At 37.6% G+C, this 144,179-nt stretch overlaps 8 protein-coding genes, 1 long non-coding RNA gene and 1 other non-coding gene across 16 annotated transcripts; 7 read left to right on the forward strand and 3 right to left on the reverse strand.

Moving 5' to 3' along the window:
- The first annotated feature begins 16,031 nt into the window (after positions 1-16,031).
- Positions 16,032-16,105, forward strand: TRNAN-GUU (transfer RNA asparagine (anticodon GUU)). Its single transcript has one exon. It is a non-coding gene; the product is annotated as a tRNA-Asn (tRNA).
- A 291-nt stretch (positions 16,106-16,396) lies between these two features.
- LOC107785277 (uncharacterized) lies at positions 16,397-20,708 on the forward strand. Of its 2 annotated transcripts, none has more exons than XM_016606543.2 (7): positions 16,397-17,017; positions 17,625-17,713; positions 17,815-17,890; positions 18,344-18,393; positions 18,493-18,840; positions 19,000-19,038; positions 20,364-20,708. In XM_016606543.2, exons 1-7 carry the CDS (start codon positions 16,840-16,842, stop codon positions 20,538-20,540), a joined length of 957 nt encoding a protein of 318 aa, XP_016462029.1. In that variant the 5' UTR covers positions 16,397-16,839; the 3' UTR covers positions 20,541-20,708. The 2 variants fall into 2 exon arrangements, with proteins under 2 accessions (XP_016462029.1, XP_075100982.1); XM_075244881.1 differs by lacking the exon at positions 16,397-17,017 and adding an exon at positions 17,026-17,115.
- A 2,256-nt stretch (positions 20,709-22,964) lies between these two features.
- LOC107785276 (putative glycerol-3-phosphate transporter 4) lies at positions 22,965-29,061 on the reverse strand. The gene is made up of 3 exons (XM_016606541.2): positions 27,629-29,061; positions 25,819-26,358; positions 22,965-23,421 (listed from the first exon to the last, which is right to left on the reverse strand). Exons 1-3 carry the CDS (start codon positions 28,668-28,670, stop codon positions 23,384-23,386), a joined length of 1,620 nt encoding a protein of 539 aa, XP_016462027.1. The 5' UTR covers positions 28,671-29,061; the 3' UTR covers positions 22,965-23,383.
- A 1,377-nt stretch (positions 29,062-30,438) lies between these two features.
- Positions 30,439-38,409, forward strand: LOC107785275 (uncharacterized). Its single transcript, XM_016606540.2, has 3 exons — positions 30,439-30,730; positions 36,284-36,394; positions 37,936-38,409. Exons 1-3 carry the CDS (start codon positions 30,614-30,616, stop codon positions 38,143-38,145), a joined length of 438 nt encoding a protein of 145 aa, XP_016462026.1. The 5' UTR covers positions 30,439-30,613; the 3' UTR covers positions 38,146-38,409.
- On the forward strand, positions 30,737-36,206 carry LOC142176466 (uncharacterized). Its single transcript, XR_012705096.1, has 2 exons — positions 30,737-34,797; positions 35,650-36,206. It is a non-coding gene; the product is annotated as an uncharacterized LOC142176466 (long non-coding RNA).
- Positions 38,410-39,475: 1,066 nt separating the features above from the next.
- LOC107785274 (GATA transcription factor 26-like) lies at positions 39,476-46,394 on the forward strand. Of its 2 annotated transcripts, none has more exons than XM_016606539.2 (8): positions 39,476-39,989; positions 41,888-42,253; positions 42,894-43,323; positions 43,839-43,911; positions 44,131-44,234; positions 44,392-44,575; positions 44,661-44,781; positions 45,804-46,394. In XM_016606539.2, exons 1-8 carry the CDS (start codon positions 39,950-39,952, stop codon positions 46,106-46,108), a joined length of 1,623 nt encoding a protein of 540 aa, XP_016462025.2. In that variant the 5' UTR covers positions 39,476-39,949; the 3' UTR covers positions 46,109-46,394. The 2 variants fall into 2 exon arrangements, with proteins under 2 accessions (XP_016462025.2, XP_075100385.1); XM_075244284.1 differs by lacking the exon at positions 39,476-39,989 and adding an exon at positions 40,137-40,158.
- A 6,514-nt stretch (positions 46,395-52,908) lies between these two features.
- LOC107785270 (uncharacterized) lies at positions 52,909-57,326 on the forward strand. The gene is made up of 7 exons (XM_075242726.1): positions 52,909-53,344; positions 53,798-54,529; positions 54,630-54,891; positions 54,977-55,028; positions 55,649-55,712; positions 55,954-56,090; positions 56,751-57,326. The coding sequence occupies exons 1-7, from the start codon at positions 52,909-52,911 to the stop codon at positions 57,324-57,326; spliced, it is 2,259 nt and encodes a 752-aa protein (XP_075098827.1).
- An 8,741-nt stretch (positions 57,327-66,067) lies between these two features.
- LOC107785273 (uncharacterized) lies at positions 66,068-73,119 on the forward strand. Of its 5 annotated transcripts, none has more exons than XM_075243541.1 (5): positions 66,236-66,415; positions 66,567-66,633; positions 67,094-67,195; positions 67,580-68,082; positions 69,618-73,119. In XM_075243541.1, the coding sequence occupies exon 5, from the start codon at positions 69,697-69,699 to the stop codon at positions 72,952-72,954; it is 3,258 nt and encodes a 1,085-aa protein (XP_075099642.1). In that variant the 5' UTR covers positions 66,236-66,415; positions 66,567-66,633; positions 67,094-67,195; positions 67,580-68,082; positions 69,618-69,696; the 3' UTR covers positions 72,955-73,119. The 5 variants fall into 5 exon arrangements, with proteins under 5 accessions (XP_016462021.1, XP_075099642.1, XP_016462024.1 ...); XM_016606538.2 differs by lacking the exon at positions 67,580-68,082 and having other exon boundaries at positions 69,618-69,844; positions 69,944-73,119; XM_016606535.2 differs by lacking the exon at positions 67,580-68,082 and having other exon boundaries at positions 66,068-66,415.
- A 799-nt stretch (positions 73,120-73,918) lies between these two features.
- Positions 73,919-76,532, reverse strand: LOC107785272 (expansin-like B1). The gene is made up of 4 exons (XM_016606534.2): positions 76,356-76,532; positions 75,828-75,937; positions 74,694-75,002; positions 73,919-74,357 (listed from the first exon to the last, which is right to left on the reverse strand). Exons 1-4 carry the CDS (start codon positions 76,480-76,482, stop codon positions 74,157-74,159), a joined length of 747 nt encoding a protein of 248 aa, XP_016462020.1. The 5' UTR covers positions 76,483-76,532; the 3' UTR covers positions 73,919-74,156.
- A 51,868-nt stretch (positions 76,533-128,400) lies between these two features.
- On the reverse strand, positions 128,401-129,550 carry LOC107789711 (mitogen-activated protein kinase kinase kinase 20-like). Its single transcript, XM_016611566.2, has one exon. It carries the CDS (start codon positions 129,475-129,477, stop codon positions 128,482-128,484), a length of 996 nt encoding a protein of 331 aa, XP_016467052.1. The 5' UTR covers positions 129,478-129,550; the 3' UTR covers positions 128,401-128,481.
- Positions 129,551-144,179: the final 14,629 nt, after the last annotated feature.

Below are 144,179 nucleotides of genomic sequence, written 5' to 3' on the forward strand. Positions count from 1 at the left end.
GGCTCGCAGGTGCGGTCAAACTTGCGCACCTGTGCTCCATCACTAGCTCCACCAGTTCCGCATCTGCGCACTCCCTCCGCACTGGTGGCCTCCCTTCCGCAGGTGTGAAACACCAAAACCAGCAAAGGTACCAGATTTTTCCTAAGTCCAAATTCATTCCGTTAAGCATTCGAAATACACCCGAGGCCCCTGGGACCTTAATCAAACATACCAAACAATCCTAAAATACAATACGAACTTAGTCAAGCCTTCAAACCACATCGAACAACACCAAAATCATGAATTAAGCACAGATTCATGTCTAAGAATTTAAAATTTTCCAAATTCTACAAAACGACGCCGAACCATATCAAATCTAGTCCGAAAATTTAACACGTAGGTCACAAATGACACTACGAACCTACAGCCACTTTCAAAATTCCATTCCGAGCTCGATATCAAAATTTTCACTATCGGCCGAAATCGCCGAAAAACTAACTTTTACCAATTCAAGCCTAAATCTACTACAGACCTCCAAAACACATTCCGGACGTGCTCCTAACCCCAAAATCACTCAACGGAGATAACGGAGTTGACGGAATTCCATTCTGGATCCATCTTCATACAGTTTCGGCTACGGTCCAAAGTCTAAGGCTTAAACTCACAACTAGGGACTAAGTATCCCAAAACTCTCCGAATTCCATAACCAATCACTCCGGCAAGTCCCAATAGCAAAAACAAACATGGGGAAAACAGTTATTAGGGGATCAGGGTTCTAACTCTCAAAACGACCGGCCTGGTCGATACATCATCCCAACTTAAGAATTGTGATATTTGTCAAGGTAATCATCCTAATCATGAATGTCAAGTTTCAACACAAAATGAGGAACAGGTAAATGTGATTGGTTATAGAAATAATTACTCATTCGATAGACCCATGGCACAAAAACATCCAGGATTTCAATGGAGTGATCTTAATAGTGCTAAAAATCCTCAAAGATTTTTTAATCAGAAGCAGCACGAACAAGGACCACCTGGTTTTCAAAATCAAAATAGAGGGCAACAAAATTTTCAACAATATCAGCAGTAGTCTCAAAGAGCTCATCAACAAAGCCTTGAAGACCTGATGTATAAATTCATTAAGGCTACTGATGAGAAGGTTAAAAGTCAACATTCAGCTATCAAGAATTTGTAAATTCAGGTAAGCCAATTAGCAACCCTCTTGTCTGGACAAATTCAAGGTACTCTACCAAGCAACACAGAGAAAAACCCAAAAAAACACCTCAAAGCCATCTCTCTACGATCAGGTAATAGAGAAGGAAAGCCACAAGAAGTGGAAAAGGTAAATGATGGTGAGAACAAAATGGAATCTAAGTTTCCAAAAGAACAAAAGAATAAATGGAAAAATGTACAAAAAAATGAATTGATAACAAATCCTCACTCTATACCTCACCCTTTTCCCCAAAAGATGAACAGAGAAAAGCTTGACAAACAGTTTTCAAAGTTTCTAGATATTTTGAAGCAACTTTACATTAACATACCTTTCACTAATGCTTTGACACAAATGCCTTCATATGCTAAATTTCTCAAAGAAATTTTGTCAAGTAAAAGAAAATTGGAAGAAGTTTCAGTGGTTAAGCTTACAAAAAAATGTAGTGCTATACTTTAAAATAAGCTCCCATAAAAACTGGGTGATCCAGGAAGTTTTACAATTCCTTGTACCGTGGGAGGTGCTCATTTTGAAAAGGCATTATGTGATTCAGGTGATTCAATAAATCTAATGCCTTTTTTAATTTTCAGAAAATTAAAACTTGGTAAAATGAAAGATACTGGTGTGTCTCTTCAATTAGCTGATCAAAGTACTAAGAGACCAAAAGGAATTATTGAAAATATCCTTGTTAGAGTTGACAAATTTGTATTCCCAGTAGATTTTATAGTGCTTGAAATGGAAGAAAATACTGAGGTGCCATTAATTTTATGTAGACCATTTCTCGCAACAAGGAGAGCAATTATTGATGTTCATCAAGGACAATTAATATTGCGAGTTGATGAGGAAAGAGTGATTTTTGACATGCAGAAAATGATGAAATTTCCTGGGGATGAGTCATCATCATCTTGTTTTCAAATTGACTTACTAGATGATCTTGTAGACGAATACAAAGATAATCAGTTAATTAGTGAATCATTGGGGAGATGTTTGGCTAGGTCAGGTACCATAAATGATGATAACCCCATAATTAGAGAAGAAGCTGAAATACTGAAAAAAGAGTCAGAAAATTAGAAAGTCTCACAATAAGGAGTTCAATTAAAAATTAAACTCAAAGATCCTCCTTCTCATTTAAAATATGTGTTTCTTGAACCTGAATTATTTTCAGTAATTATTTCATCTTCTTTGACTATAGAACAGGAAAGCAAACTGATTGAAGTCGTGAGAAAACACAAAAGAGCTTTAGGGTAGACTATAGCCGACATCAAAGGAATCAGTCCAGCTATTTGTATGCACAGGATTCTTATGGAGAATGAGTATAAGCCTACAGTCCAACCCCAAAAGAAATTGAACCCAGCAATGCAGGAAGACATCAAGAAAGAAGTGGTGAAACTTCTGGCAGCAAGTATCATTTATCCAATATCTGACAGTCCTTGGGTAAGTCCTGTATCGGTAGTACCAAAGAAAAGAGGTATGACAGTAATAAAAAATAAAAATAATAAACTCATACCTACTAGAACAGTCACATGATGGAGAGTTTGTATTGATTACAGACGACTTAATGAAACCACAAGAAAAGACCATTTTCCTTTGCCTTTTATTGACCAAATGCTTGAAAGAGTTGCAGGCCATAGTTTCTACTATTTTCTTGACGGATATTCTGTGTATAATCAGATACCAATTGCTCCAGAAGATCAGGAGAAAACCACATTCACATGCCCCCAAGGTACATATGCTTATCGAAGAATGCCATTTGGACTATACAACGCTCCTGCTACATTTCAGCGTTGCATGTCGACAATTTTCTCAGACATGACTGAAAAGTTTGTTGAAATCTTTATGAATGATTTCACACACTTTTTTGTAAAACATTTGAAGATTGTCTCTATCATTTGACTTTGGTGCTTAAAAGATGTGAAGAGACAAATTTGGTTCTTAATTAGGAAAAATGTCACTTCATAGTAACATAGGGAATTGTTTTAGGACATAAAATTTCTGCTAAAGGGATAGAAGTTGATAAGGCTAAAGTTAATCTTATAGCAGGATTACCCCCTCCTACCACTGTTAAAGGCATTAGAAGTTTCTTAGGGCATGCAGGTTTTTATAGAAGATTTATAAAAGATTTTTCAAAAATTTCAAAAACTCTGACTAACCTACTAATGAAAGATGTGAAGTTTGAATTTTCAGATAAATGCAGGAAAGCATTTGAGATTCTCCAGAAACAATTGACGAATGCTCCAATTGTTGTTTCTCCTGACTGGAGCGAACCATTTGAAATAATATGTGATGCAAGTGATATAGCAGTTGGAGCGATATTGGGACAAAAAAGAGACAAGATTTTCAGGCCTATTTACTACGCCAGTAGAACCCTCAATGAAGCTCAAAAGAATTATGCTACAACTGAGAAAGAGCTACTTGCAGTAGTATTTGCATTTGACAAATTTCGTTCCTATTTGATAGGAACAAAGGTTACAATTTATACTAATCATGCAGCTTTAAAGTACCTCTTACAAATAAAGATGCTAGATGTAATGACTCGGCCGGTCGTTTTGAGTACTACAACCTCGCTTCCCCCTTTACTGCTCAAATTGTACTTTACAGTTGTTGTGTGAATTGTCGGGGTAATTGGTTCGGGTCCGGTGAGGTTTTGGAATGAATTGGAACACTTAGTTCCAAGGTTTAAAGCTTAAGTTAAAATAGTGACCGGATATCGACTTATGTGTAAATGACCTCAGAATTTAATTCTGATGATTCCAATAGCTCCGTGTGGTAATTTTGGACTTAGAAGCTTGTCCGAAAAATTATTGGTCCGTAGTGGAATTAGGTTTGAAATGCCGAAAGTTGAATTTTTGGGAAGTTTGAGCGGGGAGTTGACTTTTGATATCGAGGTCGGAATCTAATTCTGAAAATTGGAATAGCTCTGTTATGTCGTTTATGACTTGTGTGCAAAATTTAAGATCAATCAAACGTGATTTGATATGTTTCGGCGCAAGTTGTAGAAACTAAAATTTTCAAAGTTTATTAGGCTTGAATTGGGGTGTAATTCATGATTTTAGCGTTGTTTGAGGTGATTTGAGAGTTCGACTAAGTCCGTATGATATTTTAGGACTTGTTGGTATATTTGGTTGAGGTCCCGAGGGGCTCGGGTGAGTTTTGGATGGTTAACGGATCATTTTTGGCCTTGGTGAGATTGTTGATATCTGTTGCTGCATTTTTTGGATTTTTCTCTTTCGCGTTCGCGAGTGGGCCCCTCGCGTTCGTGAAGAGGAATTTGTGGCAGGCAGGATTTACTCTTCGCATTCGCAAGGGGGTCTCGCGTTCGCGAAGAGAAGCTGGGTTGTGCATCGCGTTCGCGTATGGGGTATCGCGTTCGCGAAGGGAAACATTATGGCATGGGTTTTTACCTTCGCATTCGCGAAGAAGGGCTTCGTTAAGCGTCGCGTTCACGAGCAGTGTCTCGCGTTCGCGAAGAGTAAATGTTAGAAAGCACATTTTGTGCTTCGCGAACGCGAGGGACCTGTCGTGTTCGCGAAAAAGAGAGGTCTGGACAGAAAGTTTAAGTTCAGAAAATGGGGCTTCGTCCCATTTTTCCATTTTTAACGATTTGGAGCTCGGATTGAAGCGAGTTTTGGGAGATTTTCAGAGGAAACAACGGGGTAAGTGTTCTTGACTCAATATTGGTTAAATTACCTGAATCTATGGTTGTTTCTATAATTTAATTGGTGAATTAAGTAATTTTGATTCAATAATTTGAGTAATTTGGTATGGTTGGACTCGTGGTTTAATGGGGGTTTGATTTTTGTGAGTTTTATCGGATTTCGAGATGTGGGCCCCACGGGTGATTTTGGGGCGTAATTTTGGATTTTGTGAAAGTATTAGTATTTTGATATGGAATTAATTCCTATAAATTTTGTGGGCAGAATCAAATTAATTGTGACTAGATTCGAGCCGTTTGGAAATTGATACCTTCATAATGGGATTTCTGGAGCATTGTTTAGCTTGCTTGACATTGGATTCGGCTTGTTCGAGGTAAGTAACTCTTCTAATCTTGGAGTTGAGGGTATGAACCCTGAATATATGTATTTTGTGAATTGTTGGTAGGTGACGCACATGCTAGGTGACGGACGTGTGGGCGTGCACTATAGTTCTACTTTCAACCTATGGTTATGTTTGTTTCTTACTCAGTACATGGGGTCGGTTGTACTGATACTATATTTCTGCATATTGTGTACAGATGTTGGTTGTTGTTGTTGCTGTGCTCGATGGTTGCGGGACTTGAAGATGTACCCGCTTTTCTGCTGTAGCTGCCTTTTGTTCAGAGTAGCCTTAGATTTATAAAAGCTCTGTTTATGTATTATTCAAACAGACTATGTATTTATTTCATTTTCACTTTGTATACTCTATTCTTAGAAGCTCATGATTTGTACTACCAGTTCTTGGGGAATGTATAAGGTTAAGATAATTATTTACTTAAATTTCTTTAATAATTGTTGTTGGAATTGGATAGTTAAAAGTTAGCTTACCTAGCAGGTTGGGTTAGGTATCATCACGACTAGTTGAATTTTGTGTCGTGATCCTAGACCAAGATTACTAAGATGGATACTCCTTTTGAAAGAATTCGATCTTAAAATAAAAGATCGAAAAGGTTCTGAGAATTAGGTAGCTGATCATTTGTCTCGTTTGGAAAATCCACCTACTGAGATAAAAGATATCAAAGAGGAATTTCCTGACGAACATATATTTTCAGTCACAACCGTTATAAATCAACCACCTTGGTTTGCTGATATTGCCAACTACTTGGCTGGAGGATGGATTCCAAAAGATTTTTCTTATGAACAAAAGAAAAAACTTAAAAAAGAAGCAAGACATTATTACTGGGAAGATCCTTACTTGTTTAAATTTTGTGCAGATGACATAATCAGGAGATGTGTACCGGAGAGGAAAATGAACAACATCTTAAGTCACTGCCATGATGGGGCTGTAGGAGGACACTATGGAGGAAGAAAGACAGCAGCTAAAGTACTTGAAGTTGGATTTTTTTGGCCTACTCTATTCAAATATGCAAGGAATTATGTTGCCACTTGTGATAAATGCCAGAGAATCGGTAACATTTCAAAAAGGGACGAAATACCTCTTAACTCTATTTTTGTGTGTGAAATCTTTGATGTATGGGGCATTGATTTTATGGGTCCTTTTCCTCCTTCAAACGGCTATGAATATATTTTGGTAGTTGTTGACTATGTTTCAAAATGGGTAGAAGCAATTGCTACTAGAAAAAATGATGCTCATATTGTTTGTGCTTTTCTCAAAAAAAATATTTTTTCTAGATTTTGAACTCCACGAGTTATAATAAGTGATCAAGGAACTCATTTTATAAATAGACAATTCGCTAGTTTATTGTCAAGATATGGAGTAACTCATAAAACAGGAACTTCATATCATGCTCAAGGGGCAAGTTGATGTATCCAATAGAGAATTAAAAAGAATTTTAAAAAAAACTGTTGGTTTGTCTTTTCCTACAAAATTTAAATGTGAGAGATAGATATATGTTTCGATGTTTCGATGTGTGTATATGTAAAACTAAGAAAACATTTATAAAAAATTACCAATCCCAGCCGATGGACGCAAAATTAATTGAACCTCCGCTGTTCAATGAGCTACCTTTACTAGAGGCGATGTTTGTCTTTTCTTGTTCACTCTTCTTCTGTCATTCAAGGGTGTTTCACTTTTCCAGAAGTTTATCTTAGACATCTTGACATAACCAATAAGGTTATTGCCATATATTTTAGCAACAAAATGACTATCTTTAATCCGCTTTTGAGCTCTCTTCTTGAAATTAGCACTCACCGTATTTTCATGATGAGGCTGCCATATGCACCTAGTCTGGGGGAAAAAAACTTAGACGAACATAATAAGTATTACATAAATTTAATTTATTCTTACCTTAAATTGATTTCACATATTCACTGTGATCTGATACAGTATTTCTCTCCAGGAATTTCACGGCTCATGAAAAAAGGCTTCATAAATTTTACGTATATGTGTGGCCTGATACGATGGCAAAAATCTGCATTAAATTTAATATATGATAGACTAGTTTTTGGAAAATCTTGTCATTTATCTGTGGAATTAGAACATAAAGCATATTGGGCTATAAAATTGTTGAATCTAAACTTGCCAGATGCAGGTAAAAATCGTCTATTGTAGCTTGATGAGTTGGAAGAGTTCAGACTTACAGCATATGAAAATGCTAAATTGTACAAGGAAAAGACAAAAAAATGGCATGACAAGCTCATCTGCCATAAAGATTTTAAAGTTGGAGATCAAGTTCTATTGTACAATAGTCGATTGAGATTATTCCCAGGAAAGTTTAAGTCACACTGGACAGGACCATATACAGTAACAGGAGTGACCCCCTATGGTGCCATTGAAGGACAATATGCAGATGGGGGAGATAAATTCAAAGTAAACGGTCATCGTTTGAAGCCTTATATCAGCAGATTCTTCGACAAACAGGTTTCAACAATCTTTTTTGCCTAATTTTTAAAATAAGTCGAGCTGGCGACATTAAACTCTTCCCTTCTCTTTAATCTTTTAAGTAATTATTAGTAGTGACATATAATATTTCCTTTTTAGTAAATATATATAATAAAATTAATTTTTTTATATAAAAAAAGTAAAATAATAATAAAAATAATAATTGCATGTTTGTATTATATTATATATATGTGTGTGTATGTAGTATGTATTAATATATTTTGCAATGATAAAGAAGCACTCTCATGATTTCGACAATAAAAGTTTTCTCCTATCATGAAAAAGAACATTTTCTTTGCCATAATCTTGTCTTTGTTATATGAGAGAAACCTTGAGAAGCCAAGAAAAAGGGAATGAGGCCAGAATCGAAAAACAATCAGGGAAGCTCCTTTATCTCCTTTTACTTTTAATTTATTTGTCACGAGGACATGACATTATTTAAGTTTGGGGGTAGAGGAATATGTTTGTTATATATGTGTTTCTTTTAAGTTTTTTTCGGTTAAATATAAAAATAAAACGTATATTTTACAACTAAAAAATGTGTTTTTAGTAAAATTATAAAAAAAAATAAAAAAAAATAAAAAAATTGAGTTGCCTTATTCTAAAGGCAACTTATTTCATGTACTTCAATGGATTTCTTGTTCAGTTCTTTGCCATGGTCGTAATATTTTGAACTGAATATTTTTTTTAGGACTTTTAGTTATTTTAACTTGTTTTGGTAAATAAGTTGACTAAATTTGATTTGACTTGAAAAGCATGACACTTAGAAAAGACGAATTCGATTAAGTACCATTCACGTGTTTTATGATCATTTTTCTAAGCTCATACTTACTTATTGGTGATTGAAATTATAGTTTTCGTTGGACCAAGTGTATTGTGCGGTTAGCTTCTATTGTCTAGTTCTCGTGCTTATCTGAAAATCTAAAACTTGCCTTGAATGTGGATTGAGGCAAAATTCTAGGTAAATCTTTGAGTTAAAAAATGAACGTAGGCCTTCTTTGTTGAGCCATAGCCCAAATTGACCTACCTTAATAATTTTTATCCCTAGTTAGCCCAATTGAGCCTAAATAAATTATTTCTTATTTTCTTGGCCGCCAAGCTTTAACCCTTAGCCTGTTTGTTGTTATGACTTGTTCTTTGTTCACCCAATTCCCTTTTGGGCACTTTAAGAGTTGATCTGAATGTAAAAATCTAGGCGTGAGGTGTAATTATAAAAATAATTGGTCAAAGAATAATTGTTTGAGGTTGTCAATCTTTTGAGATGTTGTCATGAGAAGAAAAAAAAATAGTTGCTTACGAATTTCAAAAAAACAAAAAAGAAAAAGAAAAAATAGCAACAAAGAAAAGTTGGCGACTCCATAAAAATTTTGAAAGGGATGAAACAAAACAGAGGTTTATTATTTAAATAAGATGAAAGGCAATTGTACTTAAGAGATAAAATAAATGTGTAATGCCCATAGGGAATTTGAGTCACTATTATCTATATGTATCCTACCCATCCCTAAGCCTACTTTACAACCTTGCAAAAGTCCTACATGATCTTAACTCAGAGACTCCTATATTAGTGGAGAACCACATGATAGTCAAGCTTATGGTTATTTTCAGTAGCTTGAGGTACTTCTTTGTTGAGAGTGAGCGTATTTTTTTATCTATGCCCTTCTTTGATCCTGTATCTATATATTATGTGACATATGGGCATCTCTCTTCATTCGGTGAGATACACTTGGGATTAAAAAATATTATGATTTCAATTCTCAATAGGTGAACATGAGTACAACTGAAAGTTGTTTGAACTCGTAGACTGGTCTTAGTCAATTCTTCTCTGTCAAAACCTCTCATGATTTCACTTAAAGTGTTTAGTTACTATGTTCATTTGTTTTCTTTGCTCGAGGACGAGTAAAAGTTTAAGTATGGAAGAATTTGAAAAGTGTATTTTACCAGATGTTAACCACATAATTTCTCTCATAAAAACATATAAATTATCATGTTTCCTCCATATTTTTAACTTTATTTTGCAGGAATAATTATAGAAGAATTGTTGTGCGCAACATGAAAAAAAAAATATTCAAGAAAAATATAACAAAAAAGTATAAGATCGAGCTATGATTCATTATTGTCGTGACAATGCACCAAGTCTCGATTTGTCATGATGAAATCGATGAAATCTAAACTTAGAATGACAGAATTCTCATCTCTGCAAATTCAAAATCTAGCTTCGCAATGGAAATCTAGCACCAAATTGAGAATTCAAATTCTCATATCTGCAAATGCAAAATCTAGATTTGCCATGAAAATCTAGCACCAAAACGAGAAGTCATCATGAAATTTTCTTATATAAGAAGATGGTGCCCGATCAGAGTAGGGCATCGCAGTAGAGAGAAAGCTTAGAGCTAGAAGTCTGAATCCAAATTCTTAATAAGCTTCTCTATTTTATTTCTTTTACTAGTATCGAGTTATCTTTTCTTTTAAATCACAATAGTGGTTTAGTTGTTCTTTCTAAATAAATTTCAGTGTAGGAAATTACTCTAGTTCCTGCTTTTAATTAAATAGGGGGAATTATTTTTCTTGAATATTTCTTTCTATTTTCTTATAATGGACAAGAATATTTTTATTGTTAGTATTAATTCTAGTATGGAGTAATTTTTTTTGTGTTGGGAGAAAGACGAATCTTAATATTTCTATATAATAGTAGATATTATTCTTCAAATTCACATGCTTGAGCTAAAATTTATTTAACTTTTATCTGTTTTTACAGTTAGACGTTATTTAATTTAATAACATCTATCTATCATGTACTACATATTAACTATTTATTAATTCTGTAATCGAGAGAGGTGGAAGAAATAATATAGTTAAGTGTAGTATTGATAAATGTTAATATTTATTCAGTAACATCTATCTCTTTTATGTTATAATTAATTTTACACTTATTTGTAATCGAGAGAGGCGAATATTATAATAATCAGTTATAATAAGTAGGGTAACCGAAAGGGACTTACTAACAAGAGCGTGTTTTAGTTCAATCATATATTTCTGGTTCTTCAATATTACTAGTTTGAAGATTAATTTGTATAACCCCGAGGAGTGTAATTAATTATTCAACTTAATTAATAATATATATTTGTAATCGTGAGAGGTATTTATACATTTTTGAGAAATAGAAATTGAAGAATAATAATTCTATTATATAATAAAAATATTAAGTAAAGTCAAGATCCCAACACTTTTTTATTATATTTATGAAAAATAAAATATTTTCTATTGCTCTATTCATGCATTTTTAGTTAGTTAATTTATAACTCAACTCTTTCTAATTTTTTCAAATAGTAATTAAAATAAGAAACGTCTGTAGAATAGATAAACCAATCTTTGTGGGTTCCGCATCTTTCTATACTATTATTTGACAGAGTACGAGTTAGAATTTTATATACGCTAGACACTCGTCACTGAACTAGAGGTATTTTACCATGAGGAAGGATATTATGTTATCAAATTTTAGTCTATAAGTGACATGCAAGAAATCTTATATTCTGGGCCTTATACAATCAATAACAAACAGATGATATTGAAGCCATGGATTGCTAATTTTGATTTCACAAAGGAGTTCCTGCAGGATATTCCCATGTGGGTGGTATTGCCAAACCTACCCATGACTTGTTGGGGAGGAAAATCACTGAGTAGGATTGCCAGTGCAATAGGAAAACCACTGTATGCTGATGAGTGTACCTCAAAACAGAAAAAGCTTTCCTATGCTCGCATGCTCATTGAAATAAATGTTACAACGCCACTTCCTACTAGTGTCTTAGTATGGGAACCAGATGGGAGACAATTTGAACAATCAATTGAATATGATTGGAAACCAGAATTCTGTGAGGTTTGCTTAAAAATAGGTCATTACTACAAGCAAAAAGAAGTTGAGAATCAGACCTTTATGCAGCTAAGGAGAAGAAGAAGAAGACCAAGAGAAAATGCCCAGCCAACACATACAGATGTTGGACCTCCAAAGATGATACAGGAGTGGAGAACAAAAGCAATTGTTGACAAAACTGATAAGGCAGCTAAGCTTATGGTGACTACCAAAGCCACAACTGGTGAGCATTATCAACAGGAAGTTGGACAGAGGCAGATGGCATTGCTTATCAGGGAGGACCAGATGAGCAGCAAGGGACCTGCTAAGGAAAGCATCAGAGAGGAGGAGCAAGAACATAAAATCCCTGAACTTAGTTGTCCCAGGGAATTTCCAGCTCTGGTACAGAGGAACATTGGTACTTCAGAGAAAACAGGTGGATTAAGGAGTAATAATAACATGCCTATAGCAGAGAGTATGCCTCTCTCTCTATCTCAATGACTTGGTTGGTATGGAATGTTAGGGGTGTAAACAAGAGATACAAGCAGAAATAGCTATTAACATACATGAAGAATAAATATATTAAACTAGTTGGATTGCTTGAGACAAGAGTCAAAGAACCAAATGTGAAGAGAGTTATTAAAAACATATTACCAGGATGGGCATTGCAGTGCAACTACCAGAAAGCTGTGAATGGAGGAATATGGCTCACCTGGGATCCAAATGTGTATAGTGTTGATGTTGAAAAAGTAGAGGCTCAGATTATACACTGCCTAGTTAAAGGCAGATTGGATGAATTTGAATCATATCTAACATTGGTATATGGCTTCAATACAGTTGATCAAAGAAAGGAACTATGGACAAGTCTGGCTGATATCTCTGCACACACAAACAAGTCATGGCTGATAGATGGTGATTTTAATGCTATGCTATATACACAAGACATGATGTATGGAAACTCTGTGACACTGAATGAAATAGTTGACTTTTCTGATTGCATAGACAATCTATTACTAAATGAGCTACCATGGAAAGGAGACTACTACACCTGGTCCAATAATCAACAAGGGGCAGAAAGGATTGTGAGCAGAATTGATAGGATATTTGGCAATGATAGTTGGATGATGAACTAGGGTCATGTGCACACAAAATATGATATACCTTTAATCTCTGACCACTCACCAATGCTTGTCAATATAAAAACTGTGAAACTTAACATTAGAACTCCTTTTAGGTTTTTTAATGTATGGGCTTCCCATGATGAGTTTGATACAATTGTTGGCAATCTATAGAGAAGAAAGGAAGCTGATGATCAAATGGAGAACATTTGGAAGAAACTGAAAGCTGTGAAACCTCTATTCAAAAGCCTTAATATTACTTAGTATAAGGGCATTGCTGAGAGAATTGAGAATGTCAGGGCTGATCTTGTTCAAGTTCAGGAGGAAATGAGGTTACAATACTCAGACAATTTGCTACTACAAGAGAAGACTATCTTACAGAACTTGGAGAAATGGTCACTTATTGAGGAAAGTATCCTCAAACAGAAGGCTAGTATGAAATGGATCAAGTTAAGAGATGCTAATACTAAGTACTTCTCTGCTGTCATGAAAGAGAGAAGTCAAAGAAAGAAGATACTAGAGATATACACTAACGATGGAATGAAACTGGCTACTCCTACTAGTATTAAGGAGGAGATAGTTAAATTTTATAAGAGCTTGATGGGAACTGTTGTTGCATCTTTTCCTTCTATCAACAAGGAAACTATGAAAAATGGACCTAAGCTCACTCATGAACAACACTTGAGCTTATGTGTGGAAGTAACAGAGGAAGAGATATATGCAGCATTGTGTGCAATACATGAAGATAAAGCCTCTAGAGTGAATGGATATAACTCTTGCTTCTTCAAAGGAGCATGGCCAATGATCAAAAGTGATGTAGTAAGAGCAATTGAGGATTTCTTCACTATTGGTAAGCTATATAAAGCCATAAATTGCACTACAATTACATTGGTACGTAAGTTAAACAATCCTAGAGCAGCAAAAGATTTCAAACCTATTTCTTGTTGCTTAGTACTATATAAGATCATCTCAAAGGTGCTAGCGAATAGACTACAGAAAGTTATAACAAACATCATTAGTGAAGCACATGCTGGATTCATTCATGGGAGGAAGATTGCAGACAACATCATTTTGGCTCATGAGCTTGTCAAAGCTTACACAAGGAAGAACACTTCTCCTAGATGTATGATCAAAATAGACCTGACCAAGGCCTATGATTCTGTGGAGTGGATATTTCTGGAGCAGGTCATGGTTGAGCTAGAATTCCCTAGAAGATTTCAACACTGGGTCATAACTTGTGTTAAGACTGTGAGCTACTCAATTATGGTGAATGAAGAGCCTTCAGTTCCTTTCTCAGCAGCTAAAGGACTGAGATAAGGTGATCCTATTTCACCTTTCATGTTTGCAATTGTAATGGAGTACTTGAGTAGAAGCCTCAAAGGATTAAAAAAGGAGAATGAGTATAAATTTCACCCTAGATGTTCAAAGCTAGGTATTACACATCTCAGTTTTTCTGATGATTTGCTCATATTTGAAAGAGGTGATATACTTATGTTACTCAGCTTCAACAATGCCTTAACCAATTTTATAGAGCCTCAGGTCTACAAGCTAATCAGACTAAAAGTTATATCTATTATGGAGGTGTTACACAAGCAGTGCTAGATGAAATGCAGCAAAGATTATCCTAGTAAAATATTTAGGAGTGCCTTTATCAACTAAAAAGATGTCCTTAGCTCAATGGCAATCTCTAATAGAGAAAATGGTAGCTAGAATCTCCTCATGGACAACCAAAAATTTGTCGTATGCAGGAAGGATTCAGCTAGTACAATCAGTCATGTTTGGTATATATGCTTATTGGCCACAGTTGTTCTTAATCCCAGTAAAGTTCTCAAAATAATAGAGGCTTACTGTAGGAGTTATGTATGATCTAGTTCTAATGTTATCACAAGAAGGTTACTGGTGGCTTGGAAGAAAATGTGTACACCTAAGAGTGCAGGAGGGCTAAACCTCATCAACCTGAAACTATGGAATAAAGTTGCAGTTGCTAAAAAATACTGGGATCTTGCACATAAGGTGGATAAGTTGTGGGTTAGGTGGATCCACTCCTATTATATAAAAAACCAACAGCCAGATGACATGCCAATTCCTCAACATACTTCTTGGCTGGTCAGGAAGCTGATTGGGGCAAGGGAGATAGTGGACCTAAGGCAGACAATGGCTCAAGAAAAATACAGCATGATCAGACAACTCTACCACCAGATACTGGGGCAATTACCTAGAGTGGAATGGAAGACCTTCATGTTCAGAAATGAAGCAAGAACCAAAGCTAAGTTTACTATGTGGATGTTCTTTCAAAACAAACTACTTGCAAGTGATAGATTCGTACAATGGGGTATGCTAGTGGACACAGTATGTATCATATGTGAATTACATAGTGAGAGCAGAAACCATCTTTTTGTGAAATGTGTCTTTGCTCAAAGGATATGGAACAGGGTCCTAATGTAGTTTCAGATGCAACCACATGGTCTGAAATCATGGAACCATCATTGGAGATGGGCAATAGAGAATGCTAAAGGAAAGTCTCAAGCAATTGCTGCCTTCAAGATAATATATGCTGAGATAATCCACATGATATGGTGTGAAAGAAACAATCGAGTGTTTGAGAAGGCCAGAAGAGATATAGATGAAATAGCAAGAACTATAGCATGTGTATGCAATGTTAGAGCTAATGCTGGAACTAGGAGACTATTACATCAGTTAAAATTTTGAATAGATGTTAGTGTTAGTTGACTTAATAGTTAAAAGGGGAGGTGAGAAGTTAACTGATGTATAGGGAAAGATAAATATTGTATAGAGACATCTGACTGAGTCTAAAGTGAGGTATAGCTTTGTAATGATTCACTTGGTGATCAATAAAAAAATTTAATTACCAAAAAAAATCATGGTCTATCTCTTTATATTTATATGTTTTGTTAGTGGACACTCATTTTAAGTTGCAAGAGTCATGAGGCTCACATGAATAGTAACATAGTGAGCTTGCTTATTTCTCAAACTTCACATATGAGTTATGATGACGATTTATTCTGATTTTATTGGGAAATCTAGTCCTTATAGAAGATGCAAAATGTTTGGATTTTTTTTTTTTTTTTTGCAGACTTCCTTGTGATCTCATCGACATTACCCACAGAAGATTTTCAAAGTTTTTATAAACTACTAAAGTCCATTTTAATTTTTTTTATATACGTATAAAAATTAAAGGTTCCTATCTAATTTTTTAAAAGTATTCCATATTTTAACTAACATTAGCAATTTAATGGTTTTTCACGAAAGTAAGAGCACCACCTAAAGAAAATTCCAAAATAACAAACGTTTTAAAATTTGTACTATTTAATAAGAACATGAAGCTGGAATAGCTCAGTTGGTTAGAGCGTGTGGCTGTTAACCACAAGGTCGGAGGTTCAACCCCTCCTTCTAGCGTTTTTTTATCATCTTTGTTTTATGCAGACTGCTGTCTTCGCTTACAATTAATTAGCTATTCTTTTTGTTTAAATTGACTTTTACTTCATAAGAGACATAAATGATTTAGTGAAATATAAATAAATTAACAAAAAAACTTTATCAATTCTGATTTGTGTTGATCTTTTGGATAGCGTCTTCAACTTTTTTTTTTTTTTTTTTGGTTTTTGTTTTGCAGACTAGTGTCTTCACTTAGTATTAACTATTTTTGGTTTATGTTGACTTTTACTTCATAAGAGATATGAATGATTTGGTAAACTATTAATAAATTAACAAAAAACTTTATTAATTCTGGTTTATATTGATTTTTTGGTTGTTAAGGTAACGCAAGTTTAATTCACAATTGTATCTATTTTTTCAGGAAGTTTGCCCTTTGTTTTGCTCCAAAACAAAAGATAATTTTTCTTTGATTTGATTTGTTTTGTTTTGATTTGATTCGATTCTAAAAAACCAACAATATTTGATTTTATTTATAAAGAAAATTAACACAAATTCAAAATTTTAAACAAAATGCTTTTTTCTACTTACCGTACCCATTTATATGCTTATTTATACTTTCTTACAGAAAAGCAGCTTAACGGGTCTGCAACTATTTGAAGAATCTAGCTGAACACACTCTGCACTTTTGTTCAGTTTGTTAGAAGAGGGAAAACACTGAAGACTGAATTGGTACAAAAGGGAAGGAAACAGTGCTAATGGATACGGACAGTACAACTAGCAGCAGCAGTAGTAATAGCAATGGCGTAATAGTTACTGCAGAAAAAAGAAGGGTGAGAATAGAGAATCCTTTTACTTTGAAGGTGGGGCAAGTATTTACTGGCTTTGGCATTGGTTGTGGTATTGGAATTGGTGTTGGTCGCCCTTTAAATCTAGGTACTCGTCACTCCTTCTCTTTTCTTCTCATTAACCAAAAAAAAACATGAAATTTGAAGATTTTTGGAAACCTAAAGAACGGGAACCCAAGAATTCGAGTAATTCATTTAGGGGTTCTAATTTTGTTTGGTGTGTTTGTTTGTTAATGACTTGAAATGTGTAAAGTTGAAATCTTTATGTTGTTGGTAGTGGTTGATATCCAATTTCTGCATGTTTTGTGCTATTTGATGTAATGTAATATTGCATTGTTTGCTCAAATCCCACCGGAAGCATAAACACTAGGTGATTTCTGGATGCTATACAATGTTGAGAACATGAGTCATTGATCTGTTGTACGATGCTATACATGGATAAATGTGATGTGTGATTGAGCAATCTAAATTGTATGCAGTTTGTGTGGTTTTATCAGCTTGCTAATTTGTGAGTCACACCATTGTATTGGTGTCAATAACAATCTAATCCTGTTCAGCCTTTCTGTGTTCTTGTGATTATTGGATCCCTAGTATCTAAGCATGAAAGGGATTATGATATGAGATACTCTAAATTATAGGACTTTCTGTTCTTTTAAATTGATATCTCTTTATCACTAATTTTACCTTGTTTTTAGGTGCAATACCAATGCTAAATCAAGTTATGACTGCCACTAGGGGCGCAACAGATGCATTTTCTGGAGTTGGAAGACATGTTAATAATTCTGTATGTTAATTTGTTGAATTGTCTTCACATAGTATTGTGATCAATATACCTTAAAATTTTGTTCTTGTGATGGTTTTTTCATTTCTTTGTCTTTTCTGTAGTTGAGGAAGGTTGGGGCAAAAGGCATTGAAGCAGGCATTGGATGTGGAGTAGGTTTTGGACATGGTTTTGGTGTTGGTATGTAGACTTACTCTTTCTTTGTTAAAGGTTATATTTTGCATTGAGGATGATTAGTTTTTGAAGTGGAAAATTACTAAACTACAGTCTACGGTGATGTTGGTAACCACTTTATGTGCACTCTTTACTTAAGAGGATATTGAGTTGAAGACTTAAAAGATCTGTTGATCGTGGCCAGGTTTCCATGGGTGTTTCAAGAAACGGAAGAGTTAACTGTTTGAGTGATAGATACCTTAGTCAAAGCTAATTGGGCTTATTGGAATGTAAACTTGTGTCATCTCTGAACCACAGGCTTGGTACTAATTGTGGTCACAAACTCTGGGAATGATATAATGGAAGAAAGAAAAAGGAAATAGCTGAATCACAAAGACTCTATTTTATAAAGTTGTGTTATGGCAGATTCTTCTAAACATTTCTGTTGTTAAATAGCAAAATCTTGGTGGTGTATGTCAGGTCTTGCTGTGAAGCGCGGAGTAGTGGATCAGATTCAGTTGTTTTTAATTGTATGTATTCTCTCCATAGCCTTGTTGCCGCTATCTGCTGAGTTTGCCCTCATCCTCCACACTTTCATAGGTTTTAACATAACTTCTCTCAATCTGCAGCAAGCCATGACTAAATTAATGATGAAGTCTGGAATGTCGACCGGCTTGTCTGTTGGTCAAGGCATCCTTCCACCGTCCTTGCAAGCTGGCATGAGGACGATCAATGAAGCCTCTAATCAGAATCCACTGGGAAGTGTCAATTCACTTGAAGTGAAGGTCCCTCATAATTCTTCTCTGGGCTTGCTTACAGATACAAACACAAGTTCTCTATCTTCTCATGAAAATGAAACTTCAAAAACTAATGTCAGCTCTTCAAATACAACATATAGCAGTCGAACTGAGAAGGTTCTTAGTAATTTTTTGCAGAGTTCACTTTTGAAGGATGAAGGCAGTACAGCAAATGAGCTGGTATGTGAAGATGAAACACATTTCTTATAACATTATACATTAAGCGTAATTTTGTAAGGTCTTTTTATATTTGTTGTATATTGTGCTAAGGATTAGATTGATAATTGTTAATAGAAATAGGAGGTTGCTAACATGTATTAGTTAATTCTATGTTTGCAGTCGGAGCGTTTGAGATCAGAGAACAACCTTCTTCATATTGTAAGCTTTCACTTTGACTATTTATTTAGAAGCCAACTCTTTTCCTTTTCCTTTTTTAAACTTAAAAGGGAAAAGGCCCAAAAATGACCTTGTGGTATTCGAAATGAATCAATTATAACCCCCGTTTAAATTTGAATCCAAAAATGACCCTGCCGTTATAAAATGGGTCTAATAATGCCCTTGTGTTATTCAAAATGGATCAATAATGCCCTGAATTTTTTTTTTTTTTTAAAAATGCTTTTAAAAACTGAAATATATATATTCTGTAAAAACTAGAAAAAGAAAGGAATTTGCAAAATATATATTTTTAAGTTTTTTCAGTTTTTTTAAAGTATTTATTTTGTAAAAACTGAAAAAAAATAATTAAAAAACTGGAAATTTATTGAAAAAAAAAAAATTTTAAAAACTGGAAATTTATTTTTTTAAAAAAACCGACATATAATTGTAAATGAATATTTAAAAACCGACTAAACCGACATAATCGTACCGTGCCGAACCGATTTTTAGGTTTTTTTTAATAAAACCGTATGTTTTTATATAAATTTATAACTGTACCGATAATTATGGTAGATTTTTTATTTTACAAAAATAAACCGAAAAAATATTGAACCGTCAAATTGAAAAAAAAAAGATTTTGCAAAATATTTTTATTTTTTTAAAACTAATGCATATGTAGTCCACTGCTTTAGGAGAGTTTTTTTTTTCAGTTTTTTAATATTTTTTTTTTCAGTTTTTACAAAATAAATACTTTAAAAAAACTGAAAAGACTTAAAAATATATATTTTGCAAATTCCTTTCTTTTTCTAGTTTTTACAGAATATATATTTTTCAGTTTTTAAAAGCATTTTTAAAAATAAAAAAAAAATCCAGGGCATTATTGATCCATTTTGAATAACACAAGGGCATTATTAGACCCATTTTATAACGGCAGGGTCATTTTTGGATTCAAATTTAACCGGGGGTTATAATTGATCCATTTCGAATACCACAAGGTCATTTTTGGGCCTTTTCCCAACTTTGCAAGTAGATTGTAATATGAGGAAGACTGATTAGACCACTTATTAACGATGTCCTTAATAGAATATTGACTTACATTACTAAAACCTAGTAAACGATTCTTTTTTTCCCTTTCTCTCCTCTCCCTCGCAGATGAATTTGTTTACGACGTATTAACTCAGTTTATCACTGCTTTTGTTTCTTTTTCTGAATAAATTTATCTATTCAATTGTTTAACTGCTGAAATGGCCGTGAATTTTTTTTTAATCTCTGTTGATTTATGTTTATATGGCGTGTGAAGTACTGAAAATAAATTTGGTGCATGGTAGGTGTTGAAACACCAGCAAGTGATTGACGAGCTCATGCAGGAAAATGAAAAGCTTCGCCAGATACTAGTGAAAGACTTGAAAGTCTCGCCCAGTAAACTCCATACCAGCTACTCTAGTGGAAGTAAGTTTCCATGTACTGAATGTTTTGAGTGCCGTAGAAAACAAAGGAGACGATGAATGTAATTTCTTTTTCTTTTTCTTTGTTTCGATAAGATGATGAATATCTTACGGGTTTTTTCTACATCACCCGAGCAATTGAATCGAAAAGCTGACCTTCTCTTTTTGCCTTTGCGGATTTGCAACTGATTTTTTATTGTTGTATGAAAGCTAAGCACATGCAAATAAGTAGCATCTGGATTAAAGCTTAAAGCCAAAAAAGTGTATGTAGGATGTTAGAAAAAGAAAGGTACTCTTACTTGGTGCAGTCTACTACTTTCAGGTTTCTGGCGTGCGTTCCCCTCTCTTTCTACATATGCATATACTCCGCGATGAACGTATGTTCATTTGTTTTGATAATTCGTTTTAACTTTATCCCCAGAATGCTGGAAAACAGAAAGAAAATCAGGTGCTTTCTCTTTACTTAGATTATGGCTGATATTTGGAGATCTAGTGTTAGACTGAAGTCAATCTTGGCTTTTGAACTAGTATTTGCTTGGAAATTTACATGAAATTCAAGTTCCAAAGAAGTAGAAATAGCGCTGGAAAGACATGTAAGAACAGTGTCTTTTATTTAGCTGAGTGAAAATGTTACACGATAGCTGTAACAAGTAACAATTGATAAATGACTCCTCATCATTCCTTAAACTCACATACATGAATGATCCTCAAGAATCAAGGACAAAGTGAAACAACAAAAATGAAAAACAACACTGTAAAGTATATTAAAATGCAATAAAGAATACACAAACAGGTAAACATATTTTCAATCTACAGCAAATGTGAAAGATAATGAGCATCAACTTAGAAGAAGAGTGCTGCACTCCCAATAAGTGCTACCATTGCCATGCTACTTCTGTGCACAAAAGCACTTGATGGCAACACAGCATCAGTAGGTGCAGGAGCCGGTGCCGACACAGGCCCCGGTCCCATGGGTGCAGGAGGAGAGGCAGGCATGAGGGGTGCCATATCAGGTGCACCTGGGGCTGGTGATGAGCTAACTGATGGACCAGGACTCATTGTTGGAGGAAATGCCACTGGTGCTGCTGGTGACATAAAAGGAGGCATGGCGATCGTCGGTGGGGCTGCCATGCTAGACGGCGGCATTGTGGGTGCTTGTGCAGCAAAGAGAGATAGAAATGTAAAGGAAAGGGAGAGCACTAACATGACACATGATGTAGCCATGACTCTCTTGTGAAAAAAATTGACTTCTTTCCCAGGAAACACAAGAGTGGATTCTTGAATAGAATGTACAAAGGTTTTAGAGGAAGTTTGTGTTCTGAGGTATTTGTTTAACGTGGATATATAGAGAGGACAGTCTACTCAAAACTTTGCAAAGTTTGTGGTTGAGCACTCCTTTTTCTGTTGTAAATGCATAGCACATTGGTCATGTTTATCAAAATGGAACTGATTTTGACATAAACGTGGTGGCACATTAACAAGTAAGAAGTAAAATATAAAATAATATATTTTTGAAAATACGTCTTTTAAGGTCCATGTCCGTTCATCAAATCAAATTAAGATTGTAATAGGCCTCATTTGGATTATAAAAGCTACTATAAGAAAAAGCTTTCCAAATTGCAAAGCGACTATCTTTGTCTAAAAAATTGCTTTGTTCACCATCCTGATCAGAATATTTTCCCTGACCCAAAAACAAGTTGAAGGTAGTTTTCTCTTCGAAAACTAGAAACAAGTATTCTCCAAAAATATTTTTTTCTGAAAAATAATTTACATACGCATTTTTCTCCAAATAAAAGCTTTTCAACCCTAACTACAACACCAATCATGTGGGGTTTGGATGTGTCTGCATTTCATTCATCGATTTGGGGGGAAAAAGACACTCGTTGCAAGTCTTACTCCCTTTGATTCATATTATCGTCTTTAAAAAAATTTACGCCGTTTAAAAATGACATATAAAAAGCTTAATTATAAGAGTATTTGTTTTAAAGACGATAATATGAATGACATATAAAAAAACTTAATTATAAGAGTATTTGTTTTTACTATCACTCGTCTCTCCTTAAATGTTTTACTTAATTAACACTTGTTTATTGGAAGAGTAAATCTAGAAAAAAATAGTAATAAATAATTTCTTGTATTTGTAAAACAAATGTTTTCGAACTAAAGTAATGCTCGCACGTATATTGACATTGGAAAACGAAAACGACCTAACAGTGACCAGTGACCACATATTCCGATCCCCTTAGTTGCTCTAGTTAAACTTCCCTAAAAACAGCATGCATAGGTGCACGAGAGCCAACAGAATTACACAAGTCTTAGGATCTTGAATTTGATGTTGAGAGTTCTAATAGTTGACTCCAGAGGTGGTATACATTAACAACTTTCTTCTACTGGAATACTTGAACCCTATGCAAAACTACATGCAATATAATGCTCAGTTTCTTTTGAAAATGCAACTCATTCAGAAAAGAATAGTAGAATGTAGACATAGTCTAGCCTCACTTTATTTTATCAACATGTCCTCTTTCCTGGAATAGGAAGAAAGGTAATATCAGCTGTAGTCTAACTAACAGACACGTCTGGTTAAACCTTGAATATATATCTCAGATAACAAGCAACAACCGCAATAGAAAAACCTCAAGAAATGCCTTAGTTTCATTTAGACATGTACCAAGAGACTATGTTCAGGGCAATAACAACTCCAACGAGCTACAAAAGCACCCATAAATCGCCAAATAAAAGCATATCAAAGTTAATGGCAATGTTGATGAAAAAGTGGCATCCCGTTGATTCCAGTGGCTGTTTCACAATCTTGATTTTTCGCTTGCATTTCACATAGAGGTAGTACCTGTATCTGCCAACATTTCTCCATGTTTCTTGAGACGATGATGCCTGACCAGTCCTTATTTTTGGTCACTTAGAAGGGGTTGAGATGCAGAACCTGCAAAAAGAAGCAATTTTCTTAGACTAAGACTGATTCAAAATGTTGAAAATTATAAGCAGAACTTACAATCATCGAGGAATAGAGAACAAGCTAAACAATATACTCCAAAAAGGAAAGAATTAATACGTGGAAAAAACTGTCAAAACAATGACTCCCTCCCCCTTCGGCAAAATACAGAACTATTAATAGACAACCAGATAATAGCAACATCTTATGCAAAGTCGCAAGCAAATAAATGGCTCACGAAATAGCATGTTAGAATATGTCAGAAAATTTCATTTACACTAACTCCACATAGTGAATCAATTTCAAAACAAAAGAAATTTCCAAAGATTTACGTGAACAGTTGACACTTCAAATTATAACAAAGACTGCCAGATGATAGAACCATGTCCCAGCATACTGTCTGTAAGTTTAAAACTCGTAAGAGTTTCTGGAGATTGCAACACTTTGCCTGGAGGCTTTAACATTGTTTCAACTACAAATATTGACATCACAAAAACACGAAGAAAAGGAGTCTAACCCCTGTTGCTGCAGTTCATCCTTCCTCTCCCATATCATAGGAAACTCAGTAGTAATAGCACAAAAGCAAGAAAGTACTGAGCAAGATGCATTCTTTAATAGCCGTGTTATTCATTTTGCAAGGTTAAATCACCTAAAAAGTTCTAAATAACAATTTCCTAAAACAAATGTCTGCAAGTTAAGGATTGAAACATATCTATGAGTGCTTTATAGGTGCTTCAAATTGCAAATATGTACAGAAACTAGAGAGCTAGAAGGGATTTAACCCTGATCATAGGCATTAGCAAAATGATATACAGATAGGATTAATAACTTGAAATAACTTTTTCATTGTCGTCATATAATAATTACGCAATGATGAAGCAACACGACAATTTCTGAAGTAAGATTCTCAAAACACAGAGCAAGATGTACATCTACTCCAAATATATCTGTAATTACTGCACAAGGAAGGAGACATATAAACCAGTAAGCTTTCACCATGTGCTAATTCTTTTCATGCATTGGTAATACATTAATTCCATCTTTCTTATGGGTTTTTTTTTGGGTTTGGGGGGGGGGGGGGGAATAGGATAAAAGTTGCAGAAGTGTCGAACTCTTAGAATTACTGGGAAATGGACAAAAGATAAACAAAAGAAAAAAACACTTTTGCCAGAGTAAGATCAACCACTCGCATCACTGCAGATTCTGATGCACTTCACCATGCAAGTATATTATGCATTTGTTTTTGAAAAGGAATGATCCAATTCTGGCAGAAACTCAATCTTGATGCATTTTAATTCCATCTGGAAATATATTGAGCATACAACAAAATAATACTTGTATTTTCATTTCCTCATGTGTGTTCACGATAGAGATGGAGGAGGAGCTCAACTCATTTGAAGCTGGAGTCAATTAGGCGTGGTAACTTTCGCAGTGAACAAATAGGTAATTAAGTGTGAGATATAAGGGGATTGGATAAAACATAGACAAAAGGAGATCAAGTAATAATCAATTTTTGATTGGTAAGATACATTCTTCAGCCCATGCAAATGATAATCATATAGGAGTACACCAGTATATAGAACTCAGACTGAACTACTGCTCTGGAGTAAGAACACAAGCATCAAGGTGCTGTTAAAATTTCCATTCTTCACTGGAAATGCTATAGCATATTACTGACACAATACATCGCACATGCACCGGGATCTACAGCACGATTAGGACCTACTAAATTTAATATTAAAGTCTCAAACTCCACTAGCTTCAGGATTTACTCCAGGAGCCTATATGATATGAACATGAATACCAGGGAACAAGAAATTGTTTAATACAGGTTTTTTTTTATCAGTGATATAGGATAAAGCTATAATATCTAGACTAGAATTTTTATCTACAGAAACTCATATAAAAGGATAAAAGATTTTGACTTTGTAGGCTTGTTCAGAAGATAAAAACAGGCAGCTTCTGTCATTAACTAATCCAACTAAAAATTAATAAGGATACACTTGGTACATTTAGGTCATAAAAGTTTGAAAGTGCCAGACATAGCTGCTGCTTAGAACAGATGTAACCCCTTACTTGACAACAATAAACCACTAGCAGATAATAAAGATTGTTACCAAGTTTAGACGGCAACACGATAGCAATATTCATTGTTACTTGTTTCTGTTACTTGTTTCTTGGAATAAAGGTAACATAGCAAGATATATAAATAAAACACTATTGCAAGTTACTTTTCTTGCTGTGAACTGGGATAAAACAAAGAGTGTCTAATTCATTTTGTCCTGCTGCTCCAATCTTAAAATCAGCATGCTAATGAAATAAGGATGATAGACACGGTTGAACAAAGATAAAATGAAAAACAGACACACAAATGGAGACAAATTTTACCTCCGCTATTGTGTTGTCCATAGGGTAGGCGTTTAGAAAACTTCTCACTCAGTTCAGATACGACCAAACGAGATAAAAGAAGACCAGCACTAAGTGCACCAACAACAAGCATTATAAAAACTGCATCCCATCCTTTTGTTGAAAGAAAACCTGTCAAAAGAGGACCTAGAGCAGCACCCATAGATCCAGTACCATCAATAATGGCAGTAACTGTTGCTAGTGCTCGAGAATCTCCTCTCAAGGAGCTGTGAGTACCCAGATCTGCTGACACTGCAGTTGTTATAAGCGCATAAGGTCCATTGACAAACAACCCAGCTATCATCATGAGCAAAATGTTCATGAGCTTTGATGCACTTCCATATTTGCGATACAAAAGCATAGAAGGAATTGCTGCATACATGAAGCTGGCTGCTGTAGTAGCACGAGCATCAAGCTTGTCGGATAGATGTCCAGCTAGAATTCCACCAACTATACCTCCAACATCAAACAAAGCAGAGAGATTCCCAGCAGATTTCACTGAAACATACTCTCCCCCTATAGCTGTAAAGAGATTATCAAGAACCAGGATTAGGAACATGACCATGATGTCGAAATTTACAAAAAAAAAATAAATAAATAAAAAAATCTGACAATGAATCTTCAAAGTAGAATGGAAATTGATACTCTTCACAAACAAAAAGATAATTATTCTAGGTAGTCTAAAGTCCATCGGGTAGATTTTTATATCTTCAACACTTCTAAAAGATAAGGGGAACAAGTATAGAAAATGGAGAACTGTTACTTTAAGTTGTTAGCACCCGGGAAACACTTGATGTAAAAGCAAGTATATAACCAACAAGCATTTCTAACAAGCTTCAATCAAGAAGTGAACCTTAACAGCTATTGAAGCCGCGATATCCATCATCATAACATACAGTTTTTCTCTATCTTCTAGACTTTAAATTATGAATTTGAACTAGAACACACTACATTGCCAGCAATCCTTCAAGGAAGTTGTGCAGTTTGCTTAGGTACAGCCTTTCGGATATTCTGATATGCATCTTAACTTAAACTAGTGAATCCTCAAACTAATATCTGCATAATCAGAAGTTCAAACACTCAGATGACAACTTCAAATTATTTAAAACATGTATAAGTCTGGTACTTTGCAGCTTTTCACTTATCTAGAAGCCATTTTGCACTAGAATGTAGTGCCAACATTGTTTGTTAGCTAGGCCAGAACTAATGAGCTTGTGTGGGATATTCTACATATGTTGGTATACTGATGCAACCTGACCCTTGTCCTGTTCAGGTGCTCATCATTTTTGGGATTTCACCAAAAAGGGAAAGGAGAAACTGATTAGTTAAGGAGAAGAGTGTCACTCCTGTATGCAATGTAAATACAGCCAATTGAAAAATATGATCAGTAGCTCTGATTTGCTGTTAGAAGCATAGACTGCACTGCAGTTCCAATATTTAAAGATGCCATGCTCCTTAATCAGATTGAAAGTTAGAAAAGCTACATTCTAGAGATTTACAAAAGATACACGAATCTTTTCTCTTTCAACACTCAAAAGCTCCATTATCAAAATTCCCTCCTTATCAGCAACGAACACTCCAAAATATCTCACAGAAACAAAAATTATTACAAATGAACTTGCAAGTGGAAAAACTAGCAGTCACGAAATCTAACTTCAAACCTAGGTAATACCATTTTAGATAATTGTTGCAATCTGTAGGCTTCTTGGACATCTTTAATGCTTCAGAATGATGCCTATCACACACAAAGAACCAAGTATAGCAAACAATTCATAAATGCAAGCAGCGATACCTGTTCGACTAAGGTAAAACGGCAACCAGTACAAAAATGTGTATGCTACCAACTTTGAGAAGAAAAGACACAGTGCAAATGGAATCACTCCTGGTATTAGACAAGCATCAAGAAGACCAACACTTCTCCTATTTCCTGAACCAGGCCGACGGACATTGTCATGTCCATTTTCAACCATATTTTCTTTCACTGTCTGAGCTTCTTCATCATTAGTCGCAGACAAATCCTCTACAGACGAGGGACGATTAGGACAAGGAAATCCAACATCTTCCGGATAAGCAGGCAATAGCAAGTACACGATTATCCCCGCAAAAAATATAAACGCTCCTGGAACAATAAAAGACCAACCCCATCCATGTTCCAAAACACCAGCAGCCATAAGGGATCCACTAATATTCCCAACAGAGGTATGAGCATTCCAAATACCCATAATCAATCCCCTTTTCCTTTTCCCAAACCAATTACCAATAACAGCAACAACAGAAGGCCAGCCAGTAGCCTGAAATAACCCAGCAACCATTTGCATAAGCAAGTAAAACCAAAAAGCATGTATTTTCCAAAAATAACCCATACCAAATAACCCCACAAAAATGCCACTTCCAATCATACCAGTTGTTAAAAACAACCTTAGGTCCAATGAATCCCCTAAATGTCCAGCCACGTACATTCCTATTGAATAACATGCAAGAAATGCAACATCAATTTCCCCTAATTTCGACGTACCATCCTCATCATTAAATGGTTCCCAGCCTTTCTTTTTTGAATGAACCAAATCAATAGGAACCAAAGTTTCATTCTTTATGAAAACTGGACCCATAGGCCATGGATTTGAAACCGTTATGTTGAGAAATGGGTGTGGATGTAAAACACTCTTGACAATACTACTGGGTTTTCTTGAAGCATGGTAAGATGTATAAGCTATGAATGTAATCAACAAAACCACGTATTTGTACGTCTTTAGACTCCAATCTTTACCTCTCATGCTTCTTATTAGCAAAATCCCAGGTGGGTTTCCTTTCATTACATCATTATTCCCTGCCATCTCGTATAAACCCTAGAAATTAATCCAAATTTCACCTTAGCCACGTTGATCAGAGACAACTTCTTTCTTTCTTTCTTTCTTTTTTTGATTAAACATAGATTTTGCAGAAAGATAGGAAATTCACTAAACCGGGTTCAGATAGGGAATCATAGTTTCGGGGAATTCACCCATAATTTCCTCCAACTGTGTGTGTGTGAGAAATGGAAGGGTGGCGGGAGAGAGAGAGAGAGAGATGACGTGAAGCAAAGGAAAATGCTACGTGTCGGTTTTGAAATTCTGGTCAGGGTAATGGTTCGGCGCCACGCAAAACCGTTGAGGAAAGGCCCGTGAGGATCGTCACGTGCACTTTGTTTTTGTCTTCATTTACTGCATGGCCAATAGCTTAACGTTCAGTCGTGGATCCAGTCCGGAAGAGATTAAAATGGCGGCTGCTTTTGGTTATACATTTCCAAGAATTGATAAAACTGTTTTTGGTTTTCTACTGTAAGTTTTCAATTTAGGTGACACATTTATACATTTTAACAATTAGAAATAATTTAATTTTAAAATTTTTATTTTACCTATTTTATCTTTAATAAGAAGTTTTTATAATCATACAAATGTCATAACTTCACAAAACTTTTACTCCTTAAATTTTTAAGGCCACAAGTTATAAAAATCTTTATTTTTTAAAAAATAAACTCCGTACCGATTCAAACTAGCTCATCTAAATTGAAACGGAGTGAGAAGCACGAACACGTACGCTTTGCTAGGAGTATCTAAAAAGATATTTGTGAAGCTGGTTAAGTTTTACATTTTGGGCACTCTAAATCTTACAACAATTAACATGCTTGGAAATAATGGTCTAGTGACACGATGATTTTTAATGTAAATACATTAATGGGCATACAGTTTAAGAAGGAATGTGTCTTCAATTACTTCAATTCAATTTTGAATAAATTCAATAAAAATATATAAGTTATCCATTAAATTTGTACAGAAAAATACAGACTTTAGGTACCTCCTATGTTTATTTTAAATAAAATTAATATCACCCTAAGATATATAATATCAATTTCATAGTTAGAGTGATATCCACATGAGATATGTTAATGTCACGTTAATGACGCATCAAATATCAATAAATTTTTACATTCTTTTCTTCCGCTACATAAAAAAAAGTTTTGGTCCTTATTTTCATTGTTAATCCATTCTTTCACCTGTTGCCAAACCAATTTCAACCTCTTAATATTTGTAAAATGGTACGGGTTGGTCACTTATTGGTCATCCTTTTTATGGTAAGCCATTAGTTAAAATGTAGTTAAACTTAACCAGTTTTAATCACAAAACCTTTTAATCTTCTTCATTTAAAAGCGATAAAGAGCCGCTTATCATATTCCCATATTTTTCATGAAGTTTTGAGTTCTTTGTATTTCAGGTAAATTTATCTTTCTATCTCAATTTTTCTTAATTTTCTAATTTAATCATTTGACTCAATTGTCATTGAAATAATTTCATTGCATAGTTCAAAACCATGTAGAGCATCATACAAATGACTGATGTTGAGCTTTCTGAATCCATAGTAGTTAGAGAATCATCACTCAATTACTGGAGCTAGAGTTTGTTATATAATTGACGGAGTTAAATTACTCAACTTTTGCAAATTAAAGGACCAAAACAGTTCAAGGGTATTCTTGAGGGATTATTTTAAACCTAAGCCAAAACATAAGAGACTATTTTTCTCATTTTTCCGCCAAAACAATTCCTAGAAAGTAGAAAATAAGTAATTTTCTGAACTTTCACCAAAAGAACGCACGAAACGCAGCGGAGCGACATCTAAAAGTGAGGCTGCTTCAGCTTCAGCTCGACTATGAATCCAATTCTTCAAACCTGAAAAAATAAAGCCGCTAATCATTTCACGCTTTCTGTAAATAATATTGGGAGCTGAAACTTGATTACCTAAGATGAAGAAGCTTCTAGAATTTGGGAGGAAAGCAATGTTCTATATTAGGGTTCTTTCAGGCTATGAAGAGCGTCGAATCCGTTCTTATCGATTGCAGATGCAACAACGACTTCAACAGGTCATTTCTCAATTTCAATTCAATTTCTTATTGCTAAATCTGATTCTCTGTTGAATTACATAGGCAGTTGTGTATTGTTATATTCAGATGTCATATATTTCTATATGAATAATTTCGTACCGGAATGAAATGCATTTAAATAGAGAGGAACCTATACAGAGGAATCGTATAGCTGACTTTAATTAATTCGGATCGAGGCATAGCTTGACTAATGGCTATTTTTCGTTTGAGCGTTGACTGTATCAGCATTTTTTATTTATAACCCTGATGTGCGGGCGAGCTTGCGGGTACCTCGACTAATTCCATAGGATACCTGCCACCTCCCACCAGCAACAAGTACCAGGTACCTTTGATAGGTGGGAAGAAATCAACTAGTTGCCTGGGATTTGAACCTGAGACCTCATGGTTCTCACCCATTTCATTGACCACTAGGCCACCCCTTGGATGCTGTATCAGCATTTTCTTATCAATACAAAAGGTAGTCTTTTGAAAATGTTGAGTTGGATTGGAAAAGACAATTCTTTAACGGAAAAAGGAAAATTAAATGTGGAAGCTTCTGCTATTTGTTGCATTATATCGTTAATTAACCGCGGGACTTAAAAGTAACTATTTTTTTGGTGGCAGAGCATCGTTCTGCCCTGGGTAGTGTTGTGTGCTTTTCTTTTTCACTTGATGCCATAATAAGGATGTGATCTTGCCTGTAATAATAAGCTGTCAACTCGGACTAGCTTTATATGATGTGATAAATTAAATTTAAATCACCAGCCATGGTACCCTTTTCAATGCATTTCCACTTCTTGCTTATATTTGTGCATTGCACATCTGTTTATAGTCGTATGCTAATTGAATGTTTAGCATCTCTAAAGCTATTGGTTCGGAGACGTTGAGGCATAATTTGTTATGGCAAGCTAGCTAGTAAAAAGTTTATACAATCAACTGTTAGGCTAGGTTACAGCTTCACAAGCTTTGTTTTTTGTTAAGCATCTAGGTTCTTTTGATGGGGGGTCTCTTCCAAAACTGAGAACTCAATTTTTTAGAGAGTCGATCTACTGGTTATTGTAACATGTAAAAAATTGAATTATTGGTTTGATTTCAACTTGAGTTGACTTATATTCTGCCTCCCCACCCAAACACAAGCAAAACATGGACACCAAAATTTAAAAGAAGTGCTGTAGATGCCTGTAGCTACAAACTGGTTTGCCCCTTGATGATACCTAGGGCTTATCTTCTCTTCGCCAACACCCTCTAAATCTTCCTGTTAATATAAAAGAACTGTGCGTGTGCCTGTGGCTTGGAATTTAGATAATTCCTTGGGTATACAATTACTAAGGAGAGACTGTTAGTTTACAGCTATGTATAGTAGTCTTGTCTCACATTGGAAGAGGAGTAATATCTCCTTGTAGTGTATAGCTATAAATAGGGACCTCTTGTATTGTATTTATCATCCAATATCAATAACATATTTTCTCCCGTGCCTTCTCACATGGTATCAGAGCATTAGTGAGAAAAGATCGTTGTGCGTCATTCCAGCGTTAACCGGGAAGAAAGAACTTAGTCATCGTGCAATTTTTCCGGTGACCTAAGGCTTGTCTGAGTGAAAGTCACTTTCTGTCGGTGTTGTGCTAAAACCAACACCACCACGGGGTAGATCACCCTCCGACGACTAACCCCTGAAATTTTATCCGTCAGAAAAGCCGCCACACTCCTCCACGCGCCGGCAACAACAACTTTTCCGGCGAGGGTTCCGGCCACCTTTCGGCCATTTTTTTCGCGAAGCTTCTTCAGGACAGTGTGCTCTCCTCAAAATTCCGAGCCTACCCATCTAATTCAAATCAAATTCCGACCACTTATATATTTTTCCGGCGTGAAAAGTGACCTTTCCGGCCATTTTTTGAAAACATTTCTTCAGGACAGCTTGCTCGCAAAGGAATTCCGAGTTTATCCATCCTGGTTACGACAAATTCCGACAACTTTGGAATTTTCCGGCGTGAACAGTGTTTCCGGCATAGAACAATGTTCAGTTTCCCTGCTGTAAACAGTGTTTTTCAAGTTATTTCTTCAGTTTTCTCACAGGAGTTACTTATTTCCACTATTTCAAGTTAACCCTACTACTACAAATTGTAGCGACATGGGAACCGATGCTGAATAGTCGGATGGTTTCTTTAGCAGAGTATATTGAGTTCCTTCAGTATAAAGCATGTAAGCATACATCTTCTGAGATACCTTCTGTTGTTCAAACAGGTAATAACGTGACTTGTTTCTCTCAATCTTCATCCTCTGAGTCTTGGGTCATTGATTCAGGTGCATCAGATCATATTTCTGGTAACAAATCTCTTTTCACTACTATTTCGTATTCTCAATCTCTTCCAAAAGTCACAATGGCCAATGGGTCTCAAACCATGGCAACTGCAATAGGTCAAGCAAGCCCACTTCCTTTCTTACCTTTAGATTCAGTCCTTTATGTTCCCAATAGTCCTTTTAATCTCATAGCTGTTAGTCGCCTAGCCAAATCACTTAAATGCGCTGTTTTATTTCTTGATGATCATGTTTTTATGCAGGAACGCAGTACAAGGCGGATCATTGGTACCGGGCGTTAATCAAACAGACCTTATTACCTTATACTTGCTAAATCACATGGACTCACATCTTGTCTTCCTTCTACAACTTGTCCTGTTACTGATTCACCAGATTTATTACATAAACGGTTGGGACATCCCAGTTTGTCAAAACTTCAGAAAATGGTATCTGGTTTATCTCACTTGTCAGCTCTAGAGTGTGAGTCATGTCAGCTCGGTAAGCATACCCGCTCCCATTTCCCTCGGCGTCTTGATAATCGAGCAGAGTCACCTTTTACTTTAGTCCATTCAGATGTTTGGGGTCCTAGTCGGGTCAGTTCCACCTTGGGATTCCGCTACTTTGTCAGTTTCATTGATGATTATTCCAGGTGCACTTGGATATTTTTGATAAAAAATCGATCTGAGCTGTTTTCTATTTTCCAGACCTTCCACGCTGAAATTCAAAATCAATTTGGGGTTTCTATTCGCACATTTCGTAGTGATAATGCCCGAGAGTATTTGTCTTCCCCATTTCAGCAGTTTATGAAATCTCATGAGATTATTCATCAAACATCTTGTCCGTACACGATTCAACAAAATGGGGTAGCTGAAAGAAAGAATAGACATCTTATTGAAACTGCCCGTACCCTACTCATACAATCTCATGCTCCGTTGCGTTTTTGGGCGATGCAGTTCTTACATCTTGCTATCTTGTTAATTGTATGCCATCTTCAGCTATCCAGAACCAAGTTCCATTCTCTGTCATGTTTCCTCACTTACCTTTGTTCTCTCTTCCACCCCGTATCTTTGGAAGCACTTGTTTTGTCCATAACCTTACTCCAGGAACAGATAAGTTAGCTCCTCGTGCTCTTAAGTGCGTATTTCTGGGTTTCTCGAGAACACAAAATGGGTATCGATGCTACTCTCCTGACTTCCAACGGTACTTTATGTCCGCTGATGTTACCTTATTTGAAACCCAATCATACTTCACAGGTTCATGTCATCACTTAGCTATTTCTGAGGTACTACCAGTTTCATCTTTTGGAGATTCAGTCATTCCAGCTCCACCACCTATAGCTCCAGTTCCACCACCTACAACTCCGGTTGTAGCTCCACCACCTATAGCTCCAGTTCCTCCACATAATCCAGTTCAACCTTCTGCAGCTCCACCACTCTTGACTTATCATCGTCGTCCACATCCAGCATCAGGCCCAGGTGATTCACGCCCCGCATCAGATTCTGCACCTAATGCGGACGTGTCTCCTCTTAGTCAACCAATTGCACTCCGCAAAGGTGTATGATCCACACTTAATCCTAATCCCCACTATGTCGGTTTAAGTTATCATCGTCTGTCGTCACCTCATTATGCTTTTATATCTTATTTGTCCACTGTTTCTATCCCTAAGTCTGCAGGTGAGGCACTATCTCATCCAGGATGACGACATGATATGATTGACGAGATGTCTGCTTTACATGCGAGTGGCACTTGGGAGCTTGTTCCTGTTCCAACAGGTAAGTCTACTGTTGGTTGTCGTTGGGTTTATGCAGTCAAAGTCGGCCCGGATGGCCAGGTTGATCCAGAGTTGTGAAAAGCGCTCGCTTCAGCGCTTAAAGCGTGAAGCGAAGCGAAGCGGGAACTTGGTCGCTTCTATGTTGTGAAGCGTAGCAGGTGTTATAAAGCGTTCGCTTCTGCCAAAAAAGCGAGAAGCGTGAGAAGCGACAGAAGCGAGCGCTTCGATATATTAAGGTGCTGCCAACGATTAAAAATTAAAAAAGCTCTCTTTTTTCAAAACATATTGAGCAGCAGAAAAGAACAGACGATTAGGGTTCCCATTTTCTGCACTTTTAAAGTTCAAGTTCATCATGTTCAAGCCCAGGTATGTGATTTCTTCTTCCTCCTCCTCCCCCTTCTTCTTCTTCTTCTTTTTCTTTTTCTTTTTCTTTCACTGTTTCAGTCTCAAAATAGCAGCGAAATGCTGCCAAAATTTTTTCCCCCTCCAGTTCTTCTTTTTCTCATTCTCTTCTTCTTCTTCTTCTTCTTCTTCTTCATTCTCTTCTTCTTCTTCTTCTTCTTCTTCTTCTTTCACTGTTTCAGTCTTAAATTGCAGCGAAATGCTGCCCAATTTTTTTCGTTGTTGCCATTTTTTTGCTTACAGTTACATAGGTTGTCTATGCAGTATTTATTTTAATATTTTTTTTAAAATTCCGCTTCACTTCAAAAAAGCGAGCGCTTCGCTTCTCGCTTTAAGCGAAAAGGGGCTTGTCGCTTTTCCTCGCTTCACGCTCTTCACAACACTGGGTTGATCGGCTTAAGGCCCGTCTTGTTGCAAAAGGATATACTCAGATTTTTGGGCTTGATTACAGTGATACTTTCTCTCCCGTGGCTAAAGTAGCATTTGTTCGTCTTTTTTTGTCCGTGGCTATGGCGACGTGTGAGTTAGTTTGGGTCAAGCAGTTGCTCAAGGAGTTAAAGTTCGGAGAAATCAACAAGATGAAACTAGTGTGTGATAACCAAGCTGCTCTTCATATTGCGTCAAATCCGGTGTTCCATGAGAGGACTAAACACATTGAGATCGACTGTCACTTTGTCAGAGAAAAAATACTTTCAGGAGATATTGTTACAAAGTTTGTAAAGTCGAATGATCAACTAGCAGATATTTTCACTAAATCTCTTACTGGTTCTCGTATTAGTTACATGTGTAACAAGTTCGGTACATATGATGTGTATGCACCGGCTTGAGGGGGAGTGTTAGTTTACAGATATGTATAGTGTAGTCTTGTCCCACATTGGAAGAGGGGTAATATCTCCTTGTAGTGTATAGCTATAAATAGGGACCTCTTGTATTGTATTTATCATCCAATATCAATAACATATTTTCTCTCGTGCCTCCTCACAGAGACCACGAAGATTAGTGGGTAAATTTTGAAGTAGTGCTTGCCATTCGGTTCTACAATGTTAATCTCTATCTCTATCTCTTCTTTTGTGATGTTTGAACAGGCGGAGGAGAGGAAAGCAGCAATAAGGAAGGTTCCTGAACAAATGATTTTGTCAGAAGTTAGGCGCATGGTGGAAGAGATGCAAGCTTTGAATAAGAAGCTAGAGGAGACTGTGAGTTTACAATTTTTTTGAATTTTGCCCTGTTGTTAACTTGCTTCCGTTGAAAACTTCTGTTTGTGTTCCTGTTTACTTCAGAAGCATGCTATAAACTATTACTTGGTGATCCTGATTATAATTCTTTAAAGAAGTTCTGCTCTCCTGGGTATTGTTGTTTATAATTTGCAAAAGAGGTAGTGTAAGGTCAATCTTGAAGAGGATGTTGGATCTATTCCACAAACAATATAAGTCATCCTAAATGAGCAATGGCCTAACATCTTGCATCCGTGTTTATTGTACAACAACAACAACAACCCAGTAAAATCTCACTAGTAGGGTTTGCGGAGGCTAGGGTGTACGCAGACATTACCCCTACCCTGTAGGGGTAGAGAGACTGTTTCCGGGAGACCCTTGGCTCAGAGATCCGTGTGAAATAGAAAGGTTCTACTTTCAGAGCACAAAGTGGGTTCCAAAACATTGTTTTTCTAAGACCACAAGACTCCATATTTTGAGGCTGAATTTATACTTCCAGCTCTAGGAGAACAGAGAAGAAGTTGGAATGCAATGCAAAAAAGCCACCTGGCTGATGAACCAATCAGTTTTGAGTTTTGACTTAGCTTAAGCTTAATTTGGCTCAATTTTTGTCAGGTGTGACGTGTGAACCTAGATTAACGTGTGGCTTTTGGCCACATTTAAAGTTCTTACTTAGCGGTGAATACTCTTGAGTCTAGCTGAGTCTGAGAATCAATCATTCCTCTTCTGCACATCATATAACCTGACTTATCCTCCCTCCCCGCCCCCTCCCTCCCGCCTCCCCAGATGGAAAATTGTAGATAACCTGGATATTGAACTTACATCTTGCAAACCTTTGATTTTAAATGAAAACCTGATTTGTTTGTCCCAATTTTTGTTCGTTAATGGCTGAAAATCTTGATTTAGAAGGAAACATCGTTGATTGAATTTTAGGCTGTATTCACATTGAATATATTGAATTTGAGAAATTGCTGGTATTTGACACTCGTGCAAACCAAGATCTTGAACCAAGTGGATCGATGTCCTTGATTGGTGCTGCTTTTACTCGATTGTACTGCTAAAACTGTCAAGCCCTTCCTCACAGAATACTTGTACTATTCAGCTGTCTCTGGTGCAGTCTGAGATCCTAGCGGTTGGACTTTCCCGCATGCTGCTTCATCAATGTCACCTTGATCTTCAACTTGCTATTCCAGTGCCTCTACAGTTTTGAGTCTGACCTTTAATATAATGACTTACATGAGTGTCACATAAATTGGTCAGAGGGAGTAGTACCCAACAGTGTTCTCGTGTTCTTATTCTGTGTGTTCTCCATATATCTTTTGTAGATGCTTGCTTTACATCATTTTACCATCTGCTTCATTCACTTGTTGTATTATGACAGCAAGGTATTAGGAACTTAATACAGAGTAGGGTTGGTTTCAAAGTCTCCTGCTATTGTTACTGATGTCATGTTCCCCTCCTGGTGTTATGTCTGATCTTCTGACCTGGACTCATTGCTTGAAAAAATGGGTGAATGTTTTCAGGAGGCTGCTATTGATGACTATTTCAAGCCAATAAACAAGGAAGCAGAAGCAATAGTGAAAATGCAGCTTGAAGGAGAGGAGAAGAGAACGAAGGAGATGATGAATATCTTGCACAAACAAGCTTTTCTTGAGAAACATCAGGCGGAGAAACTAATAAGCGCAGAAAATGTGGTCACGGAAAAACATGGCCAAGATAAAGCATCTACATAGATCCCACCAAAAGTAACACTCTTTTGTAGAGTATAAAATTGTTCCTGAAATTGAACAGTACGAATTCATGTTGTTTTGCCTCTTAGATGTGGCATGGTTTTGGCAATCCAAAAAGGGAGGAGGATCTCGCCCCTTCCAAAGCTTCTGATAAATTTGGAACGAGTAGAGAAGCAGGAATTAGTTTGCTTATTTCAATTACACATGCCAACGATGATTTCTGTTGTAATTTATACATTGTCTCAATGTGATTTTCTCGTTCCCAGGTTCGAGTGTTAATGGTTTCAGTAAAAAGCCATTTCACATTCAGCTTCAGCTTTGTATCTGATGAGTTTGTTACAGAAAACTGAAGGAAAATTTTGAAATATGTCTGATTATAATACAGTTTTTTAAGGATCTTTCGTGGTATTAAAGTCTACAATTCATGAGGAAACAACTCAATCTCATACATGCAAAGATGATTTACTGCTTATTTACTGGAAACATGACATTACATTAAATTATTCTTTCTTAAGATATTACATACATTTCATGTTCGATGCTTCAGAGGCATCTCATTACCTTTGTTGATCCTTTGAGTATCGATCGCACGCCTTATTATCAAGGAAAAGCTAGAGTTCAAACAAGAAAAAAGTTTGTTCACATCACTAGTCTCGAGTATATGTAACATAAATAGTGATTGGTGATAGCCATTTTGTTGATGACCTAATTGAAATGAGAACCAATGTTAGGAGGAGATCTGACGGTCAAAAATGTGGATGTGAAGACCAATAACTAAGTCACAGGTTGCACCAAATCAAGCTCCTACAAGGTCAAAAGACCTACTGCAGATAAAATAAAGTAACATCACTCATCACAAAGCATATAAGAATATAAATATATTTGTTTGATAAAAAGGTTCAAACAAACTCTCTTTGTTTCTTCTATTTTATTTTATTTATTGTTTTCTTGCCATTACTTTTCTATTCCTTTTAATTTCTTATACCATGTTTTTTAAACCATAAATAATAAACTTAAAAATATCATTATCTTGATCCTTACTTTAAGAGAAATTACTAGCAAGAGAATGCAAAAAATAAAAGGGTAATTTTCTTTTTTTAGTTATCTTTCTTTTTGGAAGAGTTTGCAGGGTGAGGGTTGGAAAAAAATCACATGTTAGTAGTAGTTATCAGGAATAACTTATAGTCAACAAGGACATAAGCAATAATATTCTTCAACCTCATAAAGTCCATTTAAAGATTAAAAAAGAAAATAAGTTGTATTTTCAATAAATAAAGAGGGAATTGAACTTTTCACAAGGATTTAATACCAAAGAAAGCCAAAACATATTATTAACTTCATTTACAAATTACAAAACAAGAAGAAGAGGTCACACAGAAACACAACACCCTCATTTCCGTTCACATTTCACCTTCCTTTCCCTAAATGTTTATAAAATTCCTTCAAATTCCAGTAGTCTTTTCTTTTCTTCATTGGATTGTACAAATTCTCAGCTGAAAAAAAAACCCCATCTTTAATCCCTTTATTACTTGTTCATAACTTTTGCTATTTTCACTGGTTTTTTGTGGGACTTTTTATATACAGACTTTTCTTGGTCTTGTTGGGTTTGCTGGTTTTTCCTGCACAACTTTCTTTGGGTCCATTGCAGAGAAGCTTTGATACCCAGTAACATATATACAAAATATAAGAGGCTGAAAAGTATAATTGAACAGATATTTATATTATATAAATATTTTTCATTTTCTAAAGAAAACAAAAGCAGAAATACTTTGAAATTTCATTTTTCTTGAATTAAGAAATTGCACAGATGGGAAAGCAAGGACCTTGCTATCACTGTGGTGTTACAAGTGAGTTCTTGTTTCTTCAATGTATTTTATTTCTCTCATGAGTTTATTAATCTAAAAAAAAAAAGTCTCTTCAGCTCAGAGAATTGTTCCCTTTTTCCCACTCGCTAAATACTATTATTTGATGGTTACTTCATAAGTCAAGAGATCGCTGACCAATAAAAAATGATGAGTAATATGTGCTGTTATTCATTTTATTACTTGTTATCTGTTTGCTTTGCTTGTACATTCACTTAAATCTCTAGATTTGTATACTGTGTTTAAGATGAATCTCGTTTCTGAATGGGTTTCTTTTTGTTCCCAGCCAATTTATCAACTCTTTTGTGGAAAATATGTTTGCTCAAATCTTGCAAATAGTCTAACAGCAACAACAAACCCCGTAAAATCCCAGAAGTGGGGTCTGGGGTCTTGGGAGGATAGTGTGTACGCACACCTTAGCCACCCCTATCGTGGGAGATAGAAAGAAAGAGCCTCTGCTCGAGAGGATGAACAAATAGTCTAACAACAAGTAGGCAATTTTGGAGGTCAATTTGAATACTTTTTTAACCAATGCAATTGGGGGATGTTTCCAAACTTTCTTCCTGTACTTCTTTTCCTTTTTCCCTTTCTAGATTTAAAAATGTACTTCCCTAGCCGTTCCTTTCCGTGCCAACTGATTTCTTGCTCTTTGGTGTTATAGTTTCCTGATTCATGAACATAGCATAAAAATGCCTACCAATGATGACTGGTCTTTTACAAAGTTCATGTTCCTGGTCTTTATAATTGAAGAGTGATATATGTGGCTTGATTGCTCCTCATTCATATTCTCATTTAAACTCTGAATTCACAATGCTGGTGCTGTAACACATTCTTATTTAGTGTTCTCTGATCAGTGGCTCGTAGTGTTCTCTTGTGTTTTCTTTACCTCATGAAACGAGCTCATTGGTTTCAAATTGATATGGTAAATCGGTGTTATCTTGCTTGGGTTGTCTTTAACATTGAAAACGTGGCCTCGTGTTGACAAATCTTTGCATTGACAAACTTCAGATATTTTCTGAACAACCAAAATCAATCAATCAACAGGATAACTAGTTGTAATTGGCAATATGAGTATTCTATATCCATTTGTTCTACTCAGACACAGCACATCACAAATGTAGTAAATTTGTATGCTTCATTTAATGATATCTTCTTGAAATCCTATCTCGTCTTTTGCTGCATAACCTACTGCGTTTGGAACTGTCACAGTTGAGCTTATCTAGAAAAGACTTGTTAAGTTTGGCTTTCCTCTCCTGTGTTGGTGCTACTTAAAGTAGTCGTTGACATTGGGAAAAGCTTTTTTTAGCCTGTACTCAACCTATGTAACATATGCTCCGCAAGCTGAGGTGAGAAACTGATTGGGTTGCCTATAGCTGTGTCTTCGGCTTGGGATTTACCGGAAGTTCTTACTGATATCACATTTTTCTGTTAGTAAATATGATGTCTCGAAGAAAATATTTTTAAAAGTCCATGCAATGCCGTGCCTTTTGATGTGCAAATTCAATTCAGTTCTTTCCTCCTTATTATGGTGTTCTAGTCTTGGCTTAGTTGTTTGTCTTGTTGTACCGTGAAGAATTTCTTTAGTTCACTTCTGATGCAACAATTATCAGTTATGTTCTTTATCCTTTTGTTGTTCTTTCTTTCTAAAAGTCCACGGAAGTAGCTGCTAGTATTAATTTTACCTTGAACCACTTGAAAAAGAAAGCTTGTATATCATTCCATTAATTTGCACTCTAAGTGACTCGCGGCACATTGCAGTACCCAACTATACCTCCTGTACTGCTCTCTGCTTTTCTGAGAAGGACATTCAATTCTCAGATACCATTCAGTCTTCCGTCATTATCTACTTGGGAAACACTTTTAACATCAACATATCGCTGTAGGTACCCCACTTTGGCGTAATGGGCCTCCAGAGAAGCCAATATTGTGCAATGCATGTGGATCTCGGTGGAGAACAAAAGGAACCTTGGCAAATTATACTCCTCTGCATGCAAGGGCAGAGCCTGATGATCTTGAGGATTATAGGGTGTCTAGAGTCAAACACATGTCTTTGAAAAACAAAGAGCCAAAGTTGCTGAAACGAAGGCAAAATCATGATAATACTGAAGTTAGAACTCCTCCTGATTATAATCAGGGTTTCCTTAAGGGTTTAGATGAAGATACAAGCAATAGGTCAAGTTCTGGTTCTGCCATCTCAAACACGGAGAGCTGTGCACAATTTGATAGTACTGAAGCAAGTGATTTGACAGGTAGTTCATTTATTAATGCCGACACTGTTTCCAGAAAAGCCAATAAACTATAAAAGCTTGATTTTGGATTGAATTTGATTCTTTAAGATGTAGATATGTGCCTGTATACCTTTTCTTGTTAGCTGTTATGAAAAAATCTATAGGCAGTCATTTTTGGTGATGCTCATAGTTTCTGTTCTACATCTTTTAGTTGGATTGCCAGTATTACCCTCAGGGTAAATATACCTTCTTTTGTGGTATGGCTGCATTTTCTGAAATTGAAACTTTAGTGGTAAAATCTAAGACCTTTCTATTTTCGTTACATTTTAAAAAAAATTCAGTCATTTATCTTCTCCTTTCAGTCAAATCACAGAAGTTACTTCGAATATTGTCATGTTCCCTACTGCATGTCCAATATACATTCTCTAGCCTTCTCCTTTGTGTTCTTTAAGGTCTGCGTACACACTACCCACCCCCGACCCCACTTGTGGGATTACATTGGGTTTATTGAATTCTTTTCTGTTCTTTGTTTATTCTTTGTACTTTTCTTGTGCATTCTAACCTTCACTATGTACTTGAAGCACAAAGCTCAGTGAATTCTTGCATAATTGGGTGATTTCAATGGCTGCTTAAAATACGTTCCCCTTAATTGTGCGATCAGGCCATGCCCAATCCAACATATGGGACACAACGGTGCCTTCAAGGAAGAGAACCTGCATTAGTCGTCCAAAGCAGTCTTCAGTTGAAAAACTTACTAAAGACCTGTATACCATCCTACACGAACAACAATCGTCATGCTTCTCTGGATCTTCTGAAGAGGATTTGCTTTTTGCTAGTGACAAGCCTATGGTCTCTGTTGAGATAGGACATGGAAGTGTGCTTATTCGACATCCGAACTCCATAGGTAGAGATGAAGAATCAGAAGTCAGCTCTCTATCGGTTGATAACAAGCGACATTATGTAAATGAGGCTTATTCACGATTTTCTACCCCACCTGTAAATATTAACAAGGGTGTCTATTTACCAAATCTGGGTACTGAGAGAATCAAGAAGCCTACTAGTCAGGGAATGGAACAAGACAAGATTAAAAGGTGATTTCTTCATTAATCTTGATAGCATAAAAATGTCTTGATAAATAAAGGTGGTGCTGCATGTGTTAGACCGGAAGAAAATGGATATGAGGTGTTAAATGCATGAATATCCTGCTAATGTTAGATGTGATTTGTCTGCACAAAAAGAATCAATATGCATCAGGAAGATAACATAAATCGAACCAACAGACTGCACTTTGATGGTATCATCTTCTTCATCTGTTTAAAGACGGGGTAAGAAGTTGAAACTACTTGACAATAACAAGGCAGTTTCTTTTTCTTTTTCTTTTTTTATCCGTAAAAGAATTGGAGGAGGTAAGATTCTTTGGGGGGGTTATGGTTTAATGGAATTCCACTTTTCCCTGGATAAACTTATTTACTTCACTGCAAATGCTAATTGTGCAGTAAGCTTGTGGTGGCATTACATACAATAATTCCATAATTCCAACAGCTTTAAACCCTGTTCTTTACCTTGATTTATGCTTTCCGTCCTCTGATTTTATTTTGAAATGCAGGGATAAGGATCGGCTTGAGAAATTGCAGATTCTTGGACAACATAATTCACCACTGTGCCATATAGACCTGAAGGTCTGTTGCTAGCTCTTGATTTCATTACGAATAAATTTTTGTTTCATCTAATATAACAGTAGAATACTTCCTACAAGGCCCACTAACTCCTAATGAATTTAATCACTTTTAAAGTTTATTTTGGCTATGTTGTCAATTGTTAATTCTTACAGTGTGGATCTAGGCAATACTCCGCTGCAATACTTCAAAACTGATATGATTATGATAAATATGATTCAGGATGTACTTAATTATGAAGAGTTCGTGAGGCATTTCTCAAGTGATGAACAGCAGCAACTACTAAAATACTTGGCTCCTGTTGATTCTTTTGCGCCTCCAGATAGGTTCATACAATCTACTTCATATTTGTATTCCTTTTAAGTTGTCAGAAGTCTTAATAACATATAGCATCACTGAACTATTGAGAATAAAATCCTAGAATCAAGTTTTTCTTCTTCTGTGATATTGCTGATTTTGTTTCTATGGTTTCTCTATCTGCAGTCTTCAAAGCATGTTTGAGAGCTCTCATTTTGAGGAGAATTTGTCTTCCTTCCAGAAACTTCTTGCAGAAGGTGTTTTTGATAACTCGTTAGGGGTGAAAATAGAAGACTCTAGGACCTTGAAGAGGTTAATATTGTGCTATTTTACAAAGTCAAAGTGGGTGGAAAAGTATAACCTTATCAAGGTTAGGTCTTTTGATGTTTTATGAACATTCTACTTTATCTAAACAAATAGTGTAATTTTATTGAAGCTAATCTTGTTTGTGTTAGGACACAAAATGTAAAAGTAGTACCAATGGTTCTGAAGTTGCAGGAGGGCCCAACGCTATAGGCACAGGTCATTCAGTGAATGTTAAGAGGCCATTGGAGGGGCATCATGCAAAGTATGCAGGTTGGTTGCCTCTCTTTTTCATTTTATTTTTCTTTCAAAAATGTCATGGCATTCAACAATTCCTCTTAATTGGTGGACTTAATTGTTCTCTTCGAGGCAAATATTTACCTGACAATTGTGAGAGGAGATCAAATTTTACCCGTGTGACAGCTCAAAGCAGAGAAAGCGCAAAGAAGTTAGATGTGAGGACTTAAATACGTTTTGAGCAATTCACAAGAATGGTTCTGGCATTTTCAATTATTTCTGTTCTCGTGATCTGCCAGGAGCAGATAGAGGAATAGGGTTCCATGGGGTAGTAAGTGGGCACTGGGCATCATAGACAATGAGAAGAAGTGGTAGAATATCTTGAACGTGGAAAGTATCTGTGTCTATTAGTGTCCTGGTTTTCAGTGCCTGGGCTAACTAATTCCTCTAACTAGTTATTTACACATTGCATTTTGTCACATAGCTTGCAAGACAAGGTCAGTTCCATGGCCTAGTATCTTGAGGTGGCTTGATTCATGCTGGATAACTGTTAGGAGACATTCACCTATTGAAATGGAAGATGGAAATAGGGGAGGGGTTAAAAGAAAAAGTCCATCTCGACATCTCTCTCTCTCTCAAACTATATCTATGGACCCTCCATCCTATTATATATCCTGTAATATACAGGCAAGTAGTTGTGAAATTCATGATTGACAAGACTAGGTAAGCATTTCAACTTTTTCCATAAAAAATCAATGTCCTCTCACTTCTGGCTATGTTACCTGCCACCAAAAGGGAAAAAGAAAAAAGAATGTGAGGATATGTTTCATTGGTCCATCAAATTTGTCTAGCTTTCCTCTTTATCTAGATTCTAGTGTCTTTGCCACATAATTTCTCCAGCTTAAGTAATGCTAAAACTTCGTTTGTGTGCCGGGGGGGGCATACTAGATTTTTTTCCTCCGAGGAAAAATCCCCTAGTTCTATTTTCCATGTGTAGTATGTTCTTCGACTTTATCACTAATTCAGATGGAAATAATTTTCAAGCCATTTCGCTTCAGGTCCAAAGAAAGCAACGAAGAGCCCCAATAGGGTGGTTATGAAAAGCAGCTATGAGCAGAAGGAACTAATAGACAACGATAGCTCTTGCTTCAGTCCAAAAAGCCTATTTGCCTTGCCTTGTAATAGTTCTCCTATGCTGGATTCTCTCCATTTTGCAAATGGAAGTTCTGACCAGGAATTGCTGCTGGATGTGCCGTCCAACAGCTCCTTCCCCCAGGCAGAACTCTTGGTACCAACATCAAGTTTTGCTGCACAAGCAAGCACTAGTAGCAGCTCTGTATACCCATATGTTGTACGTCCCTAGCAATACTATCACATTTTCTTCATAAGGCATCTCGAAACTATTCCAGCCAAATCAGATGATTGTGTCTGCATGTTCTACATCAATCATATGGTAATTTGCTGAGAGAGTTGGGACCTATATATTAAACAAAAGTTTGGATTTAGTCAATGGATGTGGTTGTTCACCCTTTTTGCTCCTTTTTGTAAAGAATGACAAACATTAATGTATAATATATAGCTGAAAATACAGTGAAGGTGACAATGTCCAGACTCCAGAGTCTGTATGCAGTAAAAATTTTAAACTTAAATTGGGGACATCCCTTCTGTCTGTTGGTTTTATTTATGAAGAAGTTACTCCAAAAAGACAAATGAGATGTCAAAGTGGAGGGAACTGAGTTCTTGCTCCTTCCAAGTATGCGTGTGGCCTTACAAATAAAGTCTCATCTTGCACACAAGACGGTTGGTTACTTCCATTCAAAATAGTTTCAGTACATAATTTACATCAGCTGAAACTAAAGCAGAAGCTCAGAATATCCTAGTATATTGGTTCCTAACTAGCTAGTGAAGTCAATCCCTTTAAAACTCCATTTACAACCTGCAATGACTTTGTCAATTCTTCACACAGTATACCAAAATCTCCCTAAATCTATAGGTTTCCTGACATGAAATCAATCAATAACTCACTCCGGGGGGGCACCATCTAGGCCGAGGAATACACATACCACGCCTCTTAGCAGTCTCCCAGAAGTCTGCATTCTGCATTTCAATGTTCATCATCTCCCCAACAACCACCATGAATGTAGATTCTATTATGTCTTTGAACTGCCCCTTCTTCGCTGCCTTCTTCCCAAATCCCCCCTCCACTCCTCCATTCTTCTCTCCTCCCCTCATCCATAACGGCAATTTGCACCTTCCCCTAATGCTTCCATCGACACCAGCAGTACAGCTTTCCATTCTCCCATTTGCATGATTGAACTTCTCATTCTCACCATGTTCATGTACTACTCCTCCATCTCCGGACTCTTTTACTGCAGAATCCACATGTCTCTTCATTCTAGTATCCGTAACTACTTCATTTTGCACAATTTGTTCACGTCTTAAATCTGTGATCTCAGTATCTGCATCAACCACCTTTTGTGTAATTGAACTCTTCATACCCAAATTCTTCTCACAAACCCTAATTCTCTTCCTCAACGGTTCATCAAAATCACCCTCCCAATACTCAACTTCGTCAACTCTAATCAACCCGTGACCGTAATCCACTGCGGTATCTTCACCGGCGGGAACAGTAGCCGGTAAATCTACTGCTGCAGCCATGGTAGGTCTCTGATCATCAGAGCCGGAGATATAGGTCTGAGAATTATGGTGCTCTGGAGGAGTTTGGAATTCTTCATCTTCACGAGGGGTATTTTGGTCAATTGTGTCGCTATCTTGAAGTGATAACATGATAATTCCGGTTTGTTTTGACGGAACCGGCGACGACGACGGCGAGCCGGAGGATCGGGGAAAGTTCTCGAATTACACAGCAAACGAGCAGTTACAAAGCTCCTGTTCATCGGCGGCAGTGGTACAGTTCCTGATAATTCCGGCGTAAGGGTCTTCCATTTTGGCTATTTGTTTCGTTGGAGGGGAAGAGAGAGAAATGGAGAGTGTTAATTTGGGAGTATTTAAATTTTATTTTTATAGGGGTTTATTTAAGTAGGAGTATTAAATTATTCCCGCTTTTTCTTCCGACTCCCGCCTATAACATTAACGGTCACTGGCAGCTGTCTGGATTATTAAAACGACGTGGTATAACTCCAAATTCTCCCTTACAAGGATATTAAGCTAGCGTTTGACCATATATTCCCAAATTTATTTTGAAAATTTTGATTTGGGTGAAGTTTGGTTTGAAGATAAAAATGTATTTGGACATCTGTTTTGGGTGAAGTTTGGTTTGGAAAAGCATGAAACATGACTTATACCCACAAGTTCTAAAAACTGTCATAAATACCAAACAGTACCATTATCAATAACATTCATTATATTATCGCAAATCATAGTCCTGAACATAAATAAATTTGATACAAAATTATTATTTTTATAATGAACTACATGATACACTATCAGATGACCGAGAAGACGAAACAACATCGTTACAAAATAATAAATGGTGGACTCTTTTATAAAATACTAAAGTTTGGGGTAATTTTTAAAAATATAATAGTGATATTTTGCCCCCAAACCAACTATTGAGCTGGTTTTGGAATTTGGGATTTGGTCAAAATGTAGGTAAAATCTATGGCCAAACATGTGTTTGTCAAATAAAACCCAAGTTTATTTTGGCAAAATCTATGGCCAAACGGGTCCTAAATACTATTACCAATAATATTAACTTCTTTGTTCTATTTATTCTAGGGAAAATGGCCAAATATACCCCTTTACTTTCATATATTTTCTATATTTAACTTTCGTTATACTTTCGGGCCAAATTTATTCTTACTGTTATACTATCGGGCCAAATTTACCCCTATAATCAGCAAACTTTTAAAAATACCCCTTGATCTATTAAGTAATCCAAAATCTCCCAAATTCCTTTTATTTAAATCACTTGTTGTTCGTATTGGTCCACTATTTTTGAAATAATTGGCATATAAATTAGAGAAAAAAATATTAAATAATACAACCGAATAAAAGAAGTATAGTAAATTAAAATCTAAATTAGGTAACTTTTCTAAGTTCTAAAATAATTTACATCCCAATTTTAATGAATTCGTTACACCAAATATATGGAGACTTTGCAAGTATTAGTGATTGAAGTTGAAATTTCTCGGAGACTTTATACGTCTAATTCAACTTTGCTTTAATTAAAAGCCTACACATTGTGCACTCTTAAGTTAGTCGATCGAACTCTATACTAACCATGCAATGACAAAATATATTTGAATATACATGTACATACATGATGATCAGTTGCATATAATACACAATAAATAGACCCACTAAATTCTACGGTGTGTATATGATTGAAAAATAAATAAATTTCTAAACTAATTTTATTTATTACAAGAAGAGAAATGGGTGCATTGGTAATTAAAAAAATTATGAATAATTTGTATAGTCTAGTAACTTTAACATTCACATCAATAGTAACTTTTAAAAATAATGGAGGACGAAGAACAACAAGTGATTTAAATAAAAATAATTTGGGAGATTTTGGATTACTTAACAGATTAAGGGGTATTTTTAAAAATTTGCTGATTGTATGAGTAAATTTGGCCCGATAGTATAACGGTAGGGGTAAATTTTGTCCGATAATATAACGGAGGTTAAATATAGACAATATATAAAAGTAAAGGGATATATTTGGCCATTTTCCCTATATTCTATTTATTTTAATGAATTTGAAGGAACCATGTTTTCACGTCATTCTACTAGCTAGGAATATTGTGAAGCATAATATGATAATAGGCGTGAAAAACTAACTGTTTGCAACAAATTTTCACTTGTATTGGAAAATATTTTGCAACAAAAATTTGAAGCAAAAGAAATTGATAAATATTTGTAAGCGCAATTCTATATAATCTCTTAATTCTTCTCTCCAAAAAGTTTTGTGATTCGAGGGATGAAGCAACGTCTCTCTTGAACTTAGGATGATGTGGACCTTCTTGTTTCCTCTGTGATTCGAGGGCTCGAGAAGCGTCTTTCTCGAACGTAATATATTACAGACCTCCTTTTGATGTATTTAATCGCCAAGAACTTCGGGCAGGATTTTGTCATTTCGGGTTGATCTCCGGGAAGAACTCCGTTGACCACTTCGTTCTTATTGAAGAACTATACAGTTGATGATTGATCTCTGTGTTTGCGGATGCCTTCACAAACTCCAGAGAGTTATGTAAACTTTCTTGCTTGTTTCTGATTGGCTCATGTGAGTCATCAAACTTATTACACAAGCTATGTGATAAGCTTGCATATGATTGGCTAGGACATGTCGTTTAGACAATTGACGACCTTTGATTGGTCATTGCTTTTGACTGAATTGCCATATCATTTTAACACGTGGCATCATCTTGTTGGCTTTGAATTTGACTGGACATGCCATGTCATTTAACATATGGTATGAGTCTGGACCTCATGATGAAATGATCACTTTGGGTTTGAAAATAATAAAAATAAACTCATTTACCTTGTAAAGTACAACTTAATTCTTCAACCCAAATGAATTTAAGATTTAATTCAAATCTTGTATGGACTTTACCCAATAAATTTTATGTGTACACTAACTTTTTCGAAATGGTATACTCTAAAGGTTGTATGATGCAGTTGAATATTCATTCGATCACTGTTTATCATGAAAGTCAAAATATAATGGGAGTTAGATATTACATGTGAAGACCTTTTTGAATATTACATATCTTAATGATGTAAATATTATAAGTATACTTAGACCTTGAAACATAGTAGTTCATAGTTTGCTAGGCTTTTGATATCTTTTTTACATGGTGTTTGGATTTTTTTTTTTTTCAAATTGGAATTTAAATACTGTCGCGAACCACCAATTCCTCTACGGAAATGACTAGCTTCACAGGAAAAGAGATACTTCCTTCCTTTTACTTTTTTTATTTGTTGCGGTCCTTTAGACACTTGTTCTTTGCTAACGCTTAATGATGCCGTGCTATAATTTCATATATTTTAACGTTATTTATCCTATTTGTTTGTTGTTTGGATGCTAATTTGTGCGACAATTGAGCTTAATAGAGCTTATTTCACGTGTAAGAATGCTTGGACGTGAATTGGAGAAAAGTTGCACGAAATGGTATCTCAGAGCTACAAAATAGAGCAATAAAAGAAGACGCGCAGGGCAATGAAAAGTTATGGCCATAGATAGTTCAAGGCATTGTCCAGGGCATTGTCATTGGCGCCTAGACAGTGCCTCGCACAGAAACATTGGCGCCCCTGATAGTGCTTCGCACAGAAACATTGGTGCCTCTGACAGTGCCTCGCGCCGACGATGCTATCCGAGCCAATCTTATTTTCTCACTATTTTTGGACGTGTAAAATTTGGCCCCAACCCTATAAATACCTCTTAAAGTTAGTTTTTGAGGGGGGGAGGGGGGCATCATTAGAGAGGCAAGAGGCAAGAGGCTACGAAACACTTTGGAAGCACGAATCAATCAAGTTTTCTCTCCGCTTTCCTTTAATTTGTAGTTTAATGCTTTTAGATATTACTATGATTATTTACACAATTATGAGTAACTAAATTCGTCATCTAGGGTTGATGAAACTAATTGTTGGATGAAGTCTTGATTGTGTTTTGATATAATTGAGCCGTTTTTACTCTTTAATTGTTCAACTATGTGTTTCTTGTGGTTAATTGAAGGGCCCTTGATTAATCGTGTCTAGTTATCTTGTGTTGCTTGAGAGAGAGCACTTGATTAGATTGTTGTTGAACAATTCCACTTTCGAGTAAGTTAAGAGATTAATTACTTTAATTTAAAAGCGAGATTAGACAAAACCTTGGCGCGATATTTATGAGTTGTACGAATTGCCAGCTAGAGTAGTTTGAGAGAATACTTCTAGTAAATTATCGTAATTGATCGAGAGATAATTGCGGTAAACAAGAACTCATCATCTTTAGAGAGTGTTGCGGCGAGATTATAGCTAATGTGTCAGGAATTAATCCGGCAATTGGGGAAATCCTAAACCCTAGATCTTTTTATCCTTGATTCAACCTCATTCTTGCTAGTTGACAGTTTTTATTGTCATTTTTTCTTAGTTAAGTAATTTTTACTAATTCACAAATCAAATCTTGAACTCTGAAAGTTGTATGAGCTTATCATTAGTGATACTGAAAAGTTGTAGCAAATAGGTTAGTTCCCTGTGGGATTCGACTCCAGACTCTTGAACCAAATTATTTTTGCAGCTACCGCTTAGTCTTTTTTATAAGGCATAGTTGGGCGTGATCAAATTTTGGTACCGTTATCGGGGGACTAACGGTGTTATTCGTTACAACTTGAAAGAATTGCTAGGATTTTTAATTTAGATCAATTTTCTGTGGTGCTAAAAATATTTTCATTGAAATTCTCATGTTTGAATTCTTATTTGCCTTAGATGCATGCTTAGAAGCTCCTTGAGAACTGATGAACTATTTAAAGGTCTCTCAGATCTCGAAAAAGCATTCAAGACATTGAATCAGGCTAGCAAGAAGGGTAAACAGCAAAAACTGAATGAACAAATCGAAATTGAAATGGGTAATGTCGAGAACGTAACGGGAATTATAGAAATAATCAAGTTGACCCAAACATCGGAGTGGTAGCACCTCTTGTGCCGGAAGCTTCTCTATATGATTGATCGTAACCAACTACTGACAATCTGGCAACTGCAATTGCAGTCCCCCCGATACAAGCAAAGACTTTTCAAATTACAAACAACATGTTGCACTTGCTGCAGAATAAAGGGTTGTTCTCCGAGTCGTACATCGAAGACCCACAACAACATCTGAAAAATTTTCTATCAATTTGTGTCACTCAAAGACAGCCGAATGTGACACCCAAAGCAATCAGATTGTTACTGTTTCCATTCTCAGTGACTGGGAAGGCTCAAACTTGGCTGAATTCTCTCCCAATAAACTCCATTGCTACTTTGGGTGGGGGGGGGCTAGTCAAGCAGTTCTTAAACAAGTTCTATCCACCCAACAAGACTTCAAGGCAAATTGATGAGATATTGTAGTTTAGGCAGAAACCAACTGAAACTTTGCAAGAAACCTATGAGAGATTTAAGGGTATGCTGGTGAAGTGTCCATACCATGGCATCCCGGATCAGATGCTAGGACAGAGATTCTATATGGGTTTGGCTGACAGTCTGAAGGCCAATGTAGATGCTTCAGCCGGAGGTGCATTCTTGAGCAAATCATTCACAGAGTGTAAGATCCTTCTTGACAAGATGGCTCAAAATTCAGGCTGGATGACGAGGGATACAACTCTCTCTCCAATAGTACATTATTTTGCTCTTGACCCAAACAATACAAATACAGAAAACATAGCCACTCTCATGACCCAGATGAACTTGTTGACAAAGAAAATTGATGAGATGGGCACGAAACAGGTTCATATTATTGACACAACAAATGGAGGCTTATGCACTCCATGCATCAATCACTCGTATGGTTGCTCGTGGAGTGAAGAAAATGATAACCAGGGCTTCAGAGAAGACATGAATTATATAATAATTTTGGGGGTCATAGGCAAGGTGGATAGCAATGGGGACTTCAGAATCAGCAGTACAGACTAACCCAGCATAGTACAATACCAATCCTACGGGAGCACGACCACAAGGCCAAGTTGTGCCCTATCAAAGGCAGCATGGTTACAATCAGCAGCACAAACAACAATTGCCTTACCAACAACCACATCAACAACATGTGACCAGACATGACGACAGTAATATGATAGAAATCAAGGGCATGCTGCAACAAATCATTGGGACAAATGGAAGGATGCAAGAAAAGTTAGCCGCACATGACTCAGCTATTAAAGGCATTGAAACTCAGTTAGGCCAGCTGTCCATGGCTTTGAACAATCGCCCACAAGGAATGTTGCCTGCAAACACAAACATCAATCCAAAATAGCAGAACCCGAATCAGTTAAGGCAGTGAGTCTCAAGAATGGAAGGGATTTGGATAGAGAGTAAGAAGTTTCTCAATCTAATAGAGACGTCGTGCCACTTACTCTAGTGCCAATCGAGATTGATGAGTCGACGGAGCTCACAAAGGTTGTAATTGAACAAGCACAAGTTGACAAAGGCAAGGAGAAGGAAATTGAACAGTTCGCAGAACATGTAATGGAAAAGACTTCTAATCAGGAAAAGACACAGAGCAGTGGGCAGAAGCTAATTTCAGCACCATTCCCTCAAAGGTTGGCAAAGCAAAAGAAAGATGATCAATACAGGAAATTCATGGAAGTGCTCAGACAGATTCAATTGAATATTACGCTGATGGATGCTTTGGGGGAAATGCCAGGTTATGCTAAACTGATGAAGTATTTGATGTCTCGAAAGTTTGACTTCCAGGACCTGTCTATTGAAACTTTGACTCAAACTTGTAGAGCGGTAGTGATAATACCTATGGATCAAAAATTGTCTAATCCCGGTAGTTTCACTATCCCATGCACAATTGGAAGTTATGTTTTTGCTAAAGCATTGTGTGACTTAGGAGACAGTATCAACTTGATGCCCTTGGTAATCTACACAAAGTTAGGTATTGGCAGAGCTAGACCGACCTCAATGTTGCTGCAATTGGTTGATCGCACAGTGAAAAGGCCAACAAGAATTCTGGACGATGTGCTCATCCAAGTGGGAAAGTTTGTATTTCCTGCTAATTTCGTTATTCTTGACTGTCAGGTTGACGAAGAAATACCCATAATTTTGGGAAGGCTGTTCTTAGCCACTAGGAGAGCATTGATTGAATGTGAGACTGGAGAGTTGAAAATGAGGTTGAATAATGAAAAATTAATATTCAATGTTCAACAATCTATGAGGAGGCAGCAAATTTGCAAATTGTTCGCTAGTGGAGGCAATTGATGTGATACTACAAGAGGAGGATGAGACTCTTAATGTCAGAGACCCATTAGAAGCTTGCTTGATGAATTTGAAAGAAGTGGATGGTGAAGAGTTGGCAAAGTGGGTTATGGCTCTCGAAGGTCAAGGGTTTTGGGAATGGGAACCCCAATTTGAGCCAATATACTTAGAAGAAAGAGAAATACCGCATGTGAAGCCGTCAATAGAGAAGCCACCACAGTTGGACCTGAAACCGCTTCTAGCTCACCTCAGGTATGCTTTCTTAGGGCCTAAATCTACTTTACCTGTTATTATCTCATCTGGTTTGTTAGATGTGCAGGTAGAACAACTCCTACAGGTGTTACAAGAATGTAAAATTCTTATTGGTTGGACCATGGCAGACATTAAGGGTATCTACCCAGTCTTTTGCATGCATAAGATTCTCTTTGAAGAGGGGCACAAACCTTAAAGTGAACATCAAAGAAGGCTAGACCCGAATATGAAGGAAGTAGTGAAGAAGGATGTGATTAAGTGGTTGGATGTGGGCATCATCTTCCTGATTCAGATAGCGTCTGATAAGCCCAATCCAATGTTTTCCGAAGAAAGGTGGTATGACTGTTGTACATAATGATAATAATGAGTTTATCTCTACTCGTACAGTCACGGGCTGGCGAATTTGCACGGATTACAGAAAACTGAACACTGCCACCCGGAAAGGCCATTTTCCCCTGCCATTCATTGACCAAATGTTGGATAGATTGGCAGAGAGGTCTTACTTATGCTTTTTGGATGGATATTCGGGGTACAATCAGATCACAATAGCCCCTGAGAATAGAGAGAAAATTTCATTCACTTGTCCTTGTATCTTTGCCTTTCGGAGACTGCCGTTTGGCCTATACAATGCACCGACCACTTTCCAGAGGTGTATATTAGCCATTTTCACTCTTATAGTTAAATATATTATGGAAGTCCTTATGGATGATTTCTCAGTGATGGGGAATTCATTCGATGATTGTCTTTACAAATGTAGAAGAGTGTTGAAAAGGTGTGTGGAGACAAACCTGGTGCTGAACTAGGAGAAGTGCCATTTTATGGTACAAAAAGGTATAGTTTTGGGGAATTGAGTGTCAAGTAAGGGTATTGAGGTCGACCATGATAAGGTTGACGTAATTGAGAAGTTACTACCGCCCACTTCGGTCAAGGAAGTAAGAAGTTTCCTTGGGCATTCCGATTTCTACAAGCGATTTATAAAGGATTTCTCTAAAATTACTAAACCCTTATGTAAACTGCTTGAAAAGGATCACCTCTTTGTGTTTTCTGATGATTGCATGTTAGCATTTGAGGAGCTAAAGGAGAGACTGGTGACTGCACCAATCATTGTTGCACCCGACTGGGAGCAGCAGTTTGAGCTTATGTGTGATGCAGGTGACTATGCTATAAGAGCAGTTTTGGGGCTGCGAAAGGATAAAATGGTACACCCAATTTACTATGCAAAGCTAAGCAGTGCACAACTCAATTATACCGTGACTGAGAAAGAGATGTTGGTTGTGGTGTTTACATTCGACAAATTTATGTCTTATTTGATAGATTCAAAAGTGATTGTTTATACTGACCATGCAACACTTAGGTACTTGATAGCAAAGAAGGAGTCAAAGCCACGCTTGATCCGTTGGGTTCTTTTGATACAAGAATTCGATTTGGAGATCCGCGATAGGAAAGGAACGGAGAACCAAGTGGCAAACCACCTTTAAAGGTTAGAGGGAGCTGAAAAGAAAGTAGAGGTTGAAGATATCACAGAGACATTCCCGGATGAACAATTACTAGCAGTGACAATGGAGGAGACACCTTGGTATGCTGATATTGCTAACTATTTGGCAAGCGGTATTGTACCTTATGAACTCTTTTCGATTCAAAAGAAAAAGTTCTTTCGTGATTGTTGGTCTTATTACTGGGATGAACCCTTACTTTTTAAAATATGTGTGGATAACATGATCCGGAGGTGTATCCCCGAGAAAGATCAATCTTCTGTTTTGCAGGCTTGCCATGCTTCACCATATGGTGGGCACTTTGGAGGAACTCGGACAACGGCAAATGTGTTGGAGTCGGGTTTGTATTGGCCTACTCTATTCAAGGATGCCCATGCCTGGGTGAAAAGTTATGATGAGTGCCAAAGAACCGACAACATATCTCGTCGTTATGAGATGCCAATGACTACAATTCAAGAGGTGGAAGCGTTTGACGTGTGGGGGATTGATTTTATGGGACCATTTGTCAGCTCGTATGGTAATAAATACATATTGGTAGCATTTGATTATGTCTCCAAATGGGTTGGAGCAGTGGCTCTTCCAACAAATGATGCCAAGAGAGTGATAGGATTTCTAGGAAAAAATATTTTCACATGGTTTGGCACTCCGAGAGCCATAATCAGTGATTATGAAACTCATTTCTGCAATAGAGCATTCGCAGGGCTGTTAGAAAAGTATGGAGTTCGCCATAAGGTTGCCACACCTTACCACTCGCAAACGAGCGGGCAAGTGGAAGTGTCAAACAAGGAAATTAAAAGTGTCCTAACCAAGACAGTAAATCTGACTCGGACTGATTGGGAAAGGAAGTTGGATGATGCGTTATGGGCTTACCGCATAATATTTAAAACTCCAATTGGTATGTCTCCGTACAAGTTGGTGTTTGCAAAGCACGCCATCTTCTAGTGGAGCTTGAGCATAAAGCCTTATGAGCACTGCGGCAGTTGAATTTGGATATGGAAACCACAGGCACAAGTAGAGTTACAGAGTTATATGAACTCGAGGAGTTCCGGTTCCAGGCATTCAATTGTACAAGGAAAAGACGAAGATGATGCATGACAAGCACATTCTATATAGGAACTCCAAACCCGAAGATCTAATGTTGTTATACAACTCAAGATTGAGATTATTTTCGGGTAAGCTGAAATCTAGATGGTCGGGACCATTTAGAGTTGTGCAAGTGTTCCCAAGTGGAGCTGTAGAAATTGAGTCCGAATATGGGACAAACAGGTTTAAAGCGAATGGGCAAAGATTGAAACACTACCTAGAATGATTGAAAAAAAGGGGATAAAGATGTGATGTACCTGGAAGAGCCCCAATATGTGAGCGAAGTGTAATCCTGAAAGCTTGCATCGTGACGCGACATTAAATCAGGCGCTTCCTGGGAGGCAACCCATAGTCGTGTTGTATTCGTCCTGCCATGACGTTAACTAAGACGCTTATTGGGAGACAACCCAATTCATAGCATAGAGTTAGTTTAGTTTTAGTTTTTGATTTTGTTTGATATTGAGGCAGACTAACAAGTGAGTTTTGTGTGAATTTGAAGTGTTTTGATAGGTTGTGGAGCTACAGGTAGGGCTGCGCATAATTTGGTAAATACTGAATTACCGTACCAAAACCGAAAATTTTGGTATTTAGAATTCGATATTTTGGTATTCGGTATGGTATTTGGTTTCTGTTTTAAAAGGAAATTGGTATTAGGTATGGTATTTGGTATTTTAAAATAAAATACTGAAATACCGATACCGTACCGAAATATATATTACATTACACAAAAACACATATTATCAATTATAACATAAATATAAAAACTCTAAAATTTTACTCCTTTATTCTCCAAGTTCATCAATTAACTCTAAGCAAGTAACACGACATTTCTATTGATCAAATTTATTCCTTTATGTATATTTTTATCTCTCTAGGTTGATATTTGCTGATTTTGGATAAAACTTTTGTCAACAAACGTTTTTAGTTTTGTACTTTTGAGTACTTTAATTAAAAATATTACAATCTATGACTCTATACACTAATTAATATTCAAACCGAATAAACCAAAGTTACCGAACTGAATAAACCAAAACCAAAAGGAGAAAAATCGAACCATACCGAATTTAATTAGGTACGGTATTGGTATAGCATTTTAAGAAATCGAATACCGAAAATACCGAACCGAAATGTCTAAATACCGTACCGTACTGACCGACGAACACCCCTAGCTATAGGGAAGAAAGATGTGCTCGGGGCTAAAATAGTTGTTGCAAAACGAACAAGAAAACACCGAGCCATCATGGGGCAAAGCCAAATATGCAATCTTATCATATCTTGTGTTGCTTAGCACAAAGGTACAGTGCCAACAAACAAAACAAATCACAACCTTCTGCTTAACAACTCCCAACCCCACTGCCCCGTTCCCACAGAGAAACAAAACTCCAAATTCCTCAAGTCCCCACCCCACTGCCTCGTCCTCTCTCTCAATTCCCAGGTTTGATTCTTTATCTCTCTCTCATCTATTCTATCTTTTCTATGTAATTTCTAGTTGTTGGGTAATATGCCCTACAAGGTGCAACAATGGTGCAATTGTGCTAAAATAATTCCCAACCCCAAATACCCCATAGGATATCTTGTGATTGTTGTAATGAGTGTTTCACTCTCGATTCCCAAGCCGATTTGGGAGGGTGGAGAAATCCTTTACCCATAAGAAACTCACACACAATTGGCGATTTTAGTCCTACTTGGAGTCTGAGTCTCCGGGATTGGTTGTTTTGTGTTTGGTGAGCATAATTGATATGAAAACTTAAGTATGGGGTGACTCTACGAAGTCAGGGTGGATTGATAAAGTGTGTTTGCAATGACATACGGGCTATGTGCAGTGCCCAAATTTAGATGCTAATACGCTTACTTGATGAAGGCGAGGTCTGAGTAGCATATGGTTTAAAGTAATTAGCATATCTTAGAGCTTTAAATGTGGGGTCACTCCGACCTTATTTTTGTGATAGTTGTTGTTTTCAGGCATTGACAATTGGCATGAATTGACAGGTACGTACAACATGGTTCGTCCAACAGCTAGTTCTAAGGCACCGGTTAAGGCCAAGGCACCACCAAAGGCAAAGACCACCTCGTCATGCCCAATGCAAAGAAACGGAATAGAGTTGAGGCTATATTTGGTAGTCAAAGTGGTAAAGGAAAGCAAGTGGCTTCTGCTTCTACCGGGGCACAATCTCAAGAAAGAGTGGCTCGTGAGTATGGCATAAAGAGTATGCCCCCATCTGGGAGAGCATTTTACAGGAAGTGTCTCCCAAACTCATATCTCCCTGATTTTGCAGTTGATAAAGCACAAATTGAAGTCCCGTTACCCTCAGATTTGGTAAAAGATACATGAATTAGGAGTGGGTTTTGTATTTAAAAATCCGGGAGAGGCAAACTTTAGCTTAGTGCGCGAGTTCTACGCCGGGTGGAACCTTGAGGATAAGGAGCAATTAGTACCTATTCATGGGAGGCTTATTGATATTTCGGCTAGCGTATTATGTAGATTTTTGGACGCCCCTGATGTCCCATGTAGTCCGTTGTGTGACTTTATTGACTGACCTGCTTACATAGATATTAGGCACAAACTCTGTGGTGTTAATTCGAATGCGGTGTGGACACGGGACAAGAGATACAACACACGTACTTCTTTTCCCAAAGTGAAGTTTACGAAGATTGCTAAAGTGTGGTTGCGCTTGGTGAACACGCGACTACTTTTATGTGATCATGATTCTGCTGTTATTTGAGAGAGAGTATGTCTAGTGTATTTCTTGATAAAAGGGTGGCCGGTGAATGTGGGCCAATTGATACGTAGCCAGATGACACAATCTAGAAAGGGCACACTTACTAGGATATTCTTTGTGAATCTGCTTGCGCAATATTTGCATACAAAGCAAGTGGATGAGGAGCCCAAGCTTGACATGTTGATTCTAGCCACATCTCGAGCTACCGACATTGCTGTTATCTGTGGGCCAGATGAGGAAGATGATACGACATTGACTACAGCGGAGCGTCAGGCTCGCGATGAGAGCGCCCTGGCTCATTTGTATGGGATGATGGATTTGCAGTTGAGGATTGGGGGTAGGCATGCTACTTCAGAGGAGACGACCCAGCTGACTGAGTGGTTCCCTCTCACCATACCTGTACAACGATTGGTTGGTTTAGCTGTGGGTCAGAGAGTGCCACCAGAGGAAGATATCAACACTCCAAAGCATTCGGTCAGGGTGACGAGGAGTAGGTTGATCCAGCGGTTGATGCCACTAGTGAGGATCTGGGTGATGACGTTGATGATTGGAATGAGGCTGATCGAGCCTTCTTCGATGGGGGCCATCATCTCGAGGATTGATCAGGGAGTTCTTATTCACCCTTTCTACTTTAATTATGCATTGGGGACACTGCATGGTTTAAGTGTGGGGTGGGTAACTCTCGTTGTGCATAGTAGTAGTAGATTAGTAACCATATTAGCTTCTTATATTTTTAATTTCTAGCTTCTTATATTTTTATTCTAACTTCTTATTTTCGTTATTGTTAGCTTCTTATTTTATTATTTTAGTATACATTAGAATAATATTGAGTAGCTGTAGTTTTTGTTTTTGTTTTTATTTTTATTTTTAAAAAAGAGCAAAAAAACAGAAAAAATAGACTTTTCCTGACGATGGATCTCCTAGACATTTTTCTTGAGGGATTTAATGCTAAAAAAAAATTCAAAAAAATCATAAAATAGAAAATAAAAAATACAAAAATATGTCTTTTATTTTTCTTAGGTAGTAATAATCCCTCATGGTTTTTCTTCGTGCCTCGGTTCTTTTTTATGGGTTGTAACTTGAACTGGGTAGTAGTTTTAATTTTATTTTTTTATTTTTACTTTTAGAGTAGTATGTAGGAAATAAAGGAGAAGAACTGATGTGATTTGCACCATTTGACTTGTTTGATAGTTGCATACTTAGGTTCTGGCATGCGTTTCACCTTCCCTTAGCTTTAAATATATGATGATGCCTTGGTAAAAATGAATAGCATGTGGTATAACTCCTATGTCTTGGTTGCTTGACTTGTGTTTACTTTGTGCTTTATGCTTAATATATCTCTTGGCTTTGTGAATACTTGTTTGAGTGAGAGTCTGAATGAAACCGTTCTTAGTGAGTCATGTGCCATGTGTGAAGTGAGTTCTTTGTATAGTCCATGTTATTACATTTGAGTCTAGAACTTGCCCGGAATGTGAATTAAAATGAAATCCTAGGTGTTGCTCGGTTTGAAAAGTGATGTTAGGCTTTCTTTGATATTGTTTGAGTTTTGTTGCTTATCACAAATAAAATCATCCCTAATCAACCTTTTGGGCCTATAATCCTTTCTTTTGGCACCGGCATTACAAGCCTATCCCCATTTATTCTTAATTGAATCATTTTGATCCTTAGACCTCTTAAATCACTTGACTTGCAAAAAGAGCGCTAGAAAGAAGTAATGAGGAAACTTGGGGTAGCTTTTGAGTGGAACCAATAGAAGGAAGAATTAAATAAAATCCACTAGCGGCAGGGCAAAAATACAAAAAAGAAAGAGAAGAATAATTGAATAAATAAAGGTTTCTTATTTTTGCTAGTGGATGTGACATAAAGTAGTGTGTAAAGAAGAAGAAAAAATATTTTGGGGTGAGCTATCTTGTGATGATTGAAGTGGATTGAAGGAATTGCGCTTAAAATTGAATGCGTGATGTGTTAAAGTGCTTAGGAGAGTGAGGCACTATATACCAAATATATCCTACCCCTCCCTTAGCCCACATTATAACCATAATAAAGTCCTAGTTGATTTCAGACCGAGCGGGCCTACATTAGTAGAGGTTTATATAATGGGATAACCTATGGTACCTTTTACGTGCATGTGACTTATTTGAGAGAGTTCTTTTTCTTCATATGTGTGAGTCCTTAAATTATATTCGATCATGTGATTTGAATGTGTGGACTGCTTACTCTTTTGTTTTATTGTGAGGGCACATGGTTTCACAAAGGATATGTAACATTATTAGACTTCTCTGTTAGATTAAGTATTCGAGCCTCGGGTGCATCGTGACATTGAGTTAGTTTCAAGGCTAGGATTGTTATAATCATGTTGTTCATGTGTTGGATGTTTTGAAATTGGGCATAAGTATGGGAAGTGTATTTTGACTGCATATGCTAGAGCTTAATTGTTGCTATCAACCATGGTCATAGGTGTAATGTGTTGTGAATGTGTGGGTTGTTAGGTCATTGAAGATGAAGTGTTGAGTTGGTTGACTCGAGGGCGAGCAACGTTTAAGTGTGGGGTGTTGATGTCGTGCTATAATTCCATATATTTTGACATTATTTACCCTACTTATTGTTGTTTGGATGCTAATTTGTACGACAATTGAGCATAATCGAGCTTATTTTACGTGTAGGAATGCTTGGACATGAATTGAAGAAAAGTTGCACGAAATGGTACCTTAGAGATATAAAATGGAGAAATAAAAGAAGATATGCAGGGCAATGAAAAGTCATGGCCATAGACAATGCAAGGCATTGTCCAGTGCACTGTCATTGGCACCCCAGATAGTGCCTCGCGCAGAAACATTAGCGCCCCTGATAGTGCCTCGCGCAGAAACATTAGCGCCCCTGATAGTGCCTCGCGCAGAAACATTGGTGCCTTTGACAGTGCCTCGCGCCGACGATGTTATCTGAGCCAATCTTATTTCCTCACTATTTGTGGACGTGTAAACTTCGGCCCCAACCCTATAAATACCTCTTAATGTTAGATTTTGAAGGGGGGAGGGGGAGATATTATTAGAGAGGCAAGAGGTTACAGAACACTTTGGAAGTACGAATCAATCGAGTTTTTCTCTCCGCTTTCCTTTAATTTGTAGTTTAATATTTTTAGATATTACTATTATTATTTACACAATTATGAGTAGCTAAAATCGTCATCTAGGGTTGATGGAACCAATTGTTGGATGAAGTCTTGATTGCATTTTGATATAATTGAGCCATTTTTACTCTTTAATTGTTCAACTATGTGTTTTTTGTGGTTAATTGAAGGACCCTTGATTAATCGTGTCTAGTTATCTTGTGTTGCTTGAGAGAGAACACTTGATTAGATTGTTGTTGAACAACGCCACTTTCGAGTAAGTTAAGAGATTAATTACTTGAATTTAAAAGCGGTATTAGAGATAACGAAGCTTTGGCGCGATATTTATAAGTTGTACGAATTGTCAGCTAGAGTAGTTCGAGAGAATACTTCTAGTAAATTATCGTAATTTGATCGAGAGATAATTACGGTAAACAAGAACTCATCATCTTTAGAGAGTGTTGCGGCGAGATTATAGCTAAAGTGTGAGGAATTAATTCGGCAATTGGGGAAATCATAAACCCTAGATCTTTTTATCCTTGATTCAACCTCATTCTTGCTAGTTGATAGTTTTTATTGTCATTTTTCTTAGTTAAGTAATTTTTATTAATTTACAAATCAAATCTTGAACTCTGAAAGTTGTTTGAGCTTATCATTAGTGATACTGAAAGTTGTAGCAAATATGTTAGTTCCCTGTGGGATTCGACTCCGTACTCTTGAACCTGATTATTTTTGCAGCGACCGCTTAGTCCTTTTTATAATGCATAATTGGGTGTGATCACTTAATTTCACTAATTAAAGACATTGAAATTCAATTAAATCGTTATAAAATCAAACAAAACGCAAGAATTGGCAAACAAAAAAAATAGGAAAGTAATAAAAGTTCTTATTTGTGTGGTGTACCACATAACTTGATTGGTTACAAGTTTTGCGTTCGAGCGGCGAATACAAGTTGAGAACTACAAATAACTACTCCCTCCGTTCCAGTTTATGTGAACCTATTTTCTTTTTGGTCCGTTCCAAAAAGAATGACCCATTTCTAAATTTGAAAATAATTTTGCTTAAATTTATAATTCTACCTTTAATGAGAAGCTTTTATAACCACACAAATACTCTGGACCCCTTTTTGACTTGTTTAGGACCACAAATTTCAAAAGTCTTCATTTTTTCTTAAACTCCGTGCCCAGTCAAACAGGTTCACATAAATTGGAACGGAGGGAGTAATATTTATAGTAGAGATAAGCAAAAGAGGAAGAGATCCCATAGGACTTTAGTAAATGGAAAGGTTAGCACAAGGAGAGGTTGTAAAACATTTGGTTTAGGTCCCCAAAATTTTTGGGGCCCCAAAAAAATTTGAATAGTAGATTTATAATATTATTTTTGCTAAAATATCAAAATTTATTAAAAAGGTACAAAATATTTTTTTAAAAAAGAAAAAAGACTCCTTACTTGTTAATAGTAGAAATATATTAGAACCTTGAATTAAACTACTCAAATCTTTATATTAATAAATAATTTTTTTCAATAAGATCCAATATAATATATTATAAAAACGTGGGCAATATCTTATTAACTTGAATTAACTTATAAATATAATAAATATTATTATTAGATATTTGTTGTGAACTTAAACGCTTTATGTCTTGTAAAATATGACACTACAAATAACAAGAACGAAAAGATTAAGGTGACACTAACTTTTCACATATGTGTGTAGATATATATATTCTATTAAAAAATATTTAAGCCGTCATATTAAAAATGACTTCAGGACACTAGTTTTATTGACTACCCATGGCAAGTAATAGTTGATTTAGATTTGAAGATAATCTTCTTTCTAGTAAAGAGGTGAGTTTGGGAGAATTAACACTATTGATTTTTGGAAATGTCTATGGATATATCGCTCGATAGACATTATGAGTTGACTTAATATCAGCGAGGTCAAAAGATGTCTCGGGGATTGAATACATAGGCATATTTGTGAAGGTTGGTCATGTTATCCTATTGCATGAGTTAGTCTTAGATTTCTTTTGATTTATATTAGTTTGGCCTGGTTGAGGTCTAGTGTCGAGCACTATGTTTTCTTTAGATGGTTTAAAACGAAAATGACAACAAACTTTGTATTTTTCCATTATTATGATTTTAAAATTTTATTATATCAGATTTTCTTACTTAGCACATATTAATGGATACATCCACTATAGCAAATACATTAAATAAGTTAGTAGGCGCAAACTTGTCCATTACGAGGGTACAAATAATTTTGTTGTATTATTAAATATATAAGAAGAGACATTTGTGTAACAACTGAAATCGTTTGAACTTTGCGTGCAACAACTGAATGTAGAGTGGATATTACAGGTTCATTCAATTTAGTAGCTTTAGCTAATATTCTGTATGTATGTTACAGATTTAACTAAATAAGACAAATACAAACAACAATAACAACAACAATAACAACCAGTAAAATTACACAAGTGTGATCTGAGGAGGGTAGGATGTATGCAACGTTACCTTTGCCCTGGAACTAAATAAGACAAATAATAATAGATTTTGAATTCAATAAATCAATAAGTTGTGATAAAATCTTGAACTCGAACCAATAAAATTCAAATCATAAATATGATTTGCTAATGCGGAATGCATGTGTTACAAGTTAAAATTTCAGGGAAGGTTTTTGAAATTGTCTCTAAATGAAGAGACAAGTAGAGCAACAATGGTAAAATTTGGAGTATCGATTTTTACAATATATTCTGTTTTTAAGTGCTAGGTTTTAGACAAAGAAAGCATGTTCTTTGCATAGTCATAACTTAAAAGGAGCGTTTAGTGCAATTTAATCGTCTCTATTGGAGAAAAGTAAGATTAAAACAAACGCCGGAGGGCTCAATTGCAAATGTCAAAGTGCCCCTAATTTTTCTCTATTTCACTGTCTTTCTCCCAAGACAATTTTAGGAAAACAAAGCAAACGGTTACAGAGACCAAGTAAGCAGATACCATTCCCTTCAATCAATCCCTAATTTCTTGCTCTTACCATGCAAATCTCACAAACCCACTTTTAGATCCATTGTTAATTTGACGCCCTTCAAATTTGAATTCATTTCTGGATCCAGAAACTCATTACTGTAAGCTTCCTTCTTCTCTGTATTTTAATTTTAATAGCTTCCTTCTTCTCTGTATTTTAATTTTAATTCAATTATGGAATCGAGTTGTTTATGTAAATTTGTATTTTTTCAACTTGAGTTTCATAATCATTTTTCTCTGTTTTTTTGTCAGAACAATTAGTTCCTTAAGTTATTATCTATCATCTGAAGAGCAATTTTGAAGTTCATCCTTAAAATTGGTATGTTTTTGTTCTTATTATCTTTTATCTCAAGCATGCAAACCCTTATGTGCAATTTTATTCTGTACTAACTGTAGCTTTATTTTCATTTGAGAGAATGATTTGCTTTCATTTCCCTTTTTACCCTTGTAACTGGATATGAATTTACTGCTTCCTATTCGTTGTTCTTTTTTAGTCTTGTAGTGGAGTTTAACTCCCAAGTTCTTAGGGGTCGTTTGGTTGCCGGTTAGAGTTATGCAAGTATTAGTTATACATGTATTAATTATGCATGTATTAATTATGCATGTATTATTTATGAAGGAATAAGTAATGCAGGGATTAGTTATGCAGGTATTAATTATACATGGATTAGTTACGCATGGATTATTTTTTTGAATATTTGGTTTGTTGTATTAGAAATTGATACACATTATATAAATTTTAAAGTTAAATACTTATTTACTGATTTTGTCTCTAATAGATTGAGAAGAGGAAGAGCCGACCAGTGTGGCATCAGTGCTCTCCAAATGGTTTGATACAGATCAATCTATCGAAGGAAGCCTTTATGTGTAAAGTGATAGGGGTAAATTTGTCATTTCAATATTTTATACACGTATTACTAATACATGTATTAGTTATTCCATCTTCTACCCCGCATAAAATAATACACAGATCGGCTCATAACTTATACATGTATTATTTTTGTAGAATTGTAAAATGACAATCAAACATTGTATTAATTATGCTGAATTTTGTACAAAATAACTAATGGCTACCAAACATTGTATAAGTTATATTGCCCCCAATACATGGATAACTTTTCTCCTAACCAGCTACCAAACGACCTCTTACTGCTTAAGCTTGTGATAATTTTTTTTTTTTGTAACAAATGTGTTCGCTTGAAGAAAATGTTAATTTTTGAAAAATGTTTTCGATGAAATAAGTGGTTTTCTCACTTATTTTTCAGTATTTGGTTACACATCGTATTGGGGTGCGGTGGATGAAATAGAGGCTCACTTCCGATGTTTTGTGTGATAAGAATGTGCCATCAAAACTTAAATGTAAGTTCTATAGAGCGGTAGTCAGACCGACTATGTTGTATGGGGCGGAATGTTGGCCAGTCAAGAACTCCCATGTCCAAAAGATGAAGGTGGCTGAAATGAAGATGTTGAGATGGATGTGCGGGCATACCAGTTTAGATAGAATTAGAAATATGGTTATTCGGGACAAGGTGGGTGTGACCCCTGCGGAGGACAAGATGCGGGAGGCGAGACTTGGATAGTTTGGTCATGTGAAGAGGAGAGACACATATGCACCTGTAAGGAGGTGTGAGAGGTTGGCCCTGGAGGGCCTAAAGAGGTATAGGCAGGCCGAAGATGCATTGGAGAGGTGATTAAGCAACATATGGCGTTAGTCCAACTTACTGATGACATGACCATGGATAGGAAGGTGTGAAGATTGAGAATAAAGGTAAATGGTTAGGATAGGTAGCCGATCGTTGTCCTTGTCTGTAATAGTAGGTTTAGTACATGACTTAGTGTTATTTGTGTATTTTTGTATTTCCTTGACTTATGCTATTACTTATTGTTGCTTGTTTCGGCTTTCTGATGCAGTACCTAGTGTTAGTTTTGTATTTTTGCTTCGGTTTTCTGATTGGTGTGCTTGTTGTTGCTCTTCCTTTTGCCTTTCCTAAGTCGATGGTCTACCGGAAACAACCTCTCCGCCTTCTTGAAGGTAGGGGTAAGGTCTGCGTACACACTAACCTCTCAGACCCAACTTGTAGGATTACATTGAGTTTGTTATTGTTGTATTTGGTTGGTCAGTGAAAAATATTCACCTAAAACTGATAATAATACCAATAAAATGGATATTATTCATGATATTTTCAGTATCAAAATCTTACAATAATGTCTAAATGTTGGTTGGAGCAAGTGATATGAAGTATGAGTTTGGATAATCGTAAAGGAAAATAATTTTTTGTATATAAGTGAAGGAAGTCATTTTCCCCTTTTGAGAGGAAATATTTTCATTGCAAAAGAATTCCCTATGATCAAATACCACAATGAATGGTTGTAAGACCAGCCACATTGTATGGGAGTGAATGTTAGGCCTCCAAAGTCCAACATATCCACAAGATAAATGTTGCAGAAATGCAGATGCTAAGATGGATCAATCATATAAGATTAGATAAGATTAAATTATCAAATTCAGCAGAAGGTGCAAGTAGCACAAAAAAAGGATAAAATGAAAGAGGGAACTTGAAATGATTTGGACATGTCTTACATCGACCTACCGATGCACCTGTTCATAGGTATACAACCATGGTGAATAAAGGATTGAAGAAGATGAGGTAGACCTAAAATCACATTGAAGGAAGTTGTCTTGCAAGACCTATAATCTCTGGATTCCATGCAAAATTAAGCAAAAACTATGGCATAATAGAAAAAAAGAACTGTATAGGTGTTATCATTTAGTTGAGATTAAGTTTGTCATGTTAGGATGTTTCTTTTATGTCCAATATTTGCAAGGAATTAAAGGACGGAAAGAAGAAGAGGTAGACCTCAAATCACATTGAAGAAAGTTATTCTTTCAATCTCTGGATTTCATGTTAATTAAGCAAAAAATATAGCACAGTGGAGGAAAAAGAACTGTATAGGTGATACCAACTAGCTAAGATTAAGTTTGTCTTGTTGGTGATTTATGCAACAGTACGAAATGCAGATACCTCTAGTGTTAGGGACTAATTTTTTGTAATATTGGACTGAGATGGACATAGATTGAGCAGTATAGATAGTGAGGATTCAGATAGTCGACCCCAACTTGCTTGGGTTTGAGGCCTAACTGTTGCTGTTGCAAACACTAGAAAATGACTTCTTCTGCAAAATATTTTCTGTTATACTAAACAGATAGCTTTTGGACCAAAGAGGAAATAGATAGAGTTGAAAGTGCTTCACCTCATTCATGATTCATCTCTACTAAAGCAAATGTCTTCTTTTCTGTTTCAGGATTCTTAGCATCCAGAGGATTTCTCCTTCGTTTATCTTACCTTATAAAAAAAAAGGATTTCTCTTTAGTTGGTCAAGGATGGCGTCCGTGTCAAATGATGGGTTATCCAATGAGAGCGTGAAGAAGCGGCTGTCAGAAAATGGTTACCACTCCTCGTATTTGGGCATTATACCAAAATATAAAGTTCGGAAAGTCTCAGCAGTACGAGATTTTCCTCCAGGATGTGGTAAAATTTCTCCAAAAGTTGATTTGAATCATGAACAAAATGCCGTTGTGTCCACTAATGAAGATATGGCTAACATTGTGTTGGTTGATGTTGTTAAAGATTCTAACAGTGAGATCGAATCACGGTCGGCTGAAGCTGTGGACTCTCTAGTTAACATGGAAGAGCATGAAAAGTTGGATAGGTTAATAGGGGAAGTGGTATCGACAAACACGAGTGCAATAGCAAATGAGTTGGGAGAAAACATAAGTGACGATAAATCGCTTGGATTTGAGTTGCCTAAAGATCTTGAAATTAGTGAAATGGAGCTTTCCAAGGAAACGGAAGACATCCAGAGTGACACTTTAGTGAAGGGAGTTGATGAAGAGAGAAGTTTATCTTCGGTCGAAAATGTTGGTGGTGGACACAAGACATCTGTGCGGGAAATTAGCGGTGCGACTGATGAACCAAGTCCTGTTAGTCAAGTCAAAATGTTGTCACCACCTCAGCAGCTAATTAGTGTTATGGAGTATGCCTCCTCCCCGACAAAGAATAAGTACCGCAAAAGAAGAGTATCTGCTGTTCGTGACTTCCCTCCATTTTGTGGAACAAATGCTCCTAAGCCAACTGAACATAATTGCTATGGTGTTACTGAAGAAAGCAAGGATGTGGCAGGGTTCAATAAGGCAGTTATAAAGAATGAAGTGATTGAGACACTGAGAGATGTTACGGACACTGGGGCATTGCAAGAGAGGTTGGTTGAAAGTGAGGAGGCTGATTCTCTGAGAGAGAGGGACATTGCTAGTCCCAAAGATAGGGTGTTGGAGCAAATAACAATGGTTCACAGCGAAGAACAGGGAGGTATCCAAAATTATTTTGATGGAAGAAGTCAGATGGAAAGAACTGTGGTTATGCCCGAGACAATGACGAAAAAGGAGAATGATGCAGGAGTTGTGGGAAAGGAGATTGTTGTATATTCAGAGGATGAAAGTAAAAAGGCTACTACTGCAAGTAGTGCTCTTGGTTCTGGAAATGAAATGGTTGGGCCGATTACGCAGGGTGCTGAGCCGTATTGTGCACGGGAGCAAGGGAAAAAAAAGAGTTTAGATGGCCCTGTGAGTGGAAATGAAATTGTTGTCTCACAGGTCAAAGACAATCTGTCAAAGACTGCAGTCAGTGCTTGTGGTTCTGGGCATGAAATAGTTAAGCCAATTGTGCAAGGTCTGATGGCCGAGCCGCACTGTCCATGGAGGCAGGGAAAGCAAACTAGTGTGGGTTGTGCGGTGAGTGGAAACCAAGATGAGAAGTCTCCTCTGTCTTGGCGCAAGAAGGCTAAAGCTGTCGCCAGAAAAAGTAATCCTAGGGGTAAGAAGAAATCAGCTTCTGGTGGCGAAGCTACCGATGGATTTTCAAAGGCACTAGTTGTGTTCGATGACGAAGGATCTGCTTTACAGGCTGTCAGCAACGACAGAGCTTGCAGTTTGAATAGGGAAGCACTACATGAAGATTCTCCCGTTGGACAAGGACGACGTGAATTTGACGTGACCCTACCACCTTTTGGTCCAAACAGTTCTAGTCACGGTGATGCCCGTACTAAAGTTAGAGAGACTCTTCGTATGTTTCAGGCCATCTGTAGAAAGCTCTTGCAAGAAGAAGAGTCAAAATCAAAACCTGAAGAAGCAAAACCGAGGCAGGGGCCAAACAGAATTGATCTTCAAGCAGCAAAAATCATCAAGGCAAAAGGAAAAGAAGTTAACACAGGTCAGCACATACTGGGAGAAGTTCCTGGAGTTGAAGTCGGAGATGAGTTCCAATACAGGGTGGAACTTGCTATTGTGGGGGTTCATCGCCTATATCAGGCTGGTATAGATTACATGAAGCAGGGAGGTATGCTGATCGCGATTAGTATTGTTTCTTCAGGGGTCTATGATGATGCTGTGGAAGATGCTGATGTATTGATTTATTCTGGGCAAGGCGGAAATGTGGTAGGTAAGGTCAAAACTCCTGAAGATCAGAAGCTTGAAAGAGGTAATTTAGCTTTGAAGAATAGTATATCAGTTCAGAATCCTGTTCGGGTGATTCGTGGATCCAAGGAGACGAAAACCTCTGAATCCGTGGATGGTAAAGTTAAGGTAGTGACAACATATGTTTATGATGGGTTGTACAAGGTTGATAATTTTTGGACAGAACAAGGGCCAAAGGGTAAGATGGTTTTTATGTTTAAGTTGGTGAGAGTTCCTGGACAACCAGAGCTTGCTTGGAAAGAAGTGAAGTCATCAAAAAAGTCCAAAGTGCGGCATGGTGTTTGTGTCCATGACATTACAGAAGGAAAGGATACACTCCCGATAAGTGCTGTGAACACAATTGGTGGTGAGAAACCTCCACCATTCACTTACATCAAGAAGATGATATATCCTGACTGGTTCCAGCCGTCTCCTCCTAAAGGTTGTGATTGTATCGGTAGATGTTCTGATTCCAAGAAGTGCTCATGTGCAGTTAAAAATGGAGGCGAGATCCCATACAATCGTAATGGAGCTATTGTTGAAGTGAAGCCTCTTGTCTATGAATGTGGTCCTTCTTGTAAATGTCCCCCCTCTTGCTACAATAGAGTCGGCCAACACGGTATTAAAATTCCACTTGAGATCTTTAAGACAAATTCAAGGGGATGGGGTGTGAGAGCTTTAACATCTATTCCTTCAGGAACCTTTATCTGTGAGTATGCAGGAGAGCTTCTTGAAGACAAGGAAGCAGAACGAAGAATTGGTAGTGACGAATACCTGTTTGATATTGGGCAGAACTATAGTGATTGTTCTGTGAACTCTTCCGCACAAGCAGAATTAAGTGAGGTAGTAGAAGAGGGTGGTTATACAATTGATGCAGCTCAGTGTGGAAATGTCGGGCGATTTATCAATCACAGTTGTTCACCTAACTTGTATGCACAAAACGTTCTTTATGATCACGAAGATAAGAAAATGCCTCATATCATGTTCTTTGCAGCAGATAACATTCCTCCTTTGGCGGAGCTCAGTTACCATTATAATTATTCCGTGGATCAGGTACATGACTCCAATGGCAATATCAAGGTGAAGAAATGCTATTGTGGATCTTCAGAGTGTAGCGGTCGGATGTACTAGGGGTTTGTAAAGCTTTATTTCAAGTTGAGGTGAATAATTTCCTCATATTTGATTTAAGGTGTTTCTCTGCAATATATTTGTCCTCCTTACGTTTTGCTTTTAGCTGCATCTGCAGAATGTTGCTTTCCTTTCTCCATCCTTGAATCATGCTGCATAGTTTCGGTATCTACCTTCTTTCCCTATTGCAAATGGCAACCTAGTGTATTTTGTATGAGAGAAGTCATATTCGAGGAAAGTGTTTTTCAGGAGGAAGTCAAATTTTGATGTCTGGTACCGGAAAATGTTTTCAGGATAAAGTCAATTTTTGATGTCTGGTACCTGGACACTTAGTCCTGAATTTCAAATTAGCAACTCAAAAATTCAGGACACAGAGTCCTGAATTTTCGAATTCAGGATACTTAGTCCTGAAGTTTGGGTGAATTGACTAATCTTTAAGTACATTATAAATTGTGAATATATTTTAAATAGGGGCTTAAAAGTTGCTATTGTCGCACTTCGCCCAAGTCTTACATCAATATAATATTTAGGATTATGACTTCCAAGTGAAATAAAAAGGGATTATGACATCGAGTGGAAGTTGTTTTCAACAAGGTGTAGAAGTAGAATTCAATCCTTATTATTGGAAGATGGTATACTCGAGCACACATAAAATGCTAGTACCGTATTTAATGAATCTATCGATATGAAGTTACAATCTGTTGTTTCTTTTGTGATTATAGCGATAGCTTCAGTTGTGGAAAGAACAGATTTGTAGAACAGATTTGTTCTAAGTACTTGAGCTGTTGGAAAATCTAACCACACTAGAATGGATGTTATAAAGTCTTACAACTTTTCATACTTGTGGAAAACTAGCAATTAGCAAACATAAATTTTAAGGTAACATTTTACATAATATGTTTTAGTTAATAGTTCTATTAGAGAACCAAGCACAAGAACTTACGCCATGATAACTCAACAAGATACAACAGTGAAGAGATTTATTCATATATATTAGCGAACGAAGTACAATAACTTAATTAAGCCATGATAACTCAAGACGGTATTTAATTAAAGCAGCTTGCTGTACATGTGCACGGAGGGTGATCCCTAATACGCAACTAATCTATATATAAATTTATCTGTCAACCGATAGCTGAGACATCACCAAATACCACTTATAATATGCTATAATACTTAGTACTATATTCTTATTATTTTCATGTCTACGAGAGCTGAATATCGGTCTCAATAGTAGCCCCAGCTTTCCATTCAGCAGGAATTACAGCCTTATCAGACTGCACCCATTTGGTTTCAGCACCAGCACTTGTTAGGAACCTCACGTTAAGTTCTCCACTTGGTGGGCTCGATAGGTCGAACACTGCTCCATAAGCCCTCCTCATTGATATCCATTCTTTTGTTTCCTCCTGCATCAACATATATTAAATATATGCCAAGGTAGGCTCACATAAACATGAAAGGTAATTAAGTATTCCTTGTAAGCTCGTCCAATATACAATGACATCAGAGGCGGATTTAGGATTTAAATTTTATGCGTTCAACCTGTAAAGTGTTTAGCATTGAACTCATTGTATTTTTAAAGTTATGGGTTCATATTGCTATATATTGTAATATTTGAATTTTTACACATAAGTTTATGCTCCGCGCCAAAAGTACTTGGTTCAGTTGAACCCGGTACCAATGCTTTGCATCCGCCTCTGAATGAGTAAAAAATTTCGACGAAGCGGTAAAATGAGACGAACCTCGTAGACTTCGACAGCAAGAATGTCAGTAGCACCACCTTGATTCATAACAACTATAGCAAGGTAGTGAGGGTACTTGCTATGTTCATGGATTTTAAGCATGAGATTTCCATATTTGCAAGAAACTCTACGATATTCTACTTCAACCACTCCTTTAGCAAACAAATGCTGAGCCATATTAGGCTGCTTCGCCAATTTAGCATAGGCTCGGTAGCTGAGAATGAAGTCTGTTCCATGTCCTTCTCCAGTATCAGTCACCACTACTTTTGTTCCCTCGTCACTGCACAATCCCTTGTCCTTGCACCTTACCTATAAATTTTATTTGTTATCAATGCTATACACTACTTAAAAAAAAAGGGAAAATCTACTGTTAAAACCGACCGATGTTGGTCAGTAATTGGCAAAAATCGATCGAAAACCGACCAATTTTTGACGATCGGTTTTTTCGAACGATTTCGGTCAGTGAATTAAACTCCAAAAAAGAAAAAAATTCCGAAAAAACCGACCGAGAAGTCAGTCGGTATTTTTAATTATGTAATTAAAAAATGTACAATCTGGGAATCGAAGCGGGGTTTGTACTATGGCAGGATACTATTCTACCACTAGATTATTGATGCATTTTATTTAAAAACTGTCTTTTATTTTATTTATACTCTTTAATTGCATTTTCGAGCGAAAAACCGACCGATGTCGGTCGATTTTATTAAAAAATAAAATTATCGACCGAAATCGGTTGTTTACCGACCGGAATAACTGACTGATTTCGATCGGTTTTTTGAATATTAATTTTAAATAAAAAACCGACCAACTTTGGTCGGTTTCTTTAAAAATAAATTTCACGGGATGCAAAAATAGTTTCCTGCATTTTTGCGCCAAAAAAAAAGACCGATCAAAGTTGGTCGTTTTTGTAAAAAAATTGAAAAATAAAATATTTTGAAAAAACGACCGACTCCGGGCTGGTTTTCGGCCGGTTTTTTGACAGACCGACGTCGGTCGGTCAACTGCGGCCGGTTTTTGTTGAATTTCTAGAATAATCCAACTTAGTTTAATCAATGAGTACTTGTAGTTAATAAGTGACCTAATAATGTGAAACATGTTAAACTAAATAAGAAGAACAAGGATTAGATTAATTACCTGGTAGCAAGCTCCACATCCAGCTCCATTTTTGTAAAGCCGTTTGGAGGCTGCACAAACCTCCCCATTGTTGACATCTTTGCCATTTTCTCCATAACCACACGCTCCGGCTGATGAAAATGTACAACTAAATGTTTAAAATAGCTAGTGCAAGTTTAATTTACTTGATTATTTTTGTGTGTGTTAGTGGGAGGGATTAAGATTATGTATTTAGATGATGCTCCTACGAAGTGTATATATGTTAGGGACCTCTTAAATTTAGTTATATTTTCTCATTCTTATGTGACACTAAAAGTTGATTTTGAAATTCAAATTAATCACTGTTTGTCAAAATAAGTGACATTGATTTGATAAGTACTACTAATTTTTAGAATTAAAGTCTTGACATGAGGTCAACCAAAAAGTTTATGTACCTACACAATTAGATAAAGCGAACTATCACCATAAAACGTAGTAATACATAATTAGGAGATGACTATATATTTAAATAGAATTGACAATTCTTTTGGAAGGTGAAAAGTGGCATACTTGGTATCCCCATGCCATCTGGGGTACTGTAATAGGCAGCTCTGGAAACATAATTTCCGCTGTAGCAAAGCGTAGGCAATAGCAAAACCAAGCAGAGAAAAATGCAATTGTTTTTGAGAGAGATCATTTTGACTTTACAAAAGAGGTAGACGAATTGTAATTAGAAGAGTTGTGAATGGGATATTCGAATGAGGAAATCCTATAAATTTATAGTTGAGGTTTACACTTTACAGGGTCGGGGATCGACGATTGCTGCCACATTTCTGTTCCACTATAGGCAGTGGAAAACAGATGGAAACTAAAGAAAACTCTGTCCTAAAATTGATTTGATGACACACAATTTCACTAATTTCTTAATCATTGAATACTGTAAACCTGGAAAGAACCACATACGCCCTTTACCTCCAGATTTTCTACCAAGAAATAGAAAAAGGAGCAGGCTTAATTAAACAATTCACTCTGAGTACATACCTTGGAAATAGCTTTAAAGACAATTGATGCTGCATTTTAATTTGAATTCTGTTAAATATTTCAGGGCACATCACGCTAATTAACGAAAAGGTAAGGGCTCTAAAATTTGTAACGATGTAGGTAAATATCCCAACGTTATTTATTTCTATTGGTGAAATAATGGACAAATTAATTATGATTTATTTGGCAATATTGGATGACTTTTAGGTAAATATCACAACTTTTTGCTTAATGTGTTTTTAAAATAATGTAGTCATTGATATGGAGTACTAATAAATCATCATTATTTCAAATCTACAACTTCTTCAAACTGACTCATGGATGATCAATAAGACTTGGCAACATGTTCTTGCCTGATCAGACTCTTCAAAGAAAGGAGCATAGTTTCTTTAATAAGCTACGTACTGTTAAACTGTTAATTATATTTTTATAACATAAGTAATAAGAAAATATTATATCTCTTGTAAACTTAATGAAGAATGAAAACATATTTTATGAGAAAGAAGAATGGAAAACAGTTTATATTTATATTTTCCTGATACTAGTGCATTACAATTTACATCTTTTAGGAATAAATAATCCTCATGCCCTCTTTGTAGATGAAGATATCAAAGTCGATGGCTTCTCTTGTCCGAGCAAGAGTAATAACCTTTGAGAAGTGCTTTTTTAAAAGCTTTTTGAGCATCAATTTGTGTTTGGTATAAATTACGAATAATGACATGAAAATATTTACTTAATAGTCAATATTATTGAAGTAGATAAATAATTTCAAGTATTTAATATGAAAGGCTATAATTAAGTTTTTTTATTTTTATTAAGTAAAATAGGAGTATGAAGATAAATAAAAAAGTACTTTATCCTTTCAACAGTTTAAACAGTTTAAATACATCAAAACATTATTCAACAAATATAAAATATTCACCCCAAAAATTACTATATATAAAAAATTTATACTAAAAGCAAAAAGAAATACTTATATATTAGGAGAATTGCGTTTAAAATGAATAACTAAGTATTAAGTTAAACTGAGTAGGGTTATTTTGGTATATATAATTTTTTGTTAATGGTATTTTTACCAAGAGAAAAATTAAAAACAACTTTTGCTTTTGTTTTTGGGAAAAAACTATTTTTTTCAGCTTCTCATGTATAGCTTCTGCTTGTTAATATATTCTTGGCCTTGCCTATGATCTAATTACCTATGTTGTTCAGCTGTATTCTTTATTTTTAATTGATTAACAGAATATATTTGATAGAAAGAAGTAAATGATAAATTTTGTATGATAATATTTTCATCTCCACTAAAATTAGATTATTTGAATTTGCCTTGCATTTGTTAAGTGTCCATTTCTAAAATTAGATGTTGAGTTAAATACTATAATAATGGTGGATTGGTAAAATTCATAAATAATAGGAATAGTAATTATTAGACTGTATATTTACATTTTTGTATGTAAATGTTATTTGGCAGGGTGTTTGATTGAAAGATGAATAGGTCGTTCACTTTACGTAACCATTTTGGCCTATCAACTTTGTACTTTGGGTATATCCTTTCACATATAAATTACATGAAGTAATAGTCATGAATTGAGTAAAAAAATAAAAAGTTATCTGATTGACCTTATACATTGCTTATAGGAGGAGCAAATTGTCACGATCCAAAATTCACATATCGTAATGACGCCTATCTCAATACTAGATAAGCCGATAACCTTAATAAAATATTATAATCTTTTAAGTTTGAAAACATAATATTTGAATTCAATATAAAATCCCACAAATACTGATATAAATATACTCCCCAAACCCGATGTCACTGAGTACATGAGCATCTAAATGATAACATAGTCTAACTGATATAAATACTGTCTGGAAATGTAGAACAATACAAATAACTGAAAGGAAAGAGAGTCAAGGTCTGCGGACGCCAAGCAGATACCTCGATAGTCTCCAACAGATGAAACTCCGAAATCTAGCAACCGCCGTATCCGAAAGTACCTGGATCTGTACACGAAGTACAGAGTGTAGTATGAGTACAACCGACCTCATATACTCAATAAGTAACAAAACTAACCTTTGGGCTGAAAGTAGTGACGAACTTAACAGGTACAGTCCAATATAGAAATAACAATACAAAAATGTAGGCATGCTTTCAAATTTAACAGTTAAACTCGGTACAAGTAAAATAGATCAATTCTGAATGTTGTGAGGAATATGACATTTATATATCTACATGGCAATGTACGTGTTGTAAGTGATACACCTCAGTGGAAACCTCATGTACTCACAATCTCAAAATACTCAATCACTTAGTACTGTATATGGCCAATCCAGCCAAGGGAAGATCCATCCCATATATATATACATCAACTGACAGTCAGTCACTCAGTACTGTATAAGGCCGATCTAGCCCAGAATATAAATGCTTCGGGCAAGATCCATGCCCATGGAAGATCCATCCCTAGGATAAATAAATAAATAAGGTAACTTCATGCTCTGGGAAGTCCATCCCAAATATAAACATCAATTGAGCTCACTGTGGGGGGTGCAGACTCCGGAGGGGCTCCTTCCGCCCAAGCGCTATATAAAACCAATATGGCCTACTGCGGCGTGCAATCCTATCCCATAATAATAAAGCTTATAAGACTTGCTGCGGCGTGTAGGCCCGATCCATATAATAATAAATATAAAGTCAATATGGCATGCTACTCGATCCCATAAATATCCTCACAAATGAATGAACATGACTGAGTATGGAATTTATATTTTTAAAGTAATTAATTCAACAACAACACGGCCCTGCGGGTCATAAAAATATCGGCACGTAGCCTAAACATGATCTTTAATATGAGCCTTCGCTCAATTTCTCTAACACGCGGGGAACATGTGAATAATGACATGATTCTTTGATTATGCAACTCTACAGAATTTATTTAAGTCACAATTTCTATAGTGCACGCCCACATGCCCGTCACCTAGCATGTGCGTCACCTCCAAACAATTTATATAACACGTAATTCAGGGATTCATACCCTCAAAATCAAGTTTAGAAGTGTTACTTACCTCAAACCGTGTAATTCTTTATTCCAATATGCCTTTGCCACGCGAATCGGCCTTCGAACGCCTCGAATCTAGTCACAATTAATTCGATACAGTCAACACAAATTATAGGAATTAATTTTCATATGAAAATACTAATTTTTTAACAAAATCTAAAATTTAACTCAAACATCGTCAGAGAGGCCCACGTCTCGGAACCCGACAAAAGTTACAAAATATGAATGCCTATTCAACCACGAGTCTAACCATACCAAATTTACCTATTCCAACATCAACTCGATCTTCAAATTCTTAAATCTTATTTTCAAATCAAATCCTCGAATTTCACCTCAAAAATATGTAATCTAGTCAGAATAGTCGATGATACTTCAATATCATTGACTAACAATGATCATAAATGACTTACCTCAAGTTTTCCCGTGAATTCTCTCTGAAAAATCGCCTCAACCCATGTTGGAAATGACCAAAAATGCCAAAATCCCGCAGCCCCTCTGATTTTATACTGCCCACGGCCTTTCGCATCTGCGGTTCACTTGACAGAGGGAATTCGACGCTTCCGCGGCTCAGAGCGCATCTGCAGACAACAGTCCGCTACTGCAGATTCGCTTCTGCGAAGAAGTTGTCCGCTTTTTGCGACGAGACTGCCCCTTTCCCTTTTACGCTTTTGCGATGGATAGGACGGTTATGCGGACTCGCTTCTACGAGGTTTTGCCCGCTTCTACGGACCTCACGCTTCTGCGATGCCAAGCTCGCTTCTGCGAGAAAATATCTGCAGGTGCGATTGCACCAAAAGGCAGAATTTTCAGATTTCCTCTAAGTTCAAATTTTGATCTGTCAACCATCCGAAACTCATCCAAGGCCCCCGGGATCTCAACTAAATATACCAACAAGTCCTAAAAAATCATATGAACTTAGTCGAGACCTCAAATCACATCAAACAACTCTAAAAATATGAATCACACCCAAATTCAAGCTTAATGAAACTAAGAAATTCCAACTTCTATATTCGATGCCGAAACCTATCAAATCAAGTCCGATTGACCTCAAATTTTGTACACAAGTCATAAATGATATAACGAACCTATTCGAATTTTTAAAACTGGATTCCGACCCCGATATCAAAAAGTCAATCTCACGGTCAAACTTCCAAACTTTAAATTCTTATTTTCTCCATTTCAAGCCTAATTTAACTACGGACTTTCAAATAATTTTTCGGACACTCTCTTAAGTCCAAAATCACCATACGGAGCTATTAGAATCATCAAAATTCTATTCCGGAGTCGCTTACACATAAGTCGACATCCGGCAAACTATCTCAACTTAAGCTTTAAATCTTGGAACTAAATGTTCCAATTCATTCTGAAACATCCCCGACAAGTCACATATTTATAATTGTTTATAGGATAAGCAGTAAATGGGGGAACGAGGCTGTAATACTCAAAATGAACGGTCGGTTCGTTACATTCTCCCCTTCATAAACAAACATTCATCCTCGTACGGGTTTAAAATTATACCCGGAGTCTCAAATATGTATGGATATCTATTCTGCATCTCCCGTTCAGTCTCCCAAGTAGCCTCTCCGATTGGCTGGCCTCTCTACTGCACTTTCACTGAAACTATGTTATTTGATCTCAACTTTCGAACCCGCTGGTACAAAATGGCCACCGGCTCCACATCATAAGTCAAATTACCATCCAACTGCACTGAAATCCAAAACATGAGTCGGATCACTGACATAATCTAGAGCATAGATACATGAAACACTAGATGAACACCCGATAGACTAGGTGGCAATGCAAGTTCATAAGCCACATCTTCAATCTTCTTAAGTATTTCAAAAGGCCCAATATACCTAGGACTCTACTTGCCCTTCTTCCCGAATCTCATAACACCCTTCATAGGCGAAACACGAAGTAGTACCTTCTCTCCTACCATGTAAGTAACATCGCAAACCTTTCGGTCGGTATAACTCTTTTGTCTAGACTGTGCCTTGCAAAGTCGATTCTGAATCAATTTAACCTTTTCCAGAGCATCCTGAACTAAAGCAGTACCCAATAGCCTAGCCTTACCCGGCTCAAACTAACCTACCGGAGACCGACACCATCTCCCATATAAAGCCTCATACGAAGCCATCTGAATGCTCGATTGGTAGTTGTTATTATAGGAAAACTCTGCAAGTGGCAGAAACTGATCCCAAGAACCCCTAAAATCTATAACACAAGCACGCAACATATCTTCCAATATATGAATAGTGTGCTCGGGCTGCCCGTCCGTCTGAGGGTGAAATGTTGTACTCAACTGTACCTCATTATCGTTACACTGTTCTCCAAAACTGCGATGTAAACTGCGTGCCCCGATCTTAAATGATGGACACTGGCACACCGTGAAGGCGAACAATCTCGCGGATATAAATCTCAGCCAACCGCTCTGAAGAGTAAGTAGTCCCAATTGGAATAAAATGCGCGGACTTGGTCAACCGATCCACAATTACCCAAACAACATCAAACTTCCTCAAAGTGTATGGGAGTCCAACTACGAAGTCTATGGTGATACACTCCCACTTCCACTCCGGAATTTCAAGTCTCTGAAGCAATCCGCCCGGTCTCTGATGCTCGTACTTCACCTGCTAACAATTTAAACATCGAGCTACAAACCTCAATATATCTTTCTTCATTTTTCTCCACCAATAGTGCTGTCTCAAGTCCTGGTACATCTTTGTGGCACCCGGATGAATGGAGTACCGCGAACTGTGGGCCTCCTCAAGAATCAACTCCTGCAGTCCATCTATATTTGGTACACAAATTCGCCCATGCATCCTTATCATCCCATCATCTCCGATAGTAACATCTTTGGCATCACCATGATGAACCGTGTCCTTCAGGACAAGCAAATGGGGATCATCATACTGGCGCTCTCTGATGCGGTCATATAAGGAAGACTGAGAAACCACACAAGCTAAAACTTGACCGGGCTCCGAAACATCTAATCTCACGAACTGATTAGCCAATGCTTGAACATCAACTGCAAGAGGCCTCTCACCAATAGGAATGAATGCAAGGCTACCCATACTCACCGCCTTTCTACTCAAGGAATCGTCCACGACATTGGCCTTCCCGGAATGATACAGAATGATAATATCATAGTCCTTTAGCATCTCCAACCATCTCCGCTGCCTCAAATTTAGATCCTTCTATTTGAATAAGTGCTGGAGACTCCGATGATCTGTAAATACCTCACAAGACATACCATCGAGATAGTGCCTCCAAATCTTTAATGCATGAACAATAGCTGCCAACTCTAAATCATGAACAAGGTAGTTCTTTTCATGTGACTTCAACTGGCGCGAAGCATAAGCAATCACTCTACCTTGCTGTATTAAGACACATTTAATACCTATCCGAGAAGCATCGCAATACAATGTATAAGGGCATGTAGCTGAAGGCAAAACTAGAACTGGAGTTGTGGTTAAGGCAGTCTTGAGATTCTGAAAGCTCTCCTCACACTCATCCGACCACCTGAATGGAGCACCTTTCTGGGTCAATTTAGTCATAGGCGCCACAATAGACGAGAAGCCCTCCACAAAGCGATGATAGTAACCGACCAAGCCGAGAATACTCTGAATCTCAGTAGTTGAAGATGGCCTGGGCCAACTTTGAACTGCGTCTATATTCTTCAGATCCACCTTAATACCCTCACTGGACACTATGTGTCCCAAGAATGCCACCGAACTAAGCCAGAACTCACACTTAGAGAATTTGGCATAAAGTTTCTCCTCCATTAGCCTCTGTAATACAATACTCAAGTATTGTGCATGCTCCTCCTGGCTACGTGAGTACTCCAGAATATCATCAATAAATACTACGACAAATGAATCAAGATATGGCTGGAATATACTGTTCATCAAGTGCATAAATGCTGCTGGGGCATTAGTTAGCCCAAAAGACATCACGAGAAATTTATAGTGACCATAACGGTTTTTGAATGCCGTCTTTAGAATATCCGAATCCCGAATTTTCAACTGGTGATACCCAGACTTCAAATCAATTTTGTAGAACACCCTCTCCCCTGAAGCTAGTCAAACAAATCATCAATACGTGGCAAAAGATACTTGTTCTTGATTGTAACTTTGTTCAACTGCCTGTAGTCGATGCACATCTGCATAGTACCATCTTTCTTTTTTACAAATAGAACTGGTGCACCCAAAGGCGACACACTAGGCCTAACAAAACCCCTTATCAAGAAGTTTCTGAAGTTGCTCTTTCAATTATTTCAATTCAGCTGGTGCCATACGATATAGAGGAATAGAAATGGGCTGAGTGCCCGACACCAAGTCAATACCGAAATCAATATCCCTGTCGGGTGGCATACCCGCCAGGCCTACAGGAAATGCATCTGGATTGTCTCGCACTACCGCTACAGAATCAATAGTAGGAATGTCTGCATCAACATCTCTCACAAAGGCCAAATATGACAAACACCTCTTCCCAACCATCCGTTGGGCCTTCAAATAAGAAATTACTCTGCTGGGAACATAATCTAGAGAACCTCTCCATTCGATACTCGGCAATCCCGATATCGCCAATGTCCCGATTTTTGCGTGACAGTCCAGAATAGCATGACATGGAGACAACCAATCCATACCCAAGATTACATCAAAATTAACCATACTAAGTAATAAGATATCAACTCTAGTCTCCAGTCCCCTAATAGTTGCCACACACGACTGATATACACGGTCCACAACAATAGTATCGCCCACCGGCGTAGATACATGAACAGGTGACACTAAGGACTCACGGGGCATATCTAGATAACGAGTAAAATATGATGATACATACGAATATGTGTAACCAGGGTCAAATAATATAGAAGCTTCCCTATGGCATACCGAGACAATACATGTGATCACTGCATCTGAAGCAACGAGATCTGGCCTGGCAGGAATAACATAGAATCGGGCCTGACCGCCACCTGATCGACATCCCCCTCTTGAGCGACTCCTAGCTAGGGGTGGCATGTGGGCCGGGCCCGGTCTTAAGTGGGCTTCGCGGCCCCTGTCTTAAGTGGTCCGGTCCTAGGCGGGCCGATCCTAAGCGGTCCCGGGCTTCTCGTTAGAACCGGTCCGGGACCGGGACCACGAACTAGTGGTCCCGTGTTAAGTGGGCCAGTCCCGAGCCTAAGCGGGCCCAAACAGTCCTAAGCGGGCCCAACGGAAACTTTTTATTTTTTAAATTATTTTTATACAAGTTAGAGAAAAAAATGATAATAAAAATATCTAAGGCAATTCCTAGTAAATTATATTATAGAATTGTCACCTAAATTTTTTAATTCAAATTTAAAGACAAAAATATTGTAAAGAGATATTCAAAGCAATGCGTTATAATATATATACTATACTATACTATATATACATCTTAAGATATATAAGCTATATTCGATTTACTATATATACATCTTAAGATTTATACATTAATATTCGATTTATATACTATATACACATCTTAAGATATATATATATATATATATATATATATATATATATATATATGAGAGAGAGAGAGAGAGAGAGAGATCTTAAGCCATATTCGATAGTGTGATATATATATATATATATATATATATATATATATATATATATATATATATAAAAGCTAATTATACTATATGTATAGCTTAAGGTATATAAAAAGACAAAAATATTATAAAGAGATATTCAAAGCAATGCGTTATATTTTTATTATAGCATTAAAATATCATGGCAATATCTTTCTTAGTCTTCCTCCCTCCTATGGAATGAGCACAACAAGGTGCTAATACCACCATTAAGAAGAAAAATAAACTAATCAAGATGTGCCAGAATACAAGTTACATATTAATTTACATGGTATCTCTTATAAATTTCATAAATCCTTCAAGGTCCGGAGGAATTTCCGTTGGTGGTGGCGGAAATGAAGCTTGGTCATCACCGCTTCCAGGCGAAGCATCATCCTCCGCAAGTTCAGCTAGCATTTCTTCATAAGCTTCGTCTATCTCTGGTTGTGATTCAGCAAGTCCAAAATTTCTTCTTTCCGAACGGATCTAATCTCTGAAAAGTACTGATTTTTTCAAGCTCTCCCTCATAGACGCTCTATAATCACCGAGTTGAAGTCTTGCTTGACTGAAAGTGTTCTCTGATGCTACTATTGAAACTTGAATAGTTAAAATGTCTCGGGCCATCCTTGAAAGAATCGGAAAGTGTTTTTCTTTGTCCTTCCACCATTCCAAAATATTAAAGGAGCCGTCGGGATTCACTTCCTCAATTCCCTATGACAAATAAACTTCAAGCTCATTTAGTTGTGAAAAATCACTAGTACTAGAACCTTGAGAACCCCTGAATCCTGCCCAAGCACTAAGTACTCTTACTCCCACAGTTCTTTTAGATGATTGAGAACTAGAAGAAGAATGAGTTGGAACATTTGGTCTAGCATGATCTAATGCAACTTTATAAGTATTATAAATAGTTTGAACATTTATTTTAATTGAGGCTATTGCGTCCGCAAGTGTAGACAACTCCTCATCTTCAAGTGCTAAACCATTATAAACAGTTTCATACCAAAATTGAGGACCTCCTAATTTCATAATAGGATTTAACAATGCAGCAATACCATAAATATGGGGAATAGGGAAAAATATTTTTTAAATTTTTTTCTCATGGAATCAATAGCAAGTTGATAAATTTCCCACCCTCTGAAAAATGATCAAACAAATTTGCAAGTTCTGCAATATAAACTAAAGAGTTAGAAATAGTAGGATAATATTGCCCAGAAAATTTATTTGTAGCAATATAAAATTTTTCTAAAAAAACCTACAAGCATTTTAACATTAGCCCAATCCGCATTTGTAAGGTGCTCATCATCATCACTTACATGAGCATTAAACGTTGAGTTTATGGGGTTTCTATATTCATATGCAACAACTAAACTTTCATACATGTAATTCCATCTAGTTGGACAAGGTTTAAGAACCTTTCTTTCTCTTAGGCCAAATTCATCGCATCTTTTAAAATATTCTCTAAGTCTACTTCTATGGTTTGAATAAAAAAGCCAATTAAGAGCCATTTTAACCTTTTCAATTTCAACATTTAAAATTCGCATACCATCACCCACAATTAAATGGTAAATATGACAAATACATCTAATATGAAAAATATTACTAAATGCAGGACTTAGTGTAGTGGTAAGCAAGGCTACATCATTTGTGTTACTAGTAACATTATCCATTGAAACTGACATTATTTTATCACTAATGCAAAAATATCTACAAATATCTGTAATCGTACTAGAAATAAACTGCCCTATGTGACGTGAATTAATTATTCTATAAGCAATAATGCGCTTTTGCATTATCCAATCCTCATCAATCCAATGACAGGTAACAGTAAGGTAATCACAGTCATTACCCCTTCTACCAATATCAGCTGTAATAGCAACACGACAATTTATATGAGTAAATAAATAGCGCAAATATTGTTCATATTTATGTTTATATTTATAAATATCACTCTTTACGGTTGTGCGAGGAAAACCTTTATAAGTAGGATTATAAACTTTTCTAATATAATGCATAAAGTGAGGGTTAGAAGGAAAACTATAGGGTAAGCACATAACATTAACCATTTTTGCCAATTCTTCCCGATCTTTTTTTGGATCATAATATAAAATACCACCGGTAACAGTGTTAATTCCCAGTTGAAATTGATTTGACCCGGTACTAAGGTCAGCCTGACTAGGTGCACTTGTCCCCTCGGCCAAAGCTTTCATACGAAAATATCTAGTTTTATCTTGAGGGTGTAGCAATATGTGTCTAGTCAAACTTCCCGTCCCTCCCCCCCGACTTCCAACATATTTAAAAACTAACTCTTTGCCATAAGTTTTACACTTAGCCCTATTTTTTTCTCTTAGTTGAGTAAAATATGGTCAAACAAGAGATGTTTCTGCCCGTTTAGAAGGTTGTCTAGAAAAAGCAAGAGCAGTAACATGAGGGTCAGACGGGGGATCATTTGGATTATTATTAGTTGGGTTAACTTCAGGAGCAGGACTAGTGGGTGTATCGTTATCCGGTTGCGTTTCATCAAAATCTATTTCTTCATCATCATTTTCATCAATAGTTAGATTACCATAAAGAGCATTCATATATTCAAGGTTTAATTATTCACCGAGGGCAATATTATGGCAAAATTGACTCTCGGTAAATTATAATAAACTATTATCGCTATCAAGAATAGCAGGTGTAGGACGGGTAACAGGTTTCGGCCGGAGAGCCGGGGGAAGCGGAGAAGGAACAGATTGGCCACTAGATTCACCACTCTTGGATTTTTTCTTATTTTTACTAAATATTTTTTTAGGGAATAAGCCATCTTAATTAATCAAGTAAAGTAAATAAAATAAATAAAACTATAATATTAAAACTTAAGAGTTGGAACGAGTTTACCGAATTGACGAATAACTTGTTGAAAAATAATTATCGTTGAAGACTTGAAGACTTCAATTCACCAACTTTATAATTTTGCACAAATTGTAACAATTAAGTAAGCAATTATAGAAGAATATTAGAGAGAGATTGATGATTTTGTGAGAAAAATAAAATAATGAGGGGGTATTTATAGTTGAAAATAGGGAAAAAGTATAATTATAAAAAGTTTGGGGTCAAAACAAAATTTGGGGGTTAAATGGCTATTTTGCAAATATCCAACGGCTATTTGGGCAGACCAAACGGCTAGTTTTTAAATGGCCAAACAGTCAATTTTTTTTTAATATAAAAATTATTCGTTGGGCCCGTTTAGGATCGCTTGAAACGGCCCACTTCTGAGCCGATCCCGGTCCTAAACGGTCCCGGTCCTATCCGGTTAGGACAGTTTAGGCCCACCGCCCATATGGGCCTGCGGTCCTGGGCCGGTCCCGATCCTAACCGGCCCACATGCCACCCCTACTCCTAGCTGACTGAGCCCCACCCCGAGCTGGCTGGGCGGAGGGTGAAGCAACTGGTGCTGATGTCGTAGTCTGATTCCTCTGTTGAGATGAACCTCCCATAAGGCGGGGATAATTTCTCTTCATATGACCTAAATCTTCACACTCAAAACAACCCTTCTCGAACAATGGCGGCAAGTACTGAGGTAGACCTCGAGAACCAGAATAACTACCAGAAAAACCTGGTACAGATGAACCCTGAACTGATGGTGCACGAGATGAACTCTGAGTTGGAAGTGCAGTACGAGAAGACTGACTCGGTCGAGTACTGTATGAACCATGGCTAGCTGATGCGCCACGATGAGATGGACGAGCCATCTGAGCGGGCCTATAAGGACGACCCCTATTATGATAGGGTTGTTCCCCAGAAGGAACACCACTGGAATTACCCGGATCACGAGACCTCTTGGCCTCCCTCTCCTTACGCTCCTGAGTACGGACCATCTCTAGCTGTCGAGCACTGTCAACTTTAGCACCTGCTATATTTCCCAGAGTCATAACAAAACGGAACTGATGGTTGAGGCCATTAATGAACCTCCTGATCTTCTCCCTCTCAGTGGGAACCAACCAAACTGCATGACAAGCCAATTCTAAAAACCGCATCTCATACTGAATCACGGACAACTCCTCCTATCGTAAATGCTCGAACTGCCTGCGTAGTTCCTCTCTGCAGGTATGTGACACAAACTTCTCCAGGAATAATACGGAGAACTCATGCCATGAAAGTGGTGCTGCACCAACTGGTCTGCTCCTCTCATAAGTCTCCCACCATCTAAAGGCTGCTCCGGTCACCTGAAAAACTAGTAAATGAACCCCACTGGTCTCCAAAATACCCGCTGTATGAAGCATCCCCTGGCATCTGTCCAAGAAATCTTGAGCATCCTCTAACTCATTTCCACTGAAAGTTGGAGGACGGAGTCTCCCAAACCTCTCTAATCTCTTCTGCTCCTCGTCATTCATAATAGGACCCACTTGAGCCTAAGCAGCTGCAACCGGCTGGATTGGTAGTGCCCCCGGTATCTGGAGTCCCTGCACTACCTACTCTGGAGTACGGGCGACAAGGGTATGAGTACCTCCCCCAGCCTGAGAAGTGGCTGGTGCGTCCTGAGCCAAAACCACCTGAGCAAGGCCAGTTCAAGCCGTCAATATCTAGGCTAAAGCCTCTTGAAGTCCTGGAATCATAATAGGCATAGCTGGTGCTTGAGCTAGTCCCGCCGGCTCAACTATATCTGGAACCTGCTCCTGAGATGGAGCAATTGGTGGTTCTACAGGTGATGCTCTAACTGTTGTTCGAGCTATACCTCGACCTCTACCACAGCCCCGGCTTCTCGTGGCCCTAACTGGTAGCTGGCCATCCCATCCGGTAGTACGTGTCCTCACCATTTGTGAGAGAATAGAATAACAGAAATTTAATTTGCCACAATCAACAAATTCGCACGATAGAATACAAGAAAGTAAAATTTCCTAAGGGTTCGACAGCCTCTCGAAGATAAGTACAGACGTCTTCATACCGATCCGCAAGACTCTACTAAACTTGCTTATGACTCGAGATACCTATATAACCTAGGGTCTGACACCAACTTGTCACGACCCAAAATTCACATGTTGTGATGGCGCCTATCTCTATACTAGGCAAGCCGATAACCTCAATAAAACACTATAATCTTTTAAGTTTGAAAACATAATATTTGAATTCAATAGAAAATCCCATAAATACTAAATACACTCCCCAAACCCGGTGTCACTGATTACATGAGCATCTAAATGATAACAGAGTCTGACTAATACAAACATTATCCAGAAATGTAGAACAATACAAATAACTAAAAGGAAAGAGAGTCAAGGTCTGCGGATGCCAAATAACTACCTCGATAGTCTCCAATAGATGAAACTCCAAAATCTAGCAACCGCCGTATCCGAAAGTACCTGGATCTGCAAATGAAGTGCAGAGTGTAGTATGAGTACAACCGACCCTATGCTGAAAATAGTGATGAGCTCAACAGGTACAGTCCATTATAGAAATAACAGTACGGAAATGTAGGCATGCTTTCAAGTTCAACAGTTAAACTCGGTACAAGTAAAATAGATCAATTCTGAATGTTGTGAGGAATATGACATCTCTATATCTACATGTCAATGTACGTGCTGTAAGTGATACACCTCAGTGGAAACCTCGTGTACTCACAATCTCAAAATACTCAATCACTCAGTACTGTATATGGCCAATCCAGCCCAGGGAAGATATATATATATATATATATATATATATATATATATATATATATATATATATATATATATATATATATACACACACACACATCAACTGATAGTCAGTCACTTAGTACTGTATAAGGTCGATCCAGCCCAGAATATAAATGCTTCGGGCAAGATCCATACCCAGAGAAGATCCATCCCTAGGATAAATAAATAAATAAGGCAACTCCATGCCCTGGGAAGTCTATCCCAAATATAAACATCAATTGCGCTCACTGTAGGGGGTGCAGATTCCGGAGGGGCTCCTTCAACCCAAGCGTTATATAAAGCCAATATGGCCTACTGCGGCGTGCAATCCGATCCCATAATAATAAAGCCTATATGGCCTGCTGCTCGATCCCATAAATATCCTCACAAATGGATGAACATGATTGAGTATGGAATTTACATTTTTAAAGCAATTAATTCAACAACAACACTGCCTTGCGGGTCATAAAAATATCGGCACGTAGCCTAAACATGATCTTTAATACGAGCCTCCGCTCAATTTCTCTAACACGTGGAGAACATATGAATAATGACATGATTCTTTGATTATGCAACTCTACGGAATTTATTTAAGTCATAATTTCTATGGTGCACACCCACACGCCCGCCACCTAGCATGTGTGTCACCTCCAAACAATTCATATAACACTTAATTCAGGGATTCATACCCTCAGAACCAAGTTTAGAAGTGTTACTTACCTCAAATCGTGTAATTCTTTATTCCAATATGCCTTTGCCTCGCGAATCGGCCTCCGAATGCCTTGAATCGGCCTCCGAATGCCTTGAATCTAGTCACAATTAATTCAATACAGTCAATACAAATTATAGGAATTAATTTCCATATGAAAATACTAATTTTCGAGAAAAATCAAAAATTTACCTCAAACATCGTCAGAGAGGCCCACGTCTCGGAACCCGGTAAAAGTTACAAAATATGAACGCCCATTCAACCACGAATCCAACCATACTAAATTTACCAAATTCCGACATCAACTCGACCTTCAAATCCTTAAATCTTATATTCAAATCCCTAAGCCCAAATCCTCGAATTTCACCTCAAAAATATGTAATCTAGTCGGAATATTTGATAATAATTCAATATTATTGACTAACAATGATCATAAGTGACTTACCTCAAGTTGTTTCGTGTATTCTCTCTGAAATATTGCCTCAACCCTTGTTGGAAATGACCAAGAATGCCAAAATCCCACAACCCCTTTGATTTTATTCTATCTAGGGCCTTTCGCATATGCGGCTCACTTGGCCGCTTTTGCGGTCTTGCATATGCAAGGGGCTTCAATGCTTCTGCAGCTCAGGGCGCATTTGCGGACAGTAGTCCGCTTCTGTGGACTCGCTTCTGCGAAGAAGCTGTCCGCTTCTGCGACGGGGCTGCCTCTTCCCCTTTTCCGCTTTTGCGGACTCGCTTCTGCGAGGTTTTGCCCGCTTCTGCGGACCTTACGCTCTGCGATGTCAAGATCACTTCTGCGAGCTCGCACCTGTGAGAAAATGTCCGCAGGTGCGATTGCACCAGAAGGTAGAATTTTTAGATTTCCTCTATGTCCAAATTTTGATCTGTTAACCATCCGAAACTCACATGAACTCACCTGATGCCACCAGGACCTCAACCAAATATACCAAGAAGTCCTAAAACATCATACAAACTTAGTCGAGGCCTCAAATCACATCAAACAACACTAAAAACAGAAATCGCACCCCAATTCAAGCTTAATGAAACTAAGAAATTCCAATTTCTACATTCGATGCCGAAACCTATCAAATCAAGTCCGATTGACCTCAAATTTTGCACACAAGTCATAAATGACATAACATACCTATTCAAATTTTCAAAACTGGATTCTGACCCCGATATCAAAAAGTCAATCTCCCGGTCAAACTTCCAAACTTTAAATTTCTATTATCGCCATTTCAAGTCTAATTTAACTACGGACTTCCAAATAATTTTTCGGACTCACTCCTAAGTCCAAAATAACCATACGGAGCTATTGGAATCATCAAAACTCTATTCCGGAGTCATTTTTACATAAGTCGACATCCAGTCAACTATCTCAACTTAAGCTTTAAATCTTGGAATTAAGTGTTCCAATTCATTCTAAAGCCTCTCCGACAAGTCACATATTTATAACTGAACACAGGATAAACAGTAAATGGGAAAACGGGACTGTAATACTCAAAATAACCGACCGGGTCGTTACACAAATTGTCGTGGATCTTCGTATTTTCAACTTTGCAAGTCGTTCTGAGAGCCTACTCTTGTAAGGTGCTCTTAGTATTTCCTTTTCAATTTAGGCATATTACATCATCCATGCTAACTTCATACTAGGGGTGTACATAGGCCGGGTTGGTTAGGATTTTGCAATTACCAAACCAAACTAATTGTGTCGGATTATTAAATATAAAGACCAAACCAATCCAATAAAACTCGGGTTTTTCAATCTCGATTTTTCTCGGGTTTTCGAGTTATTAGGATGTTTTCGGATTTTTTTCTGTAAAATCTTCATAGCACAAAACATGTAACTTGTGGTCAAAGTATTTCTTTAATCCTAGTAAGATACAACTATATAAGGTATTTTTCCAGAAAATAATACAAAATATGAGATATGTCTTGGCATTATCCTAAAATATTCAACAATAAAGATAATAAAATTATTTAATATAAATATTGCTAATTAAAAATTCATAATAAAAATAAACATAATCTAAAAGTACTAAGTCATGCTAAAATAAGTAGACTAATAAGGGAGTAATAATTACATGACTAAAGGCTAAAGAAAAAATAAAAATAGGTTATGCATGTAATGACCCGGTCAGTCGTTTTGAGTATTATAACCCCGTTCCCCCATTTACTGCTCAAGTTATTCTTTACAGTTATTTTATGACTCATCGAGTTAGTTGGTTTGGGTCCAGAAGGATTTCAGAGTGAATTGAGACACTTAGTCTCATAATTAAAAAAACCTAAGTTGAAAAAGTTGATCGGATATTGACTTATGTGTAAATGACCTCGGATTCAAATTCTGATGACTCAAATAGCTCTGTGTGGTGATTTTGGACTTAGGAGCGTGTCCGAAAAATTATTTGGCGGTCCGTATTGGAATTAGGCTTGAAAAGGGGTAAGTCAATTGTTTTGGGAAGTTTGATCGGTAGATTGACTTTTTGATATTGGGGTCGGAATCCAATTCTGAAAATTTTAATAGGTCTGTTATGTCATTTATGACTTGTGTGCAAAATTTGAGGTCAATCGAACTTGATTTGATAAGTTCCGATATCGTTTGTGGAAATTTAAAATTTCAAAGTTCACTAGGCTTGAATTGGGATATGATTCGTGGTTTTAGCGTTGTTTGATGTGATTTGAAGACTTGACTAAGTTTGTATGATATTTTAGGACTTGTTGGTGTATTTGATTGGGGTCCCGGGGTCCCCGGGTGAGTTCCGGGATGGTTTCGGATCATTTTTCCTTGTTTCGCAACTGTTGGAACTGGTGTATGGTATTGTTCTTCGCGAACGCAAAGGATCTCAAGTGTTCGCGAAGAAGTATTTTGGGCTGCTGGGATTTCCCATCGCGAACATGATGAAAGAGACACGAATGCGAAGAAGAGGCTGGGGAAGCCTACGCAAATGCGAGTGGGCGGACGCGAACACGAACGCGAATGCGAACGCTGCTCGGATTTGCCCATCGCGAACGCGATGAAAGAGAAGCGAACGCGAAGAAGAGGCTGGGGAAGCCTACGCGAACGTGAGTGGGAGGACGCGAATGCGAAGAGGAAAGGGAGCTAGGGGTTGCCTGGCGTTAAGCCTTCGCGAACGCGACTCGTGTCTCGCGAACGCGAAGGACAGAGGTAGGAAGGCATCGCGAATGCGATGAGGAGGTCGCGAACGCGAAGAAGGAATCTTGGTAGCACATTTTTTTGTGCTTTGCGAACGCGAAGCTATGGTCATGAACGCGAAGCTATGGTCGTGAACGCGATGAAGGCATTTCTGAGCAGAATTAAAAGTTCCAAAACAGGGGTTTTGAGTTCATAACACAAAATCAAATTGGGAGCTCAGTGGAAGGCGATTTTCAGAAATATTCTTACGTGAGTGTTTGGGTTAAGTGATTCTTATCCAGTTTTGATTAATTTCCATGATTATGCCTTTGAATCCATCATTTGATGGGTGAATTAAGTTGAAAAATGTAAAAAACCCTCTTGGTTTAATTTAAAGATTTCAGGGTCGAGTTAAAGTCGGATTTTGGTAAAATTGGTAGGGTTAGACTCGTGGTTGAATGGGCTTTCAAATTTTGTAACTTTTGTCGAGTTCCGAGACGTGGGTCCCACATGCGATATTTGAGCTAAATTTCGGATGTTTATGGAAAATTAGCATTTTCTTATGGAATTAATTCTAATAAATTTTATTGACTGAATCGAATTTTTTGTGACTAGATTCGAGGCATTTGGAGGCCAATTCACGAGGCAAAGGCCTAGCGAAATAAAGAATTACACGGTTTGAGGTAAGTAACAGTTTTAAATTTAGTCCTGAGGGTATGAAACTCCGAATTATGTGTTATGTGGTTGGTTTTGAGGTGACGCACATGCTAGGTGACGGGCGTGTGGGCGTACACCGTAGGAATTGTGACTTGGTCAAATTCCATAAAACTGTGTAGTTGAATAATCTGTTGATACCCGTATATTTTTTCACGTATTAGGGAAATTAAACTATGAATCATGTTTAAACCATGTGTTGACATTGTTGGGACCCACAAAGGTCTTGTACATGTTGAATTATCTGTTAAATTACTAGTTGTACTCAGTCACGGTTTTACTTGCATATTACATCTCAGTCTCTCCTATTCATTATTGATGCATCATATCATTGTTGTTGGACTGCTTATCATGATTTCTAAGAGCCCGAGAGATTGGAGAGGTTGATGACTGAGTGAGGTCGAGGGCCTAACTGTGAGGATATTTATGGGATCAGACTGCACGCCCGAGCATGTTTCATTGATTTATGCCATGATTGGTTTGTTATAGCGCTTGGGCTGAAGGAGCCCCTCCAGAATCTGTACACACTCCCAGTGAGCGTATGTACCTACTGAGTGCGAGTACCGAGTGTGAGTGTCGAGTGCCAAGTGTCGAGTGACTGTGAGGAATGAGTGACTGTGAGGAAAGAGTGACTGTGAGGTTGGCGTGAATGGGAGGACTGAGTGACTGCTACTCTGAGAGGATGCATTGATTTCATTAATTGCTGCATTTCAGCTGTCATATATCATTGTTTTAGAAATTTCGGAATAATATTATTTTCTGTTTCAGTCAAATTTGATATGAAATTACTGTGGAATTTTAAATGTTGAACTTGAGAGCATGCCTACCCTTTTATATTGGAAAGTACTGTATTTGGACTTACCCGAGAAACTCGTCACTACTTTCAGTTCTTTATTTATTATTGTTACTTACTGAGTTGGTTATACTCATACTAAACCCTGCACTTCGTGTGCAGATCCAAGTGATCCTAGATACATGGGGTGTTGATTCTTTCACACAATTAATTTTTTGGAGATTCAGAGGTAGCTGCTATATTACGCAGACCTTGTCTCTCCTTCCCTATCTCCATATTTACTGTATTTGGTCTCAGACTATTATAGACCGTATTTTCCAGACTTGTATTGTATAGATGCTCATGTACATAGTGACACCGGATTTTGAGAGTGTATTTATTTCCAATATTTGTGTGATTTACTCTTAAACTTAATTATTATATTTTCAGTATTTAAAATAATTTATGGGTTATTGGTATTGCCGTCTTGCCTAGTATTAAGATAAGCGCCATCACGACGGGTGACATTTCGGGTCGTGACAAGTTGGTATCAGAGCTTAGGTTACATAGGTCTCACGAGTCATGAGCAGGTTTAGTAGAGTCTTGCGGATCGGTACAGAGACATCTATACTTATCTTCGAGAGGCTACCGAACCCTTAGAAAAATTTCACTTTCTTGTATTCTATCACGCGGAATTGATTCAGCTTGAAACATAACTCTTTGAATTCCTTCCACACATTCGTATGCACATGTGAGCGCTCAGTATCGGCTGTGTATCGCTGGCTTATGATTTCATGAACGAGGTTCGAGATGAGTATTCTATGTTTTGTTGATGGGCCAGTCTTGAGGACTTGAGGCCAGAGTTAGATCACAGCTTAAGCTCGGTAGTTTCGATTGTAAGAACCTGTGCAATTGGATATAGGCGTTCGGTAGTATTCCTATGAGTGAAATTTATGGCTCGATGAGCGGTTGAATGAATATATGATAAGTATGATGTGAATGCAGTATGTGTTCAGATAGATTGAATGAGACAAATAAATTATACCTATGTCTCCAGAGTTTGCTATTGGGTACTTGATTCCTGTTTTGATGTGACGTACAGTCTTGAGTTGTGAGTGCGTTGAGGGATATGTCATGATATTTAATTGTGGAGCGAAGTAGATTTTTATGTCGTGTTGATGAGTTCAAACTCAGAAATATTAAGTGATTCTGTGGTAATTGTGGCTGCGAAAGGGTATAGCAATATGCCAATTTGAGGCTAAGCAGGTGTGTTCCTTATAATGTTGAGTGGAGAGTTTCATTTCTACCAGCTAGGCGTATGTATTGAGATTTGAATTTGAATCCTATTGAGAAAGTTGACTTGACTGCCACGAGAATAAATACAAACTTAGCGGATGTTTGATATATTTTATGGTGGGTGTTGCATAAGTTTGAGAAGAATTTTTTTTGAACTGACTGCAGTATTATAACAATAATAAAGTACGGGTATTGTGAGTTGTGGAGTGTTTTGTTGTATGGCTTTGAGCAAAGTGGGGGAGCCTGCTATTAACAATTCAAATTCATGAATATATGTTAAATTTTAGCTTTGGTCTGAGGCATACTTGTGGGTTAGTTATGACTTGCATAGGTGGAGATAGAGTATGACTCGAGTAAGAAAATTTCTGAATACGTGTTACATTGCACTTTATGAAAATATATAAATTATGGAATGATTAAGATGTTATTTTGAAGGATATAGTGCGCACAAAATATGAATTTGATGGGTCATGTTAAAGGCAAGGTTACTTCTTTGACAAAAGTGAGATTTAAAGAAGATAGAAACATACCTTCTCTAGTGGATGACGACGGAGTTGGGAAATGGGAGAGGGTGTGGCGGCTGGAGAGATAAAACAAAGGTGAGGGGCTAGGATTTGGGGATCCCATTCTTCCTTTATACCTCTATCTTTTACTCCTATTTTTAACTTTTTTATGTACATATATTATAAATGTAGATAAATATTTAATTTACATTATACACAGTAGAATAAATTAAATATTTTCATGAATAAAGTTTTATTATTATTCAAAGAGATTATAATTGGTAATCATTATAATTAGATACAAGATCATAGTTGTTTAAATGTGATATATTAGATAAAAAAAATGAATTTGATAAAATACCTCGTGATTTACTAATCTCGTTGAACGTAATGTGATAATTACTTTGACATAGCCAAAAAGATGGTAATACTTTATTTAATAAAGGACCAAACCGTTATAAATATATTTATTCTCTAGTTAAATGTATATAATTAGTTATACAATGAGCTTATAGTTATTTAAATTCTATATAATTAATTATTTACACATTAATTAGACATAATTAAATTATTACTTTAATTATAATTGGAACTTATAGTTATAGGTAATACTTATTTAATAAAAATTATAATATAATTATTTTTGTTATGGACTTCAATATCAACCATATTAAATTCTTAATTCTTAGAGTAACTAGATATTAGAATTATTTTCTTAAATTACATAACTAGAAAGACATATTTTAAAAAAACTAATATGATTAGTTTCTATATTGTTAGCAAAGAGATTTTGGTTAAATGTCAGCATGGAAAGTAGCGACCGATTTTATTTTTGTCAAAATTTTATAACTATTTTTAATATATTTTTTATTTTAATGATCCTATGTCTATTATTATTCTGCGGTTACAGAATTTTATCTGTCACTAAAATTAGGTTTTCTTTTTCTGTTTATAGTGTTAGTATGTTCTTATGTGTATTTGGGACCTTTGGTCATTTGTCAAAATTAAATGCACCAAAATTATCACAAAGTTCTTAATATACAAGTAATTATATTATAAATGAGTGAAAGTATATAAAATTACTCTAAATATTTATTTTAAATAATTAAGGACCGCACATATATAAATATCTCTTCAAACTATCAAAGTCTTCACTATGAGTACTTATGTTTTTAAGAAGTGCTTAGACATACAAAGTTATTCTAAAAGCTTATTTAAAAATAATAAAGGATCAAACACACATAAATGCCTCTACAACAAAAAAAAATTAAAAAATTACTTATACAATTATATAGTTAATAATAAAAAAGAACAACAAAATATATAAAGTATGAGCTTGATAAGCTCAAGAAGTCAATTGATAAGCTTTGAGGCCATAAGTTACTATGCGAATGATCTATTATTGAATATTGTTCTTTGTACCTTAATCTTTGTCATTGGAGAATTATTTTACTTAACTTATATACAATTACTAATTTTTTTTTAATATTTTAGGTGTAATCTAACTTTTATATTTAAAATTCATTTTTCATAAAATTTATCTTTTTTGGACAAACTCTTGTAATGATTTTTTAATCAAAGAAAAAATATTTATTTAACTATGAGTTTTTGTTATGACTAATTTATTGTGGTTCAAAATAATACTATTGATATGGTAATTTCATGTGCATGACAAAAAGTTATAACTTAGCTACGTAAGTTTATTGTCCCTCAATTTGTGGCTATATCAAGTTGTCATAATAAATACTTGTAACTATTAATCCAATTATTGCCATAATTTTTTATAACTTGAATAAAATAATTTCTTTTTGATTGAACATTTGTTTTAAATTATTTATTATGGCTAAATATTACTACAATAACTTCAAATGCGTGATGGGAGCTTATATTTAGCTATGAATTTTATTCTGAAAATAAATTTGTAGCTATTGAGCCAACTATTACTATAATTTTTTTATAATTGAAGCAAAACTATTCATTTAGTTACAATATTTTATTTCAAGTAATTTTTGTGGCTAAAAAGTTAGTATTGCTACAATATATTCAAACACGTGGCAAAAACTTTCTATTAGCTACAAAATTGAATTGTATGAATAAGTTTGTAGCCATTAAGCCACTTATTGCCATGAATTTTTATAGCTTGAAGCGAAAAGATCTATTTAGCTATAACATTTTATTTCAAGTAATTCTTTGTGGCTATAAGGTTGTTATTGCTATAATAACTTCAAACGCGTGGCAAACAATATACCATTAGCTACGAAGTTTTGTTGTAACAATAAATTTGTAGCTATTCGGATCATTATCGCCACGATAATTAGCAACTATAGCAAAAATAAAGAATTAGCTTTGCCAATTTAGTTTTGTAGCTAATAAATTTTACGAAATTGTAAATAGCTATGAAATTTTAATTTTTGTGGCTATTATTAGGTATTAGCCACGACTTTCACAGTTATAGCTAAGAATTTGTAACTATAGATGCATAATGTTGTAGTGTCTCTTTAATTTTATTTTAGAACTTGACATAGTTTTAGAGGAGAGCAGAAAGATGAATCAAAGGAGAAGAGGAATTTCAGGAACTCTGAAATTTTTCCAAAAAAAGGGTACGGCGATAACGCATATTGACTTTGATAACCACACGTCAAAGCTGAAAATAACGGGAGCAACACGTGTCGTCTTAATTTTAATATTGTAATATATCGAATTTGCCCCTGAGTAGGCAAACACCTAACGGGAAGCTCCTCAAACTGTCCCTTATTAATAGTAGGAATACAATTTTTCAGGAGTTGTATAGTGTCTTTTTCAAATAAACATGATTCGCTAATGTGCAATTTTTTTAGAATAATTATTAATCCGCTTGAGTAAAAATATAGAAATTAAAGTATCTTGTTTTCGTGCTTGTAGTTTATAGCCCTAGTATTCTTGCAAGGCATTCTCTTTCTTCACAGTAAGTTGATATTTATCAGGGTATTTCAAGTTAACAAAAATATTTGCCATGTGTTTGCAATACTCTACGTTGGATTTTGTTGTTAAAAGTTTTATTAAGTGACATGAAGATTTGAATAGTTTAATTCAAAATCCTAAAATATTAGTTCTATAATTAAAAACTTGAAAATGTGAAACTATCAGAGAATACACGATCAGAGAAAGATCTTTGATGTTGAGTAATTTTTCTTAGTCTTTACTCAATGACGCACGATTTCACAGTTACTATTTGGTCACCTCTTATAATTAAGCATCTAATTAAGACCTAGATAGAGCCATAAAAATAACCTATTTTCGCATTATCTATACAACTTCTTGCCAAGCTTATACTGCACTACTATTTGCCTAACTTGTTGGGTGAAAAGCTGTATATCGATGGTGTTGGCGTGTCCACATACGATAATATGGTGTTGGCGTGACTTTTTCCTGTCGAATTTTTTGAATTTATTTCCATAGTGCGAAATGTCATATTGTACCAATTAGCTTATAGCTAGATGTCAATTAGGAGTTGGAACAAAGGAAGACAGCAGCAAGTGTTAGAAACATCCAGAGTTGATATTCTCTCAATCATATATAATTGTTGAGTAGAAGCTTATAGAAACACCACCAAATTATTTGGAGTAAAGGGGGGTAAAAATTGAAGAGCGGTAACATTCTTGAGTTACAAAGCTTGATTTTGACTAGAATGAGCTAGATTATCTCCAAAAAACATAGCTAGCTCTTAACAGTAGTAGTAGATTACTCCATCAACTACTGAGTAATTGTACCTGTGTAGTCTGGAAAAGAGCCAATGCACGAATTATTTTGAATTTTGACTTTATCACGACAAATTTGACATGTCAACTGAGTCGGATCAGACTAAACTTGACCCGGCCCAAATCAATAAGGGTCAGGCTCAAAATTTTATTTTCTTTTTCTGGAAGATAGTATTTTGGTGATTTATTCCTTTTCTCTAGCAGTGCCGGCCCAAGGGTAAGGCTGCTAAAGCAGCTGCTTTGGGCCTCATAATTTTTGGGGCCCCAAATTTTTTTAATAGGTTATATATTAATTTATTTTTAGAAGAATATTTAGTGCTTTAAATGAGAAGGTACAAATTTTCATAGTAAAAAAGTAGGATTAAATTGTTGATCATAAATTGAGAAAAAATATCTTTTTGGGAATTACCCTCTAGACCATAAATTGAGAAAAGATTAGATTATTAATTCATAACTCAAAAAAGGTTAAAACTTTAATACAGTCTCACAACGTATATATCTCAAGAGAAATTAAATGGATTAGATAAAATTATTAATAACTTTGCATATAGAAAACTAGAAATACAAAATTTAAATAAAATTATATATGAATTTTTTTTTTATATAAAAAAGGACCTCTCATTGAATTTTTGCTTTAGGCTTCCGTATTTATTGAGCCGCCCCTGTTCTCTAGTTCAAGTTTTGAGTTTTGATGTTTCAGTCTGAAATTTTTTTCTTTAAATGATAGAGACCTGAGCATCCAATAGGAAAAAATATAGATTATTTTCTTATCAATTACTATATCTGTACTCTCATTGTCATTGACTAAAGTTTTTGTAACTTGTATGAGATTGTCAACATCATCAGAAAATAAAGAAACGAGTATTCAGTAGAGTTCATGGGATGGAACAGCGCTAGCACATATGTCAATCTTGTTAATTGCCTATAACAAAATGATATATAGGATTAATTGAACTTTAATCTTCAACCAAATGCCAAAAGAGAAAGAACACTCCTCGGTTGGGGTGGACTAATTCCACTAACTAGTCTATTTACATTTCAACGTTGAATCCATTGTTTATTTTTTAAGGAATGCATCATAATTAATCATCATTTGGATAACATGTTTGGAATGACATTGCCTAAAATAATTGATTCGGTTTCGATTTTAACAACGAATGAAGACTTGGTTATAATCTCTGTCCCTCTCTAGGCCTGCATTTCTCGTTGTATAAAGAAAACTTCTTCCGAGGGTTTTATTTCTCCATCTTGTGGACTCACCCTTTCTTAAATTTCCAACACTCCCGGGCAGGGGTGGAGCTAGAAGCTCGTGCACAGATTCAGCCGACCCATAACTTTTATTCAAATAGTATATTTGTGATAAATTTTGTTTATTAAATATGTATAAATATTGAATTTAAAACCCAGTTATTAGCACTTATCGTCATTCTAAATTCAAAACCCATAAAATTGAAATCCTAGCTCCACCTCAACTCCCAGGAACCAGAAAAGGAAAATGCCGACAAGAACAGTTAGTGCTTTCATCATTCTCAATCTTTTATTATAATCTTCTTTGAAAAATGACGTTTAAAGGTTTATTGTGTTTTTTATGGTTTAGGTTCCATACTTGAGCGAAAAGGCCATTTTTGTGGCAGTTCTTGTAGAGGGGCCAACTAGAAGGAGGAATTTCTCATCAAATATATAACAGCCACCATGTTGTCAACCATGCTGCTAATGGTAGAGGATACAATAGGAAAACTCAGCTAATTGAATACTCAAGACATCTTAGAGCTTCAGCTCCATCAGTGCCCTCCACGGCGCCCTCGCAACCAAACACAGTCCAACGACAAAATTCCCAGGTTCCTGTTTGGTTTATCGCCATACAAGTTTTGTTTTGTTGACTTTCTGCATGTAGTACTTGGTTATTTCGATCCCAATGCCATCCTTATTCACATAAAAGGGTTTAACTTATTACTACAACATATATATTTTCAGGAATGAGATGACACTACATATTTGTATACGGTCGAAATAGATTTCACCCTTGGCATGTCCGGTACAGTTCGAAGGGTGGTGTATCGAAGTAAGATCCCGAAGGGGGGCACGAACTAGCCTAGAACCTGGGGAGGCCGGTTCGTGATGAGATCGATATCATAATCAAACTCGAAAAAGAATCGAACTATGACGCGGGTAGATCTATCGTGTTGATAATCCAAAAACTAACCTACGTCGACCTGGAATCAATTCAAGGGCTCGAACCAGGGTCGGGCTCGAACCAAGGTCACAAGTTCGAGCCGAAATCGAGCTCGAACCAAAATCGAGGATTCTAAGCAAGATCGAGCTCGCAGACAAAAGCCGTTGTAATCCCACTAGAGGGAATCTTGGCAAAAATTATGAAAAAGCTGATTTATCATGGGTCTCCCACTGGACGTTTATTTTATTATGCTTGGAGCCAAATTCCTCCACTATAAAAGGGCTTGTTTATCATTTCTGGGGTACATCTTTTTTCTGAGATTGACATGATAACAAAAATATTATTTCCTCTTCAAGAAAGAGTGATCATTCGAGTTTTCTTAGATTGATTCTATTTTATTAAATCCTAAGATTCACTGTTCGTGATTGCCTTATCTAGATTACATTTTCTCCAATCTATATTTACATATTTATTTATCCTTGTATTTGTATTAAATTGTACCACATATCTTCTGAACTGCGTATAAATTCAACTCTATCCATTTTTTGGGTAAACAGTTTGGCGCCCACCATGGGGCCGAGGATAACAGTGGTCACTTATTTCCGAAAACATCTTCAATTTAGGCTCGGCTAAGAATAGCCGCCGACCGAATGGCTTCACCGACCGATTACGAAGCTGGCCTTCAAGATGAAACCAACAACTTGGCACTACCTGAGATTCGAGCCGAAATACCACTGGATGTCAATTCACAAATTGCTATGGAAGCGAACCAGCGTTCCGTACCGGAAAGAAGCATTCAGGGCGGAGCTCGATCCGTAGCCCAAAACACCCAAAACCCAGAGGAGATCGGGGCCAGCTTACGCATGATCTTCGAGATGTTGCAAGCCCAACAATTAGCGATAGCTCAGCTACAGAGCCAAACTCGCGCACAAAGCAGGCCGGTTTCCAATCCACTTCGAGAAATCACTCCCAGAACAGAGTCTGCCATAGTAAAATCTAACGAGCAGGAATCGGGGACTACTCCCGGAATTACTAAATTACTCGAGGAACTCACAAAACAAGTTGAAGCCAACGACAAGAGGATGGAAACGTATAATGCCAGGGTCGATCAAATCCCGAGGGCTCCACCAATGATAAAAGGGTTTGATTCAAAAAAATTCATACAAAAGCCTTTTCCGTCGAATGCGGCACCGAAGCCAATCCCCATAAAATTCCGTATGCCCGAAATTCCCAAATATAACGGTACGACCGATCCTAATAAACATGTCACCTCTTACACATGTGCCATAAAAGGCAACGATTTGGAAGATGATGAGATCGAATCCGTGCGTTTGAAAAAGTTCGGGGAGACCCTCTCGAAAGGAGCTATGATTTGGTACCACAATTTACCACCAAATTCCATCAATTCTTTTGCCATGTTAGCAGATTCGTTCGTAAAAGCGCATGCTGGTGCCATAAAGGTTGCAACGAGAAAATCAGATCTCTTCAAAGTAAAGCAAAGGCAGGGAGAAATGCTGAGGGAATTCGTATCCCGATTTCAAATGGAACGCATGGAATTACCCCCGGTCACCGACGACTGGGCCATACAAGCTTTCACCCAAGGGTTGAACGAGCTAAGTTCGACGGCATCGCATCGGCTGAAACAAAATTTGATCGAGTATCCAGCGGTAACTTAGGCAGATGTGCACAACCGATATCAATCGAAAATTAGGGTTGAGGATGATCAGTCGGGGGCCCCGTACGGACCTGTTCATCAGAACAAGATAGTTATTAATCAAAAGAAGATCGACAGAGAGCAAAGGTCGAATAGAGACCGATATCGACCGTACGTCACCGATCGAGTGAACAATGGTTCAACACGCAACGCAGTTCGGAACAGTCAAATAATGGATCAGGGACAAAATTTTTGGGGGCTTATGAGCAAGAGCGGCTTCGATAAATACGCCGAGCCTAGAGAAGCACCTCGATTATCAGAATATAACTTCAGTGTTGGTGCATCCGCTCTCGTGTCGGCCATCGGACGCATCGAAGACACTAAATGGCCTCGACCAATGCAGACCGATCTTGCCCGAAGAAATCCCAATCAAACGTGCGAATATCACGGTACCCATGGCCACAGAACGGAAGATTGCAAGCAACTAAGAGAGGAAATAGCTCGCCTATTTAACAAAGGGCATCTTCGGGAGTTTCTGAGTGATAAGGTAAAGAGCCATTTTAGAAGTAGGGATTTCAGCAATTAGAACGAGCAAGAAGAACCACAGCACGTTATCCACATGATCATCGGTGGCATCGATACCCCCCGGGGACCGATGCGTAAACACACTAAAACGTCGATGGTGAGGAAAAAGCGATCTCGGACTCAAGATTATGCACCCATGGGGACTCTATCCTTTGGTGATGAAGATGCAGAGGGGGTCATCCAACCTCACAACGACGCGCTGGTAATATCCGTACTCGTAAATAAAACTAAAATTAAGCGTGTGTTGATCGATCCAGGTAGCTCGGCCAATATCATCCGATTGAAGGTAGTGGAGCAGCTTGGCCTGCAGGAACGGATCGTACCTGCAACTCTGGTCCTAAACGGGTTCAATATGGCATGCGAAACCACCAAAAGGGAGATAGTCTTACCAATAAACGTGGCCCGAACTGTCCAGGAAACAAAGTTTCACGTGATCGAAGGCGATATGAGGTATAACGCCCTTTTAGGAAGGCCATGGATCCACAACATGAGAGTCGTGCCTTCGACCCTACACCAGGTCCTCAAATTTCTGACGTCGGGAGATGTCAAAACGGTATACGGAGAGCAACCAGCCGCAAAAGAAATGTTTGTCATCGACGAAGCCAAGCCAATGTTCTCACTTTCGCCGATAAAAGGATCGGGCCCGGAAGGAGAACGGGACACCAAATAGCAATCACAGACAGCGGTTTTAACCCAGCCAGACAACCAGATAATCGAAGAGGATGGAGACCAAAGGGTCCCTCGATCTTTCGTAATTCCCGATGACTCCGATGCCACAAAATTGACGATCGAGGAGCTAGAGAAAGTCATATTAATCGAGCGCCGGCCCGAGCAAAAGGTATACTTGGGAATGGGGTTGAGCCCTGAACTCAGGAAGAAACTCGTTTAATTTCTTATCAATAACATCGATTGTTTTGCCTGGTCCCATTTAGATATAACAGGGATCCCGCCAGACATAATGACAGCTAAGTTTGGACCGTAGGTTCAGACCGGTGAAGAAAAAAAGAAGACCCCAGTCCGATAGAAAGAATGCCTTCATAAAGGACGAGGTAACCAAACTTCTCAAAATAGGGTCCATTCGGGAGGTAAAATATCCCGAATGGTTAGCCAACGTAGTTGTAGTCCCTAAAAAAGGGGACAAACTTAGAATGTGCATAGACTATAAGGATTTGAACAAAGCATGCCCCAAAGATTCGTTTTCGTTGCCCAACATCGATCGCATGATCGATGCCACGGCCGGCCACGAGATCCTCACTTTTCTCGATGCCTATTCCGGGTATAATCAAATACAGATGAACCCGGAGGACTAGGAAAAAACCTCATTTGTCACCAAATATAGAACGTATTGTTATAATGTGATGCCATTCGGGCTAAAAAACGCAGGGGCCACTTACCAACACCTAGTGAATAAAATGTTCGAAGAACAAATAGGAAAATCAATGGAGGTTTATATTGATGACATGTTAGTCAAATCCGTGCGTGCAGAGGACCATTTAATTCATTTGCAGAAAACGTTCGAGATTCTGAGGAAATACAAAATGAAGCTCAACCCTGAAAAATGTGCCTTCGGGGTCGGTTCGGGCAAGTTCCTCGGCTTCATGGTATCACATCGGGGAATAGAGATTAACCTCGATAAAATCAAGGCTGTTGAAGACATCACTGTCGTAGACAGCGTGAAAGCCGTACAAAGACTAACGGGTCGGATCGCCGCCTTAAGCCGATTCATATGGAGATCATCCGATCGAAGTCATAAATTTTTTTCTCTACTCAAAAAGAAGAATGACTTTTCTTGGACCCCGGAGTGCCAACAAGCATTAGAAGGACTAAAGCGATATCTATCAAGCGCACCACTGCTTCACACTCCAAAAACGGACGAGAAACTTTGTTTGTACTCGGCAGTATCGGAAGTAGCCGTAAGCGGTGTCCTAGTTCGAGAAGAGCAAGGTACGCAATTCCCAGTTTATTATACGAGTCGGACCTTAGGAGAGGCGGAAACCATATATCCGCTCCTATAAAGGTTGGCGCTTGCACTGATAAGCGCCTCGAGGAAGTTAAGGCCATACTTCCAATGCCATCCCATATGCGTATTGTCCACTTACCCGTTTCGTAATATTTTGCACAAACCCGAGTTATCAGGCCGACTGGCCAAATGGGCCGTCGAACTCAGTGGGTACGATATCGAATACCAAACCCGCACGGCCAACAAGTCTCAAGTCCTAGTAGACTTCGTGGCCGATTTCACACCAGACCTCGTACCCGAAGCCGAAAAAGAACTGTTGAAATCAGGTACATCATTGGGGGTATGGATCCTTTTTACAGGGGCTTCGAACGTAAAGGGGTCCGGACTGGGCATAGTTTTGAAACTGCCCACGGGTGGCATTATTAGACAATCTATTAAAACTATTAGGTTGAATAACAACGAGGCCGAGTATGAAGCCATGATTGCAGGTCTCGAGCTAGCTTGAAATTTGGGAGCAGAAATCATTGAAGCCAACTTCGATTCCTTGCTGGTGGTGAGTAAGGTAGAATGCAGAGGTATTTAGATAAACTGCTTATCACTTTGCGCCATTTCAAACAATGGACTTTACGGAATGTTTCACGGGAACAGAATAATGAGGCCGACGAACTGGCGAATTTGGGGTCGTCGGTTGAGGTAGATGATACAGGCTCGGGGAGTGTTGTTCAAATTTTCAGATCGATAATCGAAGAAGGACACGCCGAAATAAATTCTACAAGCTTAACCTGGGATTGGAGAAACAAGTATATCGAATATTTGAAAAACGGAAAACTCCCATTGGACCCTAAAGATTCCAGAACCCTACGGACCAAGGCTGCTCGATTCACTCTGGCTTCAGATGGAACACTGTACCGAAGAACGTTCGATGGACCGTTGGCAGTATGCTTGGGCCCGGGGGATGTCGATTATGTCCTACGGGAAGTACATGAGGGTACTTGCGGGAATCACTCTTGAGCCGACACATTAGTCCAAAAAATAATCAGAGCAGGGTAATATTGGATCGATATGGGCAAAGATACGAAGGAATTTATTCGTAAATGTGATAAATGTCAAAGGTTCGCACCAATGATCCACCAGCCCGGAGAACAACTCCACTCGGTCCTATCCCCGTGGCCTTTCATGAAATGGGGAATGGATACCGTCGGCCCTCTGCCATCGACCCCAGGTAAAGCCAAATTCATTTTGTTTATGACTGACTATTTTTCTAAATGGGTTGAAACACAGGCGTTCAAGAAAATAAGAGAGAAAGAAGTTATAGACTTTTTTTGGGATCATATCATATGTCAGTTCGGGATACCCACCGAAATAGTATGTGACAATGGAAAGCAATTCATTGGCGACAAAGTAACAAGATTTCTCGAAGACCACAAGATAAGAAGGATACTGTCGACGCCATACCATCCCAGTGGGAATGGGCAGGCCGAATCAACAAATAAAATTGTCATTCAAAACCTAAAGAAGAGGTTGAACGATGCTAAAGGGAGATGGAGAGAAATCCTACCCGAAGTCCTTTGGGCATATCGGACAACATCAAAATCTAGTACGGGGGCAACCCCGTTCTCCTTAGTATATAGATCCGAAGCATTGATACCAGTCGAGGTTGGTGAACCCAACGCCAGATTTTGATTCTCGATGGAAGAACCAAATAACGAGGCTATGAACACATGCCTCGAACTATCGGACGAAAGGCGAGAAGCTGCCCTCATCCGAATGGCCGCCCAAAAATAGCAAATCGAAAGGTATTATAATCGAAGAACCAAGCTCCCCCATTTCAAGCCTAGGGACTTAGTGTTGAGAAAAATTACCATCAATACCCGAAATCCGAATGAAGGGAAGCTAGGACCGAATTGGGAAGGACCATATCAGGTACTCGAGGACACCGGAAAGGGGTCGCACATGATCGGCGTTATAAACGGCAAACAGTTATCAAGCAACTGGAATGTATCACATCTAAAACGGTACTACCGTTAAGGTACAACCTTTCCATATTCGTTCATATCTCGAAACTGACCCCTGTAAAAGTCCGAACAAGGGACGGATCTCTCGACAGAAAGCACGTGTTGCACTCTTTTTCCCTTAGACCGGATTTATCCCAAATGGGTTTTTCGGCAAAGTTTTTAATGAGGCAACCACTGGTCGTGCAGCATTTATAATAATATCCGAGGCCCCATAAGAAAGTTACTTAACAACAACAGAGTCCCGATAGGAAAACTGTAAAGAGCCAAATGGTCGAAGCGAGCCATGCTCGTATAGGGTGGCCCAAACCTAGGCGTGTAATAACATGCGAAGAATTAAGATATAATGCGACCATTAAGCCCACGGGCAATTTTTCATTTCGAGTTCGAGCAAACACTCACTCGGCCATTAAGCCTACGGGCTGCATTAATTCGAGTTCGAATCATTTACTCGATCAAGCCTACGAGCTATTTTTTTTTTTTGAGTTCGAGCAAACATTCACTCGACCAAATAGCCTACGGGCAGCATTAACTCGATTTCGAATCATTCACTCGATCAAGCCTACAGGCTATTTTTTATTTTCGAGTTCGAGCAAATACTCACTCGACCAAATAGCCTACAGGCTGCATTAACTCGAGTTCGAATCATTCACTCGATCAAGCCTACGGGCTATTTTTTATTTCGAGTTCAAGCAAACACTCACTCGACCAAATAGCCTACGGGCTGCATTAATTCGAGTTTGAATCATTCACTCAATCAAGCCTACGGGCTATTTTTTTATTTTCGAGTTCGAGTAAACACTCACTCGACCAAATAGCCTACGGGCTACTTTAATTCGAGTTCGAATTATTCACTCGATCAAGCCTATGGGCTATTTTTTATTTTCAAGTTCGAGCAAACACTCACTCGACCAAATAGCCTACGGGCCACATTAATTTCGAGTTCGAATCATTCACTCAATCAAGCCTACGGTCTACATTAATTCGAGCACAAGCAAACACTCGCTCGACCGTCACGCCCACGGGCTATATTCTCTTCAAGATTGAATTATTGGCAACTAATAAGTCTAAAGGGCTACATTGCCCCGAGTTTGAATAAACGTTCGCTCGGTTGCAGAGACTACGATGTCCAAGTTTGATTAAATGGTTTAAAACATTATGGAAATATTCATAAGGCAAATCCTCGCAACACAGGAAACAGAAACAAAAAAGAGTCGGCGAAAGAAGATATATGCCTATACACAAAAATTTATCTACATGGGTGGCTACAGCGTAAAAACTAAGAACTAAGAACGGGAGCGGTCTCTTCTTTATCAGGTTCCCCCCCATTCTCGGATCCACTCTTGCTCCCATCGTCGTCGTCATCATCATCGAAAACCAGAGCTTCAGCATCAGCTTCGAGTTTTTTTGCCTTTTTTATCTCTTCCGTGAGATCGAAGCCGCGAGCATGAATCTCCTCGAGAGTTTCTCTTTTGGATCGGTACTTAGCAAGTTCGGCGACCCAATGCGCCCGACCATTGGCGGATTCAGCTGCCTCTCTTGCCTGAACTTGGGCAGCTTCAGCATCATCCCGATAGACGGCCACGAGCACGTCCGCATAAGCCTTTGTCGTTTCTGCATCGGATTCGGCCTTGGCGAGTACTAAGGCCAACCGATCCTCAAGCTCCTCAATTCTTCTTGCTTGAACCAGGCCTTTTTCCTTCATTTTCTGAAGTTGGGTTTCAGATGACGATAACTGGGCTCGAGCAGTCTCTTTTTCTGCAGCAAAGCGGTCCATACCTTCTTTTCACCGCAAGGATTCAATCCTTATCACATTGACCTCCTCACGCAGCTTCCCTATCATCTCGATTTTTTGCTGCAGCTGAGAGACCGAGATGTTAGATATCGTTCCGGTATCGAACCTATAGGTTTTCAAAAGCATCATTACCTGCTCAGACAAATCATTCTGGTCTCGATAAGCCTTGGCCAGCTCAGCTTGGAGATCTTTTATTTCCTCCTCTCTCTGCCCTAAGGAAAGTTTGAGAGAGTTCGTCTCGTCGGTAGCGCGGTTTAGGTCGGCCGCGTATCGATGCAGCTCATTCTGGGAACGAGAACATTGTTCTCAATGGACTGCCGCAGCCTACGAAGAAACAAGAAGCGAAGTTAACGAAAAACAAACATAAAGGCAGTACCAACAAAAAGATTTTTAAAGACTCACCTGGTTCAAAGCCTGCCGTAAACCGTGAAAAAGATCCGATTCATCACCGGCACCGGCAACATCCTTGAAACCAGTAAACAGTCACGAAATGGATCCTCTTTATCGTGAGGCCTGTCTAGATCGAGGGCCCCCAGAGCTTGAGCTTCCCGAATCACCCCTGCGGAAAAAGCGGGAAAGGTAGGTGAATCCTCGATCGATGTTGCCCCAAGTGACTTGCTCGGAGCATTCCCCTCGGCTCGGAGGGGTTCGAGGGGCTCTTCGATTGTAACCCCTGCCGGTTGACTCTGATGAGAGGCGTCTTCGACATTCGATAGTTCGGGGACTCTACCTGAACCTCTCTCCAGTATATTTTCAGTTCGAGACGGAGCCCCATAGGGCATCACCGATCCAGCCAGCAATGAAGCATCAGTGGCTCTCTTCGTCTGGACCGCCAGCGTGGGCTCATTGTCCTCTTCTTCTTCTTCTTCTTCTTCTTCTTCTTCTTCTTCTTCTTCTTCTTCTTCTTCTTCTTCTTCTTCTTCTTCTTCTTCTTCATCCTTTAGGCGCAAAACGGATTCTACGGTCAAGGAATAACCTTCTTGTTCGGCTTACGAGCCGTCCTCTTCTTCGGTTTTGGATATTCGGGCAATGAAGCTCTCTTCCTTTTATTTTCCTTCACCGGCTTTGGGACGGAGGTCAAAACATCCTCCTCATTAGACAGAGGTCTCAAGACCGCGTCTTTACCCAAACCTGCATATGGGAAACCTTATAAAAATATTTTGAGAAATGCCTCGTTAGAGTCCGAGAAATGAGCTTACCGTGATTTTTGGCCTCCCACTGACCCTTAGACAAATCACGCCATGAGCGCTCGGCATATGTGAAAGTCGAAACAAGAGCCCGTACCCAATTCTTGAGGTCGGGAACCGCTACATCACGAAAAGAGGAGCGTTGATAAGAGAATAAATGAAAGAACAAAATAGAAGCAACAGCAAGATCACACTTACATTTCATATTCCACTCCTCGGGAAAGGGCATCTTTTCAGTCGGGATTAGGTCCGAAGTCCTTACTCGAACGAACCTGCTCATCCAACCCCGGTCCCTGTCCTCGTCAATACTCGAGAACAAAGCCTTGGTAGCCCGACGCTGGAGTTTTATTAACCCTCCCCAAAAAAGTCGGGGACGGTACAGCCGGATAAGATGATCGAGGGTAAACGACATCCCCTCGATTTTGCTCACGAAATATCGGATCAGGATAACGATCTGCCACAAAGAAGGATGGACCTGGCCTAAGGTTACCTGGTACTATCGACAGAAGTCGATAACGACAGAATCGAGGGGACCCAAAGTGAAAGGGTAAATATATACATTCAAAAACCCTTTCACGTGAGAAGTGATATCTTTGTCAGGGGTAGGTATTATCACTTCTTTTTCACCCCAATTGTAGTCCTTCTTTAACAGATCGAGGTGCTTCTCAGTAATCGAACACATGTACCTCGATACCGGCTCACACCGGCCAGGGACCGATGAACCTTTGTCAACTTTAAAATCTGAAGTAAGGACGCACGCTCCGTGGATACACTCCTCTGGCCGTGGTTCCGCATATGTCTCATCGGCGACACACTGTGAAGATGAAGCTTTCTTTTTCTGAGGAACGGTTTGCGATGTTTTTGCCATTTTTGAATTCAAAAGTAAGGAGTAGAAGAAAGTGATAAAGATTTGGTAGAATTGAGGGGTCCTTTCGGAAAGAAATCACAGTTTATTTGGTAAGTTGGAGAGTATAAAGAAGAAATCGAGAAATTTTAGAAGATAGAAGATGTAAAAATGGTAAAAGATAAAAGTGAGAGTTATTTATAGGTTCAAAGCGACGACGGTTCATTATCAGCAGTGGCCGACCACCGCCTGACATGCATTAAAAGCCTTGAAAGACTAAACCGACGGGACAGTAACCACATGCGTCATGGTCGAACCAGATGGAAGCGACAAGATATAATCCGATCGAGCTGTTGAAAATCGTATCGTTTCTCGCCATATTTCTTTCTGAGAAACGAGGGGACTATCTGTATACGGTCGAAATAGATTTCAGCCTTGGCATGTCCGGTACGGTTCGAAGGGTGGCATATCGAAGTAAGATCCCGAAGGGGGGCACGAACTAGTCTAGAACCTGGGGAGGCCGGTTCGTGATGAGATCGATATCATAATCAAACTCGAACAAGAATCGAACTATGACGCGGGTAGATCTATCATGTTTATAATCCAAAAACCAACCTACGTCGACCTGGAATCAATTCAAGGGCTCGAACCAGGGTCGGGCTCGAACCAAGGTCACAAGTTCGAGCCGAAATCGAGCTCGAACCAAAACCGAGGATTCTAAGCAAGATCGAGCTCGCAGACAAAAACCATTGTAATCCCACTAGAGGGAATCTTGGCAGAAATTATGGAAAAACTGATTTATCATGGGTCTCCCACTGGACGTTTATTTTATTATGCTTGAAGCTAAATTCCTCCACTATAAAAGGGCTTGTTTATCATTTCTGGGGGACATCTTTTTTCTGAGATTGACATGATAACAAAAATATTATTTCCTCTACAAGAAAGAGTGATCATTCGAGTTTTCTTAGATTGATTCTATTTTATTAAATCCTAAGATTCACTGTTCGTGATTGCCTTGTCTAGATTATATTTTCTCCAATCTATATTCACATATTTATTTATCCTTGCATTTTGTATTAAGTTGTACCACATATCTTCGGAACTACGTATAAATTCAACTTTATCCATTTTTTTGGATAAACAATATTATACTATCTTTATGGAGGCGTAGTAACATAGTATCAATTATCACTATATCTCTTCTTTAAAAAAAAAAGGAATTATCACTATATCGATGTGTATTTTTGTTCTCAATTAGTCTTGCTGTTGAAAAATATTTTTCTCAGATAGTTGCAGTGAAAAGCAAACCAAAATATGCAAGAGTTCCAACTTGTCTTGGAAACTGGAAACTCGTACTGCCAAGGTTTCTCCAATCATTCGCATTGCCTGAATTAAGAAAGAAATCCAATGATAATAATAAGAATAAGAAGAGTATGGCTTCTACAACCACCAAAATGATAGCTATCGTGAAAACTTTTCGGGTAAGTCTCAATATCACACAACTTGTGATCAGTTGTGTATATATATATATATAAGGTTTCAGTTTTAGTAAAATATATTCTGTTTATTAAAGAGCAATTATTTTATTTCAGGTAGAAAGGAGGATTGGCCTATTCTCCAAATTATTTGGTAAATTACGGAAACATCATTAGCGAACAGATTCATTTATCCACTATTTCAGAGAATCAAAGTGTTCAATGCTACTTCCAAATTAAAAGCAGATTAAATGACATGATTGTATCCAAACATCAAGGTGTTTCTTCTTTTGTTTCGTGGAGGGGCCGGGCTAAATGTAATACCGAATTCTTACCTCTGTGTAGCCAAATTTGGCTGAATATGCCCCCCGTGATTTGATTTAATTAAACTAGCTAACCGCATTATAATCAAATACAAGTCCGATTATATATATATATACTGTATTCTGAACTGAAAATTTTTACAAGGACATGCATCAGCTTTTTGAAGTGCTGCTTATGAAAACAGCAAATGGCACTCAAACCCAATGGTTTTGGTTTCCCTGGAACACAAAGTTAGTAGAACAAAAAGTGGACTAGTTGGTCCAAATCAATAAAGTGTTAGGTTTTAGTTTTAATATGAAAAATAATATAATTGCTTTTGGTGTAGGGATTCAAAGAAATCAACCAAGATCGAAGTGCACAAAGAGAAACAATCAAAACTAAAGGAAGAAATCAATCAAAGATTGATTGAAGCATTCAAAAGGAAAAGAAGCACCGGCGATCCGGCGAGATAATCAATCCGAAATTGATTGAAGAGTTAAAACGGAAAAGAAGCATTGAAGATCCGGCAAGATAATCAATCAGCAGCTATTACTGGAATGACCCAGAATTAAGGAGCAAATCCGGCGCTAACAAAACTTAAAAATGGAAAGTTGTCAAAGTCCACACATCAAGGACTCTCGGGAATTAACCTTATTCTTGGAAAGAATCAATTTCTTTCCAAGGATCAAATCTCTTAGGTTGGCAAATCTTTTCAGTAACGGTCTCCTACAAAGTATTTATACGCAACCTTAAGTCTTAGAGAGATATACTTTGATCTAGAGCTGTTCAAAACCGAACCGAAACCGTTAATCGAACCGATGGCTTATTGGCTTATTGGTATCGGATTATCGGGGTAATGGATGGTGAAGAGATTGGAATTTTATAATTAACGGCTTAACGTTTTGGGGGCGGATTACTCAATTTTCTTATCAGGTAAACCGTTAACCCGTTAAAAAAATTTATATTTATACTTTTAGCCCTATGTACGTAAACTTGTTACTAGGGTAATTAAAATGGGGCCTGCTCACTTTGGTTTCAATTCAGCAATAGCTTATATTTTAGGGTAAATAATTCTATCGGGATAACCTCTGCAACATCATAAATCCTAATATGGCAGAGTATAGCAGTCAATTATTTCATTAACATGTCAAAAAGTAACCAATTTTTTCTCGTAAGGTCTAGTTGGAAATGAAAAAGTCCAACCCATTGTTCGTGGTTCTAGTATTTTACTATTTCTTTTGTACACTCCAACAAATCAGATAATCAGCCCTGCCCTACCACCCTAATCTTTTATAGAAGAACGTCTATATATTCTAAATAATTGTACTGCGTAGGACGTATCTTCTAAAGATTTAAATATTTTTCATCAGCATTTGTTAGATAATATATACAAAAGTAAAGCACTATTCTATAAGTGGTTACCAGATAACTTACCTTTTTCATTTATCTTTTCGACCAAAAAGCAGAATCTTGTAAACATGTAAACATTTGAGTATGTGAAATATTAAAATTTTTTAGCCTCTAGATGAAAATGAAGAACGCACAGTCTCCAATATCACAACAATAATTAAACTTCAAGTATTAGCAAGTTAAATTTTCGGAGTCCAAGGAAAAAAAGGGAATATGTATTGATCGTTCAAGCAACTACTCTGCAATATTATTATGTGATATTGATTGTTCCTGCAGTGACCGATAATTTATTATTATTTTGACCGTTTGGTATTGATTGTTCAAAAAAAATTTATTTGATTTAGCCGATAAACCGCCCGATAACCGTCCGATAATTATCAACCCGATACCAATCTGCCTGTTGTCTTATTGGATGGCTAGCGGATTACTACATTTATAATCCGATAACCGATAAGCCAAACCGTTAAGCGTAATAATCCGCCCGATAAGCACCCCTACTTTGATCAAACCAATTAGCCTCTCTTTGTTCTACTTCAAACAAACATTGTAGCTCTACTAGATCTGCTGTGTGACAAGTTAGAGAAGAAAGAGAGAAAAATACTGGTGAGACATTGTATCAAGAAAAGACGAGTGACATAGAAACTGAGTTGTTGGTATAAACTATACCATTCACTTTGCACTCAAGAAATTCAATCACTGAAAGAGAACTCCCTTGCAACCCAAGGGGACTGGACTAGGATTCACGTTGAATCTGAACCAGTATAAAAACTCTAGTGTCTTTAATTCCTGCACTTTTCTTCTGCATTTTAATTCTGCACTTATTTTTATCTCGCTATTACATCTAGTCGACTAATTGGAAAACCAGTCAACTTATAACAATTAATTTTAAAATAAGCAATCCCCTCCCCCCTCCCCCCTCCCCTTGTACTTTCAATTGGTATCAGAGCAAGGCTCACATTTTTCTTTTGCTTAACAACTTGTGAGTAAAGATCATGGCTAATCAAGTTATTGTTGGAGCACTCTTCCAAGAAGGAACATCGCAAGTAAGGCCACCATATTTCAATGGACAACATTTCTCTCACTGAAAAGTATGTATGAAAATATACGCAAAGTCTTATGATGTCAAGGTCTGGCGAGTTATCAAAAAGGGGAACTATCGTCTGCCGGATGCTGCTCAACCACCTGCTGATCCTGAAGATATAGATGAATATACTGATAAACAAATGGCAGTTATGCAAGTTAATGCTAAAGCAAGGAATCTGCTTTATAATGCCATAAGTGGTGAGGAATATGAGAAAATCTCCAGTTGCAATACATCCAAAGAGATGTGAGATAAACTTGAAGTTACTTATGAAGGAACCAGTAAAGTAAAAGAAACCCATATCAACATGTTGGTTCATGACTACGAACTTTTTCAGATGAAAGAAGGAGAATCTATTGAAGAGATGTTTGCCAGATTTAGCAAAATCATTAGCGATCTTAAAGCTTTTGGCAAACCATACTTAAGTGGTGATCAAGTTAGGAAAATTTTGAGAAGTCTACCCACTACTTGGCAGACAAAAGTGGTTACACTTGAATCACAGGATTTGAACAAATTATCATACGATGAACTTCGAGGAGAACTTATAGCCTTCAAGAAAACTCATCTCAAGAAAACAAAACAAGAAGAAAAGAAGAAAACAGCTGCTTTCAAGGCTACAACTGAAAGAGCAAACAATGATATTAATGACGACCCTGAAGCTCTTCAAGAAGAAATTATCATGGTATAAAGGAACATGGATGGTTTAATGAGGAGATACAGGAATACAAGAAGAGGAACGATACCACCCAGGCGAACTAGGCAATATAATGAACAAGACAAAAATGATGGCAAATGCTATGAGTGTGAAAGATTTGGGCATGTTCAAGCTGAGTGTCCTGATCTTAAAAGAAAGATTTTCAGAGGTTTTAACAAGAACAAATCATTTGGAAGCTGGAGTGATGAAGACACTTTAGAACACGAAGAGATAGCAAATCTATGTTTCATGACAATTCTGTAAAACAACATGAACAAACTCTCAGGGTGCTGGACAGATGAGGACACTTCATATGACGAATGCAAAAATGACAATGAGAATTGTTTCATGGCGCGAGGTGAAACAAGCGAGGTAAGATCTTATAACTATGAAAGATGTAATGAATTACAGGATATTCTTGACTTTACTTTGAAAGATTCTCAAAAAATGATGAATGAACTAAAGAGACTCAACAAAGAAGTAAAAGACTGGATACTCAAGCTTGAAGAATGTGAAATTAAAAAAGAAGTACTTCAAGATGAGTTTTAGGAATTACAAATGCAACTCAATGGCATGCGCAAATCCACCAGTCATAGTTCTGTCAAGTCAAACCAGGCGACTTACAAGTCAACTGGAGAAGGACCAGCCAGAACAGAGTCCACTAGTACTAACACAAATGAAAGATCCAAAAATGGATCAGGACTTACGTGTCACTACTGTAACAAAAGTGGACATAAATATTCTTTTTGTCGATTTCGTAAATCAAATATTTCAGGATGGATTTGGAAACCCAAAAATAATCCTGAGTCTAATAATACTAACCAGCAAGGACCCAAGCAAGCTTAAGTACCTAAAAGGAAGTGATAATTATGTTTTGCAGGAACACTACGGAAGGAGTCGCAAAGGAAAATGGTACTTAGATAGTGCGTGTTCCAGTCACATGACAGGTGACAAAAACCTGTTTAAATAAGTTACAAAAATAGACGGAGGAAGTGTCAAATTTGTTGATGACTCAAAAGGAAAAAATATTCGGTACCGGAACAGTTCCTTTTAATAATAATTGTGATATCGCTGAGGTTTATCTTGTTGGCGGACTTAACTACAATCTTCTGAGTATAAGTCAGCTATGCGACTCAGGGTATGAAGTAAAGTTCAAGAAAATAGGCTGTGTTATTGAAGATGAGACATGTAAAATAATCCTCCCAGGTAAAAGGTATGGAAATGTCTATATTCTTGATAGTTTTGAAAATATAGTTGGTCATATTTGTTTAACATCCATATCTGATAATACATGGTTATGGCGTAAGAAACTTGGTCATGCAAGCTTGCATCTAATAGAGAAACTTTCCAAGCATGATTTAGTTATTGGTTTACCTAAACTCAATTTCTCTAGAAATTATGTATGTGATGCATGTAAGATTGGTAAACAAACTAGAAACTCTTTCAAAAATAAAGATATTGTATCTACTTCAAAGCCCTTATAATTGCTTCATATAGACTTATTTGGACCCACTAGAACTGCTAGCATAGGAGGAAAACGATATGCCTTTGTTATTGTTGATGATTACTCACGCTTTACTTGGATGATTTTTCTATCTCACAAAGATGAAGCTTTGAAAAATTTTGAGATCTTCTGTAAAAAGGTCGAAAGAGAAAAGGGGTATCTTATTACAACAATTCAAAGTGATCATGGAGGAGAATTTGAAAGTAGAGCATTTGAAGATTTCTGCAGTGATCAAGGATACACCCACAATTTCTCTGCTCCAAGGTCACCCCAACAGAATGGAGTTGTTGAACGAAAAAATAGGACTTTACAAGATATGGCAAGAACTATGATACTAGAATATTCGTTGCCAAATCACTTCTGGGAAGAAGGAGTAAGTATAGCATGTCACATTCTCAATCGATGCCTCATAAAACACATCCTAAAGAAGACTCCTTATGAATTGTGGAAAGGTAAACGGCCCAATATAAGTTACTTTCATATGTTTGGAAGCAAGTGCTTCATTCACAATAATGGTAAGGACAATCTTGGAAAATTCGATACAAGAAGTGACGAAGGTATTTTTCTAGGTCATTCATTAAATAGTAGATCATTTGGAGTCTATAATAAATGCACATTGTGTGTAGAAGAATCAGTACATGTAATCTTTGATGAAAATAACACTTCGGCCGAGAAAGAAATTATTGCAGGTGATGAAGATCAAATTCAAATAATTTAGGAGACAAGCAAATCTCAAAAGTCGACTAATAAACCTGATGGTGTAATGGAGTCAACTAATGAGATTAGCAACAGTCAATCGGAATCTCCGAAGGAGTCAACTACTCATACAAGTACAATTCGTCCAAATGAATGGAGAGGTGAACCAGAATATCCTTAAAAGTTTATCATAGGAGACCCAAGCAAAGGAATGAAAACCAGGGAAGCTCTCAAGAAGAAAGAAAACATAGCACTGATTTCCCAGATTGAACCAAAGAAAATAGAAGAAGCTCTGAAAGACTCAAGCTGGTTACAAGCAATGCAAGAAGAGCTAGATCAATTTGACAAAAATCACGTATAGAAACTGCTGCCTAAGCCTGAAAACACTTCTGTAATTGGAACAAAATGGATTTTAAGAAATAAACTAAATGAGGATGGAAAGGTTGTGAGAAACAAAGCCAGATTAGTAGCTCAAGGATACTCACAACAGGAAGGAGTCGACTACGACGAAACCTTTGCTCCAGTAGCTCGACTGGAATCAATACGAATTCTTCTTGCATACGCAATCCTTTAAAAGATTTAGGCTCTTCCAGATGGATGTCAAAAGTGCCTTTTTAAATGGTTTCATTGAGGAGGAGGTATATGTAAACAACTCCCTGGATTTGAAGATTTAAAGTTTCCTTACCATGTGTACAAATTGACCAAAGCATTGTATGGACTTAAACAAGCTCCACGAGCATGGTACAAAAGACTCAGCTCATTTCTTATTGATTTACAAGAGGTTACAAGAGGTAAAGTAGACATTACCCTTTATATTAAAAGATCATCGGAAGGTATTCTCATTATTCAAGTTTACGTTAATGATATTATTTTTGGTAGTGCTAATCCTCTTCTGTGCAAGAAATTTTTAAATCTTATGTAAAGTGAGTTTGAAATGAGTATGATGGAAGAGCTAACGTTCTTTCTTGGACTTCAAATTCAACAATCTGAAGAAGGAACGTTTATATGTCAGACAAAATACACAAAGGAGTTGATTCGGAAGTTCGGTATGAATAATGCTAAAGCTATTAGCACACCAATGAGTCCTTAAATAAGCCTTGACAAAGATGAATAGGGAAATCCTGTTGATGAAACTAAATATCGTGGAATGATTGGCTCCCTTCTTTATCTAACTACTAGTCGACCAGATATTATGTTTAGTGTTTGTAAATGTGCCAGGTTTCAGTCAGCTCCTAAAGAATCACATCTGACTACAGTAAAGAGAATTATTCGATATCTCACTGGAACTATTTCTCACGGATTATGGTATCCACGCTCTAACAATTTTAAACTAGAAGGTTTTTCAGATGCTGATCTTGCAGGTGATAAGGAAGACGAAAAAAGCACCAGCGGAACATATCAATTACTTGGAAAAGCATTGATATCTTGGAACAGTAAAAAGCAAGGATCAACTGCACTATCCACAACTGAGGCTGAGTATATCGTCATTGGATAATGTTGTGCACAATTACTATGAATGTCTCATCAATTGGGTGACTATGAACTATTCTTTAAACCCATTCCAATTTTCTGTGATAACTATAGCGCTATATGTCTCTCAAAAAATCATGTGCATCACTCTAGGGCAAAGCATATAGACATCAAGCATCATTTCATTAGAGATCATGTTCTTAAGGGAAATATAGAATTATCTTTTGTTGGAACTACTGATCAATTAGTAGATATTTTCACTAAACCTTTACTTGAAGACAAATTTTGCTTTTTAAGAGAATTACTTGGTATTATTTCCATTAATCATTAATATTAGGACCTATGTGACATTTTTATGTTTTGTATGCCTAATGTTTAAACTTTTTCTTTTCATAGTCATTAATAGCGCCTCTGAATTCCCTCTTTTTTCCTCTCTTTTCACATCAGTTGCAGCGTTCAAGAAAGGAAAACCAATCATCACGCATGTTCAATCGTCAGAAACCCCTTCTTTTAATCTCTGAAACCCTCTTCCAATCTCCATCGTTCCCATCGCTTAGAAACCCTCTCCGAAACTCTCTTCAACCAGTTTCTTCCATGGCTAAACACTCTAAAAATCCCTCAGCCTCCACCAGGAAAAGTACTCGCTCCAGAGCAAAACCTTCTTCCCAGCCTCCAGAACAAATAGACCTAGGGTCCGACCACTCAGAAGGCTTTGCCTCATCTCAGGCAGAACTCTCAGATCATTCTCATCCTCTAGGAGAAAAAGCCCTAGGAAAAAGACCTTAGGAAGAACCTCCTAAATCCTTTACTCCAAAAAAATCTAAAATAGATCTCTCAAGTTTTTTAGAGTCTGACCTAAATTTCTGGGATTCTCAAAACAGGGATTTTTTTATTGCTATGAAAGACAAGCCAATCGCTCATGGCAGAGTAGTCGACCTTGATGACATGGAAGCCCTAAATTGTAAGGTAAAAGATCTGTTTGTTTATCAAGGCTGGTCAAAATTCTTTTCTCTTCCCCCTCCTAAAGTCTATGAACCTCTAGTAAGAATATTCTGTGCCAATCTTCGCTCTAGTAAGTCTGACAAGTTGGAATCCTTAGTGTTAGGAAAGTGCATCGTTCTTGATTGTGCCATGTTTGACTCAATTTTCCGATGTAAGTGTTCTGGTTTTCCTATGCTTTTCAAAAATTCTTGGCCTGATGATTTTGAAATCACCTTTGATCAAGCAAAATGTTGTATCGCTGAGTGTTCATCTGAATCCCTCCCGAACCAGTTAGGTCCAAGTGATGTTAGCTTTGAAACTCGTGTTCTAGCCCATATTGTTACAACTACTCTGCTCCCTCGTACTGGCTCCTTCTCCACCTTCTCTCAAAGAGATAACTTTCTTGTCTATTGCCTTGTGACCAAACTCAAGATCAAATTATCCTTTTGGGTCATAAATTTTATGAATTGAAAGTGCTGATGATCCCACCAGTCTGCCCTATGGCATGGCCATCACTCACATTCTGGAAGCTCATAATATCTCTATCTCTGAATATCCCTTCATCTCTTTTTCAAAATCTTACAATTCTAGGGCATTTGCTAGTATGGTATATGTGTGTGTAAAAGGCTCCTGGGTTAAGAAACAGGAAGGTGAGGTCAAGCATGTTCAACCTGATTCCAAGACCAAAGCCTATATTTTCCATCACAGTCTTAGCAATCCTGACCTTGCTGAGAAACTGACTGCCATTGACAACCAGCTGACCACCATCAAAGATCTTCTTACTGCCACTCAATCCACTGTTGGAAACATTCATGCAATCTCCAAAGAGACAGGGTCTGATGTTTCAAAGATAAAGGTTGCAATTATCAGCGTTAGGAAAAATGCAGTCAAGGCATTCAAGGAAGTGCACGACAGGCTTGATGGAGTGACTGTCTCAGCTAATGCTAGCTTTGATCAACTGAAGGAGGTGATTTGCAACACTCTTACTTATTTCTTGCGTCGTTAGTGTAGAAGTTTCAAATAATTATTTTTTGCTGTGCTGTTTTGGACTGGATAATCAGTCGTTGGATGATTTTTTTTTTAACTCTGCATGCATATCACGCTACAAATTCTGCTTTAGTATCTGGTGTATTGTTGTTTTTATCCCCTCTTTGTTGATGTCAAAAAGGGGGGAGAAAGCTATACATATAATAGTGCAGGTACATCCATTGCAGGAGAAGTCGACTATAGATACTACAGGAGAAGTCGACTAAAAGAAGTAGTCCCAATGGCACCTATTGAGGGGGAGTCAACTACACTCATTGAGGAGGAGTAAAATACAGGGAAGTTAACTAATATTTACATATATTATTTTTTTTTGTCATCATCAAAAAGGGGGAGATTGTTAGGTTTTAGTTTTAATGATGTAAAATAATATAATTATTTTTGGTGTAGGAAATCAACCAAGATCGAAGTACCCAAAGAGAAACAATCAAAGCTGAAGGAAGAAATCAATCAAAGATTGATTGAAGCATTCAAAAGGAAAAGAAGCACTGACGATCCGGCGAGATAATCAATCCGAGATTGATTGAAGAGTTAAAAAGGAAAAGAAGCATTGAAGACCTGGCAAGATAATCAATCAGTAGCTATTACTGGAAGGACCCAGAATTAAGGAGCAAATCCGGCGCTATCAAGACTTAAAAATAGAAAGCTGTCAAAGTCCACACATCAAGGAAGAGTAACGGGAATTAACCTTATTCTTGGAAAGAATCAATTTCTTTCCAAGGATCAAATCTCTTGGGTTGGCAAATCTCTTCAGTGACGGTCTCCTACAAAGTATTTATACGCAACCTTAAGTCTTAGAGAGATATACTTTGATCAAACCAATTACTCTCTCTTTGTTCTACTTCAAACAAACATTATAGCTCTACTAGATCTGTCGTGTAACAAGTTAGAGAAGAAAGAGAGAAAAATACTGGTGAGACATTGTATCAAGAAAAGACGAGTGACATAGAAACTGAGTTGTTGGTGTAAACTACACCATTCACTTTGCACTTAAGAAACTCAATCACTGAAAGAGAACTCCCTTGCAACCCAAGGGGACTGGACTAGAATTCACATTGAATCCGAACTAGTATAAAAACTCCGGTGTCTTTAATTCATGTACTTTACTTCTGTATTTTAATTCTGCACTTCTTATTATTTCGCTATTACATCTAGTCGACTAATTGAAAAACCAGTCAACTTATAATAATTAATTTTAAAATAAGTAATTCACCCCCTCTTGTACTTTCATAAAGATGTATAATTAGTCTAACATATATTCAAATCTGACCAAGGTTCATCAATTGAATGTTTGGTGTCATCATACCCTTGATATAAAGATTACTTTCAGTAATTAGGACAACCGGAAGCCATACCGACGATCCAGGTGGCAAGTGTTTGGTTTTTCCCTTATTTAATGTATATACACCGGCAATATAAAGATATAATTTAACATACTTTAACAAGTCATTTGCTATTTTAATTTTTTTCAAGTTATTGATTAAACGCTTATTGAAGAGAAATAATAATATATTTTAACACGTTTAGTGCGTCGAACTTAAACTTGTTTGATTTTAGGGCATATATCAGCTGTGTCTAATTATGTGGAATATAGCTCAAGATCAGGACCCTTAATTAAATGAATATGATGCCATAACTGGAGCCTGCAAACTAGCAGCTTGTTGATGGTGCCAGACGGATCTAATTATGCATTCATCATGATCTAAATTATCATATACTCATCAACTTCTAACTAATTTACAGAAAATTACTCGATCAGTTAGTAGTTATTACTTACGAGATTGATAATGCAGAGGCTTCTACGTTTAAGATTAGACCAAGGATTGGTGGTGCTTAAACTAAAGGATCGATCAAACTAGCTAATTGCTGTCATGCATTTAAGCAACTTGAACCTCCTGTAAGTGTTCTATCTAAAGAAGTAAAAATGCTAGAAGTAAGATACAAAAGACGACCTTAACTAATACTACTAGGAGTACTATATAATTATCCTTTTACATTTACACCAAATATAAGAATAAGAAAATTTATCTTTTTTGACATTGTTATTAGTGGAGGTGTTTCCAACTGTGCACATTTACACCAGTTATCGTTACATTAGTTCCAACTGTGCTTTCCTTAAATGTAGCATTATCCAATGTTTCTATTACTATCAATTACTCCCTGTCTCAATTTATGTGACACCATTCACAAGGTATAATGCAGGCTATAATATAACTTTGATAGGATATGCTTACCAAAAGGAGGATTGAGGATCTGGTATGGATAGGGAGGATTGAACCCAACACGCAACCTTCTGATCTGGAGTCAGACGCGCTACCATTGCGCCACGATAAAACATAGAAAATTTTGGATTAACATTTCACTTGGATGTAGCGAGTCCAGAAGTAACTATAATACCAGTAAATTAGCTACTCGAGAATTAAAGCTGCATTAATTCTCACTCCTATATTAATCAAAATTAAGCACGTTGGAATCAATTGTTAAATGGAGTGTCATGCACAGAGTGGAAGTGTGCACTGGGCCATACAAATTTTCATGACTGAAGCATCGAGTAGTCATATTTTGTAAAAGAATTAAAGGCGAAACGAGAGTTTTGGTGTATAAATTATTCCACATTAAAGAAATGAGGCAGCAGTTAAATTAATGCAGTTGTTTAAAGCAAAATTATTAAGAACAAAAATAGCAAAATTTTCAAGAAGGGAGATAACCAGAAGCAGTAAATGCTGACGGTAAGTCGATAACAATCTGGTCAATTCACAAGAGGGACAACTGTAGCTTTTCTTAAACTACTAATTACCAGTTATCACTGTTTCAAGTCATCACTCAATACAATTCTGTGTTACCAAAATATCAAATAGATGCAACAATGACAACAACTGCTGATACACAATAGCTGACATAAAAGTAACAACAGATACAACTCTATCAATTCATAATAGCTGCACAAGTCAACAATTTATAATGCCAAATAAAAAAAAACACATAGACAGTAAATCTTTTAAGGAAATGACTCAATTAAAGAGGGTAGGGGTATAATTAAACCCAAAGCAATGAGACAACAAGATCATGACTTCAGAAAGGAATTAACCATTTTTGGCTTCAAAAACAATCAGCAAACAAACACCAATATACTGAGGCATGTACTACAAAACTGGTGCCACTAAGCCATGGCCAAAAATCACTTACAAAGAAACCTTTACTTTGTATGGAATATTGTTGATCAACTATAAGCATAGATACTGTTTGTTTTCTGAGACTAAAAAGGGGCTGCACGTGAGATCATCTTGATCACAAGCTGCCTACGTACCCCCAAACAAATCCTAAAGAGGGATCAAGCCCACACGTAGTTCTTTACATATACAGTATTCATACTTTAATTGTATTGTTTTTTAACTAAAAAGGGGCTGCACCTGATCATCTTGGTCGCAGGCTGCCTACGTACCCCAAATTAACAAATCCTAAAGGGGGATCAAGCCCACACGTAGTTCTGTTACATATACAATAAATCAATTTTCTATTATGAATCATCTATCTATTGTCAGCAGCTAGCTAGCACCCTTTCACGAGTTTCCTTCTCTACTTTCTTCAGATTCAGCAGGTGCATTCTGATTATTTCATCAATGTTCTATAATCAAATCGCGAATGTGTGGCTGTGTCTTGAATGCTGTCTTTCGATGGGGTCTGCGCAAAAAGGACATGTAACCACTTTGCTTCTTCCTCGTCTTTGTTGCAGGCTGGACATTGTTGACTGATTTCAGAAAAGAATGATTCAACAGCATGTCCGCCGTCCAACGCGAGCTTGGATTCTTGACCAGACAACTTCTCACAAAATCTTTTGCCTCTGCTGACAGTTTCCCATTCTCAAAATTTGGTTCCTCAGACCTGATTCGGCGTAACACATCATCAACCTTTGCATCAGAATTGGATGAATCCCAGAGGGGTTTCCCAGTGATCAACTCGTAGACAATGCAGCCAAGAGCCCAGATATCCGCCTCTGGACCGTACTCCTGCTTAAGCACGGATTCAGGTGCCATGTACCTTTTAGTTCCTCTCAAACCCTGCTTTTGTGTCCAACTCTGTTCCAAAGTCATAGCAAGCCCGAAATCAGCAATCTTGGCAATCTCTGTTGTATCATCATCAGTAGGAGTAACAAGTAGAATGTTGTGAGGCTTTAAGTCGCAGTGAATAATTCCCGCACCGTGAATGCGACTAAGCCCTAAAACGACGTTTTTGGTGTGTTGTTTAACTTCAACCTCTGGCATTCCTTTACCGGAACAATTCAAACGATCAGCCAAGCTTCCACCGGAAGCATATTCTAACAATAAGTTGTAGAGGAGTACACCGTCTTCTAGCGTAACTTTAACACCGAAAGAGCGAATAATGTGAGGAGAGTCTTCAAACATGCGGAGAAATTCTCTCTCTAATTGAAGCGATTCAGAACGGCTGAACATACAAGATTTTACCGCAATCAGTGGTGGAATTAGACAATGATCAACAGTACCAGCGTTATCAGTATTATCAGTGGAAGCTAAGGAGACAAAGCCAAACCCTCCTTTCCCCAATGTTCTCCCTCTCTTCCACATAACTTCTACTTCTTCTTCTACTTCCGCCATTAGAACTAACTAGGTTACTACCAAGAATGTTATGTGAATATCCTCTGTCTCTCGCCTCTGCTGCGCAGTGTAGTTTTTGTAGTAGTAAGTATTTTGGTTGCCTAAAAGTTTTGTTTCCTATTTGGCTATTTAGTCTGCGTTTGCCCTATTATATTCATTCCCAATTTCACGTATTCCGTCACTCCGAATCCTATTCCTAAATGGAGTAGTACAAAATATTAATATATTACTTCAATTTTATATTATTGTTGCATAAATTATTCTAGAAAATAATGTTTAAATTAATAAATTATTTTAAAGTTGAAAATCTTGAAGAAAATTTATAAGAAAATAGAATTTATCCTCTATTATAACTCGTAAACATTTTTCTTTGTAAGATTATCCATCTACATAAATTAATTAAGTTCTCCTTTTACCACTAGATACACAAATAAAAATGCAGATATTTTGTTTCAAATGAGACTAATTAGTAATCAAGGTCATTTAACGAAATTTGTTATTTCTATTTTAAGGAAGACTTAAGAGCAACAATTAAAGGAAATAAAGCAACTCTCTTTCATTAATAGGACTATTCTGAATATTTTTTCAGTTCCTATTTTTATACCTTACGAGAAGTAAAATATTCTTAATTCAGAATTCAACGATTATTCTTGAGATAATTACCTAATTTTTCCATCAGAAATTGCTAACTAACGTACACTTGTTTAATATTGTAAATACTTTGTTTTTACTCATCATTTGTGATGTATAAATAAGAATAAGTTTTTTGTTTTTGTTTTTATATCCAAAAGCTCATTAACTATCCTCTTGACTTTTACTTAAAATATATAGAATAGTAATGCATAAATCATCAATAACAACAATTTGTTTTAAAGCACAAGTATGAATCATACTTTAGGAGATTTGAAAATTTTATTTAGTAATTGCTAATAAATCTTTATTTTTAATTTTAGATATTTCTTTCAAATAACGAATTTTTAGTAATCTACCAAAAATAAAAAAACAACATTGCAATATTTAATTATCGAGTCTTCGAATGCAAGTTATGCTACCAAAAATTATTAGACATACAATACCTCTGCCTAGGCGTTACGCATCGCCTCGTCCAAAAAAACTGTTACCAAGCACAACAGTCACAGCTTCAGTTGGATGCAAGCCATCAAAATAGATATGGGCATTTCCTCTTTGAACAAACATTTCCTCCCATTTTGCATAATCTTCCGGTTCCACCTTCTTCTATTAATGCCACTTCACAACAAGGGTTCTAGGCAGAAGCGGAGTCAGAATTTGAAGCTTGTGGATTCGATATTGTAACCATTTTAAGTTATTAGGTTCTAAATTAATAATTTGTATATTGATGATAGGCTATAATTACGTATTTTAGTCGCTTATTACACTCTAATTTACTGTATTTTAATTGAGTTTGAGCTTTAGTCGCTAGTGTTTTTGCACTAATTGTGTGTTTTATGCCTTGTAGGAGTGATTCCGAGCTATGTAGATATTGCCACACCCCTTTTCTACCCCCAAAAGAGATATGAGGTGGATTAAAGGGTTTTTCCAATTAAAGTGACAAAATTGAGTATAGATTATTTTATTTACAGAGTCGCCACTTGGAATTGATTTGTAGGTGTTCCAAGTCACCTTTTATTTGAATCCCTAATCAAAGGAAGATTTAACTCTTTTATTATTGGTCTGTGAAAATAAAGTCCGGATAAGGAATTCTGTTGACCGAGGAGAAGGTGTAAGGCATTCCCCGAGTCCCATGGTTCTAGCACGGTCGTTTTATTGACTACATTTGACTTATATTATTTTTTGGATAAACTGTGATTTATTGGTTTCTATGTTTTATCTATCCGCTTTTAAAATATGAAATTTTTTTGAAGCAAATCACGTGTGTGAATTCGTTTTGTTTATTGTGCCAAAATCATGTCACGCGTACGTGTATACAATTAATATCATTTTTATTATATTAAGATTATTTTGGTCAAAGTTGCGCGAACACATACTTCGATTTTAATTTTGAAAATCACAATTATGTCGCGCGAACGTATACATAATCGCGATAAACTAAATTAAAAGCGCGCCTAAAGCAACTATAACGATGTTCATTATTCTTCCTAAACTTTGAGATTATTATGAGGCCATGACTTATGAATCAAATACTATTGTGAGAGAGATGGTATGTGATTGTGATATTATTGGGTTGGACAAAGTCTATTTTGGACCATACTACTTTAAATCATAACTTAAGTGTAAAGTCCAACAATTCCCAATTTTAGAATCACTTCTCCATGGCCTACAAATCTTTATCTATGGCCCAATTCTAGTTTCAATCCATTTAGAAACTGAATCATGCTAAATTTCATACTCACAATCATAACTTACTCATACTAGGAGACAAAATTAAAGCAACCAACTTCTCATACTAAACTCAAGCAAGAAACGAGAATATGATGTTTACTAACACAAAAATATTTACTGTATTACAACAAATTAGCTAGATTCAAAATGCTACAAAACTCATGTCGCGCAAACAACAACCTTCCAACGCATTAGGCAGCCAAACGACACAGATAAAATAAAATAAGTGAGCAATTCAAGATCAGTGTGCCCAAGCAGAAATCAGTAACTTGCAATTAAAGCAAGTATTATAAACATTTGAAATCATTAAAAAGAGACTAGATAAGGCTAAAAATGAACCTCAAAGCCTTCCAATATATTGATAAGGGAACTTGTGTAGCAAATCGCTTATTAAGTGAATGGAATGTGAAACCAACACCGTCGACCTCGAACGGAACCTCACCGGCAACCTCAAAGCTCGGCCGAAACTTTTTAGAGAAGTGGCTGATTTTGAGCTAGAGTTTGGTGTATTTTTACTGGTTTTTGGGCCTGCTTTGAGACTATTTCAAGATGGTTTTAAGAGCTGGTGTATGGAGGGGTTTAGAGGGTGTTAAGCTGCTGCGTTTTGGAAGTTTCATGTGGCTTTTTGGACTGGTTCGGGGTCAGTTTTCAGCTCATTTTTGGAGCGTGTTTTAAGGTCGTTTTGGGGTGAATTTTGAGCTCCGATTTAGATAATCCTTGCTGAGTTTTGGGGTGTTTTAATGGCTAAAGTTTCAGCTGGTTTTTATGGTTATTGAGTGAGGAAGATGAAGTTGTTTTGAGGTTGTTTTTGAGCAAGAAGATGGACAGCAGCTGCTGCGTTTTCTCTTTCTTTTTTCAGATCTCCTCCTTTTTTTGGTGTATGTTATGTGTGTCTTTTAATATCTGAAAATGGGTATGGGGTTTATGATAGGGGACAAGCATGGGGGACAAGGAGTGGGGAACAATGGAGAGTGGAATGGAGAGCAAAGTGTGGGGAGACAAGCATGGGGGACAAGAGAAAGTGGAGTGGGGACAAAGTGTGGGGGACAAAGAGTGGGGACACGCGTGGGAAGATGGGAGCGGGAAATATTCAAGCACGGTAAAAAATTAGGTGCTCACAGCATGCCCCTCTTTGCTTGGAAACATTAAAAGTTTTCAGGCAAAGATAAAGTGAGCCGCGTGACTAAGTTTTGACCATATCGTTATTCAAAAGAGGAAGAAAATTAAAGAAAAATGGGCAACCGAGTCCTGGTTTTGGACAGCCTACATATCCCCGGGTTATAAGAGAATCCGGACACGTGTAGTTCCAGGAAAGTGATGGAATGATGAGTTGGAGAGTCGAGTGAAGTTCCGTCGAGGCTCCGGTCTGTGGTCTTGCTATTACATCAAAATTGAAAGAAACTAAATAAGCCTATCAACTATGAGTTACAAGATTCCTATCTATAAGCCTTTTGAAGCTTGATTTTGAATCTTGACTGGTTGTTCATGCAAACTCTGATCTGAACCTTGATGCTTGCTAGCTATAAGTGCTAGTTCATTCTTCTACGGCTTCTTCTGAGCAAAACGGAAAAATATGAAGCTCGTAACTTCAGTCATGTCTTGAATAGTCTGTATCCTTTCCATCTGCTTCTGCATGTGGATTCCCTTTCTTTTCCTTTTCTTTTCTTTATTTTGGATTGAGACTTTTTCTTTTGTTCATCTCGAACCTTGTGCCTCGAGGTAAAACCTGCTCAGACATCACAACAAACAAACGAACGAAATTTTTCTGCCCCAGTTTTCACTAGGAAAATTTCGTGAGTTATTGTAACAAAATTCTAAACTACTTCTTTATTTAAAGTAAATAAATAAATAAAAACGGGAATGGTGTATCCTGAAAAGGTCATGATCCCAAAAGAATGTCTCAACTAAGTATTGGTGTATCTTATGTTGGGAAAATGCGGCAAGGTAATGGGATACCCTATATTGGCAATGATATTAGGGAGTGGTGTACCATGCATTTAAGCTCAAATAAACTAGGGAATGAAGTATCCTATGTTGGATAACACAGCTAGGGATTGGTGTAGCCTATACTAGTAAGGATATCGGGGAATGGTGTACCCTATACTGAAAAAGAAATGTAACCAGGGGTTGGTGCCCTGTATTACTGAAAAGGAAATATAACCAGGGATTGGTGCCCTGTAGAACTGAGAAGGAAATGTAACCAGGGGTTGGCGCCCTGTATTACTGAAAAGCAAATGTAACCAGGGGTTGGTGCCCTGTATTACTAAAAAGAAAAATATAACCAGGGGTTGGCGCCCTGTATTACTGAAAAGGAAATGTAACCAAGGGTTGACGCCCTATATTACTGAAAAGGAAATGTAACCAAGAAGAGTTGATGCCCCATATTACTGAGAAAAAGAATGTTGAATCCCCTTGGCGAAAAAGTTCTACCTGGATTAAACTATGAAAAACAAGACTGGACAAAGAGTACTTCTACCCGGATTAAACCAAATTATGCAAACATGGGCGAAGAGTACTTCTACCCGGAACTATGAACTGGATCCCCCTAGGCGAAAAGGTTCTACCTGAGTTAAGCTACGAAAAACAACCTGGGCGAAGAGTACTTTTACCCGGAACTATGAACTGGATCCCCCTAGGCGAAAAGGTTCTACCTGGGTTAAACTACGAAAAGCAACCTGAGCGAAGAGTACTTCTACCCGGAACTATGAACTGGATCCCCCTAGGCGAAAAAGGTTCTACCTAGGTTAAACTACGTAAAACATCCTGAGCGAAGAGTACTTCTACCCGGAACTATGAACTGGATCCCCCTAAGTGAAAAGGTTCTACCTGGGTTAAGCTACGAAAAGTAACCTGAGCGAAGAGTACTTCTACCCAGAACTATGAGCTGGATTCCCCTAGGCGAAATGGTTCTACCTGAGTTAAGCTACGTAAAACATCCTGAGCGAAGAGTACTTCTACCCGGAACTATGAGCTAGATCCCCCTAGGCGAAAAAGGTTCTACCTGGGTTAAACTACGTAAAACATCCTGAGCGAAGAGTACTTCTACCCGAAACTATGAACTGGATCCCCCTAAGTGAAAATGGTTCTACCTGGGTTAAGCTACAAAAATTGGAGGTATGAACAGTAGTGATGCATGCTGCAAATAAAGGAAAGTGGAGATCTTGACGAAACCTACCTTTGGTGACATTCGTCCTTTAAGAATCGCCATTCTGCACTGCTTTGATCCTGCTTCAAACAAAAAAAAGATTCGTGAGTTTTTAAAGTGGTGGTCGGTTTGTGGCCTTAATGCCCTTAGTAGTTTGAATTCACCCCTCCGCTGTCGAAGAACTGATTTTGTCAGTGTGATACCGAGGTTCCCGAATACTCTGTATCACTTTCTAGAGACATTGTCTTTCTGACGTTGCCCCTGGCTGTTTCATAACCGGATGTCCATGGTACCGCTAATCCTTGTCCCTAAGGCAATTTTCCTTTAAAATCAAACTTAGTTGTTTTTCACCTAGAACCAATTTCTGTCTGTAGTGCTTATCAACTTTTCCCATGAAGCGAGTCTTGCTTAGGCGGCCTTTTCAGTTTCTTTGAGACACTTTGTCTGCCTTATCTAAAGAGATCACATATGGACTCCTGCCTTCGTCAATGCCGTATATGCTCCAAATTATGCTCGGTATTACGGGGAAATTGTAGCCAGTTTTGCAGCCATTTTTGCTTTGCTTTTGATGCAAGATTAGACCGGAAGGGAATCTAGGAAAAATTATGGAAAAGAACAGAAGAGCAATTGGAAATGAAAAAGGAATTGTGTCTAAATAAAAGGTGTCCCTTTCAGGGAGAGAAATAAGGAGACTTATCTGGAGATATGTGCCGACTTCAATGAATCATGACATGCATTTTTGACTGGACGCCTGATCTGTCTAAGCTGTCTAATTCTCAAAATACGTCACAAATGTTCATCTTGAAACTGTCTTAGTTGTGCTCATGTCGGAGCGTGGAAGACCCTCATTCGGCTAGTAGCGCCCTTTGCGGGTTTTCACTAACTGACCTCTCTCATGTCTCTAATCACTGGCGCCTTACAGTGCCCATACGGGTTTTTACCGATAAGACTCTCTCATTTCTTCTTTTTTTTTTTTTTTAAACTAAGATACGACACGCGGGAAGGTTGGCTGATGCCCCTGGCATGGGGATTTTAAGTATTCTCAAAGATCGATCAGAAGTTCTTAACATGAAAAGGTGAAAGGAACCTTGAACTGAATTACAACCTTTGGAACTGTTTTTACAGGAAAAAACTGTAAGATAAAAACAAACTTCTGCCCCAGTTTTGGAATATTGGGAATATGGATTTTTGTTGCAATGGGACCGAGCCCAGGGTAAGGCTGCCTACGTATCCTTTCGAAATCAGGTCGGACGTAGTTCAATGACTCAGAAAATTTGCTCTTTTTTTTTTAAGTACACATGTTCCAAAAAGTGGAAAATAAAGGAAGAAGAAAAATACAACTTAAAAGGGGTAACAAAAGGGTGACACTTTCTTGGAATAGCGAGCAATGGTAGCCTTCGTCATCTCGATCTAAGAAAATCATGCGCGAAAGTTCCACAGTGGGTATATATCATACATAATATATTTTGACTGCATCTGCATTAATAGTCATATCTGGTACCCGTCCTTCTTCATCTAACAAGTGCAAGGCCCCTTTTGGTAACACTTTCTTGATGATGTAGGGTCCTTTCCGGTTTGGGGAGAACTTTCCTTTAGCTTCTACTTGGTGTGGAAGAACGCATTTCAGGACGAGTTGGCCTACCTCGAAGTACCTTGGACGCACTTTCTTGTTGTAAGCGCATGCCATTCTTTGCTGGTATAACTGGCCAAATCACACTGCTGCTAGCCGTTTCTCATCAATCAACATTAGTTGTTCTAATCGGGTCTTTACCCATTCTGCATCTTCAATCTCCGACTCCACAATGATCCGAAGAGAGGGAATTTTGACTTCAGCCGGTATTACAGCTTCTGTCCCATATACCAACAGATAAGGAGTTGCACCAACCGATGTGCGAGCAGTCATGCGGTATCCCAGAAGAGCAAAAGTCAACTTTTCATGCCATTGTCTCGAGCCTTGGATCATTTTCCTAAGAATCTTCTTGATATTCTTGTTCGCCGCTTCGACGGCTCCATTGGCTTTTGGCCGGTAAGGGGTAGAATGGCGATGCATAATTTTAAATTGCTCGCATACCTCCTTCATCAAATGACTATTGAGATTGGCTGCATTGTCAGTGATAATGGTATTTGGGATACCAAAGCGGTAGATGATGTTGGAATGAACAAAGTCTACCACTGCTTTCTTGGTGACTGCTTTGAAAGTGACGGCTTCCACCCACTTGGTGAAGTAATCAATTGCACCCAAAATGAATCTATGCCCATTTGAAGCCTTTGGCTCAATTGGCCCAATAACATCCATTCCCCAAGCAACGAAAGGCCAATGAGAGGACATGGGATGCAACTCTGAAGGTGGCGAGTGAATCAGGTCACCATGAATTTGGCATTGGTGACACTTGCGAACAAAACTGAAGCAATCTCGCTCCATTGTAAGCCAATAATACCCTGCCCGCAGAATCTTCTTCACCAAAACATATCCATTCATGTGAGGTCCGCATACCCCCGAATGCACTTCACTCATGATCCGCTCAGCTTCTGTTGCATCTACGTATCTCAACAAGTTCAAATCTGGGGTCCTTTTGTACAAAATGTCCCCACTCAGGAAGAAACCGCTGGCGAGCCTCCTTATAGTTCTTTTTTGATCTCCCTTGGCGTGCTCTGGGTATTTTCTCATTTTCAGGAATCGTTTTATGTCATGATACCATGGTTCACCATCTGGTTCTGTCTCAATTGTATTACAGTAACCGTGTTGATTCCGAACTTGGATTTCTAGTGGATCGATATGGGTGTTTCCCGGATAAGGGAGCATCGAGGCTAAAGTAGCCAAAGCATCGGCTAGCTCGTTGTGAAACCTGGGAATGTACCTGAACTCGATGGATTTGAATCTTTTGCTCAAATCTTGTACACATTGTCTGTATGGAATAAGCTTGATGTCTCGAGTCTCCCATTCACCTTGGGCTTGCCGGATAAGCAAGTCAGAATCTCCCATAACCAATAGTTCATGCACATCCAGATCGAGGGCCATTTTCAAACCCATGATACATGCTTCGTATTCTGCCGTATTATTGGTACAGAAGAACCGAAGTCGGGCTGTTGCAGGGTAATACTGTCCAATAGGTGAGATGAGGATTGCCCCGATCCCAACTCCTTTGATATTGACAGCTCCATCAAAATACATTTTCCATAAAGGGTTGTCATCTGGAACTACTTTCTCTATTGAGTTGACCTCTTTGTCTGGGAAGTATGTGGTAAGTGGCTTGTACTCATCATCAACTGGATTCTCTGCCAAATGATCGGCCAAAGCTTGTGCTTTCATTGTAGTGCGAGTGACATAGACGATGTCGAACTCTGTGAGCAGGATTTGCCATTTTGCGAGCCTGCCGGTGGGCATTGGCTTTTGGAAAATATACTTCAGAGGATCCATTCTGGATATGAGGTAAGTAATATAGGCCAAAAGATAATGTCTCAACTTCTGAGCGACCCAAGTCAAAGCACAACATGTCCTTTCTAAAAGGGTGTACTTAACCTCATCATTTGTGAACTTCTTGCTCAAATAATATATTGCTTGTTCCTTTTTGCCTGTCGCATCATGTTGCCCCAGAACGCATCCAAAAGAATTATCCATCACCGATAGATATAAAAATAAAGGCCTACCAGGTTCAGGTGGGACCAGTACAGGGGGTTTTGATAGATAATCTTTGATCCTGTCAAAAGCATTTTGGCAATCGTCTGTCCACTTGATTGCAGCATCCTTTTTCAGCAACTTAAAGATGGGCTCGCACGTGGTTGTGAGCTGAGCAATGAACCTACTGATGTAGTTCAACCTTTCGAGCAAACTCATGACCTCCTTTTTGTTCTTCGGGGGTGGCAGATCTCGAATGGACTTTATCTTAGATGGATCCAATTCGATGCCTCTCCGACTGACTATAAAATCGAGGAGTTTCCCAGATGGAACCCCAAACGCACATTTGGCTGGATTGAGCTTAAGGTCATACCTTCGAAGCCGTTTGAAGAACTTTTTCAAATCATTCACGTGGTCAGCCTGTGTCTTTGATTTTATGATGGCATCATCGACATATACTTCAATCTCTTTGGGCATCATGTCGTGAAAAATGGTGGTCATGTCCCTCATGTAAGTTGCCCCTGCATTCTTTAAACCGAATGGCATGACCCTGTAACAATAGGTACCCCATGGAGTGGTGAAAGAGGTCTTTTCTGCATCACCCTCATCCATCAGAATCTGGTGGTACCCAGCATAGCAATCCACGAACGACTGTATCTCATGCTTTGCGCAATTATCTACAAGAATGTGGATGTTTGGCAAAGGAAAATTATCCTTCGGACTTGCTTTGTTCAGGTCTCTATAGTCAACACAGACTCTAGTTTTTCCATCTTTCTTTGGCACGGGCACAACATTTTCCACCCAAGTGGTGTATCGTACGGCTCTGACAACATTGGCGCTCAATTGCTTCATTATTTCCTCTTTGATTTTATCACTCATGTCCGTTTTAAATTTTCGCTGCTTCTGTTGGACTGGTGAAAAATCAGGATACGTGGGAAGTTTATGAACCACTAAATCGACGCTTAAACCAGGCATATCATCATAAGACCAGGCAAACACATCTCTATACTCAAATAAAAGTTGAATCAAGGCATCTCTGGTTTTTTGTTCAGTGTGAATGCTTATCTTTGTTTCTCTGACTTCTTCATGACCTCCGATATTAATTGGCTCAGTTTCATTGAGGTTGGGCCTAGGCTTGTTTTCAAATTGTTCCAACTCTCTTTTTATTTCATCAAAAACCTTATCTTCATCATATTCGACCTCTTGATGCGTTATTTCAAAATTAGACAGCCTTTTGAGATCTGGGCGTGAATTCCGCATGCATGTCATGTTATTAAAGCCGGCATTAACAAAACTGAAATGGAAATAAAATGGCAGGAATTAGGAAAAGGAAAATATACAAAATTTAATACGAAACTGAACTGCATTTCATTGAATTTGAAAGGATAGAAGGGTTAACGTCAAAATAAAACAATCATACTAAGATATTCGGATTACAACCCTGAAAGTAACCCAAAGTACAAAAAAAAGAAGCTGCAAAAGTCAACTACCAAAACTCCTTCCTTGTGGGGAGAGGATTGCTTCCCAGTTATTGAGCATGGTTTCTGGGCCAATTAGTTGCATATCGGCACGACTAGTGCCTTCACCCGCCTGGATCATGTTCACTTCAGAAAACATCTGCCTGAGGTCATGGCAAATTTCATCAATGTTTGCATGCGCCGCGGAATTTTGACCATGTTTGAATCGTGGCTTGACAAAAGTGTAGAAAATGTGAGGGATAGGTTGCTGCAAGACCCACCCATGCTTTTTGCAGTGCTTGGTTTTGTCTTTGTCTGCTTGTGTTGGCCTGAAGCCTAAACCAAAAGTACCCCTGTTACTGAACGGAGAAATGGGTTCTGAAATTCCTTGCAATGATGCCCCCAAACCTTTTCCTGGCTCATAACCTTGTCTCATCATAAGTGCAGCCACCATTACCGATGTGGCAGAGAGACGCGGATGTAGAATGGGTTTTCCTTCCTCAACATGGTCCACAACAACCACTTCGAAAGCCTGATAGACAATGGACTCACATCCTTCCTTGGCCTCAATACATGGGATTAACGGGTCTTTATAAATAGATGACTCGTCTTCTCCGTGAACAATAATTTCTTGCATGTTGTGCTCAAATTTGAGCATCTGATGCAAGGTGGATGGCACAGCTCGGGCCGTATGGATCCATGGCCTTCCAAGAAGAAAGTTATAAGAAGTTTTCATGTCCAATACTTGGAAGACAATTTCAAAATCAACAGGCCCAATCGTCATGGTGAGGTCGATCTCTCCAATGGTATCCCTCGCTGAGCCATCAAAAGCCCGGATGAGAACATTGCTGGGTCGGATCCTGTCTGTATTGATCTTCATGCTTTGCAAGGTAGAGAGAGGGCATACATCTACACTCGAGCCTCCATCAACCATGACTCGCTTCACATAATGCCCCTCGCATTTGACAGTCAAGTGCAAAGCCCTATTGTGACCGGCTCCCTCCTCAGGAAGTTCATCATCAGTAAAGGAAATTCTGTTCACCTCAAAAAATCTATTGGCCATCTTCTCTAATTGATTCACAGTGGTATTCTTTGAGACATGTGCCTCGTTCAGGATTTTAATTAGTACACGGGCGTGCTCTCCTGAGTGTATAAGCAGAGATAACAGAGAGATTTGGGCAGGAGTCTTTCTCAGCTGGTCAATGATTGAGTAATCCTGAACTTTCATCTTTTTCAAAAACTCCTCCGCCTCTTCTTCAGTGACCGGTTTATTTATTGGCATTTGGCCTTCTCTGATTTGCTTAGCCTTCCTCAACTCTTCTGGAGAGTAACACCTTCCTGATCGAGTCAAACCTCCAGTTTCCCCCACTTCTTCTATGATTTCCTTACCTTTGTAGGTTACTACAGTTTTGTTGTAGTTCCAAGGGATGGATTTCGTATTTGTTATACGGGGTTGTGTGGCAGGCTTAATTATGATCGGCTCTATTATACCCGTCGTACCGCCCTGATTCTCCTTTGTGATGGGGTGACCTCTAAGGACGTATAACTTTGGGCTTGGAGCATTGGAGCGAACCTCCAACCTCGAGATTTTTGGAACAAATAAAATTGCCCCTTCTGAGCTCTGGGCACCTTTCACAATCAATGGTGCATCTAGGCTTGGATTTACTTCCAGTTTGGTTCCCTCTTGAATCGTTACCACTGTCATTTCTGCTCGACCAACCAGCTTGTATTCATGATCTCGGCCAATCATTCCCACAAAATGAACATCATTGTGTACTGGCAACGGGTTATTGGTCACATTAGGAGGGTCCTCGCCATTCGTGACTACAATCAATTTTTCAACAATGAGTCTTTCTACGGCTCTTTTCAGGGTCCAACAATCATCAGTGCTATGCCCCGGAGCACCTGAATGATATTCACATCTAGCGTTTGCTTGAAATCCATGTGAATCGGGATGCATATGGTGGGGAGCGATGGGTCCAATCATGCCTATCTGCTTCAACTTCTGGAACAGACTAGAGTATGATTCCGCCAATGGAGTAAATTTTTCCACTGGCCTCTGCTCTCGACCATAATCATGCCTAGGATGAGCGTTGTAGGGTGCCCGAAAATTTTGCTGCTGAGGTCGGGGTAATCTTGGAGCTGGTGCCCGTACCTGTTGATTGGGAGGATGAGCATATGATTGAGCATTAAACACTGTATATTGTGGCGGTCCCAAAGAGTACTGAGGAATTGGCGGGGGATAGTAATGTTGAGGGTAGCTGGATTGCCCCTGCTGAATTTGCACATAAGGATGCGATGCCCCTCTTTGAACTTCCCTGGATCCCGAAGTCATCATGGACCCTTCATCTCTCTTCTTCCTATTTGCCAAACTTCCCGACCCATTTTGGATAGCTTGGGTGGTGGCTTTGAGAGCAGCTTGACTTACAATTCTGCCAGTCTTGAGGCCATTTTCGACCATTTCTCCTATTTTGATCGCTTCTGCAAAAGGTCTACCCATTGCGGACATCATGTTTTAAAAGTAGTCAGGCTCTTGGGCCTCCAGAAAAACAGTGATCAACTCGTGGTTATCCATGGGTGGCTTAACTCTAGCTGCTTGCTCCCTCCACTTGATTGCATACTCCCTAAAGCTTTCAGTTGGCTTTTTCTTCATATTGGACAGGGAATTGCGATCCGGCGCAATATCTATGTTGTATTGAAATTGTTTGACGAAGGCTTGGGCCATGTCGTCCCACACATGCCAGTGAGAGATATCTTGGTCAATGAACCATTCAGAGGCTACCCCCACAAGACTTTCTCCAAAATAAGCCATCAGCAATTCTTCTTTTCCACCTGCACCCCTCAGTTGGTTGCAGTACCTTTTCAAATGGGCGATAGGGTTGCCGTGTCCATCATATTTCTCGAATTTTGGGGTCTTGAACCCTGGTGGCAAATGGATGTGAGGGAACATGCATAAATCACTGAACGAAACACTTTTGTGACCCCCTAATCCTTGTATGTACTTTATGTTCTGTTCAAGACTTTACATTTTCCTGGCCATCTCATCCGACTCAACCGTCTTGGTAGGCTTTTCATTTTCCACTGGTGGCTCGTACTGAGGAGTCTGATTATATGGAGCCGAGACCCCGAAAGCCATGTTTGGAGAGTAGTATTGGCCATCATAAGCATGAGATGGTGGCTCATTGATTGGCCTCGTCACAGGATGTGGAGGCGGGATTGTGTATGCCGGCGCGCCAGACACGACTAGAGGAGTGTTCCTGACCGGTGCGACTGGAGGTCGCATATTAGAGGTACCAGGAGCAACGTGGAGGCTATAGTTTGGCACATACCCTGGTGGTAGGATGTGGTCGCTCGTTGCATGGGGTGGTGGTTGAGTAGCCAGGGGTGCAGTGGAAGTTCCCTCTGAGGGACCACGGGGTGGAGGCTGACTAGACACCCAAGCTTGATACACATCAGACAATTGCTGTCTCAATTTTCTTATTTCCTCCGACTCCTGTTCAACTGATTGACCCTGGGGGTCGTCACTGATCAACTCGATCTCATCATCGTTGGCCATTACTACCGCTCCCTTAGATCTAGTGAAGTAATGGTGTGTTGCCAGTTTCACCACAAACCAACCACCTTAAGCTTACTAAATAAGAGACAGCAAACATGTTAGGGTTAAGCATTTTATAGATATGAATCACACATAATGTGCCATGCTCCTATCATTGTCACTATTTCTAACATGCTTTTGGAGGCTTCATGTTTCATTCCGACTTATGAGGTAGCTTCTTATTGACGCTCTTATTTTCTTCTTCTTTTTTTGTTTTTCACTTACGCCTCATTTTGATCCCTCATCTTAGAATCACTCACGCCTCATTTTGATCCCTATCTTAGAATTATTGAAAAATATTTTGATCGAACCTTTTGTGGGTTGCCTACGTATCATGTCGCCGCATGAATCAGATCATTACGTAGTTCAGGGGGGAATAATAACATTTTTTATTTTTTTTTACTCTAAAGACATAAATATGACTGAAAATGCGACAAATATAAAATTAAAAATATGACAAATGCAAAATGAAACTAAAAACTAATTGACTGCACTAAAACTTTAATCTTCAATGGCATTCTTTATTAA

Source organism: Nicotiana tabacum, chromosome 22 (assembly GCF_000715075.1).
Source record: "Nicotiana tabacum cultivar K326 chromosome 22, ASM71507v2, whole genome shotgun sequence".
In the NCBI taxonomy this organism is placed as follows: Eukaryota; Viridiplantae; Streptophyta; class Magnoliopsida; order Solanales; family Solanaceae; genus Nicotiana; species Nicotiana tabacum.

Coding starts and splice junctions, on each gene's coding strand:
- LOC107785277 (XM_016606543.2), top strand. CDS start 16,840: ATGGATACGGACAGTACAACTAGCAGCAGCAGTAGTAATAGCAATGGC. Junction 17,018..17,624: donor TGGTCGCCCTTTAAATCTAG/GTACTCGTCACT, acceptor CCTTGTTTTTAG/GTGCAATACCAATGCTAAAT. Junction 18,841..18,999: donor GCAGTACAGCAAATGAGCTG/GTATGTGAAGAT, acceptor CTATGTTTGCAG/TCGGAGCGTTTGAGATCAGA.
- LOC107785276 (XM_016606541.2), bottom strand. CDS start 28,670: ATGGCAGGGAATAATGATGTAATGAAAGGAAACCCACCTGGGATTTTG. Junction 26,359..27,628: donor GTTTTACCTTAGTCGAACAG/GTATCGCTGCTT, acceptor ATCTCTTTACAG/CTATAGGGGGAGAGTATGTT. Junction 23,422..25,818: donor TGGACAACACAATAGCGGAG/GTAAAATTTGTC, acceptor TTCTTTTTGCAG/GTTCTGCATCTCAACCCCTT.
- LOC107785275 (XM_016606540.2), top strand. CDS start 30,614: ATGAAGAAGCTTCTAGAATTTGGGAGGAAAGCAATGTTCTATATTAGG. Junction 30,731..36,283: donor TGCAACAACGACTTCAACAG/GTCATTTCTCAA, acceptor ATGTTTGAACAG/GCGGAGGAGAGGAAAGCAGC. Junction 36,395..37,935: donor ATAAGAAGCTAGAGGAGACT/GTGAGTTTACAA, acceptor GAATGTTTTCAG/GAGGCTGCTATTGATGACTA.
- LOC107785274 (XM_016606539.2), top strand. CDS start 39,950: ATGGGAAAGCAAGGACCTTGCTATCACTGTGGTGTTACAA. Junction 39,990..41,887: donor CTATCACTGTGGTGTTACAA/GTGAGTTCTTGT, acceptor ATATCGCTGTAG/GTACCCCACTTTGGCGTAAT. Junction 44,576..44,660: donor AAAAGTATAACCTTATCAAG/GTTAGGTCTTTT, acceptor TGTTTGTGTTAG/GACACAAAATGTAAAAGTAG.
- LOC107785270 (XM_075242726.1), top strand. CDS start 52,909: ATGGGTTTGGCTGACAGTCTGAAGGCCAATGTAGATGCTTCAGCCGGA. Junction 53,345..53,797: donor TGGGGACTTCAGAATCAGCA/GTACAGACTAAC, acceptor CACTTACTCTAG/TGCCAATCGAGATTGATGAG. Junction 54,892..54,976: donor CCGCTTCTAGCTCACCTCAG/GTATGCTTTCTT, acceptor CAACTCCTACAG/GTGTTACAAGAATGTAAAAT.
- LOC107785273 (XM_016606535.2), top strand. CDS start 69,697: ATGGCGTCCGTGTCAAATGATGGGTTATCCAATGAGAGCGTGAAGAAG.
- LOC107785272 (XM_016606534.2), bottom strand. CDS start 76,482: ATGATCTCTCTCAAAAACAATTGCATTTTTCTCTGCTTGGTTTTGCTA. Junction 75,003..75,827: donor GATGTGGAGCTTGCTACCAG/GTAATTAATCTA, acceptor TAAAATTTATAG/GTAAGGTGCAAGGACAAGGG. Junction 74,358..74,693: donor TTGCTGTCGAAGTCTACGAG/GTTCGTCTCATT, acceptor ATGTTGATGCAG/GAGGAAACAAAAGAATGGAT.
- LOC107789711 (XM_016611566.2), bottom strand. CDS start 129,477: ATGGCGGAAGTAGAAGAAGAAGTAGAAGTTATGTGGAAGAGAGGGAGA.